The sequence below is a fragment of the Chiloscyllium plagiosum genome, unplaced genomic scaffold (genome assembly GCF_037043375.1).
Source record: "Chiloscyllium plagiosum isolate Xiang-an unplaced genomic scaffold, Cpla_swu_hap1 HiC_scaffold_15, whole genome shotgun sequence".
Lineage (NCBI taxonomy): Eukaryota > Metazoa > Chordata > Chondrichthyes > Orectolobiformes > Hemiscylliidae > Chiloscyllium > Chiloscyllium plagiosum.
In genome coordinates this window covers 12,343,826-12,488,004 of record NW_028270153.1, presented here as the reverse complement: position 1 = coordinate 12,488,004, position 144,179 = coordinate 12,343,826, and the positions used below count along the sequence as shown (strand labels likewise).

Sequence of the window (144,179 nt, the reverse complement as noted above, 5' to 3'; positions counted from 1 at the left end):
CATTAGGAATTGATTAACTCTGCAGGTCCATTTACTTAAAACAACAAAAGGCATTGTAAGTTATTAAAGAAACGGTACAACAAAGGAACAGATTCCTCTGAGTGCAGCTTCTAAACCCAGAGATAATTGTCAGGCGGAGTGACAATGTTGTGTACTTAGAGCACATGAAGTCCTTAGAGGTGAACTCTCTTAAAGGTAAGGCACACACATACAACAGTGATCTCATTAAAATGTATAAGGTTGAGGGAGTTTGACAGAGGAGATGCTGAGATGCTGAATAAAATTCATTACTTTTCCACCTCTTTCTTCAGTTCTGAAATGTTAACAGTTTCTGCCTCTCCACAGATGTTGCCTGACTCAATGTGTTTCTCCAGTATTCTGTTTTTATTTCAGATCCACAACATCTGCAGTATTTTATTTTTGTTTGAGATGCTGAGATGACAGTTCCTTTATGGAGGCATCGAGAATGAGAGGGCTCCCATTAAGACAGAGACAGGAAAGAATTTGTTCCTTGAAAGGTTGTAAATGCTTAGAACAGTCTTATCGTGTCATAGAATCATGCAACATGGAAACAGGCCCTTCAGCCCAACTCCTCCATTCCGAACAGCATGCATTTCCCAGATGCCAGTCAGCATTACCCAGGTGACTGAGAATTGCACAATCTGCCAAATACCAGCATCTGCCCTCAAAAACCCTACCTTTGCATGTATCCATCCAGATGCTTTTTAAACGTTATAATTGTACCAACCTTCACCACCTCCTCTGGCAGCTCATTCCATACATGCACCACCCTCTGTGTGAAAAGGTTACCGCTTAGGTCCTTTTTAAATCTTTCCCCTCTCACCTTAAACCCTCTAGCTTAGGACTCCCCACCCTGAGGAGAAGACCTTGTCTATTTACCCTATCTATGCCCCTCATGATTTTATATACCTCTATAAGGGTTACCTCTCAGCCTCTGACGCTCCAGGGAAAAGACACCTAGCATATTCAGCCCCTCCCAATAGCTCAAACCCTCCAATCCCAGCAACACGCTTGTAAATCCTTTTCTGAACCCTTTCAAGTTTAACAACATCTTTCCTATAGCAGAGAGACCAGAATTAGATATAGTATTGTAAAAGTAGCCTCACCAATGTCCTGCAGCAGTAAGATGACATCCCAATTCCTAAACTCAATGCACTGATCAATGAAGGCAAGCGTGCCAAATGCCTTCTTCACCATCCTGTCGACCTGCAACTCCACTTACAAGGAACTGTGCACCGCCACCTCTAAGTCTCTGCTCAGCAACACTTCCCAGGGTCCTACCTTTAACCATATAAGTCCTACCTTGGTTTGCCTTATTATTATGCAAGACTTTACATTTATCTAAACAAAACTCCATCTGCCACTCCTCAGCCCATTGACCCATCTGATCAAGGTCCTGTTGTACTCTGAGGTAACCTTTTTCACTGTCCGTTCCACCTCCAATTTTGATGTCATTTGCAAACTTATGAACGACATGTCCTATACTCACATCCAAATCATTTATATAAATGATGAAAAGCAGTGGACCCAGCACCAATCCTTGCTGCATTTTAAACATTCTGAAAAACGAGGGTGGAAACATTGTATTAAAGTCTAACAAAAAATTGACATATCTAGTTGCTTAGTGAAAAATGTGAATTTGGTTGGGGGAGTTTAGGAGTCATTCTGTGGGAAGTAACCGCAATATAATATAAGTGTCAAGTTCTCCTCACACTGAGTTAACATTTCAAAAATTGAAGAAGTGTCATTAACTCTATTTCTCCCTCCACAGACGCTGCCAGACCTGCTGAGTTTCTCCAGCAATTAATGATATGAAGTTTGCTGCTGGATAGCGGACTAAACAATAATTTTCAAAACAAAAAGAATTAGATAAAGAGGAGGAATAATTATAAGGCTATAGGAAAAGAACAGAAGAGTTAGATTAACTGGATAGACTTTAAGAATATTCTTTATGCTGCAATCAGAATTGAAGTGCTATCTGTAAACAATAATACTTCACTCTTCAGCTTGGTTTGGTATTTTAAATTCATAGAATCCCTATAGTGCGGGGAGAGGCCATTCAGCCCACACCAAACCTCCAAAGAACATCCCACCCCATTTGTTTAACTCCAATGGCAACTCCACACACGATGGGCAATTTAGCATGGCCAATCCCCATAATCTGCACATCTCTGGATTGTGGGAGGAAACCACGCAAACACAGAGAGAATATACAAGCTCCACACAGACAGAATAGAACAGGGTCCTGTATATTAATGCATGTAGCTACCCAAGGCTGGAATCGAACCTGGGTCCCTGGTGCTGTGAGGCTGCAGTGCTAACAACTGAGACACCGTGCCATCCTAATAACTGCTAATAGGTTTAACCAGTGTGAATGAAGTGTTGGATAAAGCAGGTTACTGATTAACAGGGCTGACTGTGCAATAGGTTCTCATCTGGGAAACCGTCACAGCTTCTCATTCTTCGCCTCATGAGACAGAGCTTCCTCACATCCTGCCCAGGGGCGACTCAACCCTGTCTCCTCCTGGGAAACTTTGGCAACTTTCCAAAGGAAGAATCTTTCTCTGGTAAATCGGTCTCGGGTCTCTCCGCTCTCCCACTCCCTGCACACTCACATCCTCTTCCCAGATGCCAGTCAGCATCTCCCAGGGTTGCACAATCTGCTGTGATGAAACGTTAACTCTGTGTGCAAACCACAATCACAGGAAGAGGCTGTGTTTACTGAGGTGCACAGCCAGAATCCTGCCTTCTCAGACTCGACGTAATACCTCACCCTCGAGTCACTGCTCACTTGAGAGCAAAAGGAGGCTTAAAAATAACATTCTTCAAAATCAGGAAGGGTTTTGCGAAGTGAAATGTTTCCACCGTGCTGGAGTGTCAGTAACTAGAGAAGACTGATTAAAAAACAAACAAAATGGGGGGGGGGGTTGAAGAGAATTTTTTTCCGCACAGTCAGTTCTCATTTGTAATGGTCAAATTCAAGCAAGATATTGCGGAAATCTGAAATACAAACAGAAATTGCTGGAGAAATTCTGCAGGGTTAGCAGCATCTGTGAAGACAGAAATTTGGAGGAGGTCTACAGCATGGGTTCAATTCCTGCACTGACCAAGGTTACCATGAAAGACTCTCCTCAACCTCCTCCCTTGCCTGTAGTGTGGTGACCCTCAGGTTAAACCACCCTCCGTTGTTTCTCTCTATGAGAGTCATATCTCTCTACTGACAGTGCAGCCCCACGGTGTGGTAGGACTATGACAACTTCACCTTTTGCTACACAGAAAAAGGCCCTTCAGCCCGTCGAGTCCATGCTGGTCAAAATCAAGCACCTAATTATTCTCATCTATACTATTTAATCTACTCTATCCCCAACAGAGTTAATGTTTCGAGAACTGAAAAAGAGCAATTGACTCTGTTTCTCCCTCCACAGACGCTGCCAGACCCTCTGAGCTTTTCCAGCAATTAATGATTGATATTTGCTGCCTGACAGCTGCTTAAATAATAATTTCAAAAAAGGTATTGGGCAAATACTTAAACAATGGAGGAGGAACAGTTGCCAGGCTATGGGTAAAAGACAGGATAGTAAGATTAATTGGATAGATCTTGCCTAGGGACTAAATAGGCATATTGGGCCCAATCACGGCCTTTTTCTCCGGGTCAGACTAAGATTCTCAGTGTGCTCAGGCTGCACTCACAATGGAATATTTATAGTGTAGTCTGTCAGCCAGTTCAGTTGCACTTAGTCTAAAACAAGGTTATTGATATTGCCACTTAAGTGCAGTAAACGATATTTGGCACAACAGTTCCTTTAAGATGTGTTTATACAAGATCACATGAGAATTTTAAAGAGACAGTATATGGATGGACATGGGAAAGAGAAATTAAAGGGATCTTTGGTGGCCACAATAACTTTCATCAAAGTATTACTGAAAAAAGATGCATTTTGTCAAAAGTTTTCATCTTGCACTGATAGGACATTTTACAATAATACAAAATCAAGAGGAAATTAGAATTTATACTTCATCGGGGAGAGTGCAAATTGCTTGACAAGTGGACTATAGACGTGTTGCCATTAAGAATGCAGCCGTCAGTGCTGATTGACAGTTAATTGTCAGGTTTTGTTCAATTTATAAACCATGCAGGTTGACTGATTGGATAGGGCATTGCCAGAGAAATGAACCAGCAAATGCTATCCCTTATTTAACTGAGGTGAAAGAGGTGAAGTCTGTGTACATGTTCTTTCTGACTGAATAGAACAGGGATCAGTGTATTAATGAATGTAGCTACTCAAATTCAGGTTACCACAAACCTCACTGACTAAATTGGTTGCCAGTGCAACTCCTAACACTTTCAGCATTTTCCAGCAAATACTGACCAATTGCAGAATCACAGAGTGATTAGACACAGTGATATGAGTTTTGCAGGTGTATGCTAATTGGGTGTAGTCAATACCTTGTTTGTTGTGAACAGCAGAAGGGACACTCTTATGCATTTGTATAGCATCTTCTAACACAGTGAAGCTTGCCAAGGAGCATCATGGAAATCAATTTGATGTTGAGCTATCGGAAATGTTAAGGCAAGTGAGCAAAGGTTATGTCAATGAGTTAGGAGTGGGAGTGAAGTCAAGGTGCTGAGAGAGTTAGAGGCAGAGAAGGTTGGGGGGATGGTGCAGCAGTGAGAGTATACACCCTTGGCAGCCGAAGACACAGGTCAGAAACAATGGGCTGAATGGTACTTTTCTCGGCTCAGTCGTGAGTTTATTGGAGAGATTCTTGCTGAGAGGGTGAGCAAGATTTCTCATTGCATCTTACTGAACTTTGCCACATTAACTACCTTTCCCCTCCCCTGTGATGTCCCTCTTGTCTGAATCTAGCATACACCCTTCCCAGAACCACTCACAACTCTGTGGATATCTGCCAAAAGGCCAGTACCCTCACCCTGGTGCCACTTGTAGCACACATAGCTAAGCACCATTAATTTGTAACAACAACAGAGGTTGCTGGAAAAGCTCAGCAGGTCTGGAAGCATCTGTAAAGAGAAATCAAAGTTAATGCTGTGGGTTGGGTGACCCTTCCTCAGAACACAGTCAGTCTGTGGCTGTTTCGCACGGGTATACCTGACAGAGGGAAATTGGTGACATTGGTGCCTTGCTTTGTAAGCAGGGACCTGGATGTCCTGGTGGAAGAGATGGTGCAGATGCAGGACTTCCTCATCCCCCAGGACCAGAAGTAGACATCATGACACCAGACAATGACAATCTGGTGAGAGGTCGCCACCAAGGACAGTGCAGTCTCAGCTGTCTGGAGGAATGCCCAGCAATGTAGGAGGAAGGTCAAAGCTCTCCTCCATTTTGCCATCTTCTCTCTGATATCCCACACTTGGGCGGCACGGTGGCACAGTGGTTAGCACTGCTGCCTCACAGCGCCAGAGACCCAGGTTCATTTCCTGCCTCAGGCGACTCTCTGTGTGGAGTTTGCACATTCTCCCCTTGTCTGCGTGGGTTTCCTCCGGGTGCTCCAGTTTCCTCCCACAATCCAAAAATGTGCAGGTTAGGTGAGTTGGCCACGCTAAATTGCCCGTAGTATTAGGTGAAGGGGTAAATGTAGGGGTCTGCTTGGGTTGCGCTTCGGCAGGTTGGTGTGGACTTGTTGGGCCGAAGGGCCTGTTTCCACACTGTAAGTTATCTGTCTAATCTATCTAATCACTCACTCTATCTGTGCCCACATCCCAGCAAGGTTTCTGCTCTACCATTCTCTCTGTTGCCAGCAACATTGTCCCCAATTGATTTCATTCATCCCAACCTTTGACCTCACGAACCCTGCATCCCCTCCACACTGCCTACAGCTCCCCACCTGCAGTGCCAATAACTTTCACCTCCTGGAACAACTACCTCACTCTCATTCCAGGAAGAAGACTGCCCACAATAGGATGGAAAGAGTCACATTGGATTGTGTAGTGCTCAATATTTGGCTCCCCACCTCTTATTTTGAGAGGATCCTGGACTTTGACTGCTCCAAGGGGCTCACTGTCAATGACTGGTATCAGAGGTTGCCGTTGTCTTACTGTTTTGGGACCTGAAGGCTTTGCCCTTGATTTGAATGAGGACTGATGACGGTCCTGCCAAGTGCTCAGTGGCATGGCAATCCAGCTGTACTCTGAGCCTGGTATCTCTGGCTGAGGGGGCAATGAGCACAAAGGCAAGTCAAGGCACAGGACTATAGGAACAGGAGAAGGTCATTCAGCCCCTTGAGCCTGTTCCACCATTCAATGAGATCATGGGTGAGCTGTGGCCCAACTCAATATATCTCCCTTTATCCCATGTCCCTTAACACCTTTGCTTGACAAAGATTTATCCATCTCAGGTTTAAAATTAGCACCTCCTCCACTGCTGTTTGTTTGATTAGATTAGATCCCCAACAGTGTGGAAACAGGCCCTTCAGCCCAACAAGTCTACACCGACCCTCCGAAGAGTAACCCACCCAGACCCATTCCCCTACATTTATTAATGCACCTAACACTACGGGCAATTTAGCATGCCCAATTCACCTGACCTGCACATCTTTGGATTGTGGGAGGAAACCCACTCAGATACAGGGAGAATGTGCAAACTCCACGCAGACAGTCGCCTGAGATGGGAATTGAACCTGGGTCCCTGGTGCTGTAAGGCTGAAGTGCTAACCACTGAGCCACCGTGCCACTTGTGGAAGAGAGTTTCAAATATCTACCACCCTTGTGTATAGAAGTGCTTCCTAATGTTTCTCCTGAGCAGTCTGGCCCTAATTGTTAAAGTATACCCCTAGATCTAGAACCCCCGACAAGTAGAAATAATTTGTCTTCATCTAGCCTGTCTTTTCCTGTCATATTGGGAAGACTTTAACCAGATCACACCTTGACCTTCTAAATTCTAGAGAAAACCTAATTTGCATAATCTCTCCTCATGACTTAACTCCTGAAGTATATGTGTCATTCTTGTAAACTGTACTCCCTCAAAAGCCGATATAACCGTCCTGTGGTGCCCAAATCTGCTGACAGTATTCCAAATGGGGGTCTAACCAGGGCTTTATATAGCTGCAACATAACTTCTGCATCCTTGGCAGGGAAACTGTGAGCATCCAGGTTGGCTCAGAGGGTGTGAGTGCTGTGAGAGTGGGTGAAGAGTCCAGAGATGTAGCCTGGCCGAATCCATGAGCTGGTAGAGTAGTCCTTACTGCAGCATTACAATGACTGTTTGCAGTGCAGCCCAATAGAAGTAGATCTGAGATTTGCCCTTTGGGTTCCGAGATACTGGGCTGCATGTAGCTGGTGCCCGTAGAGTGTGCCCTGAGAGGTTGGTGCTCAGTGTCCCACACTGAGATCCCTTGGATCAAGTGGCGAGCTGTCATTGCCAGGTACCTGCTCTGAGTTCCTTGTCAAGAATTCTTGGCGTTGAGCTTGTTTGCTGAGCTTGGTAAACTGGAAAGCTGAGCTGGAGAAGTCAACACTTCGGGTGTAATCCAAAACATTGACTACTCCACCTCCTGATGCCACCTGGCTTACTGTGTTTTTCCAGCCTCCTGCTTGTCCTCAAATCAGGCCAGAACCCACATCGTTCAGACTCCTGTAAGATTCCACCCACTGGACCACTGACTGCAGAGGGTCAGCCCTGTCTTTTCAGAGAACAGGGAAGAACTGAATGCCAACAGAAACTCCATTGTTCCAAGATTAATCCTGATCTTCAGCTATCCTCTGGCTCATCGCACTTTCTGAGAAGACAGTTGTGAAATCTCATGTTTACACGGACGACCAGAGAAGAGTGAGTTAATGCCCATGCTCTGTAATGGATTACAACAGTAACATCATTACTCAAGAGGTTAATTTGGCTTTCAATCCCCGAAACTATTCTGAGTAATCAAGAGCTTGCATTATTTTGATTTTGCAATCAAATATAGCTTCTTATCATTAAGGGAAAATGTTACACAATTAAGGACATTGCAAAAAGTCAGTTTTCAAAATGATGTTCATGCTTTATATAACAAATGCATTTTTGCACATAATTAATATGCCATCTATATTCACAAAGTTGTTTATTTGATGCTAGAATTCCAGGGCTCGGAGAGGCCACTTTTAGAAAACTGCTTACAATTTTGGTCATTCTTGTATCGGAAGGATATTGTTAAACTTGGGAGGATACAGAAAAGAATGGGGGGCATGGGTGGTAAATAGACAAGGTCTTTTTCCTGGGGGGAGGGAGTCCAGAACTAGAGGGCATAGGTTTAGGTTGAGAGAGGAAGCACTTAAAAGGGACATAAGGGGCAACTTTTTTATGCAGAGGGTGGTCTGGGTATGGAATGAGTTGCCAGAAGAAGTGGTGGAGGCTGGTACAATTACAGCATTTAAAAGGCATCTGGATGGGTATGTGAATAGGAAGGGTGTAGAGGAATATGGGCCAAATGCTGGCAAATGGGACTAGATTAATTTAGGATATTTGGTCAGCATGGATGAGTTAGACCGAAGGGTCTGCTTCAATACTGTACATCTCTCTGACACAATGATTCTATTTACAAGGATGTTGCTGGGACTGGAGTGTTTTAGTTACTGGGGAGAGGCTGAATAGTCTGGGGCTTTTTTCCCAGAGCATCGGAGGCTGAGGGGTGACCCTTTAGAGGTTTATAAAATCATGAGGGGAATGGATAGGGTGAAAAACCAAGGTCTTTTTCCCAGGGTTAGAGAGTGCAAAACTAGAGGAAATAGGTTTACGGTGAGAGGGGAAACATTTAAAAGGGACCTAAGGGGTAACTTTTTCATGCAGAGGGTGGTGCGCAAGCTGCCACAGGAAGTGGTGGAGGCTGGTACAACATTTACAAGGCATCTGGATAAGAAGATGGACAAGAAAAATGATTGGAATGGAAATCTGTTGGAGAGAGGAGCAAAACGTTTTCAAGGTAGATATATTGATAGAGAGATGTGGCAATGAGTTAATTACAAAATAACTGAGGATGCTGGAAATCAGGAGCATCAACAGAAATTCCTGAAAAGGCTCAGCAGGTCTGGCAGCATCTGTGGAGAGAAAGCAGAGTTAACATTTCAGGTTCAATGATACTTCCTCAGAATAGATCAGTGTGGATGTGAAAATGTTTCTCTGTGTGGGAGAGTCGAGGGCCAGAGGACATAGTCTCAGAATAAGGGCTTACACATTTATGACAGAGATAAGGAAGAATTTCTTCTCTCAGAGAATAATGAATCAGTGGAATTCTTGACTACAGAGTGCTGTGGAGGTTGGGTCATTAAGTGTATTGAAGGCTGAGATAGACAGATTTTTTTGACTATGAAGGGAAATCAATGGCTATAGGGAAAAGGCAGGGAAATGGAGTTGAGGATTATCAAATCAGCCATAATTCTGTTGAAAGGCAGTACAGTCTCAGTGGACTGAATGGCCTGTTTCTGCTCCTATTTCATACAGTTTTATGATCTGCAAATGGTAGCAACGGATTGTGTCAGCATACATGTCCCAAAGGAGTTAAATACGTATCTTTTTAAATATCTGTGTCTGCCTCAGTCTCAAGAGAGTTCACAGCACGGTCCCTCAAGCCATGAATGAATATACAAATGAAGTATGAATAGGGAGGAGGTGGATGCCAGTGAATCTCTCACACATATTCCATTCCAGAAGTTAAAAGAAAGACATGTATTTATGCAGAGATTTCCACAACCACTGGATGTCTCCAGTCACTTCACAATCCAATGGAATACTTCTGAAGATGATTCGAAATATTAACTGTGTTTCTTTCTCCACAGCCGCTGCCAGACCTGCTGAATTTCTGCAGCACTCAGAGCGTAATTACTGCTGCAATGTAGAAAAGATGACACCCAATTCGCAAACAGCAAAGCTCCCTCAGACAAATGTGATACTGACCAGATTTACAAGTCTTTGTGATATTGCTTGAGGGATACATCTTTTTGCCAGGTGTAACTTTCTTCTGTGGATTTGTAGCTGGGGGACCTTTCATACCCACCTGAGATCGCAGTCAACAGGGAATGATGACAGAGTCTTCAGTTTAATGTCCCCATCCAAGAAATAGTACTTCCAGTGAGAGCAGCACTCCCTCAGGACTGCATTATGTTTGTACAGGATGTGATGCAGAGGGAATCGACAATATTCCCTGTTAATAACGTTGGGGAATCTAACACAGCACACCTTCCATTATGTCACAGGATAATTCAATACACTTACAGTCAGCGGTGGACTTTCCGAGCATAACCTCCGTGTTAATGCAGGAAAGGATCCCACAAAAAGCAATTATATAATGAACAGGTTTCTATAGAATAGTGACTGTGAGATCTTTTACATTCACGAGAGTGGGTACATGGACCTTTGATTTAATATCTCATCTGAAAACCTGTAGCTGGAGCTGGTGAACATTTATAACCATTAAACAAATTGGCGCTGTCTGTCTTTACTGTCCATAAACTACACAAGGTGGCTGTCACAGATTTCACTGTTTGTTTGCATCTCCCTGCAGTAAAACAGAGAAGCTCAGTTAATCAGGACTGCAATGTTTACTCCCTCTCCCCCCTCTCTCTAGCTCTGTTAGAAGTATTGAGTCTTGAGGTAGCATTCTGTGAGTACCAACAGCCCATTTAAGATTGCTTCTATGTCAGTGCACTAGCTAGATACCCAGGCTTTATGAGTTCAAGTTGTCAAATCCAACATGATCATTTACATCTACGTAAAGGAGCAAATGGATCCACAGTTTAAAGTCTCATTCAAAAGAGAGCATCTCTGACTGTGCACCATTGCTCTGGTGAGTCAGCATAAACTCAGTAAGGATCAGTGCTTACCCAGCTATTACCATTGCTCTGGTGAGTCAGCATAAACTCAGTAAGGATCAGTGCTTACCCAGCTATTACCATTGCTCTGGTGAGTCAGCATAAACTCAGTAAGGATCAGTGCTTACCCAGCTATTACCATAATATATATATATATATATATTATAAATAACTGACCCGGCTGAGTAAACCAAGACCAATCTCCAAGTTTGCTGATGACACAAAACTGAGCAGGATTGTGATTTGTAAGGAAGTTGAAAAGTGATATGGACAAGTTGAGTGATGGACAAACACAAGGCAGATGCAGTACAAAATGGCTTAGTGTGAAGTTACCTGCTTCGGTGTGAAAAACAGCAAGGAAGAGAGAAATATTGGGAATTGTGGACAACAAAGGCATTTGGTTGTTGTACACCAGTCAGTGAATGTAAACAGATGCAGCTAGCAATTAACAAGGCAAATTGTATATTGGCCTTTTTTGCAAGAGGACTTGAGTTCAGAAACAGGGATGTTTTGCTGTGGTTATACAGGGCCTTGGTGAGTTTTGCTGCAGTTTTGGTCTCCCCACCTAGGAAGGGATATACTTGCTATTGAGGGAGTGCAGTGGAGATTCATTTGGCCGAATCTGGGAATGGCAGCATTGTCCTACGTGGAGAGATTGCTTCAACTGGGTTACACCAGAATTTAGAATTGTATAAGATTCTAACAAGGCTGGGCAGACTAGCTGCCGGGAGAAGGTTATTGGTTGGGAAGTGTAGAAGTAGGGCACACACAGTCTCAGGATAAAGGGTGGACCTTTTAGGACTGAGATGAGAAAAGCTTTCTTCACTTGAAGAAGAGTGAACCAGTTGAATCCTCGACCACAGAAGTCTTTGGAGCTAAGCTACTATTTATATTCAAGAAAGTGATCGATACATTTTTAGATTTTAAAGGCATTAAAAATTATGGGAGAAAGCGGGAATATGGCATTGAGGTAGAGGATCAGCCATGATCATAGCATTTAAATACTTGAAGGGGACAGGTTATAGGGGAGTAGCATTTATACGAACATGCAAACCAGGAACAGGAGTGGGTCACTCAAGCCTGCCACGTTATTCAATAAGATCGTGGCGGATCTAGTTGCATTCCCACCAACTTCCGATAACCTTTCAACACCTTGCTCACCGGGAATCTATCTATCCCTATCTCAAAAATGTGCAATATCTTAGATTCTGCTAGCTTTGGAGAAAGAGAGCTCCAAATACTCATAACCTTCTGTGAGAGAAAAAAAATCACCTAATCTCTGTCTCAAATGGGCAATTCCTTATTTTAAAATAGTGACCCCTACTTAAATAAGGTTTCATGAGGGGCATGGATAGGGTGATTAGTCAACGGTCATTTCCCCAGAGTGGGGGAGTTCAAACCTCGAGGACATAGGCTTAGGGTGAGAGGGGAAAGATTTAAAAGGGACCTGAGGGGCAACGTTTCCACACAGAGGGTGATGCGTGTATGGAATGAGCTGCCAGAGGAAGTGGTGGAGACCGGTACAATTGTAACATTTAAAAGGCATCTGGATGTGAATATGAATAGGAAGGTTTGGAGAGATATGGGCCAAGTGCTGGTAAATGGGACTAGATTGGGTTGGGATATCTGGTCGGTATGGACGGGTTGGATGGAAGGGTCTGTTTCCATGCTGTACATCTCTATGACTCTATTTGCACAGAGATTTTGAGAAATGCCTGTGGCGCAGGTGGGACTTGAACCAAGGCTACAGGTATGGCCACTACCATGTACCACAAGAGCCCATCTGCTTGAGTTAAGTAATTCCCATCAAAACCTTTCCACCGCTCTCTCCTCCCTTTGGATTTTCTTTAAAACAATCCCTTTGTCCACATTTTTTGTCACTCGTCCTGGTCACATTGTGTCAAAATAATTATTGACGATATGCTCATTGATTATCTTGAAATATTTTATGTAAAACCCAGCACAAATTCAAGTTGTTTTGAACTTGATGATACTTTTTTAAAAAATGTCTCAATATGAATGGTGTGGGGTCAGGGTAAGGGCAAGGTGGAAATTCACATTTTCACTTCTCCCTTCACCCGCCCTACCCACTGCTTCCCTTCTTTCTTGTCTTGCTTTCGTTTTGTGCTGTGCTTATATGCAACACAGAGTCTGTGCTCAAGGGAGGGAGAAGGATGCAGCAGAAACCTCCCAGATTATCCTCTGGGAGCAGATACTTAGTTCGTGTGAAAGTTCCGTGGGAAAGCAAGTTGAAACAAAGTGGGAAAAGCCACCAACACCACCCCCTCCTCCTTGGAACAGAGGTCAAAAGAACTACACTGAGGATAGCAAGAGGGAAGCAAACAAAATACATGCTAATGGCAATTTTCAGAGACAGAAAGGCAGTATTTTCCTGTGAATTTAAGACTCTTTTTTTTAGCTCTTCACCTAAAGTATTGCAGCAACATGAAAATTACATCATAGCATCAAGTGTTGCCTCTGTCACTGCCCCTGCTGGCTGTGGCTCAGTTGGAAGCAGTCTTGTTTCTCCACGACGAAAACATGAGTTTAAATCTCACTCCTGAGAGCTACATCAGTCCTGGCACGCCCAATGCTGTTTTGAGGCAGATCCCATCTCTCAGTTGAAATGTTGAACTGAGGGTTCTGCCTGTCCTGATGGGTGAAGGTTAAAAAGATATCCAGCTTCCACTGGGTTAAGGAAGAGCAAAAGTGCTCTACCTGGGCCAACATTTGTCATTCCAACAACACCGCACTGCTGCACTGCTGTTTGTGAGAGCTCGCTGTGCTTAAATTGGCTCTGCATTTCTTACAATGGTGGTTTACAAACCAAAATACAATTTCTTTTTCTTTTCCAAGCTTAGAAGTGAGGTAAAGGAAATTGCACTTACCTAGCACCCCTTGCAAGCACTCAACGACTCAAAGCCTTCATGGTAAATGGAGCACTGTTGAAATGTCGCTACTGTTGCTAAGTGTCATGACAACAGATCAAAGCTGTGAACTATTTAAAAGCATCTCGGTCTTTTAATTCCAACAGGGACTTTTAAAGCAGAGCTTTGGTCCAGCTGACAACTGACTTCAAATAGTAAATTCAGTGACTGTCTGGCATGGTCCTGTTTGGTGAAATATCACACCTGCACAGAGTCAGGGAAACTCAAACCGAAATAACGAAAAGGAAGAGATATCAAGAGAACAGTATTTAACCCCTTTCCTCTCACCCCATCAGGAAGCCATCTCTTGCAGACATGATTGTGTTCTATCCTTCCAAGGATATCTAGAAAGTTTGGCCAAAAACTGACTACAACCCCAAATCTGTCTGTTAGTGGCCTAATGTACAGGTGTGCAGATTACTGTACTGCAAGGATCACAGTTTGAGAGCAGCCATTAATCACCCCTGCATTGCAGGTAAAAGAGGGAGTATCTATGTTACGCTGAGTGTTACCAGCTTACTACCATCAAAAGAAACCAGGACAAAAGCATTTGAATCAACCTGCAAAGTTAGATTGTTGAAATCAACTGTTCAACAATCAATAATTTTTTATTCTTTCATGGGATGAAGGCACCACTAGGTAGGTCAGCATTTATTGCCCATCCCTAATTGCCCAGAGGCAGTTATAGGCCATGTAGGTCAGACCAGGTATGGATGAGAGCTTTCTTCCCAATAGGACCAGATGGGAATTTTCCTGGCAATAGCAATGGATTCATAGTCCTCATGAGAGTCTTAAGTCCAGGTATTTATTGAAGTCAAGTTCCACCATCTACCATGGTAGGATACAAAGCCGGGTGCCCAGAACATTTCCTGGGTCAACAGTCCAATGGTAATAACACTCCAATGGAGTCCATTGCTTCCACAACGTGAATGGTAATGATGCCATCCAATGTTGCAATATTCTATCATCTACTCTTTACAAAGACTCAGAAACTGATCGGTAAAACCATAAGACTATAAGACATAGGAGCAGAAATTAGGCCATTTGGCCCATCAGGTCTGTTCCACCATTTGATCATGGCTGATAGGTTTTTCAATCTCATTTCCCTGCTTTCTCCCCGTAACCTTTGATCCCCTTGGCAATCAAGAACTTATCCACCTCTGTTTTAAATGTACTCAATGACCTGGCCTCCACAGCCTTCTGTGGTAATGGATTCCATAGACTCACCTCTCTCTGGTTAAGGAAGTTTCTCCTTATTTCCGTTCTAAAGGGTCTTCTCTTTACTCTAAATACAGTAGCGCCTCGACATACGAACGACACCGTTCACGAACAAATCGGTTTACGAACAGGATTGCAAGTAAAATTTTGCTTCAAAGTACGTACGAAATTCAAGGTACAAATGAAGGTACGAACGCAAAAAGCCCGTGGTTTCATTGTCATTGTTCTGCTTGTCTACACGCGCTTTGAACGCAAAAGCTCTCGGGCCCCGTGTGATCTCATTCAGTTCGTCTTTGGTGCGCGCGCTGTGAACATCCAACGTCCAAGCATTCTTATGCTTTTTTTTTGTTTTTTGCATTAGAGTAGCCCTCATTATGGCTCCCAAGAAAGTGAAAAGTGGTAGTGTTAGTGGTGTTAAGAAGCCTAAACATATTACTGTAGAAGCGAAGAAGGAAATAATAGCTAAACAGGAGAATGGTGCTCGCGTATCTGATCTCGCTATGCAGTATGACATGGTGAAATCAACTATCTGTACTATCCTAAAGAACAAAAAGGCACTAAAGGCAGCTGACGTGGCTAAAGGAGTGACTATTTTAATGAAGCAAAGGCCTAAATTGTTAGACGAGGTTGAAAAATTATTATTAGTTTGGATAAATCAAAAAGAGCTTGCTGGAGATAGTGTTAACGAGACTATAATCTGCGAGAATGCTCTACACATACACCGTGATTTGTTGACGACACTGTCGAGTACAAGTACTGCTAGCGTTGAAGAATTTAAAGCCAGCAGAAGCTGGTTTAATAAATTTCGTCGACGAGCTGGAATCCATAGTGTAATAAGGCACGGAGAAGCGGCTAGTTCGGACAAAAAGGCAGCGGAGGACTTTGTGAAGGAATTCAATAAGTTTGTTGAAGATGAAGGTTATGCCTCACATCGAGTTTTTAACTGTGATGAAACTGGACTTTTCTGGAAAAAAATGCCCAAAAGGACCTACATAACCCAAGAGTAGAAGGCACTACCGGGCCACAAACCAATGAAGGACAGGTTAACGCTTTTATTGTGCGCGAATGCAAGTGGGGATTGCAAGGTTAAGCCTCTGTTAGTCTACCACTCTGAAAATCCTCGCGTTTTTAAACCTTGCGTGTTGAAGGCTAAACTCCCGGTAATGTGGAAGGTGAATAGCAAGGTTTGGGTCATGCAAATGATTTTTATGGAATGGTTGACGGAAGTTTTTGCACCAGCTGTCAAGGAATATCTTGAAACAAATAATTTGCCACTTAAGTGTTTTCTAGTAATGGACAATGCTCCTGCCCATCTTCCAAATTTGAAGAAGACTTGGACATTGAACACGACTTCATAAAAGTAAAGGTTCCTTCCTCCCAATACCACTCCTCTCATCCAACCCATGGCCCAGAATGTCATTGCAAATTTCAAACAATTATATACGAAGGCTCTGTTTGCCAGGTGTTTCCAGGTCACCAATGACATAGATTTGACCCATGGTCAGTACTGGAAGGACCACTTTAATGTCCTCCACTGCATAAGCCTTATTGATAAGGCATGGAGCGAGGTCTCTTTCCATACGTTGCAGTCAGCCTGGAGGAAACTTTGGCCAGATTGTGTACCTGAGAGAGACTTCGAGGGTTTTGAAGAGGAGACATCAGTAAATGTAGTGAACGAGATTGTGACCCTGGGCCAAAATATGGGCTTGGAGGTCGATGAGGATGATGTGACGTAGCTGGTGGAGGACCACAGACAAGAACTCAGCACAGAAGATCTTGTTGAATTGCAACAGGAGCAGGTGAAGGTTATGCAGCAGGAGCATTCTGGAGGGGAGGAAGAAGAGAGGGAAGATGTAGTGAGTGTTCAAGTCAAAGACATTTGTAGCAAATGGAGTGAAGTGCCAGGCTTTTGTTGAGAGGCATCACCCTAACAAAACTGTGACCAACAGAGCAGTGAACATTTTAAATGACAATGTGATGTCCCATTTTCGGAAAATTCTGCAACAAAGTAAAAAACAAGTTTCTCTGGATTGTTTTCTTGTGGCATCACCAACCTCCAAGAGACAAAAAAGAGAAAAGACTCTGGAAATATCTGAACAATGGGAAAATTGATTCAGTTCGCAAACGTTTCAGTTCGGGAACGGATTAGGTTCATAAGTCAAGGCGCTACTGTATATCCATTTTCAACCTTTATCTTTTTCTATGGACTCACTTCTTCTTGCTAAAGTCACTCTTTTGTTAACACAAGCAAATCTGGTTAAAATGTTCCTTTAAAAGCAAACATTCATTTGGTCTGGGAGAAAGATATCCACAAGGGAAGGACTCTATCTCAAATTAACCTTGTCCCCAATGAAGGGGATGTGTGCATAAAGAAAGGGAGCCAATTCACCCATCCTCAAATGGGAACGTAAAAATTTGACAGATCCTGCCTGGACCTGTCAAACCTTGGGGAATCTTGCCTGCTGACTGGTTGGAACAGATGTGGGCCACTTTGTACAGAGAAGGATCCCACAGACAGCAGCATGATAATGACCGGCTGATTTGTTTCCCCACTGTTAGAAATTGATCAGGAAGCTGAGAAAACTCAGAACAGGGAGCAAATACAAACAACGTCTCTGTACGTGCCGATTGATTTCCAAAACACCTTCAATAACTAATCCTAGAAAAGGCCATTTGAAAAGGTATGACCCCTAGGAATGGTGTGTAGACTTTAGGGCTGATTGCCATTTAGTTTTGTTCAAGTCCAAAAGGTAAAGTGAATAGGCCAGGCTAAATTTCCTATAGTGTCCAGGAATGCATGGGTTAAGTGGATTAGCCATGGACAATGCAGAGTTATAGGGACAGGGTAGAGGGATGCTCTTTGGAGGGTCAGTCTGGACTCGATAGGCTGAATGGCCTAGTTCCACACTGTAGGGATTCTATGATTCCAAGTGTGTTTTTTCTGGGGGGGGGGGATTTATTGACAATGGCAGCTCATAAGCTGGAGTTCCATGGAAATCACTGGCAAGGGCATTGCTTTTTCAGGCTCTGTATCAACAATTTGGATGCAATGAAGAATTGCAAGTTCACACAGATTTTTTATTTTTCTTGTGGTACAGAAACAGGCCATTCAGCCCCACAGGTCAAAGTTTGTTCTGCACATGAGCGTTCTCCCACCTTATTTCATCCACCCCTGTCAATGTATCTATCTCTTCCTACCTCATGTACATTGCTGGCTTCCCCCACAATGTAATGAATAGAAGTAGGGGAAGGATCTTGTGCTGACTCCACTATTCAATTAGATGCTGGCTGACCTTCCATCTCAACTTTACCTTCCCACCTGATCCCCACCTCTCTTATGGTCGAACGAACATCCATAGATTTTTGTGATAGAGAATTCAAAAGATTCACAACTTTCTAAGTCAAGAAATTCCTATGTGTTTCAATCTCAAAAGATGCATCCCTTCTCCTGAGGATATAACCCCTTAGATTTCAACTTTCTAGCCAGGGAAATGTCTATGCTATTTGTTCTCAGCTACTCTGTGTGTCAGTGAGCTCCATGTTCCCACACTCACTGAAGTTTACACTTGACACAATGGTTTCTGTGAGAACTAGGATATTAACCTAAATAAATATACTACAACCAGAACTAGATACACTGGGGCAACAGGTTCATGTACAGCAGGTATGTTGCAATATAAATAGCTTCAGCATGATGTATTTAGGTCGGAATCATTGCAAACCTATGTACACCAAACTGGCCTGTGCATTTAAGCTTGGGTTTGTAGATCATGAAACATTGAACATTTTTTTCACACAGACGGTGCTATGTATACGGAATGAACTGCCAGAGGAAGTGGTAGATGCATGTACAGTTACAATATTTAAAAGACATTTGGACAGGTCCAGGGATAGGGATATGGGCCAAACTCAGGGAAATTGGGCTAGTTTATTTTGGGAAACTCTGTTGGCATGGACAAATTGGACTGAAGGGTCTATTTCCATGCTGTATATCTTTATGACCCTGTGATTCTACCTGAAGCTGTACAGCAAGTGGGTGAGGCAATAGCATGCGAGGCTAGAATAATCCAATATCAAATTGGAAATGCAATCTTACCATTGCATCATTCTAATAATATTGTGTAGCAACTCTTACATAGTCTCAAGGCACTGCACAGAAGTATGAGCAAAGATTGAATATTAAATTCCAAACACTGGGGCACTGGGAATCAACGTAGGGGACAATACTTGTTGAGTTGGGAATTGGTCTGGTATCAGAATTCTAGAAGAACTGGAAGTTGATGGAGTGTGTAAAATGGGAGTCTGACTGGGAGAGTTCAGGAATTGTTATTTCATATTTCAGGAAATAATTCTTCTTGAATTAGATCATGGATTGGTTGGTGTCAATTCCAGTAAACAAGATCTTTTAGATGCAATCTTCTATTCACTTATTTATCGGGAATTTACACTGAAGCATTGGTAAGAGCCTTGCATTGCACAATAATTATAATGAGTGTGGAGGTGACTATAGAGTAACATGCATGAGGCTGTAATCTTCATTGAGAATCTTGTCACTCGCTCCCCCTAATGGTCCTGTGAGGAAGTGCAGCAAATTGTGTGGGGCAGACAAAGGCAGCTTGAAGTTGATTATCAGTTGGTGCCTGAGTTAGCTGTTAACCTAGACAGTGAGAGAAAAATTCACAATAACTTCATTGACTCGGCTTGATAAAAGGGCAAGTCAACCAGAGCTCAGAACTTGACTTATAAACAGAAACTGTAGCAGAAACTCAGCACGTCTGGCAGCATCCGCGGAGAGAGAAATAGAGTTGTAACTTTTCGAGTCTGTTCTGAACTCGAAACTTTGGAACTCAAAATATTAACCCTCTTTCTCTCTCCGCTGCTAGACCTGCTGAGTTTCTCCAGATTTCAGATTTCCAGCATCCGCAGCATTTTGCTTTTATTTGAGAGAGACTCTGTGTTCTCCTGACACTATTGTTTGAGAGAATAATGCTACTCAGGTACTGCCCAGGGTGTTCTTGTAACGATTCCCTGGTACTGCCCAGTGTGTGGATACAGCGACTTGGCATTGCGAATTCTTCTTTCATCTTCAGATGGATGAATCCAGAAACATAGCATTTGCTATTTTTTCACAGTTGTTTTAAATCCTTGCTGTTTATTTTTGAAAGTTGCCCCCGATAACATTGCTCTCACGCACTCGCAGTAACGGCAAAGATGAATACATTGAATTTCAGAAACGACCACATGTAGGTTCTGTCAACCGATAGTTGTACTACATTGCCACCGATTGGCGAAACACGAATATTGCAGATTACATTGCATTTCATCGACCTCTGTCATTTATCAAAAATAAATTAAGACGCAGAGTTTTCCATTTGAGAGTGTGAGCAAAAACAAAATGCCGTGCCTCAGACTTTGTTAAAAGCTCTTGATTGTTTTATAAAAGTCAGATCTTGTTTCCTCAAATCATGAACAGCTGGAGACCTAAGATGTTAATTTATGCAGTTTTATTTTTATTTCTGCAGACATACCACTGACAGCACATCAGATTATATAGATGGTACTGAGGATACACCAAGTAAAATACTTCAATAATTAAGCAATGTAAATGCTCCCTGTGTCCCCTCAGAATTTGCAGGGAGTCAGCTTTATAAACAGCATCGCATATGACATTTGGGGCTTGTTAGTTCAGTTGGCTGGATTACTGGTTTGCAATACACCACTACACCAACAGCATAGCTTCAATTCCCACTCCAGCTGAGGCTACCATAGAGGTTCCTTCTCAACCTCTCTCCTCAACTGAGGTGTGGTGACCTTCAGATTAAACCATCCTCAGTTTGTGTGTAGTCTCTCTCTCTAATATTAGAGATATTCCCACACAGTCTGGAAAGGCGATGGTGACTTTGCACTTACATACCTCCCACACATCAGTATTGATCTATGAGCTCAGGCCTAAGTTATCTGAGGGGCAGCAATGTGGAGGACATGCCTCCAATGTTGAGGACATGTCTGTATCAATGGTGCTGAGGTGGAGATGGTTGATAGCCTCAAGTTCCTAGGCGCAATGATCACTAACAATCTGTCCTGGATATCCACGTCAATGCTATGGTCAAGAAAACACACTCAAAACCTCTACTTCCTCAGATGGCTCAGGTAATTTGGCATGTCCACAATGATTCTTACCAATTTTTATAGATGCACCATAGACAGCATCTTATCTGGATGCATCACAGCGTGGTATGGCAACTCCTCAGCCCAAGATCAAAAGAAATTACAGAGAGTTGAGAACACAGCCCTGTCCATCACGAAAACCATTGACTCCCTCTGCCTCAGTTAAGCATAATCAAAGACCTCTCTGACACCAGTTATACTTTCTTCCACCATCTCCCAGCGGGCAAAAGATACAAAAGTTTGGAAACATTTCAAAACAGATTCAACAACAGCTTCTTTCCCGCTATTATCAGACTTCTGAATGGACTCTTCATGTATTAAAGCTGATCTTTCACTGCACCTTCTCTGTAGCTGTAATACCACATTCTGCAATCTGTTCTATTACCCTGGTGTACTTATGTAAGGTAGGAATTACACACAAAACAATACTTTTCACTGTATCTAAGTACATATAACAATAATAAATCAAATCAAATCAAATCAAATGTTCCTTGTGATGAGATGAAAAAGATGCTCATCATTCTGCAACATTCTGTAATTCACGATTTTTAACACATAACCCAGAGAATGCTGGAGAACCTCAGTAGGACTGGCAACATTTGTGCAGAGACAAATGGAGTGATATAGGACTCCAAACATTAACTTTGTTTCTCTCCACAGTTACTGCCAGACCTGCTGAGTTTCACCAGCATTCTCTGTGTTTGTTGCAGATACCCAGCTTCCTTGTAATTTTGCTTTTATTTGATTTTTAAAATGACTGCCCATGGACTGATCTGATTTTAACTCTGCCTAACGGAGGTTCCAGCATGGAATCCTTCATAGTGGAGTTTGATGCTACGTTCACTCAAGTTGCAGCAGACTGAAGGGCAGAACCTGCATTTACGTAGCACCATTTATATATTGAGGCATCACAAAGCTGTTTGTAGCCAAAGAAGTGTAATTACAAATACAATTTTGGGAACACAGTCATAAAATTGTGTACAGCAAACTCTCATAGAGAGCAATGTGACCACGATCAGATCATCTGATTCACTGATTGGTCACAGGGTAAATGTTGGCCAGAGCACCAGAGAAAGCTCACATTGCACTGCTTTGAATTGTGAATTGTGTGGTCTTTTAGATCCACTGCAGATGGCAGATAGGATCACAGAGGAACACTGTATTGCTTTTAAGGACCAACTTGGATCTTGTCATGTTGCCCCTGTGGGACTCTGCCCTTCAGAAGAGTGAGACTGGCAGAATGCCCAGCAGTGATGTAAGGATGATTCTTGACTGAATTGCCTCTCCTGAGAGGTGCTGAGACTAATGGCACCAGCCTAATTGCTGCTCTAGCTGAGTTGAATGGGCTCAAGCAGGGGCTGACATTTAAGAGGGGCACCTTCATGTCTTGTCTGGCTCTGTATCACCAGGGTTGATATGTCTGAGCTTGAGTGGTGTGGTCATACTTGAACATATCCAAAATAACGCCAATGGCAAATAGGCATACAAGGGGCAGATAATGTGGAGAGGTCCAAGCCAGAGAGTAGATGAATTCCCCTGTCAATCATTCCCTGAAACAGCACAGTTGAGATCACCTTTATACCAATAATGTGCAAGGGGGATATGCTGGCCTAAGGTATTATCATTAGACCATTAGACCCAAGACCCTGCAACCATAGGGAATCAATATGGATTTCACCAGTTTCCTCATTTCCCCTCTCCCCACATTATCCTAGTCTTAAGCCTCCACTCTCTCGACCTGTCCACCATCTTTCCCACTTATCCGCTCCACCCTCCTCTCCAAACTATCACCTTCTCCCCCTCCTTCTCTCTACCGCATTGTCAGCTACCTTCCCCCCAACCCCACTCCCCTCCCATTTATCTCTCTGCCACCTGGCCCACAAGCCTCATTCCTGATAAAGGGCTTATCCCCGAAACGTCGATTCTCCTGCTCCTCAGATGCTGCCTGACCTGCTGTGCTTTTCCAGCACCACACAATCAACATTAGTCTCAAGACCCAAGAGATGTTCTTGGGACCTGAGTCCCAATGATGGAATTTGAATTAAACAAAACTACTTGGGAATTAAGAGACTAATGATGACCATGAAACCATTGTCAATTTTTGGGAAAATGCCCATTTTGCTCACCAATGACGTTTACTGAAGGAAATCTGCCATCCTTACCTGACCTGGCCTACATGTGACTCCAGACCCACAGCAATGTGGTTTACTCTTAACTGCCCTTTGGGCAATTAGAGATGAGCAATATGTGCTGGCCTAGCCAGTGACGCCCTCATCCCATGAATGAATAGGAAAAAAAATAACGATCCTCCAACTGCAATTTGCTGGGAAATATTTCTTCCCCTGTGAGATGCCACTGCAGTTTCAGTCCCGAGTTCTGTTTCCTATTGTGTCAAAGTGTTCTTTTTAAATAGACTTTGTAGACTGTTTGCAGAGTAAATAGACAAATTGCTGTAAAGTGGACTCCTTTGGTTGGAAATTCCCTCCCTCTTCCTTCAGATTGAAGGCAACTGACACATCCTACCCTCTCCATTCTTTTGCTCAAATGGACAAGGCAAACGATTTGGTTCTTGCTCTCCAGAAATGAAGTTGTGGGAGGTGGTGGTGACTGGTGTCCCAATCGCATGAGGTCATTTCCAAGCTTATTCCTCCAGTAAAACTTCAGAGTGGGGAATAGTTACATAATATTGTGGATGCCCGTGGAATCCTACACACTTACAGCAGTGCTGTGTCAGGACATGAGTGACAGAGGATTTACACAAGTGTAAGTATAACATCTATTGTAACTGCCCCAACAGTTCCCACCACCAAATCCCCCATACCTCTCCATCCCTCCTCCCCCCCAGCCCACTGTCGGCTGCCTTGAATCTGAAGGGAGAGATGGAATAACACAGAAAGAAAATCATGGAAATAGGACTTACGAACAAGATTAGGGAGAATCCTAAAATAGTTTATAAATACATTAAAAGGAAGAGGTTAACCAAGGGCCCATTAGGCAACGCGTGTGTGAAGCCACAGGATTTTGTAAGGATTAACTAAATATTTCCCTTTGATTTTTCATTCTGGAAAAGGAGAACATAGGTTCTGGAATTCAGGAAAAGGGACTATGAGGAATCTACACAGTTTGACGTAGGAAATTGGAGGCTCTGTTGGGCTTAAAAATGGACAAATCCCCTGGCCTTAATGAATTGCAGAAGCTCTAATACAAATTTTTAATTCCTCTCTGGCCACAGTGCAAGTTCCAGAGGACTGGAGGACAGCTAGTTGGTTCCACTTTGTAAGAAGGGTGATAGAAGTGAAACAAGAACTTACAGACGGGTGAGTCTCACATTAATGGTAGTGAAACTATTGGAGAAATTTCTGAAGGAGAGAACAAGTATCCACTTGGAAAGGTTTGGGATAATTAGTGATGGAGTCAGCATGGCTTTGTCAGAGGGAGGCCATTAGATGTTTTCGAAAATGTGGTCAAGTGTGTGAATGAGGGAAGTTCAGCTGATGTAGTTGATATGGAGTTTAGCAAAGCTTTTGACAAGGTTCTGCATGGGAGCCTGATTGAGAAGGTTAAAGCACATGGAATTCTGGGAAACACGGTGAGATGGATCTGACACTGACTTAGTCATAGACACAAAGTGTAGTGGTAGAAGGCTGTTTGAGTGACTGGAGGCTGGCGTCTGGCAGGATACCACAAGGATCAGTACTGGGACCCTTATTGTTTGTTTTATACATAAATGGTATAGATGAAAATGTGGGGGGAATGTTAAGCAAATTTGCAGATATCACCAAGATTGGTTAGTTGCGAAGAAGATGGTTGTAGGTTACAGGAAGATGGGTTAGATGAGTTAGCAGAGCAATGGCAGATGGCATTTAACCCTCGTAAGTGTGAAGTAATGCACTTTAGAAGAAACAAGATGAGTGTGCATTCAATGAATGGCAGAACACTTAGTAGCTGGAAGGAACATAGGGATCTTGGGTTAATCACTCAGATTCATGAAGTTGACAGACAACATGAATAGGATAGTTAAGAAGGTATATGAGACACTTGCTTTCATCAGTCGTGGCTCAAGAGTTTAAGAGTAAGGAGGTCATGTTGGAGTTATACAGCCTGCAATAAGTGTACTGTGAGCAGTTCTGGTCACCTCACTGCAGAAGAATGTGATAGTGCTAAATGGAGTACAGAGGAAGTTCTCCAAGATGTTGCCTGGGTTAGAGCAATTGAGCTATAAGGAGAGACGAGATAGGCTTTGATTATTTTCTCTAGAGCAGAAAACACTGGGGGCCGGGGGGGTGGGCATGACTGAGATGATTAAGATTATGAGGGATATGGACAGGGTGGATAGAATGCAGCTGTTCTCCTTGGTTGAGGGATCAATCACGAGAGGGCATAGTTTTAGTGTAAAAGACAGGAGATTCACAGACGATTTGAGAAAAAATCTTTTTCATTCAGCAGGTGGTGGGAATCTGCAATGTACTGTCAGAAAGAGTAGTGGAGGCTGGAAACCTTACAACCTTTAAAAGATATTCGGGTGTGTATTTGAAATATCACAATATTCAAGGATATGGGATAAATACAGGAAATTGGGATTAGTGTGCCTTTGTGGTAGTTATCACAGACTCAGTGGACTGAAGGGCCTTTTCTGCACATTTGAATCTGTCTTTATGAAAGTTCAAAATACAACAAGTGGAACAAGGAAAGAGAACTGTAAATAAAGGATTAAATCTCAGTAAATGTTCACAATGAAAAGAAAGACTCTGCAGTCAGCAGCAACACAGTTATTTTTATTTTATGTTTATTTTCATGAAGGTATGCCAACAGCAGTTTTAGAATGAAGGTGGAGTCCGATGTGATTGGTTTGTTTAAATACACCGTCTGTCAGGAGGTGGGTTATCAATGAACATCTCTAACTGAGAATTGGTTTCCCTTCATGGAACAGGTCAAGTGGTGAACCCTGAAAGCAGCTGTTTGGATTATACATGCTGCATTGATCAGAAACCCATTTAATTCAGGTTGCCTGAACATTTATTGGACTCAAGGCAGCCCTGAGGTGTTTAAGGTTATGGGAATATGAATACAGTGGGAAAAAATGGAGGTGATGTAACATTGTGCCTCTAGCGTAACAACCTTCCAAAAGTGTCCGGGGAGGGGGCACTAAAACAAATTAACACAGAAAACAAAATTCTGAATGTTTTTATTTATTAAACTGTAAGATATGGGCAGTTGATGGCAGTTTGACTGCCTAATTGAACCTGGAATGATCTGATCAGATAATGAAGAGTCTTCTTTGCTTTCCAATTGGTTTGGGAGGATAGGATGTCACAAAGAGGGATATCTTAGGCAACCAATGGTGGGAGAGTGAGGGTAGGGCTGTTGACACCTGGAGGTCATGTGATGACATCTGCATGAATAAATTGTGACAAAGTTGGTGACCCAAATATGCAACTCTGTTCTGAAATTATATTTTCTGTCAGTGGGTCCATTCTTGAAATGAGGGGTGTGTCTCATGAAGAGAGTTTGTGCAGTTTGGGCCTACTCTTTCTGGATCTAATTGAGACATATATGGTGCTAAAGAAGATTGACAAAGAATATGTAAAGTAGACGTTTCCCCTTATGGAGCAATGAGAAGTCATTGTGTTAGGATAAGAGGTAACAGCTTGACAGTAAATGTTGAAGACAATGTTTCCTCCAAATGCAGAGTCTGGGACCACAGGACACAGTCTCAGAACAAAGGGACACCAATTTAAGACTGAGGAGGAATTTCTTCTCTCAGAGGGTTGTGAATCTTTGGAACTCCTTGCCGCAGAGAGCTGTGGGAACACAGTCCTTGTGTATATTTAAGGCTGAGATAGATTCTTCATCAGTCGGGGAATCAATGGTTATGGGGAAAAACACAGGAAAATGGACGTGAGGAATGTCACTGGATCTGCCGTGATCCTATTGATTGGTGAAGCAGGCTTGAGGGCCTGAATGGCCTACTCCTGCTCCTATTTCTCACGGTCTTAGTTAAAACAGAGATATGGGGAAATTACTTGTCTGAAAAGATTATGAATCTGTCAAGTTCACTGCCCTAGAGTATAGTGCATGCTGGAGCATTGAGTAAATTTAACAAGGAGATAGACAGATTTTTAATTAGTAATGGGTTGAAGGGTTGTGGAAATCAGGCAAGAAAATGGAGTCGAGGCCGAGATGAGATCAGCCATGATCATAATAAACGGCAGAGCAGGCTTGAGGGGCTGAATGGCCCACTCCTGCTCCTAATTCTTATGCCTTTTTAATTCTTTTTGTCTTCTAAGCAGAATGAGAAACTTTATTGAGGTGAAGGAAATTCACACAAACACACTTAGATGGGGGAGCACATAAGAAATAGGCCATTTGGAGCCTGCTTTGTATTAATTAGATCGCAGTAGATTTGATTGTGGCCTTAACTTCACTTCCCTGTCTATCCCTCATAAACCTTGACTCACTTATAAATCAGAAATTTGTCAAACTCAGCCTTCGACAATCCACTTCCATTTCTGTCTGTGGTAGAGAATTCCAACCAGGCTTGATAATCTAAGAGGAGGAGTTTCTCATCTCTGTTTTAAAAGGGAGACCTCTTATTTTTAAACCATGCCCCCAGTTCTAGATTTCCCATAAGGGAAGTCTCTGCCTTGTCAAGGTCCCTTGGATTCTTACATGTTTCAATATGATCACCTCCTGTTCTTCTAAACTCCAATGAGCATCAGCCCAACCTGCTCATCTTTCCCTCATAAGCCAACCCCTTTAACTCAGGAATCAGTCTTGCCAACCTTCTCTGAACTGCTTCAAAAAAATGGAGAAAGTTTCCAGTCTCCTTGCCTTGACTTATTGGCTATCTTGGAATAATGAAGGGACAAAGATTGGATGTGAGTAAAGGCACCATAAGTGGAGTGTCCAGTTTTATGCAGTTTAACTTTACATCCATTTTGGTGACTTGATGGTGAATCGGACAAGCTCTCTGCGATGTTGGGAGAACCCAATGGAATTTTCCCTGTGTCAAAGACCCTTTGGTGCAAAAGCTGGAAAGAAAAGTCTCAGTTTTCACAAACCGATCAATAGGAAATTGCAACCTTGGAGAAAGGGTGCAAAAGATACCTCTGTGACATATGTGGAACTTCAGTTCCATAACGAGACGGGAAAAGCAGGAATTGTTCTCTGCATGGAAAATTTGGTTAGGCCACAGCTGAGACTGTTGTTCAGTTCTGGAATCCACGTTATAGGAGGGTTGTGACAGTACTGGAGATGATGCGGAGGAGATTTACCAGAATGTTGCCTGGACTGGAGAGTTTTAGTTATGTTGAGGTATTGGAGTTGTTTTCCTTAGAGCAGAGGAGACTGAGGGGTGACATGACTAAGATGTATCAAATTATATTGGGTGTATACAGGATAAACAGGAAGGAACTTTTCCCTTTGATGGAGCCATCAATGACCAGGGGCAGAGACTTAAGGGCAGGAAGTTTAGAGGAGAAATTTTGTTCCACTCAGAAAATGGTGGGAATTTGGAACTCACTGCCTGTAAAGGTGGTAGAGACAGAAACCATCTTTACACTTAAGAAATATTTCAATGCGCACTTCTGATGCATACAATACTATGGGATAGAAAATGGGATGAGAATAATGAAGTGCCTGTTTTTGGCCAATGCAGATGCGATGGGCTATTGGGTCTTCTTCAGTGCTGGAAACATTAATGACTTCAAGAGGGGCTTCTCAAAGTTGTGTGGGTTTTCTTAAGAGTGTATCTAAAGAGGTATTTCCACCGGTGAGAGGTCAGTAATCACAGAGAAATTTCAAATCAAAACAGAGGGACGATGAAGACTGTGTTTTAAATTGTGAATTGGAATGAGCTGCTCAAAAGCTTGTCAAAAGCAGCACTTTCAAAGGGAATTCAATAAAATAGCAAAAGGGGGAATGAAATCACCTCATAATATTGAGATGGCCTCCGACACAGGCCTCAGAGCTGACAACATGTTCTGATCCAATAAAGGGCACAGTCAGTCCAATCCAATTACTTCTTCGATAGATCGCCACATGCCTCACAGTTTCTTCAGGTGAGAGGGTTGCACATGTCTGTTCTTTAGTTCTGGTCTATATCACTGCTGCGTTGCTGGGATATTCAGCACCCTCAGTGGTCACTCATGCTGAGGAAGTGACATGTCAATCTGCCACCATCCACACAACAGTTCACTGAGGTGGGTAAACATTGCACAGGGACGCCATGCCTAATCATCTCTCACATGGCACAAGATATGTAGTAACTTGGATCTTCGCATGCACAGATCAAACACTTTGAACAGCAGTAAGTGCTCTGAAATGGAAAACTAGTCGTGGATCATGGAATTCTGAAGTCATAGCAGTGAATAATAGACAAAAGGAGGCTACTCCATCCATCTTGTCTGTGCTAACACATAAATATAGAGTAAGGGATTGCACACCTAAGACAGAGATAAGGAGGAAAATCTTCTCTCAGAAGGTGTGAATCTGTGGAATTCTTTCTTGCAGAGGACTGTCCAGATTAAAATATATCCAAGACTGAGACAGACAGATCATTAATCAGCAAAGGGAATGGAGAGTTATGGGAAAATGGCAGGAAAGTGTTGAGGGTTATTGGAATAGCCATGATCTCATTGGACGACGGTTCAGACTTGATTGACTGACTGGGCTGATCACTGCTCCTGTGTCTGTTTTAGGAACAGTTTGATTTGACCCAAACTCCTGCTGTTATCCCACAGCCCTGCAAATGTCTCTCTTTCGATTATATATCCAATTCCTTTTTGCAGAGAAGTAAACAGAATCATTCCAAAATTGGACTCAATGCTCTTGTTCACTGAGAAAATAAATTTATCTAGAATCCTTTATTGGATTTCTTAATAATTATCTTATATTTATGGTAACCAAGTTTTTGGTCACCCCGTCCAAATGAAAACATTTTTGGAAAATTACAAATGAATCTGCTTCCACCATGTTTTCAGGCAGTACAGTCCAGGTGCTAAGAGGTCCTTTAAGGGCAAGCCTGTCATTGATCCAGAGCAGCATTGTTTTATCATTCCAAGTCACTTGCTTGCATTATGTTGTGTCTTTCCCGACATTTCTATTTGGAGTGGGGAGGGGAAGAGATGCTTGTAATTGTATTAAAGAATCTGAGGCTCCCAAGCAAAAAAATCTGGATATACTTCCTGATCAACTTGTTCACAGATGCTCTGACATACTTTTAAAGCAGGTGGGACTTGAACCTGGGCTTCCTAGACTCAGAGATAGGGACACTAGCACTGCACCACAAAGCCCTCAGCAAAACCCAGACGACATTTTTCTTGTCTCAAAAGCAAACTGATTTGCCAATGGATTTAGTTCCCATTTCTGAATCCTGAATTACCACATGGGTAGCAATTACAACTGGTAATTAAAGAGGGCAGCAGCTTGTTAAAGGCTGAGCTAAGTTACCAGAACACTCATGGAACATATGGGGATGTCATGACTCAGAGTGTCATTATACTTGTCTTCTTGCCAAAATCTTCTCCTCAACAATGTTGCTGACAGGAACTAAGGAAATCAGCAGCGACAACACTAAGTTCTATTATGTAATGTCTTAGCATTGTTAAAATTCCCGAAGCATTTCAAAGAAGTCTGAATGCAACAAGATTGAACACTGAGGCAGATAAGGAGATATGAGGACAGGTGCTTGAAAACTTTGCCCATGAGGTAGATTCTAAGCAACGTTGTAAAGCAACAAAGGTATATGGAGATTTTTTAGAAAGGGAAGTCCACGGTTTAGGAGAAAAAAGAACAGAGAATATTGGAGAAACTCAGCAGGTCTGGCAGCATCTGTAGTAAGAGAAACAGAGTTAATGTTTCACGTTGTGAAGAAAAGTCATATTAGACTCGAAATGTTAACTCTATTTCTCTCTTTCAGGTGCTGTCAGACCTGCTGAGTTTCTCCAGCACTTTCAGATTTCCAGCATTAGGAGCCTTTTGTTTTTATCCAGAGCACAGGCAGTGGAAGGAATGAGTGTCAGTGGTGGAGTGATGGAAATTAGAAATGCACAAGAGGACAGGAAAAGACTCAAGGTGGCAGGTTTTACTGATATAGACCTTCAAATGAAACACCCCTGGATAAGTAAAATGCAGGATTTTGGGTTAGGAAAGGGCTGGGGCCCTAAATATTCAGATCAGCCAGAAATCTTTTCACATCAGTAAGGAATCACCTCTTAAAGCCAATCTATGGAAGTGGGACCATTTGATTAAGACTTCACACTGGAATTCACATTATAAAGGAGACCTGTTTCATAAAGGGCTTAGGCACTGGTCCCTCAGGTTCCCGTTTTGGGTTGGATACTCTGTACTCTTGACAAGCTAACAGGGATTTGGGCATCCCCTGGTGACCCAGTTGTTAGAGCCATTTTGTGCTTTGTTTCAAGTGGGCCTCGTTTCAGAATGGGTGAAAATTGTCTCTCTTCATCTCTGGGGGGATGCCTGGAAAGGGTCAGAACCAGAATGCACGCTGCGATTGCTGTTCCTCCCACGCTGAAAAGGATGGCGCCCACCAGCTTGCTGACCTCCAGCGCCTCATTGTACTCGATGGCACGCCTGTCCACCACGAGGAAATCAGCCTCCCCGATACCTTCGATCTTCGGGGGCACCAGGTAACCAGTAGTGACTGTTGCTAGGCCAACGAGGAAAAGGATGGTCCCTGCTGACAGGCCCACCTAAAAATGCAAATGCAAAGAAGTCTTTGAGCTATCAAACAGAATGGTTAATGTTCAAGGAGAAATAATGAGGCTAACTTCCACAAGTCGGCCTCCCAAGGTGGAGCTTTTCCCAACAGGAACACATTCCCAGCAGGAATTCATGTCCTTTCTCCCTGGACGAATTCCTGCCCATAATGAATATAAATTATGCCCTCAGGTCCTAGTCTCTCCTACTAGTGGAAGCATCCAGGTCTCTCAGTATTCTGTAAGTTTCAATCATCCTTCTAAACTCCATGGAGTACAGTCCTAGACTCCGCGACTGCTCCTCATATGACAAACCCTTCATCCCCAGGATCATTCTTGTAAACTTTCTCTGGATCTCCTCCAACACCAGCACATCATTCCTCAGATATGAGGCCCAAAGCTGCTCACAATATTCCAGATTAGAGCTTGACCCCAGTGTGAAATGTACTACTGACTGGCTGCACGCTCAGCAGGAGATCCAAATTTAGATTAGATTACTTACAGTGTGGAAACAGGCCCTTCGGCCCAACAAACCCACACCAACCCGCCGAAGCGCAACCCACCCATACCCCTACATTTACCCCTTACCTAACACTACGGGCAATTTAGCATGGCCAATTCACCTGACCTGCACATCTTTGGACTGTGGGAGGAAACCGGAGCACCCGGAGGAAACCCACGCAGACACGGGGAGAACGTGCAAACTCCAGTCAGTCGCCTGAGGCGGGAATTGAACCCGGGTCTCTGGCGCTGTGAGGCAGCAGTACTAACCACTGCGTCACCGTGCCGCCCACTAATTTATTTGCTTATGTTTGCTAAAGGTAGTCTGTGTATCTCTTAAACAGAAGGTACATTCAGACTGCAGCAAGTGCTGGAACTGTCAACATCAGAGCACAATTTGGATTGACAATGATGTAGCAGGATAGTGAGAGAGGGGTGACATGGTGGCTCAGTGGTTAACACTGCTGCCTCATAGCACCAGAGTCCCAGGTTCGGACCCTTGGGTGACTGTCTGTGTGGAGTTTACACGTTCTCCCCGTGTCTGCGTGGGTTTCATCGGTTGCTCCGCTTTCCTCCCACAGTCCAAAGATGTGCAGGTCAGGTCAGGTCAGGTAAGTTGGCCATTCTAAATTGCCCAAAGTTTTAGGTGCATTAATCATAGCGAAATGGGTCTGGGTGGGTTACCCTTTGGAGGGTCGGTGTGGAGTGGTTGGGCTGAAGGGCCTGTTTCCGCACTGTAAGGAAGGAATCCAATCTAATCTTTGCTGTGATGTTGGACAGTGTTTCCTCTAAGTTGTTTCATAGTTAGCTACTGTACATTGCTACTTAGAGGAACACTGTCCAACATCACAGCAAAGATTAGATTGGATTCCTTCCTTACAGTGCGGAAACAGGTCCTTCGGCCCGACCCTCCAAAGAGTAACCCACCCACACCCATTTCGCTATGATTAATGCACCTAACACTATGGGCAATTTAGAATGGCCTCCCAAGGTGGAGCTTTTCCCAACAGGAACACATTCCCAGCAGGAATTCATGTCCTTTCTCCCTGGACGAATTCCTGCCCATAATGAATATAAATTGTAGAGGGGAATGAGTGAGTGATGTTCTCCAATAGACTCACTCCACTCTGGGAGCAGAGGAATGAAGGAAGCACAAGGAATCAGAGGAACCCTAACAAATTGGCGAACATTGTTCCCCACCAGTTCCCTGCTGCTGCCTTATGTCCTGGGCAAGCTTCTCCAGCAATAGAGAAGTGTCAGTGCATTGCAACATGTTTGGGTGATGTTCTCGTCTTAGCAGAATAGTTGGAAGTGTGTGGAGGCTGTGAGATGTGGGTAGGAGTGGTAAATGTGCAAGCTGAGCTTGATTTCTGACTACTGACTGATGGAGTGTGGTGCGTTGAGCAGCATATGAAGCTGATGGCGTGGTAGTGGGAGTTAACAGTTGAAACTGCATCCACTGACCTTGATGACTGAAGGGAGGTCTTTTAAATTCCTGCAGACAAGATTACCAGGTCAGGCTAATGACTCACATTGTTTTTGACAGTCTGAGTCTTCAGGGTCTCCTGGCCTTCTATAGAAACATCATTTCCCTCTGCCTTTCTACCTCATGGACTCAGGCCTCCACTACAACTGTCTTATTTGGCATTGCGAGGGCAATTTATTTAGCTGCAATTTCTCTTTAAATTTTTTTGCATGGTCGTGGAAGTAGTAACGTGAAAGGGCTGCGTTGTGCATGATCAACGTACAGTAGCTAACTATGAAACAACTTAGAAGAAACACTGTCCAACATCACAGCAAAGATTAGATTGGATTCCTTCCTTACAGTGCCTGCATCATGTCAATCGAGCATATGGTAATTTTGTATTATGATACCCATGCTGCAAGGGTTTGATTGAATGGAGGCAGGCTATCCCATAATTCATAGCCGCAGTGAAAGCCCTCTACCATAGCTGCAGCTAATCCACTCTTGTGTCCACTCGTTTAATTCCACTCACACATTTCATCATTGGGCCACTGTGAAGAGAAACAGCAAGATACAGAAGGAGGAAGTGAAATGAGTGCTGAAGATAAACAGAAAAGTCTATAGCCATATAAAATATCCACAGAGAATGTAGGTGAAATTCAGCAGGACCGGCAGCATCTGTGGAGACAGAAACATAGTTAATGTTTCAAGATTCACGGAAGGGTACCATTAGCCATCTCTTGTGTCTTGTACACTAGTCATAAAGTTTAACTACATGTCCTCAATGTTGCTCAAGTTTCCAGGTCCAGCAAAAATGACAGTCATTATATCAGACATGGAATCATGGAATGATTTCAGCACAGGAGGCCATTTGGCCCATCCTGTCCCTACCTGTTCTCTGTCAGAGTTGCTTCGCCTATTCCATTATTTCCTCAAAATTCTGCAAGTCTTATTTTCTCTTTGGATAAGTATCCAATTCGTGTCTGAAAGTGCCAATGGAACCTCTCTCCTCTGCACTATGAGGCACTGCATTCCAGACCCTTCTTTTCCCAGTCACCTTAAATGATATCCTTTGCTTCTCCATTTTGCTGCCAATGGCAATAGTTTTTGTTTCGATTTACTTGTCTAAACCACTCATGCAATTTTTTTCTTTTATTCTTTCACGGCGCATGGGTCTGTTTAGAAAGACCAGCATTTATTGTCCACCCCTAGTTATCCTTGAGCTAAGTGACTTGTCAGGCCATTTCAGACAACAATAGAGAGTCAATCACATTGCTGTGTGTCTGGAGTCATATGTAGGTCAGGAGGCAGGAGGCCACCTGAGGAATCCTCCAGGAATAGGCAAATCTCCCTCCATTCTCCAGGAATTCAACAAGAAATCTAGACTTAGGACTTTGTCTGACTTGATATCAAATTTCCTTTAAAAACTGTCCCTGCAGAATGTCTGGGCAAGTTCCACTAAATTATATCTGCCAGATAAATGCACTTTGTTGTTGTACAGCTGCCTGACTAATGTCAGCAATTTGTAGTAACAGCGTCTTTTGGACTCTGAGCTGCTTTTTAATTCATTGCAAGTACCATCTCCTCAATGATATGAGTCATCGTGGAACACTGTGCGTCTGGAACTGAGGGCCGTTCACAAGTGAAGCTCGCCCTGTCAAATGCTCTTTTGCCCTTGGAACTGTTGCCAGCGATTGCAAATGGCTTCACCAAATTATAAGCAGACACACCTTCCCATCTCCCCATCCTCCACTGTCTTTGTCGCCACCCTTCCCCCACTACCCAGAGGCTGGACCCTGTCTCTTCCCTTCCCCCCAACAGATCTAGAAAGCTCTATTTCCACGACGTTGCCTAGCAGCCGAGCTGCAAGCTGACACATCCCATTACGTGAATGATTTAATGGCCCTTTCATCTTTAAAAGCGCAAACAATGAATGCATGACCAGAAGGCATCAGTTAAGACATCATTTGACTTAGCACTCTTAACTGTCCTTGCTCTCCGACTCGGAGTCCAGGAATTAGTGCGACTCCCTGTGTCACGAACTGGTGAGGGTAGAAATAGGAGGATAGAGCAGATGAATGCAAGGCTGAGAAGCTGGTGATGGGGACAACGATTCACATTTTTGGATCATTGGAATATCTTCTGGGGTAAAAGTGACCTACATAAGAAGGATGGATTGCACCTGAATTGGAAGGGGGCTAATATACAGGCGGGGAGACTTACGAGAGCTGCTCAGGAGGATTTAAACTAGTAAGAGAAGTGGGGGTGATGGGAGCCAGGGAGATATCGAGGAACGATATCAGTCTGAGACTAGAGCTGTTGGGAGAAAGAGTAAGTCAAACAGACAGGGCAGGAGAGAACAAAGTAGAGAACAAGACAGCACTGATAAATTAAATCGCATTTATTCCAATGCAAGAAGCCTAACAGGTAAGGCAGATGAATGGAGGGCATAGTTTGAAACATGGGACTGGGTGATCATAGCAATTACAGACACATGGCTCAGGAATGGACAGGACTGGCAGCTTAATGTTCCAGGGTTTGGAGCTATTGGAAAAATCGAAAAGGAGGGCAAGTAAGGGGAGGAGGCGTGGTGTTTTAGATTAAGGATAACATTACATCAGTATTTAGGGAGGATATTCATGGGAATAAGTTCAAGGATGCTATTTGGGTGGAACTGAGAAATAAGAAAGGGATGAACACCTTATTGAGATTGTATTATAGACCCGTCAACAGTCAGAGGGTAGTCAGAGGGAAATTCAGAAGCAAATTTGTAAGGAGATCTCCATTATCTATAAGAAAAATAGGGTGGTTATGGTAGGGATTTTAACTTTCCAAACATAGATTGGGACTGTTAAGGGTTTAGTTGGAGAGGAATTTGTTCAGTTGTACAAGAAAATTTTCTGATTCAGTATGTGGATGTACCAACTAGAGAAGGTGCAAAACTTTACCTAGTGTTGGAAAATAAGGCAAGGCAGGTGACTGAGAAGTCAACTGGAGAGTACTTAGTCTAGATTAGTGCTAGTGCTAGTCTAGACTAGCACTTAGTGGCCAGTGACCATAATTCTATTAGCTTTAAAATAGTGAAAATTCTAGAAGATAAAGTTCTAAATTTGAGGAAGGCCAATTTTGATGGTATTTGGCAAGAACTTTCAAAAGTTGATTGGGGCAGATGTTCACAGGTAAAGGGATGGCTGAAAATGGGAAGCCTTCAAAAATAAGACAATGACAGTCCAGAGACAGTATGTTCTTGTTAGGGTGAAGGGCAAGGCTGGTAGGTGTAGGGAATGCTGGATGATGCCCAAAATGGAGGTTTTGGTCAAGAATAAGGAGGAAGCATCTGTCAGGTATAGACAGCAGAAATCGAGTGATTCCCTAAGAGAGTATAAAGGCAGTAGGAGTATTCTTAAGAGGGAAATCAGGAGAGCAAAAAGGGACATGAGATAGTTTTGGCAAATAGGGTTAAGGAGAATCCAAAGGGATTCTACAAACACATTAAAGGACAAAAAGGTAAGAAGGGAGAAAATAGGACTCCTTAAAGATCAGCAAGGCAGCCTACATGTAGATTCGCAGGAGATGGGGGAGATACTAAATGAGTATTTTGCATCAGCATTAATTGTGGAGAAGGAAATGGAAGACAGAGAACGTGGGGAAATAAATAGCGACATCTTCAAAAATGTCCATATTACAGCAGAGGAGGTGCTGGATGGCATAAAGATGGTCAAATCCCTGGTGTACCCAAGAACTCTGTGGGAAGCTAGGCAAGTGATTGCTGGGCCCCTTGCTGAGATATTTGTATCATCGATAATCACAGGTAAGGTGCCGGAAGACTGGAAGCTGGCAAACGTGGTGCCACTGTTTAAGAAAGGTGGTAAGGACAAGCCAGGGAACTATAGACCAGTGAGCCTGATGTCAGTGGTGGGCAAGTTGTTGGAGAGAATCCTGAGGGACAGGATGTACATGTATTTGGAAAAGCAAGGACTGACTCGGGATAGTCAACATGGCTTTGTGCGTGGGAAATTATGTTTCACGAACTTGATTGAGCTTTTTGAAGAAGTAACAAAGAGGATTGATGAGTGGTGAATGTGATCTATATGGACTTCAGTAAGGCATTTGACAAGGTTCCTCATAGTAGACTAGTTTGCAACATTACTTCACGTGGAATACAGGGAGAACTAACCATTTGTATGCAGAACTGGCTCGAAGGTAGAAGACAGATGGTGGTGGTGGATGGTCAATTTTCAGACTGGAGGCCTGTGACCAGTGATGTGCCACAAGGATCAGTACCTTGTCCAATGCTTTCTGTCATTTATATAAATGATTTGGATGTGAACACAGGAGGTATAGTTAGTAAATTTGCAGATGACACCAAAATTGGAAATGTAGTGGACAGCGAAGAAGGTTACCTCAAATTACGATGGGATCGTGATCAGATGGGCCAATTTGTCAAAGAGTGGCAGATGGAGTTTAATTTAGATAAATGTGAGGTGCTGCATTTTGGAAAGGCAAATCATGACAGGCCTTCTGCACTTAATTGTAAGATCCTGGGGAGTGTTGCTGAACAAAGAGACCTTGGAGTGCAGGTTCATAATTTCTTGAAAGTAGAGTCACAGGTAGATAGGTTAGTGAAGAAGACACTTGGTATACTTGACTTTATTGGTCAGATTATTGAGGATAGCAGTTTGGAGTCATGTTGCAGCTCTATAGGACATTGGTTCGGCTGCTACTGGAATACTGCATGCAATTTTGTTCTCCTTCCTCTCAGAAGATTGTTGTGAAACTTGAAAGGGTTCAGAAAACATTTACAGGGATATTGGCAGAGTTGGAGGTTTTGAGCTATAGGGAGAGGCTGAATAGACTGGGGCTGTTTTCCCTGGAGCGTCAGAGGCTGGCGGGTAACCTTACAGAGATTTATAAAATCTGGGGACATAGGTAGGTCTTTTTCCCTGGGTGGGGCAGTCAAAAACTAGAGCTTTAAGGTGAGAGGGGAAAGATTTAAAAGGGACCTAAAGGACAACTTTTTCATGCAGAGGATGGTGTGTGTATGGAATGAGCTGCCAGAGGAAGTGGTGGAGGTTGGAACAATTACAATATTTAAAAGGCATCTGAATGGGTATATAAATAGGAAGAGTTTAGAGGGATATGGACCGACTACTGGCAAATGGGACTTGATTAATTTAGGCTATCTGGTCGGCATGGATGAGTTGGACTGAAGGGTCTCTTTCCATGCTGTACATTTCTATGACTCTATGACTAACACATGCAGTGTTCTTTCATAAATAGATATAAGGAAATCTATAACATTGTGGTCCAGTTTCATCTTTGCTGCTTGGTCTGTAAAATGTGTCATAGCGGATCCACTCATTCAGTAACACAAGTGATGGGCATTCCCATCAATTTTAGTGGTGAAACAAATCTTCTGCTGTGAGTTATATCATGTAAGTTTGAAAGAAGAGTTAGACTCAAAATGGTAAATGTGTTTCTTTCACCTCAGATGCCACCACCAGACCTACTGAGCCTTTCCAGTGTTTTCTGTTTCAACTTCCGATCTCCAGAATCCATAGCAATTTGTTTTTTATTTCAGGGCAATCTTCCCTGCTGGTTACATATAATGCAGGGTCAATCAAACATTGACTCTATCATAATAACACATATACCCTTACTCAGGGAGGGGGATGTAGGGCATAGTGGGTCCTTCCTCTTGATCAGAGCTCAGGGTTTCGTCCCATTGATGAACCTAAATAGAATCATTCAGCACCGAAACAGACCCTTCAGTTCAACCCGTCCATGCTGACCAGCTTTCCCAAACTAAACTTGTTCCACTTGCCTGCGTTTCACCCATATCCCCCTAAACCTTTCCTGTCATATACCTGTCCAATGTCTTTTAAATGTTATATCTGTATCTGCATCTACCACTTTCCCTACAGAAGTCTATGGCACAGAGGGATTTGGATTTCCTCATGCATAACTCACAATAGTAAGTATTCAGGTTCAGCAAGTAATAGGGAAGGCAAATGAAATATTGGCCTTTATTTCAAAGGGAATGGAGTATAAAAAAAGATTTTGCTAACACTACATCAGGCACCAAATAGAATATTGCTGGAATACTGTGAACAGCTTTAATCTCCTTCTTTAAGGAAAGATATACTGACATTGGAGGCAGTCCCAAGAAAGTTGACTGGGCTGATACCAGCTATGGAGGGACTATCATATGTGGAGAGATTGAGCAGATTGGGCCTGAACTCCCACTGGAGTTCCGAAGAATGAGAGACGGCCTTATTGAAATATATAGGATTCCTAGGGGATTTGATGGGGTGAACACAGAAGAGTCGAGGGTCAGAGGACATCGTCTCAAAATGGAAAGCGAGGAGGGGAATCACTCATTTAAGGCAGAGAGAAGGAGGAATTTCTTTTCTCAGAGGGCAGTGAATCTGTGAAATTCTACAGTGCAGAAGGCACTGGGTCATTACATATATTCAAAGTAGTGATTGACAGATTTTCAATCAGCAAGGCAATCAAGGGTTATATGGAAAAGAAAGGAAAATAGAATTGAGGTTTTTCAGATCAGTCATGATCTCATTGAATGGACCAGCAGACTTGAAAGGCTGAATGGCCTATTTTGCTCCTACATTTTATAAACATAACGAACTTGATGGTCAAGGAAGGTGCATTCATAGTCAATAAAGTATGGTGCTGGAAAAGCCACAGCAGGTCAGGCAGGATCTGAGGACCAAGAGATTCAATATTTCGGGCATAATCCTTCACCAGGACTCATAGCCTTCCTAACATGGCCAAAAGGATTAAGCTGCAAATCCTTCTAACAGATGCTAATGGTAAGCAGTAAGAGGGGGAGCGATTCCTGGGATGGAAACCAACTGGAGCCTCTACCATCACTAGCTGTAGCTCCAGGCTATAACATACAGATAAAGGTGTACATTTCTGCAGTAACTTGGACTTCCTGAGTGAACTGTAATGCTCTGCCACCACTGTACATAGAGATGACTGAATTATCACTCATAGTTGAGATGCTAATTCTGTGACAGTACTCTTTATATGAATGACAAGGGTCAGCACTGTCAACTTGTCCTTGAGAATGGTCCTCGCTGATATCAGTTTTCCGATGCTGTTGACTTTGATTGCTTTCCCATACTGTGAGATGTTAACAGGATTATTTCAGTGCGATTTGTGGTGAACGGCGAATTCACTCTGACAGGACTACAGCTGGGTTTGGATCTCTGCTCTGTCCTCACTGAACCCTCTGGTGTGATGCCTGGAACAGAGCTAAATTAAGAATGTGTTCCTTTCTCTACAAGAAATAATCCTTCACCTCCATAAGTCATTTTGAAAAATGTCATTTAGGAAATGTCGATACAAATCTCTCCGCAATAAACACAAACATTGAGCAGGGGTAGGCTACTTAGTGCCTCCAGCCTGCTCTGCCATTTAATAAGATCGGATTTTAGTCTCAACTCCATATTCCTGAATATCCCTGATAATCTTTCATCCCCTTGGCCATCAAGAATTTATCTACTTCTGCTTTAAAAAGATTTAAAGTTTCTACCTTTCAAGGAAGGGAATTCCAAAAACCATAACCCTCTTTGAGAAACAAAAGCTTCCTAATTTCTGTCTTATATGGGTAACTGATCATTTGTAAATGATGACTTCCTTGTTCTCGATTCTGCCAGTAAAGGACATCGCAGCGGCTATGTGAGATCCTTTAACTCCTGCAATCTCAACAGGTAGCAATTAGAATCACACAAGGAAAGATACCCATTGAGTGACCTCCCCCATGATGCAGTTGGTATCTGGGGGAAAGTGGTTACAACAATGGGAAGACTTGTGGATGGCTTGCCCACCGCGTCACTAATTGTGGACCTTAAGTGCACTTCATTAATGCCCACGTAAAGTCCAATCCCACCACTACATCTGAAACCTCCTGATGCTGCCTGGCTTGCTGTGTCCTTCCAGCCTCAGGCCTGTCTACTTTGGATCCCAGCATCTGCAGTTCTTTTGTCTCGAATCCTGCAGTGGGCCAGATGCCTCTCCATGCGGGAAGCCTGAGGAAGAAACCCCTGTGGGGTTGTTTGCAGACTATCAGGATGTTGTGGGGGAGGGGGGCGGTGGATTTGGTTTCTTGACCACAGGCCTATCGAGAGAATGGGGGAGCCATGTTGATTCCTTTCCCTTGCTGTTGCTTCCAACCACTCCTTGATCACCCCCTCACCACTGCAACCCAACCCATTACACCCCATTCTGCCATCACTGTTACCCGTGGCCTGGTTTTAATCTGGCTCCTATGCCCGAGCTCGGTTTGTTAACAGCAGCACTTTACTGATGATGCTGCCATTGAATATTCCAGCCTCTGATTTGGTCAGTTTTCAATCGGTGGAACTTTGACCCCAAGGCTCCGTCGACCTGGGGTAAGTCAGTCACTGCGCTGTCAAAGTGCCTGAGACTTCTCAAAAAGGCTATGCTGACTCACTAATCAACAGGTGAGACCCTCATCACCTCCATGTGGGGAAGCAATGGCTTAGTGATATTATCACTGGATTATTAATGCAAAGACCCAGGTAATATTCACTGGACCCAGGTTCAAATCCCAACAGGGCAGAGGATGGAATTTGAATTCAATAAAAATCTGGGATTAAAAATCTAGAGATGATCATTAGATTGACAGAAAAATCCATCTGATTCACTAATGTCCCTAAGGGAAGGAAATTTGCCACCTGTATCTGGTCTGGCCGACATGTGACTCCAGACCCACAGCACTGGGGTTAATTCTCAAATGCTTTCTGGGCAAATTAGGTTTGACTGGCAACATCCAATGTGAATGAATAACAAAAAATGCCACTCACAATCAAGATTCAGACTTAATCAAAAACATCGACTCACACACGCACATTCTCTCATTATTATATTTTGACTGTGTTTGATTGTTTATAGGAAGTGAGCATTAACAGAGGATTGACTTGTACTTTTATATAAGGAAAATTGGGAACTCTTGTGGGTGCAGTGGTAATGTTCCTACCTTTGAACTCAGAGACCTGATTCAAGTCCAAACCTATGCAGATGTGTTTAATAATATCAGTGAATAGACTGATTACAAAAGATTAGATTAGATTATATTAGAGTGTGGAAACAGGCCATTCGGCCCAACAAGTCCACACCGACCCGCCACCCACCCATACCCCTACATCTACCCCTTACCTAACACTATGGGCAATTTAGCATGGCCAATTCACCTGACCTGCACGTCTTTGGACTGTGGGAGGAAACCAGAGCACCCGGAGGAAACCCACGCAGACACTGGGAGAACATGCAAACTCCACACAGTCAGTCGCCTGAGGCGGGAATTGAACCCGGGTCTCCAGCGCTGTGAGGCAGCAGTGCTAACCACTGTGCCACCATGCCGCCCAAAACATACATAAAGGAATGGTTTGAAATTAAGCTAGCTGGATTTGAAATGTTTGTAATGTGTACATTTGTAAGTAAATGCTTATAAAAATAAAGATTTAACTCCGGTTTATTGTTTTTCACCCTGGCTTTCTGGTGTACAACATGCATGAATTCTCACATGCCCACACTTGTGTATAAACTCGCATGGACACACACACACATACATTTGCGCATTCACACTCTCATATATGTACTTACACAAACTTCTGCAAATGGTACTTGCACATATGAACGGACTGGCTGAGATTAACAATGAGGCCCATGTTCAGAAGAAAGTGATTTGGAGGAAAGATTTGAATAGCATTGGAGAGGGTGCAGAGGAGATTTCCCAGTACGTTGCCTGGTCTGGAGAGTTTCAGTAATGTAGAAAGATTTGACAGTCTGGGGTTGTTTTCCCTTGAGCAGAGGACACTGAGAGGGAACATGATCGAGATGTATAAAATTGTTAGGGGCAGGGATAGGGCAGACAGGAAGTAACTTACCCTTTGATGGAGTTATCAATGACCGGAACGATATATTTAAGGGAAGGGACAGGTGGTTTAGAGAACATGTGAGGAAAAACCAATTCACCCAGAGGGTGGTGGGAAACTGGAACTCAATGCTGGTCAGGGTGGTAGAGGCAGAACACCTCATTACATTTAAGAAGTATTTAGATATGCACTTGGGATGCCAAGGTGCCCAAGGTTATAGGCAAAAGCTGGAAAATGGGATTGGAATAGTTAAATGGCTGTTTTTGACTGGCACAGATGTGATGGGCCGAAAGGCTGTAGATCTCTTTGATTCTATGATAATGAATACACACACACACTAGGCTATAGATCTCTATGATTCTATGACAATGAATACACACACACACACTATTATACACTTGCACACTTGCACACTCACACACCTACACACACACATTCTCATGCACAGACTCACTCAACTCTGGACACGAATGAACCTTTGTGATGGTTCTGCAGAGAATGGGTTTAATCTAAGCAGAGCCACACTCAACACAAGTCTGGAAATTGACTTAATGAGTGGGAATAAAGATGGGAAGGAAACTACCCCTTTGGATAGCAAACCTGGCTATAGAAGTAAAGCAGCTGAAAATGTGTTGCTGGAAAAGCGCAGCAGGTCAGGCAGCATCCAGGGAACAGGAGAATCGACGTTTCGGGCATAAGCCCTTCTTCAGGAATGAGGAAAGTTTGGACCCAAACCCCTGGAATCTGACAGACTCATTGTACCAGCAATAAGTTATTTAGAGACAAAATTACCCAGATTCATGACCATTTCCTGGAATGATAAACGCTGTGTGTTTGTACACAGCCATTTGTATTTTCACATCATGTTTTGTTGCCTGAAATAATTTGTCAGATAAATTGTGCTGATGTAATATTTAAAAGGCAATGTCTACAGTGTTCTAAAATAGAACTGACTGAGAGACAGCTCACTTTAGTACATCAGGAGCAAAACTGAGTAGGAATGGTAAATAACAATCACATTTTCCTTACATTGTTTCAACAGGAATTGATGGTTGCATTGTTTACCAATCCCAAATTGCCCAGAGGGCATTTAAGATTCAGCTGTACTGCTGTAGGTCTGGAGTCACATGTAGATCAAGTTCTCATCCAAGCCACTCATCATCCTGACTTGGAAATATATTGTCGTTCCTTCACTGTCGCTGGAATTCCCTCCCTGATGGCATTGAGGATGAGCAGTGAACTGCAGCGGTTCAAGACGGCAGCTCAACACCACCTTCTCAAGGGGCAACTAGGGACAGGCAATAAATGCTGGCCCAGCCAGTGGCATAAATGAATGAAAGAAAAAGGCCAGACCAGGTGAGAACTTCAGATTTCCTTCCCTAAAGGGCTTTAATTGAACCAGATGGGTTTTCCCCTGATAAATGATTCTTTGGAGACCATTATATTCTTAACTGCAGTTTGTGTTTTAAAAAGTGAATTCATGTTTCACTGTTTTTTAATGAACCAATGCGCCCTGAACATTTTCTGGGGTTCTGAATTACTCACCCAATAACATTATCATTTGGCCATCACCTCCCACTCTCTGCTTCAATATACCAACTTTAGTTTAATAAAACATTGCCAGGCACTTCACAAAAGCAAATACCAGTAGGCAGGGTTTGACATAAAGATATTGTAGCGATTGGAACCAGGTTAGCCAGGTGGATCTCACTGAGTTTGAATTCCCTGATTGGGGCTATTAACCTGGGCCAACCAGGGATCCCAAACTCAGATTGTTCCAATTGCTGCAGGGATCAAGTGAGTTATTAGAGGAGGTGACCACAAGATTGATTTAAAGGAGATTCTCAAAGTAGAGGACAGCAAGGCAGAGAGGTTTTGGGAGGTAGTTCTAGCAGTGGACTCAGACAGCTGACTACCAATGGAGGAGTGATTAAAGTCACTGATACCAATGAGGCCAGAATTAGAAAAACACAGTGGATAAAACAAGCTACTCTAAAATGTTAAAATGCTAATCTGTTGTGAGGAAGAAATAGTTTGGTCATGGTTTGTGAAGTAGAGTTTAGTGCAGGTCTATAATAGTTCCAAAAAGCCACTTGCTGTTGAGGGGCCTAGGTGAGATCCTAGATCCACCAAAGAAAGGTTGCTGCAATAATTCAAGTGAGGGAGTTTTTTGACTCTTTTAGGGGCTCCTGGGTAGACCTGAATCTCAGTCTGCTCTCACCATTCACACCTCAGCTGGTGCACAGCAAAATCAGGTTTTACAAACTCACCGACTCCCACACCTAACTGGATTACACCTCTTCCCACTCTACCTCCTGCAAAGTGCCATCCCATATTCCCAATTCCTCCGCCTCTGCCGTACCTGCTCCCAGGAGGACCAGTTCCACCACAGAACACACCAGATGGCCTCCTTCTTTAGAGATCACAATTTCCCTTCCCACATGGTTAAAGATGCCCTCCAATGCATCTCGTCCACATCCCACACCTCCGCCCCCAGACCCAATCCCTCCAACCGTAACAAGGATAGAACGCCCCTGGTGCTCACCTTCCACCCTACCAACCTTCGCATAAGCCACATCATCCGCCGACATTTCCGCCACCTCCAAATAGACCCCACCACCAGGGATATATTTCCCTCCCCACCCCTTTCCACTTTCCGCAAAGACCGTTCCCTCTGTGACTACCTGGTTAGGTCCACGACCCCCCAACAACCCACCCTCCCATCCTGGCACCTTCCCCTGCCACTGCAGGAATTGCAAAACCTGCGCCCACCCCTCCTCCTTCACCTCCATCCAAGGCCCCAAAGGAGCCTTCCACATCCATCAAAGTTTTACCTGCACATCCACCAATGTCATTTATTGTATCCGTTGCTCCCGAAGCGGTCTCCTCTACATTGGGGAGATTGGGTGCCTCCTAGCAGAGTGCTTTAGGGAACATCTCCGGGACACCCGCACCAATCAACCGACCGCCCTGTGGCCCAACATTTCAACTCCTCCTCCCACTCTACCGAGGACATGGAGGTCCTGGGCCTCCTTCACCGCCGCTCCCTCACCACCTGACGCCTGGAGGAAGAACGCCTCATCTTCTGCCTCGGAACACTTCAACCACAGGGCATCAATGTGGACTTCACCAGTTTCCTCATTTCCCCTTCCCCCACCTCACCCCAGCTCCAATCTTCCAGCTCAGTACCGTCCCTATGACCTGTCCTACCGGCATATCTTCCTTCCCACCTATCCACTCCACCCTCCTCTCTGACCTATCACCTCCATCCCCACCCCCATTCAGCTATTATACTCTATGCTACTTTCTGCCCACCCCCACCCCCCTCTCATTTATCTCTCCACTCTGCAGGCACCCTGCCTCTATTCCTGATGAAGGGCTTTTGCCCAAAATATCAATTTTCCTGCTCCTCGGATACTGCTTGACCTGCTGTGCTTTTCCAGCACCACTCTAATCTAGGCACAGGCAAAATCAGTCTGTCAGATTAAATAACATGTCGTCATGTAAAGCCAAGGCTGAAAGTACAGGTGTCCTGGACACAATCTAGTCTCTGACACTTCACACACTCTGCACTCCATGAAGAGCCAGGTCCAAGGTGCATTATTCTACAGACTTAGGCACTGAAACATCTTGCCCACTCAGCAGGTTTAATCGCTCCTATGTATCTGTGCAAGGAGACTCATGAAACATACAGTAGTTTGGACTGAATGGTCTGTTTCTGTGTTGTAAACTCAATGTAATTATTGACTTCCTTAATCCTGCTGGGACCATCCATTCAACAAGCAATATATGTTAATTCCTGCTTTTCAGAGGGATATAAAACAAGCATGTTCCTCATATCCAAGGGAATATATCTGGAAATTCCAACTTAAGGGGTCAGGACTTTGAGTATGTGTGTGTGACTCCGTATGAGTGACTGTTTATCTGCCGATGTGTGTTTCTGAATATGTCTGTCTGCCTGCGTCAATGTTTCTGTGTGTCTGTCTGCCTGTGTTAATGTGCATCTGCCTGTGTGTGTCTGCCTTCCTGTGATATTGTGTATCTGCCTGTGTGTGTCTGCCTGCCTGTGTTATTGATTATCTGCCTGTGTGTGTCTGCCTGCCTGTGTTAATGTGTATCTGCCTGTGTGTGTGTGTTTCTGTGTGTGTCTGCCTGCTCGTGTTAAAGTGTATCTGCCTGTGTGTGTGTGTTTCTGTGTGTGTCTGCCTGCCCGTGTTAATGTGTATCTGCCTGTATGTGTGTGTTTCTGTGTGTGTCTGCCTGCCTGTGTTAATGTGTATCTGCCTGTGCGTGTGTTTCTGCGTGTGTGTCTGCCTGCCCATGTTAATGTGTATCTGCCTGTGTGTGTGTGTTTCTGTGTGTGTGTCTGCCTGCCCATGTTAATGTGTATCTGCCTGTGTGTGTGTATTTCTGTGTGTGTCTGCCTGCCTGTGTTAATGTGTATCGGCCTGTGTGTGTGTATTTCTGTGTGAGTCTGCCTGCCTGTGTTAATGTGTATCTGCCTGTGTGTGTGTGTGTTTCTGTGTGTGCCTGCCTGCCTGTGTTAATGTGTATTTGCCTGTGTGTGTGTATTTCTGTATGTGTCCGCCTGCCTGTATTAATGTGTATCTCCCTGTGTGTGTGTTTCTGTGTGTGTGTTTGCCTGCCCATGTGAATGTGTATCTGCCTGTGCATGTGGGTCTGCCTGCCTGTGTTATTGTGTATCTGCCTGTGTGCATGTGTTTCTGTGTGTGTCTGCCTGCCTGTGTTAATGTGTATCTGCCTGTGCGTGTGTTTCTGCGTGTGTCTGCCTGCCCATGTTAATGTGTATCTGCCTGTGTGTGTGTGTTTCTGTGTGTGTCTGCCTGCCTGTGTTAATGTGTATCTGCCTGTGTGTGTGTGTGTGTGTTTCTGTGTGTGTGTCTGCCTGCCCGTGTTAATGTGTATCTGCCTGTGTGTGTGTATTTCTGTGTGTGTCTGCCTGCCTGTGTTAATGTGTATCGGCCTGTGTGTGTGTATTTCTGTGTGAGTCTGCCTGCCTGTGTTAATGTGTATCTGCCTGTGTGTGTGTGTGTGTTTCTGTGTGTGTCTGCCTGCCTGTGTTAATGTGTATCTGCCTGTGTGTGTGTTTCTGCATGTGTGTCTGCCTGCCCGTGTTAATGTGTATTTGCCTGTGTGTGTGTATTTCTGTATGTGTCCGCCTGCCTGTATTAATGTGTATCTCCCTGTGTGTGTGTTTCTGTGTGTGTGTTTGCCTGCCCATGTGAATGTGTATCTGCCTGTGCATGTGTGTCTGCCTGCCTGTGTTATTGTGTATCTGCCTGTGTGCATGTGTTTCTGTGTGTGTCTGCCTGCCTGTGTTAATGTGTATCTGCCTGTGCGTGTGTTTCTGCGTGTGTCTGCCTGCCCATGTTAATGTGTATCTGCCTGTGTGTGTGTGTTTCTGTGTGTGTCTGCCTGCCTGTGTTAATGTGTATCTGCCTGTGTGTGTGTGTGTGTTTCTGTGTGTGTGTTTGCCTGCCCATGTGAATGTGTATCTGCCTGTGCATGTGGGTCTGCCTGCCTGTGTTATTGTGTATCTGCCTGTGTGCATGTGTTTCTGTGTGTGTCTGCCTGCCTGTGTTAATGTGTATCTGCCTGTGCGTGTGTTTCTGCGTGTGTCTGCCTGCCCATGTTAATGTGTATCTGCCTGTGTGTGTGTGTTTCTGTGTGTGTCTGCCTGCCTGTGTTAATGTGTATCTGCCTGTGTGTGTGTGTGTGTTTCTGTGTGTGTGTCTGCCTGCCCGTGTTAATGTGTATCTGCCTGTGTGTGTGTATTTCTGTGTGTGTCTGCCTGCCTGTGTTAATGTGTATCGGCCTGTGTGTGTGTATTTCTGTGTGAGTCTGCCTGCCTGTGTTAATGTGTATCTGCCTGTGTGTGTGTGTGTGTTTCTGTGTGTGTCTGCCTGCCTGTGTTAATGTGTATCTGCCTGTGTGTGTGTTTCTGCATGTGTGTCTGCCTGCCCGTGTTAATGTGTATTTGCCTGTGTGTGTGTATTTCTGTATGTGTCCGCCTGCCTGTATTAATGTGTATCTCCCTGTGTGTGTGTTTCTGTGTGTGTGTTTGCCTGCCCATGTGAATGTGTATCTGCCTGTGCATGTGTGTCTGCCTGCCTGTGTTATTGTGTATCTGCCTGTGTGCATGTGTTTCTGTGTGTGTCTGCCTGCCTGTGTTAATGTGTATCTGCCTGTGCGTGTGTTTCTGCGTGTGTCTGCCTGCCCATGTTAATGTGTATCTGCCTGTGTGTGTGTGTTTCTGTGTGTGTCTGCCTGCCTGTGTTAATGTGTATCTGCCTGTGTGTGTGTGTGTGTTTCTGTGTGTGTGTCTGCCTGCCCGTGTTAATGTGTATCTGCCTGTGTGTGTGTATTTCTGTGTGTGTCTGCCTGCCTGTGTTAATGTGTATCGGCCTGTGTGTGTGTATTTCTGTGTGTGTCTGCCTGCCTGTGTTAAGGTGTATCTGCCTGTGTGTGTGTGTTTCTGTGTGTGTCTGCCTGCCTGTGTTATTGTGTATCTGCCTGTGTGTGTGTGTTTCTGCTTGTGTGTCTGCCTGCCCGTGTTAATGTGTATCTGCCTGTGCATGTGTATTTCTGTGTGTCTGTCTGCCCATGTTAATGTGTATCTGCCTGTGCATGTGTGTCTGCCTGCCTGTGTTATTGTGTATCTGCCTGTGTGTGTGTGTTTCTGCGTGTGTGTCTGCCTGCCCGTGTTAATGTGTGTCTGCCTGTATGTGTGTATTTCTGTGTGTGTCTGCCTGCCAGTGTTAATGTGTATCTGCCTGTGTGTGTGTGATTCTGTGTGTCTGCCTGCCTGTGTTATTGTGTATCTGCCTGTGTGTGTGTGTTTCTGCGTGTGTGTCTGCCTGCCTGTGTTAATGTGTATCTGCCTGTGTGTGCGCATTTCTGTGTGTGTCTGCCTGCCCATGTTAATGTGTGTCTGCCTGTGCATGTGTGTCTGCCTGCCTGTGTTATTGTGTATCTGCCTGTGTGTGTGTTTCTGTGTGTGTCTGCCTGCCTGTGTTATTGTGTATCTGCCTGTGTGTTTCTGCGTGTGTGTCTGCCTGCCTGTGTTAATATGTATCTGCCTGTGTGTGTATTTCTGTGTGTCGGTCTGCCTGTGTTAATGTGTATCTGCCTGTTTGTGTATTCCTGTGTGTGTCTGCCTGTGTTAATGTGTATCTGCCTGTATGTGTGTGTGTTGCTGTGTGTGTGTCTGCCTGCCTGTGTTAATGTGTATCTCCCTGTGTGTGTGTTTCTGTGTGTGTGTCTGCCTGCCCATATTAATGTGTATCTGCCTGTGCATGTGTGTCTGCCTGCCTGTGTTATTGTTATCTGCCTGTGTGTGTCTGTTTCTGTGTGTGTCTGCCTGCCTGTGTTAATGTGTATCTGCCTGTGTGTGTATTTCTGCGTGTGTGTCTGCCTGCTTGTGTTAATGTGTATCTGCCTGTGTGTATGTATTTCTGTGTGTGTCTGCCTGCCTGTGTTAATGTGTATTTGCCTGTGTGTTTCTGTGTGTGTCTGCCTGCCCAAGTTAATGTGTATCTGCCTGTGTGTGTGTGTTTGTGTGTCTGCCTGTCTGTGTTAATGTGTATCTGCCTGTGTGTGTATTTCTGTGTGTCTGCCTGCCTGTGTTAATGTGTATCTGCCTGTGTGTCTGTATTTCTGCATGTGTCTGCCTGCCTGTGTTAATGTGTATCTGCCTGTGTGTTTCTGTGTGTGTCTGCCAGCCTGTGTTAATGTGTATCTGCCTATGTGTGTTTCTGTGTGTATCTGCCTGCCCGTGTTAATGTGTATCTGCCTGTGTGTGTTTCTGTGTGTGGCTGCCTGCCCATGTTAATGTGTATCTGCCTATGTGTGTGTGTCTGCCTGCCTGCGTTAATGTGTATCTCCCTGTGTGTGTGTGTTTCTGTGTGTGTGTGTCTGCCTGCCCATGTTAATGTGTATCTGCCTGTGCATGTGTGTCTGCCTGCCTGTGTTATTGTGTATCTGCCTGTGTGTGTGTGTTTCTGTGTGTGTCTGCCTGCCCGTGTTAATGTGCATCTGCCTGTGTGTGTCTGCTTGCCTGTGTTATTGATTATCTGCCTGTGTGTGTCTGCCTGCCTGTGTTAATGTGTATCTGCCTGTGTGTGTATTTCTGTGTGTATCTTCTGCCTGTGTTAATGTGTATCTGCATGTGTGTGTGTTTCTGTGTGTGTCTGCCTGCCTGTGTCAATGTGTATCTGCCTGTGTGTTTCTGTGTGTGTCTGCCTGCCCGTGTTAATGTGTATCTGCCTGTGCATGTGTGTTTCTGAATGCCTGTGTTAATGTGTATCTGCATGTGTGTGTGTTTCTGTGTGTGTCTGCCTGCCCATGTTTGTGTGTTTCTGTGTGTGTCTGCCTGCCTGTGTCAATGTGTATCTGCCTGTGTGTGTGTTTCTGTGTGTGTCTGCCTGCCTGTGTCAATGTGTATCTGCCTGTGTGTGTCTGTGTGTAACTGCCTGCCTGTTAATATGTATCTTCCTGTGTCTGTGTGTCCGTCTGCCTGTGTTAATGTGTATCTGCCTGTGTGTGCCTGCCTGTGTTAATGTGTATATGCCTGTGTGTGTATTTCTGTGTGTGTCTGCCTGCCTGTGTTAATGTGTATCTGCCTGCGTGTGTGTTTCTGTGTGTCTGTATGCCTGTGTCAATGTGTATCTGCCTGCGTCTGTGTGTGTCTGCCTGCCTGTGTTAATGTGTATCTGCCTGTGTGTGTGTTTCTGTGTGTGTGTGTCTGCCTGCCCTTGTTAATGTGTATCTGCCTGTGTGTGTGTTTCTGTATGTGTCTGCCTGCCTGTGTTAATGTGTATCTGCCTGTGTGTGTGTTCGCCTGTGTTAATGTGTATCTGCTTGTGTCTGTGGGTATCTGCCTGCCTGTGTTAATGTGTTTCTGCCTGTGTGTGTGTTTCTGTGTGTGTCTGTCTGCCTGTGTTAATGTATATCTGCCTGTGTCTGCCAGCCTGTGTTAATGTGTATCTGCCTATGTGTGTCAGTCTGCCTGTGTTAATTGTATCTGCCTGTGTGTGTGTGTTTCTGTGTGTGTCTGTCTGCCCATGTTGATGTGTTTCTGCTTGTGTCTGTGTATGTCTGCCTGCCTGTGTTAATGTATATCTGCCTATGTGTGTCTGTCTGCCTGTATTAATGTGTATCTGCCTCTGTGTGTGTTTCTGTGTGTATCTGCCTGCCCGTGTTAATGTGTATCTGCCTGTGTGTGTTTCTGTGTGTGGCTGCCTGCCCATGTTAATGTGTATCTGCCTATGTGTGTGTGTCTGCCTGCCTGCGTTAATGTGTATCTCCCTGTGTGTGTGTGTTTGTGTGTGTGTGTGTCTGCCTGCCCATGTTAATGTGTATCTGCCTGTGCATGTGTGTCTGCCTGCCTGTGTTATTGTGTATCTGCCTGTGTGTGTGTGTTTCTGTGTGTGTCTGCCTGCCCGTGTTAATGTGCATCTGCCTGTGTGTGTCTGCTTGCCTGTGTTATTGATTATCTGCCTGTGTGTGTCTGCCTGCCTGTGTTAATGTGTATCTGCCTGTGTGTGTATTTCTGTGTGTATCTTCTGCCTGTGTTAATGTGTATCTGCATGTGTGTGTGTTTCTGTGTGTGTCTGCCTGCCTGTGTCAATGTGTATCTGCCTGTGTGTTTCTGTGTGTGTCTGCCTACCCGTGTTAATGTGTATCTGCCTGTGCATGTGTGTTTCTGAATGCCTGTGTTAATGTGTATCTGCATGTGTGTGTGTTTCTGTGTGTGTCTGCCTGCCCATGTTTGTGTGTTTCTGTGTGTGTCTGCCTGCCTGTGTCAATGTGTATCTGCCTGTGTGTGTGTTTCTGTGTGTGTCTGCCTGCCTGTGTCAATGTGTATCTGCCTGTGTGTGTCTGTGTGTAACTGCCTGCCTGTTAATATGTATCTTCCTGTGTCTGTGTGTCCGTCTGCCTGTGTTAATGTGTATCTGCCTGTGTGTGCCTGCCTGTGTTAATGTGTATATGCCTGTGTGTGTATTTCTGTGTGTGTCTGCCTGCCTGTGTTAATGTGTATCTGCCTGCGTGTGTGTTTCTGTGTGTCTGTATGCCTGTGTCAATGTGTATCTGCCTGCGTCTGTGTGTGTCTGCCTGCCTGTGTTAATGTGTATCTGCCTGTGTGTGTGTTTCTGTGTGTGTGTGTCTGCCTGCCCTTGTTAATGTGTATCTGCCTGTGTGTGTGTTTCTGTATGTGTCTGCCTGCCTGTGTTAATGTGTATCTGCCTGTGTGTGTGTTCGCCTGTGTTAATGTGTATCTGCTTGTGTCTGTGGGTATCTGCCTGCCTGTGTTAATGTGTTTCTGCCTGTGTGTGTGTTTCTGTGTGTGTCTGTCTGCCTGTGTTAATGTATATCTGCCTGTGTCTGCCAGCCTGTGTTAATGTGTATCTGCCTATGTGTGTCAGTCTGCCTGTGTTAATTGTATCTGCCTGTGTGTGTGTGTTTCTGTGTGTGTCTGTCTGCCCATGTTGATGTGTTTCTGCTTGTGTCTGTGTATGTCTGCCTGCCTGTGTTAATGTATATCTGCCTATGTGTGTCTGTCTGCCTGTATTAATGTGTATCTGCCTCTGTGTGTGTTTCTGTGTGTGTCTGTCTGCCTGTGTTAATGTGAATCTGCCTGCCTGTGTTAATGTGTATCTGCCTGTGTGTCTGTCTGCTTGTGTTAATGTGTATCTGCCTGTGTTAATGTGTATCTGCCCATGCATGTGTTTCTGTGTGTGTCTACCTGCCTGTATTATTCTGTATCTGCCTGTGTATGTCTGCCAACTGTGTTAATGTGTATCTGCCTATGCGTGAGTGTCTGTGTCAGCCTCCAAGTAAGTGTGCGTATATCCACCTGTGTGCATGTGTGCCTGTGTCTCAATCCTAGAAGAGAACTGAGACAGTAACAGCGTTTGTACAATGATGACAACAGCGTAGTTGAATGTGGCACCATTAAAGGTTAGCTGTATCAAAGCACCAGGCCACAGAAGTCACTAACTTGGACAAAGATGTATGTTTTAAGGAGCACCTTAACTCAGGTTGCTTGCACATCTGAGTTCAGCTACTCCACCAACATCGGTTGTGCTTTCACCCAGGGTCCAAGTCCTGGAATTCTTTCCAAAGCCTTTTTGCGTTGCTGCTTATCACTCTTCTCCTTTGACAGGCTCTGTCAAATCTATCTCTCTGAGCACGCTTTTGATGGGTCCTTCTAGTATCTCAGATGATGCATCACTTGGATGTGGACGTACCCTGGGGCATTTCCCTGTGTTAACCGCAAATTGTTGATGATGCTATATTGGGGTCAGATGGAGCACATTCTAACGAAGCATCTTACCTTCCAGAGGGCTGACCGCCAGCCACTGGAGGAGCGCTGCCTGTTCAGCTCATCTGGTTCATCATCCTCCAGCATTGAGCCAGTGCAGTCCTCATAGAATAAGTGCAGATAGGATCGTACCCCATAGCGCTGCTGCTGCTGCTGCTGATCCCCTCTCATTTGGGTCATGCACAAATCTCCGCAGCCCGCCATGGAGTTGGTCTGGAAAACAAAAAATACCAACAAGCTATTTGATCTGCACAATAAAGAGAGAGGAGCAAAGAGACACCAAGGCCTACTATTGTGCACACCACTGCCTCTTCTGTTTAACTGTGTAAGGAAACAGGCTGGGGATTTTCTCCTTCATTAAAAACTCAAAAATGCTCACTCACTCACTCACACTCTCACACAGACACTTTTACACTAACACACACATGCACATTTTCACACTCACACACACTTTCACACTCTCGCACAAACACACACATTTACACTCTCTCACACACACACACACACACACTCTCTCTCTCACTCACTCTCACGCACAAACAAAATCATAATGAGCATTAAAAATCACTGCCTTTTATGCAATGTTCAGCCGGACCATGAACTTTAGCCTGAGCTCCATGGTCACACTGATCTCTCTGCATGTGAAAAAACATAGAAAGATGTAGTACCACAGCGTCCCTCCAGCCATGGAGTCTGTACCGCCAAAGATACACTGCCACCTACACTAGTCCCACTTCCCAGCACTGGGCCCATAGCCCTGAATTTTATGACACCTCAAGTGCTCATCTCAAATACTTTTTAAAACTGTGAGGTTTCCTCAACTACCCGCCCAGGCAGCACATTCCAGATTCCCATCATCCTCTGAGTGAAAAGTTTCTTTTCCTCAAATCTCCTCTAACTTCCTGCCTTCCACTTTAAAATTTTGCCCCTTTGTTTCTCTTCGCTCTCTCGGTTGCCTTTCATCACTTGTCCATCGCCTCCTTTGTTGAAGTCTACTCAACAATCAGAAGCAATGTGTACCAATCAACTAATTTCGTCATTTTAGTTGCTTCTACTATATCGCCACACAGTATTGGCCCAATTTACTTCTTCATCCCAGGCAACCTCTTCGTAACTCTGTGTTGTGTCCTCAAAAACTCTCAATATCTTTCTGATAACGTGAAGCTCAATATCTCGGACAGTGTGTCAACTGCAGGACCTTCCCAAACTCAGAGCTTTGGCTTTCTCGTTTTCCCACTTTCCCATTCCAATTAAAATTCACAATTCCTGTAGTGTGGCCTATTATAAAACCCTTCTGTTCAAACACAAAGGCTCCACAACAACCTTCCTCCTCACTTCCATTGCCGTTAACCCAAGAACTGAGATCACAAAGTTGGACACAGGTAGTCTTCAAAATTAATTTTCACTTGTAGGCATTTCGCATTATAATTGCTTTATTTTATTCAGTGCACCATCATTATTTATGAAGAGCAGCTTTTCCGGGAGTGCTAAATGTACTCGGCCAAGCCTTGCGGTTGGCAGCCATTGATGGTTACAGGAGAGTGAGGGACATTTTTTTTATTGTGGAAAAAACAACATGGTTTTGCATTCATTCTTTATAAAATCTTCATATTCATCTCTTGTATTACAGTTGCCACTCTGTAGGGTGGATTCAGCTTACCCTTTCTTCTGTGCATTATAAAACATAGAAAATAGGAGCAGGAGGAGGCCAGTCAGCCCTTCGAACCTGCCACTCATTCAATGTAACCATGGCTGATCATCCAACTCAGTCTCCTGTTCCCACTTTCTCCTCAAACCTTTAGACCTGAGAACTATATCTAACTTATTGAAAACTTTCAATATTTTGGCTTCAACCGCTTTCTGTGGCAGTGAATTCCGGAAGGTCACCACACTCGGGATGAAGAAATTTCTCCTCATCTCAGTCCAAGATGGTCTGCCGAGCAGCCTTAAACTGTGACTCCTCGTTCTGGACTCCCCAGTCATCAGGAACATCCTTAAAATCTGTAAGGGATATTTTCGAAGAGCAATCTCATTTGAGATACAGATGAACCGAAGGTCCTGCAGGCAGAACAGAATAAGAGGCCTTTTGGCCCCTTATTCTCTTACCTTGAATGATTCATTCTGCTACATCTCCCCCTACCCTCCCAAACATTCCCAGGAACACCAGGGCCTTCCATGCTCCTGCATACCTACTCCACATGCCCTCCCCAGCCACAAGCCTCTGTGCAGAGGCTAGTCTTGTGGCTGTCCCCTCCCTTGTGCTTGTGGAGTTAAATGACTTTACAATTGCTCACAGCTGACTGGTGCATGGCTATTTCAAACAATTATGATCTGGGGTGCTGTGAGATTCTTGTGTTTGGTTTCCCTAATGCCCCGAGGAAGGATTCTTATTTACGGTTCATTCTGCATTTCCACAGAGCCAGGAGGAACTATGGCATCAGTCAGGGTGGAAGAATGACATAGCAGGAACAGCAATCCCACAGGTACATTCCTGGAGGGTTCAGGCCATTAATTCAGCTCCTCTGTTACTGAAATTTTTATTCAGTAATCTGTTGCCTACAGACTGAATAATTCCACTGCAATTCTACTTAGTCTTCCTTGCATAAACCCCGAGTCATCCAAACAGCCAGATTTTAATTTCTTCCAAATCTCTACACCACCCCTGCACCCCACCTTCACTGACCCACAAGCCGGTTTCAAACACATTGGGACAGTATTCCAACACATGGTGCTAAGCCTGTGGGAGGTTAGAATGCAGTTCCACCACTCTCTCTACTCCCTCGTTCTGATATTAGTCATTTCAAGGACATGGCCTCTGGTTGATCTGGTATAACAATAGTGCTCTTTTGTGATCTGATGACCTCTCTATGGTCTCTTGCTCTATCCCGTGGAGTACTGTGAGCAGATCTGGGCACCACAACTTTGGAAGGATACATTGGCCTTGAAGGAAGTAGAACATAGGTTAACAAAAATGATACCTGGACTTCAGAGGTTATGAGGAGAGGTTACATTGAACATAGAACAATACAACATAGGACAGGCCCTTTGGCCCTCGATGTTGTGCCTGCCTTTTATCCTACTCTACGGTCAAGCTAACCTACATACCCTTCATTGTACTATTTTCCATGTGCCTATCCAAGAGTCGCTTAAATGTCCCAAACGTATCTGACTCTACTACCACCACTGGCAGTGCATTCCACACACCCACCACTCTCTGTGCAAAGAACCTATCTCTGACATCTCCACTAAACCTTCCCCCAATCACCTTAAAATTATGCCCGCTCATGATAGCCATTTCTGCCCTGGGAAAACGTCTCCGGCTATCCACTCTATCTATGCCTCTCATCATCTCGTACATTTCTATCAAGTCACTTCTCATCGTTCTTTGCTTCAACGAGAAAAGTCTTAGCTCCCCCAATCTTTCTTCATAAGACATGTCCTCCAGTCCTGGCAGCATCCTGGGAAATCTACTCTGCACCCTCCCTAAAGCTTTCACATCCTTCCTATATTAGGCCTTTTTTCTCTAGAATTTAGAAGATTAAGGGAAGATTTAGAAGTCTTCAAGATATTAAGAGGGAAAGCCATGGTAGATAAAGATAAATTATTTCCACTGGTTGGGGATTCTAGAACAAGGGGGCGTGGTCTGAGAAATAGAGCCAGACTGTTCAGGAGGCATGTTATGTAGCTCTTCTACACACAAAGGAAGATAAACTCTCTTCCACAAACGGCAATGTTGGATCCGTTGTTCATGTTAAGTCAGAAATTAAATATTTTGTTAAGCAGAAATATTAAGGGATATGGGCCACGCTTTATGGAGTTAGGCCACAGATCAGCCATGATCTTATTAAATGGTGGAACAGGCTGGAGGGGCTGAAAGGTCTACTCCCTTTCCTATGTTCCCATGGTTCCAGTATCCCTTACTGTAAGATTATGGAGTGTAGGGGGTTAACAGCTATGGCACTGACTTTTGGAGTGCATCATCAGTGATGTCAAGTGATGTCAGATCCACTGGTAGCTAGAACCTGAGACTTAAAGGTTCTGACGAATTCCTCTAAAACTCTATCTTGTCGATCCTATAAATATTCAATGTTCAACTCTTTGCACCAGAATGAATCACAGACATCACAGAAGCATAACAGTGCAGAAGATAGAACTCTGTGGGAAGCTAGGGAAGTGATTGCTGGGCCCTTTGCTGAGATATTTGTATCATCAATAGTCACAGGTGAGGTGCTGGAAGACTGGAGGTTGGCTAACGTGGTGCCACTATTTAAGAAAAGTGGTAAGCACAAACCAGGGAACTATAAACCAGTGAGCCCAATGTTGGTGGTAGGCAATTTGTTGGAGGGAATCCTGAGACAGGATGTACATGTATTTGGAAAGGCAAGGACTGATTAGGGATTATCAACATGGCTTTGTGCGTGGGAAATCATGTCTCATAAAGATGATTACGTTTTTTGAAGAAGTAACAAAGAGGATTGATGAGGGCAGAATGGTCGACACCATCTATATGGACTTCAGTAAGGCATTTGGCTAGGTTCCCTATGGGAGACTGGTTAGCAAGGTTAGATCTCACGGAGCACAGGGAGAACTAGCCATTTGGATACCGAACTGGCTCAAAGATAGCAGACAGAAAGTGGTGGTGGAAGGTTGTTTTTCAGACTGGAGGCCTGTGACCAGTGGAGTGCCACAAGGATCGGTGCTGGGTCCACTACTTTTCATCATTTTTATAAATGATTTGGTAGTGAGCATAAGAGGTATAGTTAGTAAGTTTGCAGATGACACCAAAATTGGAGGTGTAGTGGACAATGAAGAAGGTTACCTCAGATTACAACAGGATCTTGCTCAGATGGGCCAATGGGCTGAGGAGTGGCAGATGGAGTTTAATTTAGATAAATGTGAGGTGCTGCATTTTAGGAAAGCAAATAAGAGCAGGACTTATACACTTAATGGTAAGGTCCTAGGGAATGTTGCTGGACAAAGTGACCTTGGAGTGCAGGTTCATAGCTCCTTGAAAGTAGAGTCACAGGTAGATAGGATAGTGAAGAAGGCGTTTGGTATGCTTTCCTTTATTGGTCAGAGTATTGAGTACAGGAGTTGGGAGGTCATGTTGCGGCTGTACAGGACATTGGTTAGGTCACTTTTGGAATATTGCGTGCAATTCTGGTCTCCTTCCAATTGGAAAGATGTTGTGAAACTTGAAAGGGTTCAGAAAAGATTCAGAAGCATGTTGCCAGGGTTGGAGGATTTGAGCTATAGGGAGAGATTGAACAGGCTGGGGCTGTTTTCCCTGGAACGTCAGAGGCTGAGGGGTGACCTTTTAGAGGTTTACAAAATCATGAGGGGCATGGATAGGATAAATAGACAAGGTCTTTTCCCTAGGCTAGGGGAGTCCAGAACTAGAGGGTATAGGTTTAGGGTGAGAGGGGAAGGATATAAAAGAGACCCATGGGGCAACTTTTTCACGCAGAGGGTGGTGCATGTGTGGAATGAGCTGCCAGAGGAAGTGGTGGAGGCTGGTACAATTGCAACATTTAAGAGGCATCTGGATGAGTATATGAATAGGAAGGGTTTGGAGGGATATGTGCCGGGTGCTGGCAGGTGGGACTAGATTGGGTTGGGATATCTGGTTGGCATGGACGAGTTAGACCGAAGGGTCTGTTTCCATGCTGTACATTTATATGAATCTATGTCTGCAAATAGTTTCCAAATCTCTCCTATCAAAGACACCCAGAGCCCAGTCATGATAATAACACAGATAACACTTACTTGATCATTCAATTTGTTGGTTCTGCAGGCTGCGAATCACAAGAATTTATACTAATCTCTTACAATATTAATCATGCAGATTCTGTATCTACTTCTTTCATATTTACTCATTCACCAAATCTAGCATTAGAAATTCAGTTTTCATCACCGATATTTTCTTTTGACATTTTCATATATCCCTCTGTCTCTTGCAGTTTCCCATCCCTGGGAGACGGTGAAGGTTTGGAAAAGGATAGGCAGTATCTGACCTGTGTCCCTAATAATGTTGTATCATTAGTCACTTAGGAAATTGAGGGACCAACCGTATTTGTCTTTATCAGATACCATCTGGGATATCCCAAAGTGATTTGCGTCGAATGATGTGTTGTCATTATTGTGTAGTGTGAAATGAAGCAAACAATTTGTGCAGGACATGAATCAAACAGTGAGAGAGACTACAGAATGTTGTGGTGCAGAGGGAGTCAGGTATTCCCAACAATTAATTAGAGAGTTAGTGTGCAGCTACGTTTCCTCATTTCTTTTTCCTCTTGTGGGACCTCCAAGGTCTGCCTGTGGCAAAGACTTCTGAAACTGGAAATCAGTGCTGGGAATGGCATCAGCACAGACCCTCAGAAAGGCTGCACAACTGCATAAAAGGTATGGCAAGGAATACAAGCAATTAAGATTTGGAAACGAGGGTGAGAATTTTAAAATTGAGAATTGAGCTCATATGGATCAGGACGGATAGGTGAATGGGGTTTACCATGAGTTAATAAGACCATGAGATCATAAGATATAGGAACAGGAGTAGGCTAATCACCCCCCTGAGCTTGCTCTGCCCTTCAACAGGATCATGGCTGATCCAACATTCCTCACTTTCCTGCCCTTTCCCCATAAACTTTGATTCCCTAGCTGATCAAGAATCTATCTCAGCCTTAAGTGTACACGAGGACTCTAACCCTCCCCCACACCACCGCCCCCACCCCAACACACACACACACAGCTCTCTGTGGCAAGGACTGCCAAAGACCCAACCCACTGAGAAAAGAAATTCCTCTGGTCCTACACTCTTCCGTGTGGGGAAACATCTCTCAGCATTGACCCTGTCAACTCCCTGAAGAAACCAATACGTTTTAATGAGGTCACCTCTCAATTGTCTAAACTCCACTGAGTAGAATCCTTGTTTAGCCTTTGCATGTAAGACAATTCCACTATACTAGGATCATCCCAGTGAAACTTCTCTGAACTTGCTGCAATGAAACTGAATCCTTCCTTAAATGTTAGGAGATGGGAAGTGCTAGATGAAATTATGCTACAGGAGAGAAGGAGGGACTGGCCAGGAGAAAAATCCAGTGGAATAGTCAAATTCAAAGGTAACAAAAGCATGGGTAAGGGTTCCAATAGCAAATGTGAAGAAGTAGCTGCCTAGACAGGCACCTTTTCGAAGATGACAATCTTGGTGATGGAGCTGATATGGGGTTGGATGCTCACTTCAGGGTCTAGAACTATGGGTTGACTAATTCAGCCTCAGTCATTAGCCAGAGAGAGGGGTGTAGTCGGTGATTAGGGGAGAGGAAGTGATGGAGACCAAAGGCAGTCATGGATTTGGAGGTCTCTTTCAGTTTCTTTCCAAAATCCTAGTCTTGCTCCATGAGGAAGGCAGCACCACCAAGGGTGTGACCAGGCTGTGTTAGTCCCTCAATTCAGCATGAAAACAAGAAGGCGCACCCCCCACCCCCCAGGATGAAGAAAAGATTGCAGGGTCAGGAAAATTCCCATCTCCCAACATCTGTCTCTGATGAAAGTCTCTGCACAGAGAGTTTGTGTTTATAGAGCAACATTAATGTTAGAAAATCATCTCAATGTAATTTGTCAGACACAAACCTATCACTGAACTCTGTTAGCAGATGACAGAACAGCTTGATCCAAGGTAAGTTTTAAGTAGTGGCTTATAAAAGGGGATTTTCTTTGGGTGTACAGTTTGACTTTGGACAGGCATAACCTTAACTTGTGTTGATACATTGCCTCAATTAGGTCCTTGTTCATAACAGGATCCCAGTGAGCTGCAGCCATTATTTATTCATCAGTTCCTTTGGCATCTCCTTGCAGATAAATCTAGCAATCTAGAACATTTGTACACCTGTCTGGGACATGTGGAAACAAAGAGGTTGGAAATTACTGTAAGTGATGTTAACGCACGATTACTTAATAAATTAATGTGAGATGACTTTGTTAGTTCTTTGATTCAAAAAGCTGTGCATTTTATTTTACAAGCTGGCTAATAGATTCAAATTAATTTACCAAACGGAACAGCAAAATTAGTCATTGCAACATATTCATTCGAAAACTAATTTTAGCACCAAGGGCAACTAAACATGCTACATGGACTGGAAGCAGAATACTAATACTGCCCAAGAATATTCTACATTTTGTAAAGCATTGCAGATTGTGCAATTAAGATTTGCAAGATGATACCAGATATGGGAGGTGCTACTATTCAGATAGGTTCTTGTGGTGTAGCGGTAGTATAGTCAAGATTAGAGTGGTGCTGGGAAAAAAAGGCCTTCATCAGGATTTTGTTGATTTTTCCTGCTCCTCAGATACTGTCTGACCTGCTGTGCTTTTCCAGCACCACTCTAATCTTGACTCTAATCTCCAGCATTTGCAGTACCCACTTCCAGTCCCACCTGCTCCATGTAACAAGCTTGGGACAGGTTGACGTCTACAACAAAAAACTTAAAGCTTTCAGGGGGAGAGACACTGAGGCTATTTTGTCGAGGGGAGAGAAGGCTGAGTGGTGACCTGATACAGGTTTTCTCGAAATATGAAGGGATTCAATAGGACAAGCAAAGTGAAAATTTTGGGAGAGGTGAGGACAATGTCAAGATATCCATGATCAAATTCAATAAGTAACTCAGCAAAATCTTCTTTACAGCAAGTGGTTAGATTGTGGAGTTCACTACCACAAGTTCAGGAAATGCATTTGAATGAAAACTAGGTAGGAAATTTAGGGAGAAATTACAATGGAAGGAGAGTTGTGTGAAACTTTTGGGCCAAATGGCCTGATTCTTCACTATAAACTCTAAGTAACAATATCTGATTTTATGGCCTTTGACATTGTATTTTTATCTTTCTGAAGCTTCGTTCTTTCAAATTTTTGTCCCTTCTCAGACCTATAGTCCTTTCAAATAGCTACATTCCTACAACTCATGCCTCTTGAATGTCCCCCACTTTCTTTGCTCCAGTAGATATCCTCCAGCCCTTGAAGAAACAAGCATTGAAATTCCATCACTAAACCTCTGTCTCCCTCACCTCTTTTTAAGCCATTTCTTAGAAGTTTTACCAAACTCTTGGTCACCTCCCTTGATATCTATTTTGGCTCAGTGGTGAATGTTTGTCTAATGAAACAGATTGGCATAATGGTGTAACATCAAAGGTGCTATATAAATGCAAACTCTCAGTGCCATATGTTTGTCAAGGAGGTAGATATCCAGAGTCAGAAGCTTTCCCAACCCTGTGATGTTCCCTCCATCCTGGAGATGCCTGTCTGTCCTATTTTCATGTCAGGAAGATGACTATGGGCTGGAGATGGGCACAAGTTGGCAATGGAGGTAGACAGGTGGGCAAGCGGACATGTTACATGGTTCCATCTCCATTTATTGGGACGTTGGACCAGTTATTCATTGTTTTGTTGTTGATACAGTTGCCTCATCATGAATGCTTGGCTAAGCTCCGAGACTAAGAGCAAGTGAGGACTGCACATGCTGGAAGTCAGAGTTGAAAAGTGAGGTGCTGGAAAAGCACAGCAGGTCAGGTAGCATCTGAACAGCAGGACAGTCAATATTTCGGGTATAAGCCCTTCATCAGGAATATTGATGAAGGGCTTGATTAAGGGCTTATGCCCGAAATGTCAACTCTCCTGCTCCTTGGATGCTGCCAAACCTGCTGTGCTTTTCCAGCGCCACATTTTTCAACATAAGCTCCGAGACTGATTAACAGATTTAGTTTGTGGGATAAATTGATCCATCTTTCAGGGGAGTGATAGTCTTGCCTGACTGACATCTTTATTGTCTTGTAATAACTTGTCTTTCTTTGAATAGTTTTTTTTCCCCAATGTCTGGATGTTTATGTGGTCAAGACTAAGATTTGTGAAGTCTGATGTATGGAGGTTTTGCTAGTAGGTCTTTAGGTGCCTGTGGTAAATTGACAACTTTATGAGAAGATCAGGGAGATATTCTTCAAAGAGAAACCTCAACATCCTTTTTTTGAGGGGGATAAAGGGGCATTCTGCTCAGGGCTAAGCTGGTTCATAAAGCCTCTGGGGTGGTGTGAACCATGCCTGCTCATCAGATGGCTCCATTAACATTGAGACAGGAGAGGAGGGTGGTGGGCATGCTGAATCACCAATCCTGCCCAGAGCTGGCAAATGTGGAAGTGCAGCATGGGCACGCAATGCCCGACCCTGGGAGGAAGTCCTGGAAATGGGAAGGGAATCCTGGAATCGAATCACACCCACCCACCCGATTCGACGTGACTTCCCGAAAATCTAAGCCATTCATTCTATCATTACTGGGTCACGTCCAAACCAGAATCAAATATCCTCCTATCTCTTTGGTGTTTAGAATCCTATAAGGATGATATCATGTCACACAGATCAGACTATCATGATTGTACACCCATCCAGCGAGACAGCAACTCATTCAATTTTTTATGGTGCATTAGTAATTCAAAGTTGTTCTTGCTGCTCTCCCTACAGCTGTGGGTGACTGCAGTAAGTGAGTCAAAACACAACTCGTCTCAAATGTGTAGAGTTGAAGCTATAATCTAATCTGTCATGATCTTACTGAATGGTGCAGCAGGCTAGAGGGGCTGAATGGCCTACTCCTCCTCATTCATAGGAATGATTTTAATTGCTCCACCAATGCTGGCTGTACCTTCAGCTGCTTCAGCTCCAGAATTTCCCCCAAACACCTCTTCACCTTTCTTTCCTCTTTCGATCGAATGTTTGAAGACTTTAAGCCAGTTATTGGCCAGCTGTCCTTATGCTGTTCAGTGCCAAATTTTATACTGCCCCATATTTTACAATGCCCATCCTTACCTGATCTGGCCTAAATGTGACTTTAGACCCACAGCAATGTGGTTGCCTCTCAACTGACCATTTAAAATGGCCTAGCAATTCACATAGTTCAAGGACAATTAGAGACAGACAACAAATACTGGACTAGCCAACAACAACCACGGCCTCTGTGTCAATAAAAGGCATAGCGACCAATGGTAAAGCAATTACAATTGAAGGTGCTGTAGAGACCAGAAACAGAGGGGCACACATATCACGGAGGATTGTGGGTCTGGAGGAGAGTGCAAAGGTCAGGAGAGACAGACAAACCAGTAAGCTTAAAGCTAATTATAGTATCTTCACCAGAGGAGGGGAAGAGAGTCAAGATGCTTTATAAACTAGAGATTGGGTGATCCACAAACGGAAGGAGAGAATGGAATAAAGAGAGAGAGAGGTTAGGGTTACAGAGAAGACATGACCCTGTTCCATCCTTTCAGGTCACTTACAGCACAGTTTAGATACATCTCCTCAAAGCTGCCTCATTAAATATTTCCCAAGTGGATCTTGATCACCTGGGCCAGTGGGCCAAAGAATGGTAGATGGAGTTTAATTCAGATAAATGTGAGGTGTTGCATTTTGGTGAAACAAACCAGAGCAGGACTTACACAGTTAGTGATAGGGCCCTGGGGAGTTTTGTTGAACAAAGAGACCTGGATATGCAGGTACATAGCTCCTTGAAAGGGGCATCACAGGTAGACAGGGCGGTGAAGAAGGCATTTGGAATGGTTACCTTCATTGGTCAGAGCATTGAGTACAGAAGTTGGGAGGTCATGATACAGCTGTATAAGACACTGGTAAGGCCACATTTGGAGTACTGGGTACAATTTTGGTCAGCCTACTGTAGGAAGGCTGTTATTAAACTGGAAAAGGTGCAAAACAAATTTACAAGGATGTTAAGGAGACTGAAAGGTTTAAATTATAAGGAGAGGTTGTTTAGGTTGGGACTGTTTTCCCTGGAGTGCAGGAGGGTGAGGGGTAACCTTATAAAGGTTTATAATATTACGAGGGATATAGATGAGGTGAATAGCCGAGGTCATTTCCCCATAGTAGGGGGATCCAAAACTAGAGGACATAAGGTGAGAGGGGAAAGATTTAAAAGGGAGCTGAGGGATACTTTTTTCATGCCGAGCGTGGTGTGTATATGTAATAAGCTGCCAGAGGAGGTAGTAGAGGTGGGTACAATTACAACATTTAAAAGAAATACATGGGTAGGAAAGACTTACAGGAATATGGGCCAAATGCAGGCAAATTGGACTAGTTCAGTATAGGATACCTGGTCAACATGGATGAGTTGGGCTGAAGGGCCTGTTTCTTGATGTATTACTCGATGTGACTCTCCGTGTGGCAACACTATTTAGATCCAGAGTAAATGTCCCACTACATTAATACTCTATAATGAACCTCACCAGATCAGGCTACACTGACTTCAAACAGAGTTCTTGCTAGACATTAACACCTATGATGACATGCATTTATGAGATAAGCTTTGAGCTGCTTAGGTGCTCTATATTTCTCCACTTAGTGGATTTGTTGAGGCATTAGATGCTATCGTTTTGATGGGGGCTGGTCCTATTTTTTATAGTTATTCCATGTTCAAGTTCAGCTCTGTGTTTATTTTGGTTTCTTGACAAGTAACTAAAAATAAAACTGCAATGTTCCCTGTGTATTTATTACTCTGGGCTTCAGTTTTTGCTGAGCTGGTGATGTATCTCTCTACACCTTGGTTAAGACACAAGAAGTGACTTTAAATTACTGCTGCCTGTCTCCATCAACATAATATGGTAGTAAGAAAAGTGATCACATACATTTATATGGATACATTTAATGGGAAAGGAGAAGGATATGTGAGGGAACAAGGGAGAGAAGGAAAAGATAATGGGTGAGATATATTCACATGGCTGGATTAACAGTACAGTCGCATAGCAGAGCAAACCTGGGCTGATCAGCAGCAGGAGCTACCAGATAAATACCTGGGGACTGGGGTCAGTCAGGGCGGGATGGGGTCAGTCAGAGTGAGCCTGGGGTTAGTCAGAGCTTTTGCCAGAAACGTCGATCCTCTTGCTCCTCGGATGCTGCCTGACCTGCCGTGCTTTTCCAGCGCCACACTCTCGACTCTGATCTCCAGCATCGGCAGTCTTCACTTTCGCTCAGCCAGAGTGAGACTGGGGTCAGTCAGAGCAGGACTGGGGTCAGTCAGAGTGGGACTGGGGTCAGTCAGAGTGGGACTGGGGTCAGTCAGAGCGAGACTGAGGTCAGAGCGGGACTGGGGTCAGTCAGAGCGAGATTGGGGTTAGTCAGAGCGAGATTGGGGTCAGTCAAAGTGGGACAAAAGTGAGGACTGCAGATGCTGGAGATCAGAGTCAAGATTAGAGTGGTGCTGGAAAAGCACAGCTGGTCAGGCAGCATCCGAGGAGCAGGAGAATCGATGTTTTGGGCAGGAGCCATTCCTGATGAAGGGCTTTTGCCCGAAACGTCAATTTTTCTGCTCCTCGGATACTGCCTGACTTGCTGTGCTTTTCCAACACCACTCTAACCTTGACTCAGAATGAGACTGGGGTCAGTCAGAACGAGACTGTGGTCAGTAAGAGTAGGGCAGGTGTCAGTCAGAGTGAGATTGGGGTCAGTCAGAATGAGAGTGGGGTCAGTAAGAGCGAGTCTAGGGTCAGTAAGAGCAGGACTAGGGTCAGTCAGAACGCAACTGGGGTCAGTCAGAGTGAGATTGGGGTCAGTCAGAGGGAGACTGGGGTCAGTCAGAGAAGGACTGAGATCAGTCAGAGCGATACTGGGGTCAGTCAGAGCGAGACTGGGGTGAGTCAGAGAGAGATTGGAGTTAGTCAGAGCGAGACTGGGGTCAGTCAGAGCGAGACTGGGGTCAGTCAGAGCGAGACTGGGGTCAGTCAGAGAAGGACTGAAATCAGTCAGAGGGAACCTGGGGTCAGTCAGAGCGAGACTGGGGTCAGTCAGAGCGAGACTGGGGTCAGTCAGAGGGAACCTGGGGTCAGTCAGGGTGAGACTGGGGTCGGTCAGAGTGGGAGTGGGGTCGGTCAGAGTGGGACTGGGGTCAGTCAGAGGGAAACTGGAGTCAGTCAGTGCAGGACTGGGGTCAGTCAGTGAAACTCTGGTCAATCAGAGCAGGAGCTGGGTAAGTCACAGTTGAGGACGTGTGGAGAGTGGAGGTGAATCCACAGGTGGATCTCGATGTGAACGTAGGAGTTATAGTTAGTAAGTTTTCAGATGACACCAAAATTTGAGGTTTAGTGGACAGCAAAGAAGGTTATCTCAGAGTACAATGGGATCTTAATCAGATGGGCCAAAGGGCCAAGGAGTGGCAGATGGAATTTAATTTAGATAAATGGAAGGTACTGCATTTTGGAAAGGCAAATCAGGGCAGGACTTATACACTTAATAGTAAGGTTCTGAGGAGTGTTGCTGAACAAAGAGACCTTCAAGTGCAGGTTCATAATTTCTTGAAAATGGAGTCGTAGGTAGATAGGACAGTGAAGAAGGAGTTTAGTATGCTTTCCATTATTGGTCAGAGCAAATTTAAAAGGGACCTAAGGGGCAACTTGTTCAAGCAGAGGGTGGTGCGTGTATGGAATGAGCTGCCAGAAGAAGTGGTGGAGGCTGATATAATAACAAAATTTAAATGGCATCTGGATGGATATATGAATAGGAAGGGTTTGGAGGGATATGGGCCGGGTGCTGGCAAATGGGACTAGATGAGGTTAGGATATCTCATTAGCATGGATGAGTTGGACCAAAGGGTCTGTTTCCACGCTGCACATCTCTATGACTCCAAAGGTGGTGTCGGTTTGGCTGCTCAGGATCAGGTCTACAGGGTGAGTGAGTAGTGTCAGGAGGGCGATAGAGTGTAGTCTGTTCTGATATTATGTGATAGTTCCATTCCTGTGCAATCCCACATTATAAGAATATTATGTAAGAGCATCACCATTTAAACTAACAGGGCCAGAATCACATTATTGCTAATACAGGTAAGAAACATTCTTGTTCAACAAATAACAGCCTTATTTTTTCAATTACATTATTGTTAATTCACATGGAAGAAATACTTGTTAACATGGAAGAAGTACTTGCTTCTGTTGATGTAGTTTGGCAGGAATAGAACGCAAGAGCAATAAGTCTGATTTTGGGAGTAATGGGCACGGTTGTGTAATTGGTTTGCAGGTTATATATCACTGATGCCAGGGTCAAGGGTCTCTCTAAGCAGGAACAAGATATTCTAAATGGGGGAGGGTGAGCAGCCAGAGATTGTGATCCATATTGATACCACTGACATAGGGAGAAAGAGAGATCAGCTCCTGCAAAGGGAGTTCAGTAAATGAGGTAGGAAGTTGAACAGCAGGACCTCTAATGTTATAATCTTGGGATTACTCTGTGTCATGTACTAGTCATAGAGTCATGGAGTCATAGAGATGTACAGCATGGAAACAGACCCTTCGGTCCAACCCATCCATGCCGACCAGATATCCCAACCCAATCTAGTCCCACCTGCCAGCACCCGGCACATATCCCTCCAAACCCTTCCTAATCATATACCCATCCAAATGCCTCTTAAATGTTGCAATTGTACCAGCCTCCACTGCATCTTCTGGCAGCTCATTCCATACACATACCACCCTCTGTGTGAAAAAGTTGCCCCTTAGGTCTCTTTTATGTCTTTCCCCTCTCACCCTAGACCTATGCCCTCTAATTCTGGACTCCCCAACCCCAGGGAAAAGACTTTGTCTATTTATCCTATCCATGCCCCTCATAATTTTGTAAACCTCTATAAGGTCACCCCTCAGCCTCCGACGCTCCAGGGAAAACAGCCCCAGCCTGTTCAGCCTCTCCCTGTAGCTCAGATCCTCCAACCCTGGCAACATCCTTGTAAATCTTTTCTGAATCCTTTCAAGTTTCACAACATCTTTCCGTGAATAGGAAAACAATACAGTTGAATGTGTGGCTAAAGAGCTGGTGTAGGAGTGACAGCTTCAGATATCTGGATCATTTGGATCTCTTCCAGGCAGGTGGGACCTGTACAAGAAATACAGTTTGCACCTAAACTGGAAAGGAGATCAATATCCTTGTGTGTGTGTGTGTTGGGGAGGGGGTGAAAACCAGAGTCGTTGGCCAGCATGTGGAGTGTTTGAAAAGAACAGAGTAGCTAAATCAAGAAAGTTTAATTGGAAGAATAAGTATGGCCAGTTTAATCGACACAGCGAGGACTAGTGGACTGAAGTATATTTATTTTAATGCAAAGAGTATAACAGGCTTATAACAGGCTTAACATCCTTAGAGCCTGGATGAGCACATGAGATTACGATGAGGTAGCCATTACAGAAACCTGCTTGAGAGAAGGGTGGGGCTGGCAGCTCAATGTTCCCTGGTTTAGATGTTTCAGGCACGATAGAGAGGGATGTAAAAGGGATGAGGGGGTGTGGCATTACTGATGACTAAGGGAGAACATCTTGGAGGGCTCATGTAGCGAGGTAGTATGGGTAGAACTCAAGAATAAGAAAGGTGCAATCACTAGGATGGGGTTATATATAGGCCTTCCAATAGCCAGCGGGAGATAGAGAAACAGATATGTAAGCACATCATGGAAAGATGTAAAACAGCAGGGTTGTTGTAGTGGGATTTTAATTTCCCCAATATTCACAGGGGGGGGGGGGGGGGGGGTCCTTTAGTATCAGGGACATAGATGGCACAGAATTTAATAGGTACATCCAGGGAGAATTCTTGAAACAATATGCAGATAGTCCTACTAGGGAAAGGTCTGTATTAGACCCAGTATTGTGGAATAAGCCTGGCCAGGTCATCGAAGTTTCAATGGATGAGCATTTTGGGATCAGTGACCATAATTCTTTAAGTTTTAAGATAGTTATGGAGAAGGATAAAACTGGTCCTGGGGTGAAAGTGTTAAATTAGGGGGAGGCTAATGACAACAGTATTAGGCAAGACCTGGAAGAATTGTTCCTGTGTTGTACTGTTCTATGTTCTGAAGTTTTCACACTTGTGAAAATGCAAATTAATTAAGATGACAACCAGACGCAGGCTCCCAGTGCAAGCAGTAAAAACCCACTGGACAACTGGGTGAGATAAATAGTGGGGGGAGGATGTTTGTGTGGAGTGAAAACAACATTATCGATAAGTTGGGCTGAATGGCCTGTTCCTCTGCTGTAAACTCCATGTCATTCTACACAACTCTACTTTATTGTAAAAAAAAACCCTGGAACTTCACAGACAGCTAACTGGGAAGGACTTGTATTGGAAGAAAGACCAAGAGGTGGAATTTAACATGACTCCTAAAGGGAGTGAGAAACACAGGAGTTTGAGGTTTGGGTTGAGATGAGATGGTGACCACCTCTATACAGACAACATTCCAATCAGTTCAGGAAGGAGGAGCTGGGGATGTATTGTGGCAAGTTGGTGGGATTCCACTGTCAAAGCAAATCTGACTTTTCCACGAGGGAAGAGAGATAGATTTTGATGGTAAGCATGTTGTTATTTTATAAAACTAATGCTAAAAATGTTCCAGATTGTTAAGCTGCCTTCAGCTGACTGTAGATTGTAGAGAACGTGAAAGGTGGCATGACTCCTGGCCAACATACCATATTGACAAATCCTGATAGCCCTATCGCTATTGACCAATGTAAAAGAAATGCAATATGTTGGACAGAAGGACTTCAGGTCGTTCTGCCATAATGCTCATTTTGTCAATGCAAATTCACTGTAACACGATTGATGAATTTGGGACCCTGTTTCTAAAGTGCAAACTTTTAAAACTTGTGTTAACTGTAATGCAATTACATCACCAACACTTAAGCGCTGTTTCTCTGGTACGATTCTTCTATACTGCGGGGTTGCACAAGAACACAACCATCGTGTTAATGGAGAACTGACTGTACTTGGCCATAATTTAAGTTTTATTACTTGATTCATTTATTTTGAAGCAGTTGAACAATTTTGACCATTTTCCTGAATTGACATATATTCTGATATTCAGAGGGTCCATATGCATATCAATATGGTAGCATTCTGCAGACAAATCCATGGTAGGCAGATTAGAAAAGATGCTTGTGTGCTGTAGATAAGCAGATATACATAGCACACATCAGTTCGAGGTTAACTCTATATGTGCATCAGGCAGTGTTGTTGGATTATGTAGGTCTGACATAACATCACATGCTAGGGAACATGAGGCATGTTGTGTACAGATAACAGCACAGGACAAGTGGTACTGGTGATAGATGAGCTGCTATTCACCCTGAGGTCGACAGAATGTTGACCAGGCACAATAACAAAACAAAGTGACAAAAATTGAATATAACACTTTTCACACTCTCGTGCTTTACAGCATTCATTTCTGTCATTGCAGAGATGCATCACACCCATTTACACACAATCAGCAATTTAAGCACATGCTGAATACTGTTTGTGAGGAATAAATATTGGACAGGGAGAACTTCTCAGCTCATCTTTCAAGTTGTGCAATGACATCCTGTAAGTTCACATGAGAGAGAAGCATTTTATCCTCAGGACTGTGAGGTTCTGTGATAAAGTTGCCACTTGAACCCCCAACCTTCTCACTCCCAGAATGAACATGTTACCCAGAGCCAACAAATTAAGGATGTTTATGGTACATTTGGCTCTCTGTATGACGCATGAATATCAAGTTTAAAAGATTTGTACTGTGCGTGCACATGGAAAGCAAGGGCTAAATAGACATCATGAGATTACAGCAGATGACTGCTGGAACTATTGCTAAGAGGAAAGATTTCAGCTGTCACACCTTTACATGGGTTGGTGCCAGTATAAGATACAATTTTCCATTTTCTTTCTCTTCCAAAATTATCAAACAGAAGGATTCTCATTGCCAAGATGTTCAAAAAAAATGAGTGTGTGCAACTGTGAATGAGTCAGACTTGACAGCCAGAGACAGACACATTTAGACATATCAAGTTACAGATACAGACAGACAATTATATTTATGTCATGCATCAATATCAGTAAAACACGCACGTACAAATACAGACATGTTTTATACATACTTATAAAGGTGAATATTGAAAAGCACATTGTTGAATACAGTAAATAATATACCTGCTTTTTGATATCATTCACAATACTGGCCCCCGTCCATAATGTCCCCTTATATAATTAGAAGGAACTGGAGAGAAAGAAAGACGTGGAGGTGAAGTAGCAAGCAAAACAAAAACAGCTGGTGGGGTCAATTGACACAATTAAAATGGAAATAATGAAGGTGCAGATTAGTGCAATCAAAATCAACAAGAGGCCATTGGAAAGGAGAAATGTAACAGATCATTTGTGAAAAGGTGTCATGTGGAGCTGAATACAGAGGAAGGAGAAATGAGGCGTGCACCTGAGTGCAGAACAGAATGTACAAACACAAATCTGTGGAGAGCTTTAACTCTTACGGGGGTGTAGTGAATGGTAAGGCTAGCCTTTGTTAGTTAATTTCTCCCAAACAAGCGCATCTTGTTCAGCTATTCCAGTTCCTTCCTTTGCCAAGAAGAAGTATTTGAATAAAGAGATGCAGGAGTACAGTGAGAACCAGCTTTCAGAAACCCTGAACTTTAGCTGATGTCGGCACAGGAAGAGGCCATTCAACCCTCAAAGTTAATTCAGCCATCACTGTGTGGCCCCCAAGGTAGAGATTTGGAAACGTGGGTTTGAGCCCTCACCATGGCAACTGGTGAAATTTGATTTCAATAAAAACCTTAGCTTGATTGCAATCATTTATTCCATGTTGATTGTCAAACCAAAAGGGGTTCACGAATAGGGAAGGAAACTGCCCCTCCTTTCTTGGTCTGGTCTACATGTGACTCCAGGCACACATCAATGTGGTTGATTCTAACACTCTGTGTAATCAGGGATGGGCAATAGAAGCTGGCCCAGCCAGGAACACCCACATCCCAGAACCAAGTATTTCCAAAATTCCATTCAATCATGGCTGGTCTGTATCTTTAACTCCATTAACCCTCTTTGGTCCCATATCCTTTAATAGCCTTGCCAAGTAAAAATCTCCCTACACTCACTTTTGAAATTTTCCACAGAACCCTAGCCTCACAACATATAGGCAGGGAGCAAGTTCCAACTTTCTCATTATGTGAATGCAAGTGTACTGGGGTTGCCCAGTGACTCAGTGGTTAGCACTACTGCCTGGGTCCTGGGTTCGATTCCAGCCTTGGGTGGCTGCCTGTGTGAAGTTTGCAGGTGCTCCTGTGTGGGTCTTCTCTGGGTGCTCAGGTTTCCTCCCACAGTCCAAAAATGTGCAGGTTAGGTGGATGGGCCATGCTAAATTGCCCATTGTGTCTGGGGATGTGAAGCCTAGATGGGTTAGCCATGGGAAATGCAGGGCTATAGGGTGGGTATGGATGGGATGCTTTTTAGAGGGTTAGTGTGAACTTGAAGTTCCAACTTTCTCAGTGCGTGAATGCAAGTGTACTGGGGTGGTACAGTGGTTAGCATTGCTGCCTCACAGCATGAGGGTCCCAGGTTCGATTCCAGCCTCAGGTGACTGTCTGTGTGGAGTTTGCACATTCTTCCTGTGTCTGCGTGGGTTTGCTCCGGGTGCTCCGGTTTCCTCCCACAGTCCAAATATGCGCAGATCATGCTCAGTTTCCCATAGTGTTAGGTGCATTAGTCAGAGGGGAATGGGTCTAGGTCCGTTACTATTCGGAGGGTCGGTGTGGACTGGTTGGGCAGAAGAGCCTGTTTCCACACTGTAGGGAACCTAATGTAATCTAAAGGCCTGTTTTCACACTGTTATGATTCTAAATACATCACCCCTAAACCAGGTGAGTCTGATTTCAAGTCTTACCTCCCCCTGTTCTGATCTCCTTCACCAGCAGAAGAAACAGTTTCTCCCTATCCACCCTGTCAACCCCTACATTCATCTTCAGCATCCTGATTAGATCGATTCTCAATCTGCTACCCTCGAGGGAATACAAGCCCAGTCGGTGTGACCTTTCCTCATTATTTAATCCATTTAATCCTGGTATAATTCTGTTGAATCTTAGGACAGCGTCCCCTCGAAGGCCAATGCATCTTGGAGATAGATTGAGGAAGAGAGGGAGGGGCGAGGGGAGGCTGGAGAAAAAACACTTTGGAGGGAGAGAGTAATAACGAGAGAGAAAATGATTGGGGTGGGGGAGGGGTAGGAAAGACGGGAGGAACATTGGATAAAGAACAAAAACAGAGTGACAAAAAGCATCAAGCTATTAAAAAGCATCAAGCAGTTAAAAAATATCAGCTGCAAATGTTGAAAATATCAGGAACCTTTCAAACAGAATTTGAAAGCCATTGCAGTGAGGAGGAACAGCTAGAGTTAAAGACGAGAATAAAGTCAAAAACGAAAGGACAGAAATCTCAGACCTTCATCCAACAAGACTTGTCGATCTTTCTATAGAAAAAAATCATTTCAACTACACGCACAGACTTAAATGTAATACATGTAGTTCAGAGTTGCATACCTTTCACGCTGTCTTATTTTACACAGAGATATCAAAATTAAACTTCCACATTTTGACTGGCGCTGCTATGAAGTGACAGAGACAGACATGGAGAGAGACAAAGGCAAGCTGAAGAGAGGATGTGAGAGCGAGCGAGGCAGCGGGGGCTCATTCCCCCGCACGCTTTACCTGTTGCAGCACGGAGCTTGAAAACTGCTGGCTAACGCAGCAGTTCCATCCACCAGCCCCGAATGTCAGGCGAGGATCAGCCCTGGACTCTAGCTGGAGATGAATCTTTCCTGTGGCAGACTGCACCTGCAATCTGGTAGCTCCACACTGGGAGAACACATTTGCATCCACACTCACTCACACATCCACACACACACACACCCCACAACCCTCAACACCGTGCACACGTACAGGAAGCACCCGAACTAATTAGGTTATGCAATTCCTGTCCCCTCGGCTCTCTCCTCCAGAACTGGGCGCGTTTATTTTTTTTCATTCTGAGAGTCCAAGGGAAGATGCAATGGATTAAACATGTTCGGACAAAACCCCCGACTTCTGGAAGTTAACTAAGACAGGATTGCAAATCCCCTCCCACAGTTTTCTCCCAGACAGCTGAGATTTCGTCCTCAATATTGTCCCAAACACGGGCATCGTTGTGTAGCATTATCCCAGTCATCTTATGTTACAGAGGGAGAGAACTGTTAGGGTGAAGAAGGAGACCATTCGGCCCATTGCATCTGCACCAGCTCTTTAAAGGAACAGCACGATCGAATACAAATCTGCTGTCTTTTCCGCGGACCCTTTGCACGCACTATTTCTACCTAAGTAATCATCCACTGTCTCCCTGGAATGCTTCATTTGACCATTTACATTACTATCCTTAAACATCGAATGATTTCAACAGCAATTTACATCTTAAGTTAAGACATTGGCGCAGCAGTAGGCCATTCAGCCCATCCAATCTGCACTGTCACTCAATGAGATCATGGCTGATCTGATAATCCTCATCACCACTCTCCTGCCCTTTCCCATAATCCTTCATCCCCCTACTGCTTAAAATCTATCAATCTCAACCATGAACATACTTAGCGCAGTCTGCAGAATCACACAACTCTGAAAGATGAAATTCTGCCTTTTCTCAGGACTAAATCGGTGATCATTATTCTGATGGGGAGGTGCCAGTGTTAGACTGGGATGGACAAAGTCAGAAGTCACACATCACCAGGTTATAGTCCAACAAGTTTATTTGAAATCACAAGCTTTCAGTGCACTGCCCCTTCGTCAGGTGAAGTGGAGGGAAGTGCACAGGTACAGAATTTATAGGCAGAGTGATCATTGCGAGGTAAATTCCAGATAATTAAGAATGTCAGAAAATAGTACAGATGGTATGGGTGGAGTGTCAACAACCTGAACAATAGGTCTCTGCAGGTGATCAAAAGTGTCAAATGGTGTGAGTAAAATGTCAACAATTGAGCATCAAGTGAAGGGATGACTATGATCCAATTAATTGAGGCAGAGGGATAATTATAAGAAAACAAAAATAAGTTGGTGCTGGAGACAAACCAAATGACCACTTATTCTGAGATTACAGCCTCTGGTCCTAGACTGTCCCACAAGAGGAAACAACCTCTCCACAGCTATCCTGTTGAGTCTCCTAAGAATCTGTATGTTTCAATAATGTCACCTCTCACCCTTCCAAATGCCTATGAGTTTAGGGCCACCCTACTCAACCTCTCCTCATAAGACATAGAAAATAGAACATAGAAAAATACAGCGCAGTACAGGCCCTTTGGCCCTCGATGTTCCGCTGATCCAAGCCCACCTAACCTACACTAGCCCACTATCCTCCATATGCCTATCTAATGCCCGTTTAAATGCCCATAAAGAGGGAGAGTCTACCACTGCTACTGGCAGGGCATTCCATGAACTCACGACTCGCTGAGTAAAGAATCTACCCCTAACATCTGTCCTATACCTACCACCCCTTAATTTAAAGCTATGCCCCCTCATAATAGCTGACTCCATATGTGGAAAAAGGTTCTCATGGTCAACCCTATCTAAACCCCTAATCATCTTGTACACCTCTATCAAGTCACCCCTAAACCTTCTTTTCTCCAATGAAAACAGCCCCAAGTGCCTCAGCCTTTCCTCATACGATCTTCTTACCATACTAGGCAACATCCTGGTAAACCTCCTCTGCACCCGTTCCAGTGCCTCCACATCCTTCCTATAGTATGGCGACCAAAACTGCACACAATACTCCAGATGCGGCCGCACCAGAGTCTTATACAACTGCAACATGACCTCAGGGCTCGGGAACTCAATTCCTCTACCAATAAAAGCCAGTACGCCATATGCCTTCTTCACCGCACTATTTACCTGGGTGGCAACTTTCAGAGATCTGTGTACATGGACACCAAGATCCCTCTGCTCATCCACACTACCAAGTATCCGACCATTAGCCCAGTACCCCATCTTTTTGTTACTCTTACCAAAGTGAATCACCTCACACTTACCTACATTGAACTCCATTTGCCACCTTTCTGCCCAGCTCTGCAACTTATCTATATCCTGCTGTAACCTGACACACCCTTCCTCACTGTCAACAACTCCACCGACTTTCGTATCATCCGCAAACTTGCTCACCCAACCTTCTAGTCCCTCCTCCAGGTCATTTATAAAAATGACAAACAGCAATGGTCCCAAAACAGATCCTTGCGGAACACCGCTAGTAACTGCACTCCAAGATGAACCTCTACCTTCTGTCTTCTTCCAGCCAGCCAATTCCTAATCCAAACCTCCAACTCACCCTCAATGCCATACCTCCGTATTTTTTGCAATAGCCATCCATACACAGAACATAGACAGACCATCCATACACAGGATAGGCCGAGTGAACCTTCTCTGGACTGCCTCCAATGCCAGCTTGTCTTTCTTTGGATAAGGGGTCCAAAACTGTTCGCAGTATTCCAGTTGTGCTATAACTAAGGCCTTGTATAGTTTTAACAATACATGTCTTTTTTTCTATTCCTTTCTCTTTGAAATAAAGAACAACATTTTATTTGTCTTCCCTATTAGTGTTGAACTTGGATGTTGACTTTCTGTGATTTATACCTAAGGACTCCCAATTCCCTCTGTTCTGTCGCTAACTGCACTTTTTTCTTTTTAAATAATATTCAACTGTTCTTTTCTTCCTGACAGAGTGCATATCGTCAGACTTTTATCTAAATGATATAGTTTTGCTCAACACCACATATGGGTGCAACTTTATTTATGAAGCCAACCTGTTCAGACAAGTTATGGTACACCTTTGTGGCAGTTGGTACTTGAATCCAAAAGTGAGGACACTACCACTACATCACAATTCAAATGTCACCACCCACCATGGGTGGAAGTTGAAGCCATATCCCCAGAATATTAACCTGGATCCCTGGTTTTCTAGGCCAGCAACAGTATCACTATCACATCACAGTTCCGCCATGTAAATGGCAAAGCCAGACAATGTCACCTCCCAGCACTATATGTCAGCATGTTATTCCATCCAATTATATATATTCACTGAAGAAAGAAGACTCACTTTTATAAGCCTCCTTTCACAACTTCAAGATCCCAAAGTGCTTTCCAACCAAAAAGTACACTGCAACTGATTTTTTAGATTAGATTACATTACATTACAGTGTGGAAACAGGCCCTTCGGCCCAACAAGTCCACACCGACCCGCCGAAGCGCAACCCACCCATACCTCAACAACCTACATTTACATTTACCCCTTCCCTAACACTACAGGCAATTTAGTACGGCCAATTCACCTGACCTGCACATCTTTGGACTGTGGGAGGAAACCGGAGCACCTGGAGGAAACACACGCAGACACAGGGAGAACGTGCAAACTCCACACAGTCAGTCGCCTGAGGCGGGAAGTGAACCCGGGTCTCTGGCGCTGTGAGGCAGCAGTGCTAACCACTGTGCCACCGTGCCGTCCACAGCAAGTACCCACACTTAGGAGTGTGTTAATGACCTGACAGAACATTGTTGTCCTGTTTCAGAAATTATCTAGCCACTGCTTTAGTTCTTTGTCCTCCCCCCCCCCCCCCCACCAAGAGAATTGCTGCCAATTTTATCAACATTTTCTCAAATGAATTCTGACAGCTCAACATTTAACATGTTGATCGAGCCCTCCACAATCACCTGATGAAGGAGCGTTGCTCCGAAAGCTAGTGTGCTTCCAATTAAACCTGTTGGAACATAACCTGGCGTTGTGTGATTTTTAACTTTTACACCCCAGTCCAACACCGGCATCTCCAAATCATGATATAATACTCAACTGACAACAACAACCCCTTATATTTATACAGTGCCCATAATACAATAAAACACTTCGAGGTGTTTTGTCCAAGTATTTGGCCGAAGGACGTTTCAAAAGGAAGGGATGTGAGATAGAGGCTGGAAGATACATGGATGCAATTCCACAGTTAACCTTAACTGACCAGGTAACTGAAAGCACAATGGTGAGGATATGCAAGAGTCCAGAATGAGAGGAGAGTGGTGGGACTGGAGGAGATTACAGAGATAGGGAGGTTTAGAGGTGTGGATGGATTTGAAAGCAAGGCTGAGAATTGTTTTAAAAAGACATCACTCGACTGGAAACCAATGTAGGTCAGTGCAGCCAGGAGTGATGGAGAAAAGAGGACTTGGTACAAATAAAGACACAAGCAGCAGAGTTTTTGATTACCTGCAGTTAAAAAAGGATAGACTGTGGGATACCAGCCAGGTGTGCATTAGAATAATTGAATCTCGAGGTAACAGAGACAGGAATGAGTATTTCAGTAGTAGGTGAGCAAAGTTGTGTGATATGACTGAGATGAAGATAGATGGATCAAATGTCATCCCGAGGTTGCAAACAGATTGACAAAATCTCAGTTTATTTCCGGGTGAGGGATGGAGTTGGAGTTTGGTGAATGGAGTTTGGAAGTGGGTCTGAAAACAATAGCTTTGATATTCCCAATTTTCAACTTGAGGAAGTTTCTGTGTATCCAGGACTGGATGTTGCAAAAGAAATCGGAGAATATTACCCTACTTACAATGGCCATAGACCCTCATTACAGTTGCTATTTCAGTGGGTTTGATTATAATTTTAGCAGGAACCTTCATTAAACCTGCCAATCCCTTTCCCATTGTAGTGTAATGAACTTGCAAAGGCATTTACTTGTAAAGGATGAGTGCTTCTGGGATACCTTTAAGAGTTTTTCATTGGCTGATGCCAGCCAATCCTCATGTTGGCTACAGTGAGATGGGCCTTTAGCATGAATTCTCTGAAAGATATGACTGAACTGTCTCATAACTGAGTTCACCAAGTTGTTACCCTGGAAACCTGTCCAGTTGTTTGACATGAAAGCATAACAGAATGGCCTTTGGCTGAATGGTTGGCATTCCCATGTCTCAGGAGGTTCTTCAAATGCCAGCTTGAAGCTTCAGCTCAGGATTGGCACCCAGATGTATACTTAGCTTCTGGTGTGGAAGAAGGTGAACTGTTCTTTGTGGGTTTGTTGGTGTCTACATAGCTCTCCTGTGGTATGAGGCTGGCTTCTGTCCAACCCCATCCTCCACCAATGAGGTTTTTAAAAATTGGCTGGTCCAAGGTGTGAAAGCTAGCATGCAATTACAGGAATCTCTTCAGAAGGCAAATGATATGTTAGCCTTTATTGCAAGAGGTTTTGAGTACAGGATCAAAGAAGTTTTCAACATCCAGGGCTTCCCATTGACCAGAAGCAGAGCTGGAACATACACAACACGATATACAAATATCTACTGTGTTAACCACAGTAGGTCCGAGGCAAGGAATTCTATGGTGTCTAACTCACCTCCTGACTTCCCAGTGCCTATCCACAATGTTCGAGGCACAAATCAGGAGTATGATGGAATAATCTCCACTTGCCTAAATGAGTTCACTTCCAAAAGTAATCCATAACCTTGACACCCCTTAGGACAAGGCAATCCAATTGATTGGCAAACCATCCATGATCTTCATTCCCCTCACTATAAATGCATATTGGCAGCAGTATGCACAATCTATAAGATGCACTGCAGTAATCTTTCACACCTCCTTTGACAGTTCCTTCCACACTTGCAATCTCTACATCTTGAAGGACAGAACAGCAGATACATTGGAGCATGAGCAAATGTGGGTTCCCCTCCAAGCCACACGCCATCCTGACTTGGAAGTACATCGCTGTTCCTTCGAAATCACTGGACCTCCCTCCCTTACAGCACTGTGGGTGCCAAGGATCGTAACACCTCAGAAAGACAGCTCACTGCCACCAATTTGAGGGTAATTAGGGATGGGCAATAAATGTTGGCCTAACCAACGATGCGTATACCTCATGAATTAATAAAAAGAAAGTCTTGCTCCAATTCTACAGAACACTGGTGAGACTGGACCTGGAGTATTATGTGCAATTCTGAGCTCCTTGCTATTGAAAGATGTACTTGCCATTGGAACAGTACAGTGCAGGTTCACCAGACTAGTTCCTGAGATGGTGGGAGTGCAATGTAATGAGAGCTTGTGGAGACAGGGCCTATACTCTCTGGAGAAAGTGAGGACTGCAGATGCTGGAGATCAGAGTCGAGAGTGTAGCGCTGGAAAAGCACAGCAGGTCAGGCAGCATCCGAGGAGCAGGAGAATTAACGTTTTGATCATAAGCCCTGCATCAGGAATGAGGCTTGTGGGTCAGGGCTGAGAGATAAATGGAAGGGGTTGGGGTGGGGGTGGGGGGAAGGTAGCTGGGAAAGCAATAGGTGGATGAAGGTGAAGGAGAAGGTGATAGGTCAGAGGGGACAGTGATGGATGGGTCTGGAGGGCTGTGCTGAGTTGGAGGTTGGGACTGGGATAATGTAGGGGGAGGGTAAATGAGGAAGCTGTTGAAATCCACTGTACTGTGTGGAGTTTAGAATAACGAGAGGGAATCCACAAATTCTGTAGGGCTAGACAGGGTGGATTCAGAAAGGATGATTTCCTGGCTGTGAAGTCTTAAGAGTCAAAGAAATGTGGTGCTGGAAAAGCACAGCCGGTCAGCAACATCTGAGGAGCAGGAGAGTCGATGTTTTGAGTGTAATCTCTTCATTAGGAATGTGGGGGAGGCCCAAGGGGGTTGAGTTGAAAGATAAATGGGAGCTGGGTGGGGCTGGGGGGGGGGGCGGGGGGGTAGGTGGCTGGGAATGGTTTAAGTGGATAAAGATGGGGAGTGATGGTGATAGGTCCGAGCGGAGGGTGGAGTGGATAGGTAGGAAGGAAGATGGACAGGTGGGACAGTTCAAGAGGACAGTGCCGAGTTGGAGGGTTGGATCTGGGAGAAGGTCATGGGAGGGGAGATGAGGAAACTGGTGAAATCAACATTGATCTTGTGTGGCTGAAGGGTCCCAAGGTGGAAGATGAGGCATTCTTCCTCCATATGTCGGGGGACTAGAATCTAATGGTGGAGGAGAAGAACAAAATCTCTTAATGAAAGGCAAGTCATTGAGTATTAAGATAAGGAGGAATATCTTCACGCAGAGAGTGGTGAATTTTTGGAGGATGGTGAAAGCTCAGTCATTGAACAAATTCAAGACAGAGATTGATAGATTTCTAGCTATTAATGACATCAAAGGATAACATTGAGCTGATGGTCACCTATGTTCAAGCATTGAGGAGCCAGCTTGAATGGCTTACTCCTGCCCCTATGAACAATGTACCCGGTGCCTCCCATATCAATCAAGTGATCAAGTAGAAGAACCAGAGATGTAGGAAAAAGGGCAGGAAAGTGGGTATGAGGAGTGTTGGATCAGCCTTGATCCTATTGAATGATGCAGCAGGCTCAAGGGACCGAATGGCCTCCTCCTGCTCCTATTGCAGCCGGTCAGACTGTTCATCAGCCTGAAACCTCTTCCAGAGCTTTACATAATACTTCCAGAGATGGGAGTGGAAGGAGGGGGTGTTGGTTCCTGGTGGAGTTGAAGCATGAAGATGGGTCATCAGATGGAGCCCCTGCTTGTTCCTGGCTTGTTTGGAAAGGGATAGAAGCTAACGAGATGACCCCCTGACCATAACCTGATACACTCTGGAAGAATCTTTACATTTGCAATCGGATTTTAATTTTCTGGGGTGTCCAGCCATTCATGGTTGCCCTGGAATCTTCAGAAGGTTGTTGTGAATAACTCCCTGGAGGCAAATAATTATTAGCTATAAGAGTATCGCTGAAGCTTCCAAAAATAGAAGGTGACTGGAGACATGATGTCTTATTGGGAAGCCTCTAGGATTGGAGTTACCAACTCTAGAAGGTGGGTGGGTGTCTGAAATGTGTCAATATAAGCCTGATTAAAATGTTTAGAGTTGTTTGTTTGGGGTGGGGTGGATCAGAGGGGACCTGTAGGATATGACCCGCACTCACCTGGTATGAACTGAATGGGATCACAATGCTTTGATCTCTGTGTTTCCCCCACAGCTCAAACAATGTGGATGATACTCTCATGGAAGGAGCTGCCTGGCTTCAGATCAGTTCAAACCCTTCCTCTCTTGGCTCTCATTGATATGTCCTTAGCCTTTTCAGGGAAAGCTCTTGTGTGACAGGCTGCATTGAATGTATCTGAGTTGTACACATTGAAGATGAATAGCCTCAAAGTCTTAACATTCATGGTCTACACCAACAAACTGAGTTACAAATGTTCCAATTGCCTTTTAAGTGTTAGACCCCAACAGCAGTAAACAATCTTTAGACCTAAAGTAGAGCTCAGCTCAAGAAATAGTTGAGGTACCCCTCACTACCAAGATACCAAGAAAAGCTTTGAATAGCTATTTGAGAAGAGTTGTTGACAGAAATATTCATCTGAATATCCACTTCTTTTTCAAGTGACTATTGGCCTTGCTTGAGGGTTGGTTAGCTCCGTTGGCTGGACAGCTTGTTTGTAATGCACTGTGATACCAACAGTGTGGATTCAGTTCCTACACTGGCTGAGGTTACAATGAAGGATTCTCCTTCTCAACCTCTCCCCTTCACCTGAGGTGTGGTGACCCTCAGGTTAAACCGCCATCAGTCATCTCATTTCAGATTGGAAGAGGGTCACAGGCATCAGTGCTGGGCTTTCAACTATTTCTGAACCATATCAGTGATTTGGATGAAGGGACTGAGTGTATTGTAGCTAGATTTTGTGATGAGACAAAGTTAGGAAGGGAGGCAAGTTGTGAGGCGGATACAAAGTCTGCAAAGGGAGTTAATTAGGTTAAGTGAGATGGAGTATTGAGTGTGGGAAATGTAAGGTTTGCCACTTTAATGGAAAGAATAGAAATGTTGAATATTGTTTGAAAGGAGAGAAACTGTGGAATGTTACATTACAGAGGGACATCTTAGCAGGACTTACACATTAATGGTAAGGTCCTAGGGACTGTTGCTGAACAAAGAGACCTTGGAGTGCAGGTTCATAGCTCCTTGAAAGTGGAGTCGCAGGTGGATAGGACAGTGAAGAAGACGTTTGGTATGCTTTCCTTTATTGGTCAGAGTATTGAGTACAGGAGTTGGGAGGTCATGTTGTGGCTGTACAGGACATTGGTTAGGCTACTGTTGGAATATTGCGTGCAATTCTGGTCTCCTTCCTATCGGAAAGATGTTGTGAAACTTGAAAGGGTTCAGAAAAGATTTACAAGGATGTTGCCAGGTTAGGAGGATTTGAGCTATAGGGAGAGGCTGAACAGGCTGGGGCTGTTTTCCCTGGAGTGTCGAAGGCTGAGGAGTGACCTTATAGAGGTTTTCAAAATTATGAGGGGCATGGATAGGATAAATAGACAAAGTCTTTTCCCTGGGGTCGGGGAGTCCAGAACTAGAGGGCATAGGTTTAGGGTGAGAGGGGAAAATATAAAAGAGGCCGAAGGGGCAACTTTTTCACCCAGAGGATGGTACGTGTATGGAATGAGTTGCCAGAGGATGTGGTGGAAGCTGGTACAATTGCAACATTTAAGAGGCATTTGGATGGATATATGAATAAAAAGGTTATGGAGGGATATGGGCCAGGCGGTGGCAGGTGGGACTAGATTGGATTGGGATATCTGGTCAGCATGGAAGGGTTGGACTGAAGGGTCTGTTTTCATGCTGTACATCTCTATGACTCTATGACATGAATCAAAAGTGGTTGATAAGCAGGTTCGGCAAGACAAATGGAATGTTTGCCTGTGTTACAGAGCTGATGGGTATTAAATGTCAAACTATGACTGCACCGTGTATTTGTGAGTACACAACAAGTGTATTTTGTTTCTGTCTCATTACTTCCATATGTGCACTGGAAGAAGTTCAGAGAAGTTTCCCTAGTCCACTTCCTGGGAAGAAGGAGCTATTAATGAGGAAAGATTGGGTCCATGCTGGATGGAATTTTAAAGAATTAGAGATGATCTTATTGAAGTATTTAAGATTCTGGGTGAACTTGAAGGATTGATGCTGAGACGGTGTTTCTGCTTGTGAATCTAGAACTTGGGGGCACAGTTTCAAAATAGGGGATTTCTGTTTAAGATGAGAATGAGGAGGTATTTGTTCCCTCGAAGATTCGGTAATCTTTTAAGTTAACAGAGAAGGCTGGGTTATTGAACAACTTTAAAGCTGCATTACACAGGCTTTTCACTTCCAATGTGCCAAGTGTTATGGGGAAAAATGGAGTTAATACTGTAATCAAATCATCCATGATCTTATTGAATGGTGGAAGCACTTCAAAGGACTGAAAGGCCAATTTCTGCTCCTACTTCCTATGATCTTGTATTCTCAATATCGTTCAGTTCACGTTGCCATAACTCATTGCTCCCAGTAGGGCAGTACACGCGTTAGTCAGAGCTGTATAACCTAAAGCCTCTCACAGCTTATTTTTCAGTTTCCTACTTCACAGTCCACATTTACGAACAAGGGATTAATGTGCTTGGTTTCTATGGTAATGCAATGAATGACGTCTATGAGTCACCCACAGCTCACAGGAGGATGTGATGAGAATACCAGCATTGCAGAACAATAAAAGATGAGTTCCTGGGTAGTGTAAATGGTGGAGAGGGATGGTGATGTACCTGAAGCCAGGATGCTGGGTATTAACATGTTGATCCTGAAAGTCTCAAGGCTGGTTTCAGTTATTCAGTAAGTAATTCTAAAGAGTTTAATATCAAATCGTGAAAGTCCTGTTTTCCAGTTTAAAAAACATGAAACGTACCTTTAGGCTGTTAGCTGTTGGATCATCATCTGATACAGCGGTGTTTATCCAGGTGATCAGTCCTGGGATCTTGTGGTGTTCTCCTTTACCAGTAAGTGCTATCAGGTAAAGGTTACTAGAGGAAGTTCACTAAGTCATAGAGTCATATAGCAGGAAACAAACGCTACAGTACACCTCATCCATGTCGACTAGACATCCCAATCTGACATTACCCTGTGTGCCAGCCTTTGGCCCATATTGTCTCTAAACCCTTCCTATTCATATGCCCATCCTCTTGCCTTTAAAATGTTGTCAGTGTACTAGCCTTCACTAGTTCCTCTGGAAGCTTGTTTCAAATGCACACCACCCTCTGCGTGAAAAAAGTAACCTCTCACATCCCATTTAAATCTTTCCCCTCTTACCTTAACCTATAGCCTCTAGTTTTTGACTCCCCCATCCTCGGAAAAAGACTTTGCCTATTCATCCTATCCATGCCCCTCCTAATTTTATGAACCTATATAATGTTACCCCTCGGCCTCCGGCGCTCCAGCGAAAACAGCCCCAGCCTATGCAGCCTCTCCAACCCTGGCAATATCCTTGTAAATCTTTTCTTCACCCTCTCAGATTTCACTGCTGCCAATCCTCCATTGTCTTTGTTTTGTCTTGGACCCATCTAATGATCAAAGTGGAGGATACACCAATGTAGAGCATCTACAGAAAGATACTGTTCTTAGACAATGAAGTTTATTGCATGATGGCAATAAATCCAATTAAACATGGTCAGGCATAATTACTAAACCCATGGGAACTGATACATATACATCTGCTCCCTCAGAAACTGGAGTAGAACTCTTGTACTCGCTCACAAATTGTGCGTGACCTCCTTAGAATGGATGGAGCCAATGTAGCATTGACATGAACCCATTCAGGTTTATAAACAATTGTCAGCATAAGATGGCAAACAGCGTCTGAATTGTGTGTCACTTGGTTCCTTGGTGAATCTGGGATCTTGCTGTGCATGAACTAGAGGCTGTGTTTACCCATATTATGGCAGTGACTGCTCCAACGACCTGCTTGGATCAATTGTGAAGTCTTGAGGATGCAAAAGCCTTCACCTCGATCTGTCTCTCGTCTTGTACCACGTCAAAATATGCAGACCCTGGAAATCTGAAATAAAAACTGAAAATACTCAGCAGAACTATCCATCAATTATTTGCTCTCTCTCCATAACTGCTGTCTGATATGCTGAATACTTCTGGCATTTCTCAATTTTTAAACCACACTTTTGTCGGTAGAATTATTTCAGCCACATCCGAAGAAAATGTTTGTTGATCTCGATAATTGTTTTTTGCGTGATTATATTTTGAACTGCAGTTCTGATTTTGAAATGAAAATTGGTTTGTCTGGGAATGCCAATGTTAAAATAAAGTCTAAGGTGTAGGTTTGCTCGCTGAGCTGTAGGTTTGATATCCAGACGTTTCATTACCTGGCTAGGTAACATAATCAGTGGCGACCTCCAAGTGAAGCGAAGCTGTTGTCTCCTGCTTTTTATTTATATCTTTCTTAGAAATATAAATAGAAAGCAGGAGACAACAGCTTCGCTTCACTTGGAGGTCGCCACTGATGATGTTACCCAGCCAGGTAATGAAACGTCTGGATATCATACCTACAGCTCAGCGAGCAAACCTACACCCTAAACCTCAACCTGAGGTACAAACCTTCACAAACCTTGCGAAAATAAAGTCTTCATCAACAAAGTGAGAAAGCACAGCGTGATTAAGATATTTGAATGCATGGTGAGTATATTATCTGTATACCTTGGCCAACATGGACTCGATAGTTCAAATGGCCTCTGTGTGTATGGTAATTACTCCAATAACTTTAAACATGGACATGTACTGCACCCTATTGCACATGGGTTGGGCAATGTCATTTGAAGAGCAGCTGATTCTCAATCCTGGTTTCTACATTCTCAATGTTCCAGTGACAGCCTTCCTCAACGATGGTGTGATAGATATTGGACCCATTTTAGTCACAGAATCGTAGAGATGTACAGCAGGGAAACAGACCTTTCGGTCCAACCCTTCCATGCCGACCAGATATCCCAACCCAATCTAGTCCCACCTGCCAGCACTCAGCCCATATCCCTCCAAACCGTTCCTATTCATATACCCATCCAGATGCCTTTTAAATGTTGCAATTGTACCAGCCTCCACCACTTCCTCTGGCAGCTCATTCCATATACATACCACCCTCTGTGTGAAAAAGTTGCCCCGTAGGTCTCTTTTGTATCTTTCCCCTCTCACCCTAAACCTATGCTCTCTAGTTCTGGACTCCCCGACCCCAGGGAAAAGACTTTGCCTATTTACCCTATCCATACTGGTTGCCCATCACTCCCCCGCCCTAGCTCTCCTACTGCTGAAAATGTCTCTTGTGTGTTTGTTACCTCCAGAGCTGCTTATCCCATGGCTGTCCTGGCTGCAAGAATGGGCAGCTAATCCAGACCACTGCTGTCCCGAGATTGAATCCCATTCACTCACTTTCCCTGTTCTCATTGAGCTACACTGACTCCCAGTCAAACAACACTTTCATTTTATCATATTCATTCCTATTTCCAAATTCCTTCATGGCCTCACCCAATTTCTGTAACCCCCTCCAACTCCACAACCTTCTGTGATCCCAATTCCTCTAACTTTGGTCTTTTGCACTTCCCAGATTTCATTGCCAGCTATTGACAGCTGTGTATTCAGATACCTCAACCCCATGCTCTTGGGGTCCCTTTCCTGGATCTCTCCAATTACTTTTCAAATGTTCCTCAAGGTTTACCACCTTGACTGTGTCTTTTGGTGGCCTGCCCTACAACCTCTTCATGTAAGGACCTGATATTAAGCTCCTCTCTCCCTCTCTCTGATGATGTATCTTAGGACGTTCTTACTGTGTTTGAGGTGCAGGATTTCATACTGTGAAAGAGCTATGGTTAGGGTTACAATGCAATTTTGTGTTGCAAGATGAAAGAACGTATACAGTGGTAAGCCCACCACTGTGGCTTGTAAACAATGGGTCAGACACTCCCCAAAACAATTACATCATTGTGGTTTCCCTCAAGGAGCAAAGTAATGTGTCAGTTATGGAATGTTGTCCTTCCAAAACAGTGAGCAACAAGTCAGTGTGGTGCATGGCTTCCCATTTCCGACTCAAACTGGAATGAACTGGAGGAACATCCATCCAAACTGAGAATTGTGTAGCACCAGTCTGAAAAGTACAGCACAGAGGAGGACCTTCAGCCCACCTGCTTGTGCAATGAGATTTTGTACTCAAGAATATTCAGTGAGCGCAGGGGTGACCCCATTGGAAGAATACGAGCTCTGTTGATACCTTATCTCAGAAAATTTCATTTTGCTCTGCCAGATTGTTCTCTTTGGAATCCAGAAAGATCAATAAAAACAAAATTGAGTTAGTTTTTGTTTTCACATTACCACAACCGCTGAACAGCTTTAGAACGACAGTTTGTGGTGATGATGCTATTGAGTTGCCAAGGAAATGTCCACTTCATCCCCTTCCCCCAAAGCATCTCCATTAAAGCTGCTGTTCGACTTTTGTTTTGCTTCAGGCAATTAAAAGGAAACAAGTGAGATTTTCAGTAATAGATGTGGATCTTGTTGTGTCCTGAACTGAGGTTATTTGTAAAACAGCAGCCACAACTGTCCTCTACTCTGTCATAATACCAAACACTCTTCCTCCAAGGCCATACCCAGTCGAGGACATAGAGCATAGAACATAAAACAATACAGCGCAGAACAGGCCCTTCGGCCCTCGATGTTGCACCGACCTGTGAACTATTCTCAGCTCGTCCCCCTACACTATCCCAAAATCATCCATGTGCTTATCTAAGGATTGTTCAACTCTCCCTAATGTGGCTGAGTTGACTACATTAGCAGGTAGGGCATCCACGCCCTTATCACCCTTTGCGTAAAGAACCTGCCTCTGACATCTGTCTTAAATCTATCATCCCTCAATTTGTAGTTATTTCCCTCGTACAAGCTGATGTCATCATCCTGGGAAAAAGTCTTTCACTGTCTACCCTATCTAATCCTCTGATCATCTTGTATATCTCTATCAAATCCCCTCTTAGCCTTCTTTTTTCCAATGAGAACAGACCCAAGTCTCTCAGCCTTTTCTCATAAGGCCTTCCCTCCAGACCAGGCAACATCCTGGTAAATCTCCTCTGCACCTTTTCCTATGCTTCCACATCCTTCCCGAAATATGGGGACCAGAACTGTACACAATATTCTAAGTGTGGCTGCACCAGCGTTTTGTATAGTTGCAGCATGATATTGCAGTTCCGAAACGCAATCCCTCTCCGAGTGAAATCTAACACACCATATGCTTTCATAACAGCACTATTCACCTGGGTGGCAACTTTCAGGGATCTATGTACATGGACTCCAAGATCCCTCTGCACATCCACACTACCAAGGATCTTTCCATTGACCCAATATTCTGCCTTCTTGTTATTCTTCCCAAAGTGCATCACCCCACATTTAGCTGCATTGAACTCCATTTGCCACCTCTCAGCCCAATTCTGCAGTTTATCCAAGACCCCTTGCAACCTGTAACATTATTCCAAACTGTCTGCTACTCCACCGACTTTAGTGTCGTCTGCAAATTTACTAATCCATCCACCTATGCCTGCGTCTAAATCATTTATAAAAATGACAACCAGTAGTGATCCCAAAACAGATCATTGTGGCACACCACTAGTAACTGGACTCCAGACTGAATATTTTCCATCAACCACCACTCGCTGCCTTCTTTCAGAAAGCCAATTTCTAATCCAAACTGCTAAATCACCCTCATTCCATGCCTCTGCATTTTCTCCATCAGCCTGCAATGTGGAACCTTATCAAAGGCTTTACTGAAGTCCAAGTATACCACGTCAACTGCCCTACCCTCATCCACATGCTTGGCCACCTTAAAAATACTCAATGAGGTTTGTGAGACACGAAACCATGTTGACTATCTGAAATCAAATTGTTGCTTGCTAGATGATTATAAATCTTATCTCTTATAATTCTTTCCAAAACCTTTCCTATCACAGAAGTAAGGCTTACTGGTCTATAATTACCTGGGTCATCTCTACTGCCCTTCTTGAACAGTCCTCAGGTACTAAATCTGTATACAATGATGACTCAAATATCAAAGCCAAAGGCTCTGCTGTCTCCTCCCTATCTTCCCAGAGAATCCTCAGATAAATCTCATCCGGCCCAGGGGACTTGTCTAATTTCACTCCTTCTAGAATTGATAACACCTGTGCATAACTAACTTTGCTGCTTTCTAGTCTAATATCTCATACCTCATTCTTCTCCTCTACAATATTCTCCTTTTCCTGAGTGAACACCGATGAGAAATGTTCATTTAGCGCCTCTCCGATCTCTACAGGGTCTACACTCAACTTCCCACTTCTGTCTTTGACTGGGCCTACTCCTACCCTAATCATCCTTTTATTCCTCACATACCTATAGAAAGCTTTAGGGTTCTCCTTTATTCTATTTGCTAAAGACTGGCCGTGTCCTCTCTTTGTTCTTCTTAACTCTCTCTTTAAATCCTTCCTAGCAAATCTGTAACTCTCCATCACCTCATCTGAACCATCTTGCCTCATCAACACATAAGCCTCCTTCTTCTGCTTAACAAGAGATGCAATTTCTGTAGTAAACCACGGTTCCCTTACCTTATCACTTCCTCACTGTCTGACAGGGACATACCTATCAAGGACATGCAATATCTGTTCCTTAAACCAGCTCCACATTTCCATTGTCTGCATTCCCTGCATTTTGCTGCCCCATTCTATGCATTCTAATTCTTGCCTAATCGCATTAAAATTGCCCTTGCCCCATCGATAACTCTTGACCTGTAGCATATACCTATCCCTTTCCATCACTAAACTAAATGTAACTGAATTATGGTCACTCTTTCCAAAGTGCTCACCTACAACTAAATCAAACACCCTGGCCTGGTTCATTACCAAGCACCAGATCCAGTGTGGCCTCCCCTCTTGTCGGCCCTTCGACATACTGTGTCAGGAAACTCTCCTGTATACATTGGACAAAAACTGATCCATCCAACGTACTAGAGTTGTAGCATTTTCAGTCAATGTTGGGGAAGTTAAAGGCCCCCATAATGACAACCCTGTTCCTTTCACTCCTACTCAGAATAATTTTGCTAATCCTCTCTTCCATCTCCCTAGAACTCTGCGGAGGCTGATAAAAAACTCCAAGCAGTGTGACCTCTCCTTTCCTGTTTCTAACCTCAGCCCACACTACCTCAGTAGATGAGTCCTCATCAAAAATTCTCTCAGCCACCATTATACTATCTTTGACTAACAAGGCCACGCCTCCCCCTCTTTTACCGCCTTGCCATTCCATTCTCTGTACCCTCTCCATTCCCTTTAAATGGCCTCATTTTACGTATGAACCCTTCAAGCTACTTTGACTGAAAATAAAATGCTGGAGATCACAGTGGAGCAGCCAGCATTCATGGGGAGAGGCACGCTAAATCTAGATGACTTCATCAGAGCTAACATGAAGTGTAGAGGGGGAAGCATTTATACTACAGTTGGAGGGAAGGTGGGCAAAGTGCAGTGCTGGCAGAGAAAGGATATCGATAATTCAGATTAAGTGATTGGAATGTGAGAACAGCAGAACAATGGTGTGTCTAACTGCCAGATGGGGGGCGGCACAGTAGTTCAGTGGTTAGCACTGCTGCCTCACACTACCAGGGTCCCAGGTTCGATTCCAGCCTCGGGCGACTGTCTGTGTCGAGTTTGCACATTCTCCCTGTGTTTGCGTGGGTGTCCTCCGGGTGCTCCGGTTTCCTCCCACTGTGCAGGTTAGGTGAATTGGCCATGCTCATTTGCCCACAGTGTTAGGTGCATTAGTCAGAGGGAAATGGGTCTGGGTGGGTTACTCTTCGGAAGGTTGGTGTGGACTGGTTGGGTCGAAGGGTCTGTTTCCACACTGTTAGGAATTTAATCTAAGCTAATCTTCGATGTCTTTAATATCTCTATGACTCTATAATATCGCTCTGGAGTTAAGAATTCCAAAGACTCACAATACTGTGAGGGAAGACTGACTCCTTAATCAGAATTTGTGGCACCTGTACCCAGCGGAAACAACGCAACAACATCAAACTCTCGAGGAATTTCCTACAAGGAGGTCACTCTTACTGCACTGAACACTTAAGTCCTGAAGCACTGCACTTAGAGAACTCGAATGACATTTCCAACTGCCAGCATCAAGCTTGGATGTTGTCCAGCTTTTCATGGCAAGAGTTTAGTCATTAATGGAGGAGTTGTAAATGGAGATGGAAACAGTGAAATTATCAGTGAACAGCCAAAGCTTAATATTCAGAATGCTGCTGTGTGTAACACCTCTAAGAAAAGAAATACTGATGTATCGCTTATAAACCTGAATGTCTACACATTCATACACAGACGAGATGGGAAGGTTATTCAGCTCTGAAAAGTTATTATGGGGGTAGCATTGGATTTATTAAAAATCTTGTGTATCAACAGCCTAATCCATACGGTTTGAGAGAGGTGACCTTCCATCAATTCTTTTGTTTTCCTTCTACAAGACTCTGCTGCTGTTAATTGCAAGGTGATGGAAGGCTCTCAGGAGGTAATGGTCAGTTCGACCCAGGTCTTTTATTGAGTTTAAGGCTCAGGTTTTAGAGTCTTTAGCATTGTCTTTTACTCACAGAGTGAGAGAGGGAGGAAATTCTCTGACATTCCCTGAACATTGCTGGAAACTTCCAATTCTCCAAAATGAAACATGGGGCATGAGGATGATAGACCTGAGCAATCAATTGTAGGGGCTGTGGTGATAGGAGGGAGAAAGTTATGTGAAGGCATTACTAGGGGTCTGTCCAATCAGAGCTGGTAAACTTTAGCAGGAGCCATGCACATATGAATGTACGTAGATAGCCCCTCACACATATCTCTGCCTGCAGCATTCAATAGGATGCCTTGACAGATACCTTACCAAGTTGACAATCCAAGTCTGTTTCAAGGCAGTGCTTACACGGTTCTGTCATCTCATCCTCACTGTCATTGGCTCTCTACATGTGAGGAGCTGATTGGAAGAAATCTGCTAAAAAAATAATGACAACCATAACTCAAGCCTTGGTGATGACTGGAAGGTTCACAAAATGGTTCTGATCCACGATTAACAATCCAGAGACAAGATGTCAAGTAACACCACGGGAGCTGGGCTATTCAAATGTAGTTAGTTAAATCACCATTGTCATTGCCATTCCCCTCAAAATGAGGGTGACATCTGCCAATCCTCATGATCTGTGTGTCTTCAGCTGACTCCCACGCTGGTCCTGGGGCCTGTGGGCAGAGAGGCCTATTGCTATCCTGAGGAATTGAGGAGAATCGATAGGGCATTTTCGAAGGAGTGACAAAGGAGATTGATGAAGGCTGAGTATTGGATGTTGTCTATATGGGCTTCAGTAAGGCGTTTGACAGGGTTTCATATGGTTCTTCAATTGTCCGCTGCAGAGTTTACACACTCAATGTCAGACCATGCTGTGGTTTATTTGGAATGAGGCACAGTGTGGCACACTGTGTGACAGGTTCCTGTCAAGTATGTGCATCAACTTACCCCCTTTCCACTGAGGCCTTCTGAGTGTCCATTACACTGCTATCTCTGCCCCCCTTCGAGATTGGGGGCCATCCTAAAGTTATGGAAAGGGCATCTGCTTCAGAAACCAATGGACGCAGTTTCAGGAACAACGAATACGAAACAACCAGATTGTCATTAAAAACCCAATTGGTTGATTACGGGAGCAAATCTGCTGTCCTTACCTGGTTGGGCCTATACATGAGCCCAGACCCACAGCAACGTCTTAGGCTACCCTCTGAAATGGCCAAGAAAGGCACTCAGTTTTTGAGAATGCAGCTCAGCATCCGCCTTTCAAGGGAATTCGATGATGTGGAGGAAATGCTACTTATTTCAGTGTCATAGAGCTATCGGGTCATATGGTACAGAAGCAGAACGTCCTACCCAACTCATCCATGCTGACCAACTTTCCTAAACTGAACTTGTCCCACTTGCCTGCATTTGGCCATTATCCCTCTTAAACCTCTCCTATCCATGCACCTGTCCAAATGTCTTTTAAATGTTGCAATTGTACCCATCTCTACCACTTCCACTCTGGCAGTTCATTCCATTTATGCACCGCTCTCTACATGAAAATGTTGTTCCTTAGCTCCTTCTTAAATCTTTCCCCTCTCACCTTAAACCTATGCCCTTTAGTTTTGAACTCTGGGGAAAAGGCCTTGTTGATTCACCCTATCCATGTCTCTCATGATTTCATAAACCTCTATAAGGTCACCCCTCAGCCTTGGATACTCCAGGGAAAACTGTCCCAGCCTGTTCAGCATCTCTTTATAACTCAAATCCTCCAGTCTCGGTATTGTCCTTGTTTATCTTGTTTGTACCCTTTCCAGTTTAATAACATCCATCCTACAGCAGGTAAAAGTGAATAAACCTAAGCCTAATAACTAGATAGGCCTCTGTCGATGGATCATCTTTATTGACCTCATCTTCCAAAACACCAGCCATGCTTTAACATTAATGTAAGGGAGTTGTGTAGGAATTTTGAATGAAAGGCAATTCCGAGGTGGCATACGATTTCCATTCCTGTGTCATTGAGAACAGGGTTCACTGACTGATTAAAGTGATTAACTCTGAACATGACTTTGCACCATCTGCTTATGATAAAATCGAACAAGCGTCTTCTCATCTGCTTCTGAAAAATTCACCCTTAAAAATTAAAAATAAAACCGCTGCAGCTAGCAAAGAGGCCCTTGTCTCCTCCCAATCTCTGCAACTTCATCCAGCCCTACAACCTCTCAGGATCTCTGGACCCTCTGAATTCTGTCTACTCCTCATTTCTCATTGGTTCACCATTGTTAGCCACATCCCCAGATGCCTAGGCTCCAAGCTCTAGAATTCCCCATGTAAATCTCCCCTTATTTTAGATGTTCCTTAAAGCTGATCCCTTTGACCATCTCTTGGTCACTTTCCCTATTATCTCCTTACACAACCTGGTGTCAAATTCTCTTTGATAACCTTGCTGCCCCCGCCCTATCCACTGTGCCGCTCCTTCAGCTGCTCCATGGCGTGAAAGGTGTACTTGAAATGCAGTTTGTTGGAGTTATTGATGGGTTCAATCCCACTCTTGGGCGATGGTCTGTGTTGAGTTTTCATGTTCTCCCCATGTCTGTATGTGCTCTGTTCTCCTCCCACAGTTGAAAGATGCACAGGGTAGGTGGAGTGGCCATGCTAAATTGCCCATAATGTCCAGGGATATGCAGGCCAGGTGAATTAGCCAAGGGAAACGCAGGGTTCCAGGGATAGGGTGGGTCTGGGTGGGATGCTCTTTGGGTGGTCAATGTAGACTCGACAGCCCAAATGGCCTCTTTCCACACGGGTACATATCCTGCAATTCTATGATAAGTGTACTCAGAGTGGGAACACAACAGGTGAAAAGCATGTTCACTGCCCAGCATAAGAAAATGCAGGGAAACCTGAGTCATCCTCCAGGCAGAATGGGTTTTGACCAAGTGACGATGAAGGAATGCTGCTTTGTGTCCATTTGGGACAGAGTATGCTCTGAAGTCAAAGTTGTTGCCTCTTGTTTCTAACTGGTATAACACCAATTTGTTTAATTAGGTCTATCAGGGGAAGGAGGGTGAATTTAAGTGTCTCTAGCTAATAGCTTCACTTGGAAAATACATTTTGTATCCCCACCACGCTCCTTTAATTGGTCTCATAACAATGAATCGGGAAAGCAAACAGATTACATTAGCTGCTGCAAGACCAGCCCACACTTTAGAACCAGAATGAATCCCTCGATGACTGCAGACTATTTGATTCACACCATTTTTAACACCAATGGACGAAGAAGCGTGGGTCATGTCTGACTCAGCTCTGACTCAAATCCTTTTATCTTCGCATCACCCAGCATCTCTGTCATGTTCAGCCAAATATAGAACAAGAGGTGGAAGTTTTTTTTTGTCTTTCCACCCCCCTGCTGCCTCTCTCTGGGACTATTTCTCCATTCTGCGGGTCCCGCTATTGTGTTTCCTTTTTCACAGAAGAGACGCCAAATAAATTAAAACACAAACAGCAGTGACATTTATCCGCAGAGATTTAGATAACAGCAGCCAGTGAACTGAAACCAAGCCCCAAATAATTGCCAGCTTTTGACAGGCTCATAATGAGAGCAAGTATGAGAAAGAGTAAGCTGCGATATTTGTGATATTCATCAGCTAAGGCAATGACACACAGTGCTTTAAGATTAGAAACTTCAGGAGCAAAATTAAGACAATTGTTTGTGAAAATATGTGCAATGACGTCCATGCACTCACTGGGATTGCAATGGACATGGGCTGGCATTTGCTCAGTGGCAGTGAAAAGCTGGATCTCAAACTCGTCACCTCTACCATCCATTGCCCCAAGTATCCCCCATCACCCCCCTCAAGTGGCACCTACCATCCTTTGAGTAGGTTACATGAGAACGAACAGCTTACCCAGATACGAGCGAGTGAAATAGGAACAGGAGTATGGATTCAGCCATCTGAATCCACTCTGCTGTTCAATAGCATCTGATTGTGGCCTTCTGTCTACACTTTGCTGCTTTCCTGTCACCACTCCAGCACATACATCAGGCCTCCCTCATTGCTCAACTATCTGTCCAGCTCAGTAGTCACAGCGGGTCAGACAGCATCCATGGAGAGGGAGCAAGATAATGATTTGAGTCTAGATGACTCTTCATCAGAGCTTCAGTCCTAGCTCAGTGATCTGTTGCGTTCTGTCGTTTCTGATGAAGGGCTTTTGCTCGAAACATCAATTTTCCTGCTCCTTGGATACTGCCTAACCCGCTGTGCTTTTCCAGCAACACTCTAACCTTGACTCTAATCTCCAGCATCTGCAGTACCCACTTCTGCCCTGCATTCTAAATTGGTTGATCACCACATTTTGTGCAGCAGTATCTTTTAACAGGCTTGCCACATGCCATCAAGTGCCACTTTGGGGCTGCACAGGGGCACAGTGGTTAGCACTGCTGTCTCACAGCGCCAGTGACCTGGGTTCAATTCCAGACTCAGACGACTGTCTGTGTGGAGTTTGCACATTCTCCCTGTGTCTGTGTGGATTTCCTCCCACAATCCAAAGATGTGCAGGTTAGGTGAATTGGCCATGCTAAATTGCCCATAGTGTTAGGTGTATTAGGCAGGAATAAATATAGGGAATGGGTCTGGGTGGGTTTCTGTTCAGAGGGTCGGTGTAGACTTTTTGGGCCAAAGGGCCTGTTTCTACACTGTATGGAATCCAATCTAATCAAAGTGCTCCCAACAAATCCCTGTCCTCTGGGTCTCAGCAAAAGGGGGCTAGGTCTTGCACCAGGAGAAAGTGAGGTCTGCAGATGCTGGAGATCAAAGTTGAAACTTTATTGCTGGAACAGCACAGCAGGTCAGGCAGCATCCAGGGAACAGGAGATTCGACGTTTCGGGCACAGGCCCTTCTTCAGGAATGAGCAGAGAGTGTTCAGCAGGAGAAGATAAAAGGTAGGGAGGAGGGACTTGGAGGAGGGGAGTTGGAAATGTGATAGGTGGAAAGAGGTCAAGGTGAGGGTGATAGGTCGGAGTAGGATGGAGGCGGAGAGGTCAAGAAGAAGACTGCAGGTCAGGAAGGCGGTGCCGGGCTGGAGGGATCCGGCTGAGACAAGGTGGGGGGAGGAGGGATGAAGAAACTGGTGAAGTCCAAGTTCATCCCCTGCGGTTGGAGGGTTCCCAGTCGGAAGATAAGACGCTCCTCCTCCGACCGTCGGGTTGTTGTGGTTTGGCGGTGGATGAGTCCAATGACCTGCATATCCTCGGTGGAGTGGGAGGGGGAGTTGAAATGCTGTGCCACAGGTTGGTTGGGTTGGTTCGTCCGGGTGGCCCAGAGGTGCTCTCTGAATCGCTCCGCAAGTAGGCGGCCTGTCTCCCCAATATAGAGGAGGCCACACCGGCTGCAGCGGATGCAGTAGATGATGTGGGTGGAGGTGCAGGTGAATCTGTGGCGGATATGGAAGTTTCCCTTGGGGCCTTGGAGAGAAGTGAGGGGGGAGGTGTGGGCGCAAGCGTTGCACCTCCTGCGGTTGCAAGGGAAGGTGCCGGGAGTGGTGGTTGGGTCGGTGGGGGGTGTGGATCTGACAAGGGAGTCGCGGAGGGAGTGGTCTCTACGGAAAGCTGATAGGGGAGGGGAGGGAAATATATCCTTGGTGCTGGGGTCTGTTTGGAGGTGGCGGAAGTGACGGCGGATGATGCGCTGTACATGGAGATTGGTGGGGTGGTAGGTGAGGACCAGTGGGGTTCTGTCCTGGTGGCGGTTGGAGGGGCGGGGCTCAAGGGCGGAGGAGCGGGAAGTGGAGGAGATGCGGTGGAGGGCACCGTCGACCACGTCGGGGGGGAAATTGCGGTCCTTAAAGAAGGAGGCCATCTGTGTTGTACGTATTTTGAACTGGTCCTCCTGGGAGCAGATGCGGCGGAGACGAAGGAATTGGGAGAATGGGATGGCATTTTTACAGGGGGCAGGATGGGAGGAGGTGTAGTCCAGGTAGCTGTGGGAGTCGGTAGGTTTGTAGTAGATGTCCGTGTTGATTCGGTCGCCTGAGATAGAAACAGAAAGGTCTAGGAAGGGGAGGGAGGAGTCCGAGACTGTCCAGGTGAATTTGAGGTCGGGGTGGAAGGTGTTAGTGTAGTGGATGAACTGTTCAACCTCCTCGTGGGAGGTTGAACAGTTCATCCTCCCATCCTGCCCCCTGTAAAAACGCCATCCCATTCTCCCAATTCCTTCGTCTCCGCCGCATCTGCTCCCAGGAGGACCAGTTCAAAATACGTACAACACAGATGGCCTCCTTCTTTAAGGACCGCAATTTCCCCCCCGACGTGGTCGACGGTGCCCTCCACCGCATCTCCTCCACTTCCCGCTCCTCCGCCCTTGAGCCCCGCCCCTCCAACCGCCACCAGGACAGAACCCCACTGGTCCTCACCTACCACCCCACCAATCTCCATGTACAGCGCATCATCCGCCGTCACTTCCGCCACCTCCAAACAGACCCCAGCACCAAGGATATATTTCCCTCCCCTCCCCTATCAGCTTTCCGTAGAGACCACTCCCTCCGCGACTCCCTTGTCAGATCCACACCCCCCACCGACCCAACCACCACTCCCGGCACCTTCCCTTGCAACCGCAGGAGGTGCAACACTTGCGCCCACACCTCCCCCCTCACTTCTCTCCAAGGCCCCAAGGGAAACTTCCATATCCGCCACAGATTCACCTGCACCTCCACCCACATCATCTACTGCATCCGCTGCAGCCGGTGTGGCCTCCTCTATATTGGGGAGACAGGCCGCCTACTTGCGGAGCGATTCAGAGAGCACCTCTGGGCCACCCGGACGAACCAACCCAACCAACCTGTGGCACAGCATTTCAACTCCCCCTCCCACTCCACCGAGGATATGCAGGTCATTGGACTCATCCACCGCCAAACCACAACAACCCGACGGTCGGAGGAGGAGCGTCTTATCTTCTGACTGGGAACCCTCCAACCGCAGGGGATGAACTTGGACTTCACCAGATTCTTCATCCCCCCTCCCCCCACCTTGTCTCAGTCGGATCCCTCCAGCCCGGCACCGCCTTTCTGACCTGCAGTCTTCTTCTTGACCTCTCCGCCTCCATCCTACTCCGACCTATCACCCTCACCTTGACCTCTTTCCACCTATCACATTTCCAACTCCCCTCCTCCAAGTCCCTCCTCCCTACCTTTTATCTTCTCCTGCTGAACACTCTCTGCTCATTCCTGAAGAAGGGCCTGTGCCCGAAACGTCGAATCTCCTGTTCCCTGGATGCTGCCTGACCTGCTGTGCTGTTCCAGCAATAAAGTTTCAACTTAGGTCTTGCACCACACACTCACTGGCATCAATTACTTTGCCAATGTATTCCACTCTTGCCTTTGTTGTTGATAAGCTCAAGATCGAACCTGTAGGCAGTGAGATCACTAGAGAACCAGCCTTGGTACTGGGGGATTGGTTCCTCACCCATCCTGTCCACCTAATTGTTCATCAATTAGCTGCCTCCACACTATGGTCGAAGTTTCCCAGGAACCTTGACGTTGAGGCATGAACTTTCAAACTCCCTCCCCCTTCCCCCCCCCCCCCCCCCCCCACCCCATCCCACCTCACCATCTTGAGGCCTGCTTCATAGCCTTCAGTGGATATGGTGTCCAAAATCTTAGCAATATTCCAGCTGAGGCTGAACCAACTTTTACAAAGATTCGTCATCACTTCTGACTTGACATAGGAAGCCGATAATTGCCTCTGTTTTAATTTTCAACATCTTGCACAGGAATAAAAATATCACAGTGACGCAATGTATTTAAGATTTTGTGTGAAGACAGTCATAGTGACTTAAACTGAATGCATATCCTTTCAAATTTCTTCAATTATTAATTGGCAGTTCCTCAGGGCAGAACAGTCACTTCCTGAAATTCCAATGTTTTAGATCTAAAGGGTGATTGCATCAGCGTCAGGTTTGTGACAATGTGAGGTAGCAACAATGAAGGAGACCTGTCAGCGTCGAGCTCTGCCTAACTCAGGATTCAATCTTCCTCTGAATGTTGAACATTATCCAATGAATAAGTGACTCATTTCAGGTTTTAGGCTTAAGCACAGATCGAAGCTCTGATTCTGGTGGAGGCCCAATCTCAGACAGCAGTCGAAGTCTGTGCCCATGACCTGAGCCTTCGCCCATGCAGCCTACCCTCCTCATACTGGCCAGTGAATGTCAGCAGGATGGTACATGCAGTTCAGTCAGACTTAGCTTTGTCAACCCTGACTCATTGATTCACAATCTCACTGACAAGTGACCACTCACCTAATCACAGTCTCACTGAGAGACTGTGGATGATGCAATAAGTGGATTTATTTGTGACATATTTATGACTCTTAATTTTGAGGTTCCCCCACCCAACACCCCAAATCAATAGCATCCCCCTCCACACACTGACACATGTGCGTACACATATACACGCACTGACACACTTACTTACAGACACACACATGCACGCACACAGACAAAAACACGCACACACACACTCACAGATGCATAGATGTGCATGCGCACACAGATGCATACATGCACACAAACACATACACACATGCATGCACATGGACATACACATGCACATAGGCTGATACACGTGCACACACATGCAGACACGCATGCACACACAAACACCTGCACTAAAACACACATACACATTTGCACATTTGCACACACATGTGCGTGCAAATACACGTGCACACACACATGCACACACTTTTGTGCATGCACACATGCACAGACGCACACATGGGTACACAATCATATGCATACACACCCAGACACTAACACATACATATACATGCACATACGCACAGACTCAGACACACACACAACACACACACACACACAGACTCACACACGTGCAGGCTCAAATATGCAAAGAAGGAATGTAAAACCATAATCCTTTGTTAATGTTAACCCTGTCCCTCTCTCCAAAGATGCTGCCGACTTGAGTTTCTCCAGCATTCTCTGTATTGGCTCCATCTCCTCTCTCAGGTCAACATAGACGATTCCATGATGATATTTCATCGAAGAGCTGAGGAGTCCCAGCTAATATTAATCCCTCAATCAATCTGTGTTAAAAAAAGTTATATTGTAATATAGTTGTCAGCTTTGATTAGATTCCATTCCCTACAGTATGGAAACAATACCTTCGGCCCAACAAGTTCACACCAACCCTCTGAATAGTTATCCACCCACCTATCCTATATTTACCCCTGACTAATGCACCTAACACTATGGGCAATTTAGGATGGCCAATTCACCTAATCTGCTGACCTTTGGATTGTGGGAGGAAACGCACGCAGACACTGGGAGAATGTGCAAAGTCAACACTGACAGTCTCCCAAGGTTGGAATCGAACGCGGATCCCTGGTGCTGTGAGGCAGCAGTGCTAACCGCTGAGCCACCTTGTCACACCATGGGGTGGCATTGGGGCTTAGTGGTTAGCACTGCTGCTTCATAGCAGGGTCTCTGTGTGGAGTTTGCACATTCTCCCCATGTCTGCATGGGTTTCCTCCAGGTGAACCAGTTTCCTCCCACAATCCAAAGATGTGAAGGTCAGGTGAATTGGCCATACTAAATTGCCCAGAGTGTTAGGTGCATTAGTCAGAGGGAAATGGGTCTGGGTGGGTTACTGTTTGGAGGGTCTGTGTGGACCGGTTGGGCCAAAGGACCTGTTTCCACACTGTAGGGAATCTAATCGAAATTTGGGAGCTTTCTGTGTGAAAATTGTCTGCTGATTTTCCTACATTCTTATACTGATGACACATCATTAGCTAAAAGATGCTGTGTGATGCCTTGAGTTTATGTATGGTGCTATATCAATGTAAGGCTTTCCTTTTCTCCACAACTACCCTATAAAGCCCATTTGTAATCTTAAAGTCATCCTACAAATTTTTCTATGGAATTGAATACAGTACATCATTTGGAGTGATAAACTAATCTATGATGATACAAGGTACTACAAATTTTCAAGCTTACACTGAGTCTGGCTATGTTTAGCACACATTAATGCATTCTCTGAAATGTTATGCGTGGGCTGTTGTAACAGGGATACTCACTCATTAATCTAAATGCTAATTTTAAAGGAAAGCAATTTAATGGGTTTGAAAGGAAGGAGGCAGGAAATGGAGCGTATTAAATAGCTTTCCTCAAACTGAAAACACAAATAAGTAGATTTATTTTCATAAGGTATCTTCAGGATCTTTTTTCCATCCAGTGCAATAATCCTGAATGAATCTCTGATTAACGAGCTTTCAGTGTGTGGAGTTCGAGTGGCCAAGCACTGACCTCCAGATGGAGACTACTGCAGCCTGAGACCTAGCCGTGTAATAGTGCAATGACAGTCCCTGTTCTCACTGAAGTCTGCTTCTGAGATGGGTGATTTGGTACATTATGGGTGCAATGGGAGGCCATTCAGCCCTCGTATTGGTTACCGGACTCTGTTAGGTACGGTCCATTTACATTTTGCATTTCTTTGTACACTTAATCAACACAAGTCTGATTTCGGTTTAGAGACTATCAATGGGATCCCAATCTCCACCATGGGTAGGGTGAAGAGACGGTCCCAAACCAAGCCAGCCATAACAAAGATGGTACTCAGTGTGGTTGGGAGCTGTCTGATCTGCATTAGTTGTCTAGACAACAAAGCCAAGCCTTGTCTCCACATCCCCACCTCATATCCACAGCACCCAACTCCCTCCCCCAAAGGGTTTGGGCAGTATGATGGCTCAGTGGTTAACACTGCTGCCTCACAGCACGAGGGACCCGAGTTCGATTCCAGCCTCGGGCGACTGTCTATGTGGAGTTGGCACATTCTCCCTGTGTCTGTGTGGGTTTCCTCCCCTGGTCCAAAGATGTGCAGGTTAGGTGGGTTAGCTGTGCGACATGTAGGGATAGGATATGGTAGGGGACTGGGTGGGATGCTGTTTGGAGGGTCAGTGTGGACTCGAAGGGCCAAATGGCCTGCTTCCACATTGTGGGGATTCTATGATTCTGTGGTAACATACACTTTCTAAGTCACAGTCTTCGGACACAGGGTAGGTCATTAAGGACTGAAATGAGGAGACCTTTCTTCACCCAGAGAGTGGTGAGCCTGTGGAACTCACTGCTTAAGAATGTGGTTGAGGCTAAAACATTGAAGGTTTTCAACAAAGAGTTAGATATATTTCTTGGGGCTAAAAGGAGGGCATGGGGAGAAAGCAAGGGGCTGAGTTGGATGATCAGCTGTGATCATATTACATAGTGGAGCAGGATTAATGGGTTGAATGGCCTCCTGTTTTCCATGTTTTTAAGTATGTTATCCAGGATGAAACTTTTGTGAGACGCTGAGGTGGTCCTGACATGTTCTCTGGGAGTCTGGTGACTTTACCTTCTGAGATTCAATTAAACTTGAGTTGGTATCTCTGCGTGGCGTGGGAGTGTGGAGCCAGGCCATAAGGGGCCACAGGAATCTCTCTCCATTCCCAAGAGACAATTGGTTATGTATAGCTTGAGGGTACCACTTCCACAAGTGTGCAGTGAAGTGAGGAATTAGGCCTCACTCTCCACCGGTATCAGCACAAAGATGGAACCCAGACTGCTGTGTTTATACTGTCCTACACAGCAGGCAATGAGCCAGCTGAGCTCACGAACACTCCACATGGTGGGGCTCTGAAAACAAACAGACTGAACAAGGGATTCTGAAGATACTTGACACGACTATTTAAAATATTATTATCGGTCCTTTGCCTTGCTAAATTAATCTCTCCAGGTGATTATCAGGTGTTATTATCAGGAGCAGTGTGTACTATCAGGAGTAGGGTCTATTATCAGGAGCAATGTGTATTATCAGGAGCAGAGTCTATTATCAGGAACAGTATGTATTATCAGGAGCAGTGTGTATTACCAGGAGCAGTGTGTATTACCAGGAGCAGAGTCAATTATCAGGAACAGAGTCTATTATCAGGAGCAGAGTGTATTATCAGGAGCAGTGTGTAATACCAGGAGCAGTGTGTATTACCAGGAGCAGAGTCTATTATCAGGAGCAGAGTGTATTATCAGAACAGTGTGTATTATCAGGAGGAGTGTGTATTATGAGGAGCAGAGCCTATTATCAGGAACAGTATGTATTATCAGGAGCAGTGTGTGTTATCAGGAGCAGTGTGTATTATCAAGAGCTGTGTGTATTATCAGGAGCAGAGTCTATTATCAGGAGCTGTGTGTATTATCAGGAGCTATGTGTATTAACAGGAGTGGAGTGTATTGTCAGGAGCTGTGTGTATTATCAGAGCAGTGTGCTTTTGCTCTCTTTCACTGTGAGCTAAAGAAGAGGATTAGGCCATTTGGCCCCTTGATGCTGTTCTGCCATTCAATGAAATGGTGTCTGATCTGTAGCCTACCTCCATAAACATATTTTGATTAATTTTTTGAAAATCTGTCTAGTTTACACCTTACACATTTCCTGACTGGGAAATATATGGCTGTTCCTTTACTGTCTGGTTCAAAATCCTGGAACTCCCTCCATATATCATCACTCCATAAATCTGCAGTGGCTCAGAAAGGCCGTTCACCACCACTTCCTGTTGGCCAAGTTGAGGTAGACAAGAATTGTGGCTCAGCCCTCCCACTCCCATGAACGAATGGAAAAATCAATTAAAGGGATGAGAATTTAGGAGGTATGGTTAGTAAGTTTGTAAATGACACGACAGTTGGGTGAGAGTGAACATTAAGAATGGAATTTTGAAATGAAAATTAAGCCTGAACATTTCATCGAGGCTTTTGAAGAAATGAAAAGAATAGATTTCTATTAGCTGTTACGGACCAGACCAGACCCCCTCAAAATATTTTAAGAACGTAGACCAGATCTTAACTTTGCTGGTTGTTTTAAACAGGTATTATGCAGATATTCCAGGAGAGATGCAGTTGGTCAAACCACTTAGTTTTAAACAAAACAAAATTTATTTACAAGATTACCGAAAGAAACACAAACGACAGAGAACAGAGTACAGAATAATTCAACCTGCCTGAAAACCCAGCAGATTATCCCAACCTGCCTGAAAACCCAACAGATTATCCCAACCTGTCTGAAAACCCAACAGATTATCCCAACCTGTCTGAAAACCCAGCAGATTATCCCAACCTGTCTGAAAACCCAACAGATTATCCCAGTTTAACGATGCTGCTCCCGATACTTGCAACAATCCCCACAAACACCTCTTGGCACAAAAGGTAAAATCAAACCCAGGGTCTTACAGGAGGGAGAGAGAGAGATGGCAGCATGGAAAACACCCTGTTCCATGTAGCTGTTACGTGGATCAGCAACCTCAAACTGCATGACTGCTTTCAGTGAATAACCAGAATGACAAATCAAACCAGAGAAAGGCTGAGTTGGGAGAGCTGGCCACTCCCATTTCATTGTACAAGGGTGTTTTTAAAAAAAACTTGAAAGCCTTTTAACTGAGGCAGTATCTGTTAGCTATAATCAAACTGGTCCTAAAATCCATCAAATGCCAGACCTTTCGGAATCACTGCTTTTACAATCTCTCTTTAAAAAAAGCAAAGGACAGCATAACCTTGTTAAAGGAGCAGCATCCCCACAATCCCATAGCACAGCCTGAGCTATCCCAAACAACTTTCTCACAATAAAGTACTGGTGTGACGTGGGATCTGGGTGTGTGAACTTGCACACAGCATGATCCCACAAATCAGAGTCACAAGCAAATAATCTGCACCTTGCTTTGCCTTCCAAAGAATACAAATGGAATCTTTTCTGTTCACCTCAAATGGCTGACGTGATGAGCTGTCATTGACATTGCATCTGAAAGACAACACCACTGACAGTGGAGCACTCCCTCAACACTGCCCTGCAGTCCTGCGAATGCACAACATCCACACAAAACAACGAAAGATTGACATTTAGATTAGATTAAATTCCCTACAGTGCGGAAACAGGCCCTTTGGCCCAACCAATCCACACCGACCCTCTGAAGAGTAACCCACCCAGACCCATTTCCCTCTGACTGATGCACCTAGCACTATGGGCAATTTAGTATGGCCAATTCATCTGGCCTGCAAATCTTTGGACTGTGGGAGGAAATCAGAGCACCCAGAGGAAACCCACGCAAACACGGGGAGAATGTGTAAACTCTACACAGACAGTTGCCTGAGGCTGGAATTGAACCTGGGACCCTGGTGCTGTGAGGCAGCAGTGCTAACCATTGAGCCACTGTGCCACCCCACATAGTGCCTTTCACAACCTCAGCATGTCCTGCAGTATTTTCTGAGTAATAAATTACTTTTGGAAATTATCATAGAGCCATAAAGTCATACGGTATGGAAACAGACACTTCGGTCCAACCAGTCCGTGCCAGACATAATCCCAACCCAATCTAGTCCCACCTGCCTGCTCTTGGCCCATATCCCTCCAAACCTTTCCTATTCATTTATCCATCCAAATGCATTTTAAATGTTGTAATTGTACCCATATCCACCACTTTCTCAGGTATTTCATTCCGCACATGAACCACTCTCTGTGTAAAACATTTGCCTCTTATGTCTTTTTTAAATCTCTCTCCTCTCACCTTAAAAACATGCTCTCAGTTTTGAAAATCCCCATCTTAGGAAAATGACAACTACCATCAACTCTATCTGTACCCCTCATTATTTTACAAACTTCTATCAGGTCACCTCTCAACCTCGAGGAGAAAGTGAGGACTGTAGATGCTGGAGATCAGAGCTGAAAATGTGTTGCTGGAAAAGCGCAGCAGGTCAGGCAGCATCCAAGAGGCAGGAGAATGAATCTTCTTCCTGACCTCTCTGCCCCCACCCCCACTCCGGCCTATCACCCTCACCTTGACCTCCATCCACCTATCGCATTTACAACGCCCCTCCCCCAAGTCCCTCCTCCCTACCTTTTATCTTAGCCTGCTGGACACACTTTCCTCATTCCTGAAGAAGGGCTCATGCCCAAAACGTCGATTCTCCTGCTCCTTGGATGCTGCCTGACCTGCTGCGCTTTTCCAGCAACACATTTTCACCTCTCAACCTCCTACACTCCAGTGAAACAGGTCCGAGCCTATCCAGCCTTTCTTTATAACTCAAATCTTTCACACCCAGCATCATCCTGGTAAATCTCTTCTGGACCCTCTCCAGTTTGATAATAGTGCAGGAAACACAACAGCCATTGTGCACACTGCAAGGTACATTTTTGAGGACCGTGGTTGAAGGATAAATAGAACAGCAGGAACAGGCCCTTTGGCCCACTATGTCTTGCCCAATCATGATACCATTCTAAACTAATCCCATCTGCATACACATGGTCCATATCCCTCTGTTCATAGAATCACTACAGTGCAGAATGAGGTCATTTGGCCCATTGAAAGTGTACCAACTTTCCAAAGGTCAGCCCACCCAGGCACAAAACGCCAATCCTATCCCCATAACCTCATCTTTACAATAGCTAATCTACCTAGCCTGCACACTATGGGACAGTTTAGCATGGCCAATCTATATAATCTGCACACTTTTGGACTACAAAGAAAGAACAATGAAAATTTACAGCACAGGAACAGGCCCATCAAGCCTGAGCTGATCCAAATCCACTGTCTAAACCTATCACACAATTCCTAAGCATCTGTACCCCTCTGCTCCCCACCTACTCATGCATCTGTTCAGATGCACCTTAAATGAATCTACCGTGCCTGCCTCTACTAACTCTGCTGGCAACGTGTTCCAGACACCCACCACCCTCTGTGTAAAGTACTTGCCACGTTTATCCCTCTTAAACATTTGTTTACCTCTCACCTTGAACGCGTGACCTCTCGTTATTGAATCCCTCACCCTGGGAAAAAGCTTATCTCTATCTACCTTGTCCATACCTTACATGATTTTGTAGACCTCAATCAGTCCCCTCCTCAATCTCCTTTTTTCTAATGAAAACAATCCTAATCTACTCAGCCTCTTCATAGCTAGCACCTTCCATACCAGTGGGATGGGACTGGAGATGGAACAGTGGGAGGAAACCCACAAAGACACATGGAGAACATACAATCTCCACACAGACAGTCACCCAAGGTTGGAATCAAATCTAGGTGCCTGTATCACTATACCACCTGCTCATCTGTCTGTCTGAATGCCTGTTAAAAGTTGTAATTGTATCTGCTTCTACCACTTTCCCTGACAGTGCATTCCAGGCACCCACTATCATCTGTATAAAAAGCCTTCCTCACAGATCTCTTTTAAACTGCTCCCTCCTACCCCTCACCTGAGCTCCATTGGCCAGGAACACGAGAACAAGCTTCCCTGCTCCTTTCTTTGCAAAGCTTCATGAGAACTTTTTACATTTTCCTGAAAGTGTGATGGGAGACTTTTTTTAAAGTCCCATTTGAAAGATGGCCCTTCTGAAAGTGAGAGCTCCCCTCAGGTACTGCACTGAAATATCACCCTGGATATTCAAGTCTGGGCAGTGAGCTCATCATTCTGCTTCTGAGGTGAAACTGCTACCAACTGAGTCACACTGGCACCTACAAGTGGATGTCTTTCATGGTTTCGTATTGCTGGAGCTCATGTAATGGGTCTTACTCAGGAACTATCAAGTCCCACTCTCATGCACATCACTCCTCAGTATTCCTCTCAGAAAATAAAAGCTTTATATGTGCATTAATCATAGAATCCCGACAGTGTGGAAACAGGCCCTTCGGCCCAACAAGTCCACACTGATCCTCTGAAGAGTACCTCACCCAAACACATTCCCCATTACTCTACATTTCCCTTGATTAATGCACCTAAGCTACACATCCCTGAACACTATGGGCAACTTAGCATGGCCAATTCATCTAATCTGCACATCTTTGGATTGTGGGAGGAAACCAGAGCACCCGAAGGAAACCCATGCAGACACGAGGGGAATGTGCAAACTCCACACAGTTGCCAGAGGCTGGAATCGAATCCGGGTCCCTGGCACTGTGAGGCACCGGTGCTAACCACTGAGCCACCGTACCACCCCATTAAGTTCTGACATTTTTGTGTAGGTAGTGTGGCTTTACAAACATGTTACAGGATGGACCTATTTATCTTTTAAATTCTGCTGTGAGTCCTGCTGGCAAGATGGAGTTGATAGGTTGCTTGGCCATTTCAGAGAGCAGTTAACTCACCCACATCACTGTGGGTCTACATTCACAGGTAGGCCAGATTGGAGAAGGAGGGCGGATTTCCTTCTGGAACGGTATGTAGTGAACCAGTTGGGTTTTTAAGACAGTTGGTAGAGTCATAGAGATCTACAGTCATAGAGACCTACAGTACAGAAAATGGCCCTTTGGCCCATCAAATCTGCATTAGTCAAAAGCCACCACCTAACTAATCTGATCCTATTTTCCAGCACTCAGCTCATACCCTTGCACACCTTGGCATTGCAAATACACATTTAAATACTTCTTAAACATCGTGAAGTTTCCTGCCTCTCCCACCTTTACAGGCAGTGAGTTCCAGATTCTCTGAGAGAAAATGTTTTTCCTCACATTCCCTCTAAACCTCCTTGATTTAGTTTGATTTATAATTGTCGCATATACGTAAGTGCAGTGAAAAGTTTTGTTTAGCGAGCAGTACAGGTAGAACACAGCAAGCTGGGTCATACAGGTGAAAGGGTGCTTAGACAGAGCAAGGCATATGGGTGCACAGGAGGTGCATAAAAGCAAGATCAACATTAGAGAGGTCCATTCAGTGGGGAAGAAGCTGTTCTTGAACCTTTAAGCTTTTGTATCTTCTGCCTGATGGAAGAGTTTGAAAGAAAGTATAATGTTTCCACGACAACGAGATGCCCTAGTAAATCTCCTCTCCCCCCCTTCCCACCTCTTATAATGTGGGTTCCAGAACTGCACACAATACTCTAGCTGTGGTCTTGTCAATAGTTCCAGCAAAACCAAGTCTGTTCTTAAAATCAGAAACAAAAACAGGAATTGCTGGAAAATCTCAGCAAGTCTGGCAGCATCTGTAAAGAGAAATCAGAGTTAACTGTTTCGGATCAAGTGTCCATTCCTCAGGAGGCCTGAGTCTTGTGAAAGGGTCACTCGACCTGAAACGTTAACTCTGATTTCTCTCGACAGATGCTGCCAGACTTGCTGAGCTTTTCCAGCAATTTCTGTTTCGGATTTACAGCATCTGCAGTTCTTTCGGTTTTAATTCTGTTTTAAAACCTATGCCTCAGCTAATAAAATAATATTTCATATGACTTCTTAACCACTTTATCCATCAGGTAAAAACAATGACTGCAGATGCTGGAAACCAGATTCTGGATTAGTGGATGAAGGGCTTTTGCCCGAAACGTCGATTTCGAAGCTCCTTGGATGCTGCCTGAACTGCTGTGTTCTTCCAGCACCACTAATCCAGACACTTTATCCATCTGTCATGCTGCCTTGGAGGATTGGTAGATGTACACACCAATGTCCCTCTGATCCTCAGTGCTTCTCAAAGCCATAACATTCACCATGTATTCCCCTGTTTTGGTTGGCCTGCCCAAATGTATATCTCAAATTTATCAAATAGAGTATCCGGATAGTTTGATGGTCACCATTACTAAGGCTAACTTTTCTTTTTAATTCCATTGGTTGCCCTGTGGGCTTTAGAATCCATGTTCCCAGAACATTAACAGGGGCCTTCACCACCTTCTCTCTATTAGTCCTAGGCAGAAATGCAATAGCATAGTGGTGTGATCATTAAACTTTTAATTCAGAGACCTATCTAAAATCCTGGTGACTTGGATTCAAATCCCACCAAGTTTACAGTGGAATTTGAATTCAATAAAAACAACCATCAATTGTTGGAAAATCCAGCTGGTTCACTAATGTCCTTTAGAGAAGGAAATCTGTCAACTCTACCTGGTCTGGCCCGCAAAGTGGTTGACTCTAAGTTGTCCAATGAGGGATGAGTATTTTATTTATGGGCGGTGCGGTGGCACAGTGTTTAGTATTGCTGCCTCACAGTGCCAGAGACCTGGGTCCAATTCCTCCCTCAGGCAACTGTCTGTGTGGAGTTTGCACATTCTCCCCGTGTCTGCATGGGTTTCCTCCAGGTGCTCCGGTTTCCTCCCACAGTCCAAAAATGTGCAGGTTAGGTGAATTGGCCATGCTAAATTGCCCGTAGTGTTAGATGTAGGGGAATGGGTCTGGGTGGGTTGCTCCTCAGAGTTTTGGTGTGGACTTGTTGGGCCGAAGTAAGTAATCTAATCATTAAATGCTGACCTAGCCAATGACACTCTCATCCCATGAATAAATTTTAAAAAAGAGTATTCTTGGTTATATTGGTGGGGAACTAAGTGGAATTCTAAAGATAATTGGCATGCCTGCTTCAGTGGTGACCAATGAGCAGGTTGGCACCTCTGGTGGTGAGACTGACCTGCACTGGAGTGTTGGTCTCTCATTCTATACCTTTCAAATTTAAAATTGCAAACTTTGGAGTTGGAGGTAAGAGTTCCCTCAACTTGCCATGGCTCAGCGAAGGTATCCAGGCAGTGGTTACGTTTATACAGAATTAATTTGAATATGTAGAGATCGTGTGGGGTGCAGTGCTACAACCCCAACTCTGAGCCCGAAACTCAATGACAGGATCTGTGGGCCGTGGATGGGGCCTTAACAGACCATGCTCAATAAGTTGAACCTCCTTCCATCATCTCATCCTCTCACTATAACAACTCTCCCGGTCAGACACGTGTCAGACCTCGCCTTTACACAAATCGCCTCAATCACTCCCTTGCAGTGGTGACTTTTACACTCACATCATCCTTCAGCAGTTCCTTCCTAATTGGATTTCTTGGTGACCATCTTACTACACAGGACCTACCGGAAACCTTCATCACCTTACGGCTAGATTCCCCATTTTGTCTGCTGTTAGCATATTTGCAAATTGCATTTCTGTGCCATGTTAGCACAGCTGCTTCCTCATCTCGTATAAATTTTACAGACAGTTTTGTGTAAATCAGTTTAGCAGTGTGGAGCTAACACCCCTCCAGGCAGGCACTTCTCACTTTCATCCATAGAGGTCACTGTAACCATTCCTTCCTCTTGATAGGTGATATTTCAGCTCTATCTGCTGGTTTTGTATGAAACAGGCAGGGTTCCCACATGCTGTTTACACAAGCTTTGTACTCTATCTGGATCAGCAACCTCACTCTGCCATCTTTTAAAATCAGCTGCTCCACTCTTGAATTAAAAGTCTGCTTTACTTCTTGCTTCTTGCCACACAGGGTTAACCGTCCCAGGGAAGCAACATTGCCACAAGACCTGCCACATCTTGATCCTTCAGGACTGTGTTGGAAATGTCAGACATTGCGTAGAAACAGAAAATATAGAGCAGGAGTAGGCCATTCAGTCCTTCAAGCCTACACAACAGGTCAGTGTGATTATGGCTGATCATCCAACTCACTCCCCTGCTCCCACTTTCTCTCCATATCCTTTGACCCCTTTAGCCCTAAGAACTAAATCTGCATCTTTCTTGAAGGTCTTCAATGTTTAGTCTGCAACAGTTTTGTTTGGCAGAAAATGAAAGATTAAACTCTTGCAGGCTGCTTAAAGATTGTCCTGGGAGAAAGATAACAGCATTTTTATCTTTATAATATTTGAACATCTTCATTGATTGATGTGGGGAGTGGAATGAAACCATGTTTAACTGGACAGATAGGAGAGGTCAGGGACCAGAAGACAGAGACAGAAGGTGATTGACAACGGTAATGTGAGGTGAAGTGTTTTGCATACTCAGTGAGTAGCATCTGAATAACAAGACATCAGATGACATCAGACTCCTATTTATTAGGCTTTAGCTCCTTCAACATCATGATTCCAGCCAACCCATCTCCAAACTCCAAGAGCTAGGATTCTGCTCCGCCCTCTTCAACTGGATTCTTGATTTCCTGACCTGCAGACCTCAATCAGTAAGGGTCAGACCACAAGACATGAGAATGGAAGTAATGCCATTCGGCCCATCGAGTCCACTCCACCCTTTAATCATGGCTGATGGGCATTTCAACTCCACTTACCCCCACTCTCCCCGTAGCCCTTAATTTCTTGCGAGATCAAGAATTTATCAATCTCTGCCTTGAAGACATTTAATGACCTGGCCTCCCAAACAAGAGTACCTCCTCCCCAATAATCCTCAATACTGATGCTCTGCAAGGCTATTTACTCAGGCCTCTACTATACTCCACATACACTCACAACTGTGTAGCCAAATCCTGTTCTCAGTCCATTTATAAGTTTGCCGATGACATCAGCACAGTGGGTCAGATCAAACACCGACAAGACAGCACACAGAAAAGAGATTGACAGCTTACTGGCTCTATGTAAAGACAGCAATCTTTCCCTCAATGTCAGCAAAATGAAGGAGCTGGTCATTGACTACAGGAAGTGGTAGACACGCCCTTGATCTGGAGATAGAATTCCTACAGTGTGGAAGCAGGCCATGCGAGCCTTCAAATCCACACTAACACCCAAACAGCGGCCCACCCCGTCCCTGCAATTCCCATGTTTATCCACCCAACTTGCACACTATGGGCAATTTAGCATGGACAATCCACCTGACCTGCACATCTTTGGACTGTGAGAGGAAACTGGAGCACCCGGAGGAAACCCACGCAGACACGAGGAGAATGTGCAAACTCCACACAGACAGTTGCCTGAGGGAGGAATTGAACCCAGGTCTCTGGCGCTGTGAGGCAGCAGTGATAACCACTGAGCCACCGTGACGTCAAGAGATCAAGAGCTTCAAGTACCTAGGAGTGATGATCACCAACAATTTGACTTGGTCCATCCACACTGATGCTATAGTCAAGAAAGCACAATCAATGACTCTACTACCTCAGAAGGCTAAGAAAATTTGGTCTGTCCAGAATGACTTTTGCCGATTTTTATAGATGCATCATAGAGGGCATCCTATCTGATGTATCAGAACTTGCTATGGCAACTGCTTTACCTAAGACTGCAAGAAATTACAGAGAGTCGTGAATATTACAGAGAGCCCAGTCCATGACGAAAACCAGCCTTCCATCTGTCTATACTTCCCAATGCCTTGGGAAATCAGACAACATAATCCCAGACCCCTCCCACCTCGATTATACTCTCTTCTACCTTCTTTCATCAGGCTGAAGTTACAAAAGTTTGAGAACACGTACCAACAGATTCAAGAACAGCTTTGTCCCCACTGTTATCAGACTTTTGAATTGACCTCTCGTATATTACAGTTGATCTTTCTCTGCTCTTGTAGCTGTAATGCTATATTCTGCATTTGTTCTATTACCCTGCTGTATTTATGTAAGTTTTGATTTGTCTGATTAACAAGCAAAATAATACTTTTCATTCTATCTCAGCAATAATAAATCAAATCGAAACAAATCAAATCAATCTAGAATACACTGGTAGAAATAGGTTCAACTCTGATTTTCAGTGGGGAATTGAATAAGTTCCAGACCGGAAAAGAAATGCAGGATTATAGGGAAAGGACAGAGGAGTGTGACTAGCTTAGCTGCTCTTGCAGAGTACTGCACAATGGGCCAATCTTGCTGTTTGTCACTGTTTTTTGTGAAATGCCCAGGAGAAAGTGAGGGACTGCAGACGCTGGAGATCAGAGTCAAAAAGTGTGGTGCTGGAAAAGCACAGCCGGTCAGCACAAGCATTAGCATTCCTGATGAAGAGCTAATGCTCGGAACGTTGACTCTCCTGCTCCTCGGATGCTGCCTGACTAGCTGTGCCTTTCCAGCACCACACTTTTTGACTCTGAAATGTCCAGGAGTAGATTTAACAAGATATTGGCTGCACTAGTTCTCAAGGTCTCTGATCCTTGAGATTAATTTACCTTTAATATCTTTTATTATGGCAGCTAAAACCTGCCACAGAAAATACAAAAAAGAGTATGTTGGAACATGGAAAGACATTTGAATCATGAATTCTTCCTGGTTAGGGATGAGGCCCATACTTCATAACACAGTGGCCTCAAAAGAGCAGTGTTGGCTTAGGGGAATGATAACATTACAGAGCCAGGCCATGAGGAACAGGATCAACAATGGCTGAAACGCTGAGGGGCAAAAACCATTAATACAACTTTGGACTTTGTAGTCAGATCTCTGATGTGGATTTTACCTCCAGCAAGGTATTTTTAGCTGATGTGGCAACGTTTATGTTATCCCTCATTAAATGCTAGACATACATATTCTGGTAAAAACAATGACTGCAGATGCTGGAAACAGATTTTGGATTAGTGGTGCTGGAAGAGCACAGCAGTTTGCTGCTCCTCAGATGCTGCCTGAACTGCTGTGCTCTTCCAGCACCACTAATCCAAAATACATATTCTGGTATTAAAGAATCCAGTAGACATTTGTTGCAGCTAATTAGTATATACAAACATTATATTTCTCAGACATCTAAGTGCCCAGGCTAACATTAAGCAATTATGTTCTTGATGAAGGGCTTATGCTCGATACCTCGATTCTCCTGCTCCTCAGGTGTTGCCTGACCGGCTGTGCTTTTCCAGTACCACACCTTTCGACTATTACATTACAGTACAGCAGTATGTTTCGTGTAGTCCACCATGCTTTAAGTGATTCCCAATTGTATACTGCATGGAAACTTTACAGGTAACATGGTATGACACAGTAATGATGTCGTGAGGCTGTGTCCTAAAGGCATACAGACACAGTGTGTCTGTTAACAGACATACTGACCGTGGGGTGTTACACAACAGCTCCCTTTTCCAAAGATAGAAATATATTTCAACACAAACATGGTTGTTGACAAGTATAGTTGTCAATTCCATAATTATTCATAAATAGAGTTTACAAAACTGCCATTTCAAGGTTCTTGGTAACTTTCTGGAGCTTTGAAAACTAGTCCTGATCTATTAAACATCCCCTGCCTGGAGATATACATGTTCCCTGATGTTTAATGATTGGGTTGCCTTGCTGCTAATTGTTGTCAGTCTGCAACACCAAATAATCATTAAAGCCAGAGCGTGCTTCCTCACTCTGTTTGTTCATGACTGGTGCACCATACATAACATAAGAACATAACAGCTACAAGCAGGAGTAGGCTATCTGACCCTTTGAGCCTGCTCCACCATTCAATAAGATAATGGCTAAGCTTTTTTGGGATTCAGCTCCACTTACCCGCCCTCTCACCATATCCCTTAATTCCTTTATTGTTCAAAAAAAATCTCTTAGCCTGAAAAACATTTACTAAAATAGCCTCAACTACTTCACTGGGCAGGGAATTCCATAGATTCACAACCCTCTGGGTGAAAAGGTTCCTACCTAATTCAGTCTTAAATCTGCTCCCCCTCATTTTGAGGCTATGCCCCCTTGTTCTAGTTTCATCCGCCAATGGAAACATACTCTCTACATCTATCTTATATTGGCTGAACTGACTTCTGTTACTTTTCCATGTAGCACCATAATCAATGATGGTGTTGCATGATCTGGGCTGGTTTCATAGATGAGAAATTTTTGCTGGTATCCCTGTAGTTATATAAGGATGTCTGCCTCATGTTGTCTAGGTAAAAACAATGACTGCAGATGCTGGAAACCAGAGTCTAGATTAGAGTGGTGCTGGAAAAGCGCAGCAGTTCAGGCAGCATTCGAGGAGCAGGAAAATCGACGTTTCGGGCAAAAGTCCTTCATCAGGAATACAGGCAGAGAGCCTGAAGGGGTGGAGAGATAAATGAGAGGCTCATGCTGTCTGCCCAGTGCATTAAATAAATAAAAGCAAGAATTCCAGAGGCTGGAAATCTGAAACAAAAGCTGAACTTACTGAAAAAGCTCAGTATGTTTGAAAGCATGTCTGGACAGAAAGCATTTTGAGTCCAGTGACCCTTCATCTGAACTATCAGCACCTAGAGAATGGTGCTTTATATGCTGATATGGATTAAAGGGGCAGAGGTATAGATGGAACCCAGAGGGAGAGAAAGATAGGCAGTCAAAGGGGTGGACAATGCCAGGGAAAGACAAAAGCTGATATTGGGGACCATTAGGCAGGTGAAAATGGTTGTCTGTGCTGACTGTGGTGTCATGATAAAGCCTAGGGTGTGGTGGTGGAAGACAGATGCTGGAAGAACAGCATCTCACTTTCTGCTTGGGGACCCTATGGTCTTCAGGATCCAATGTCGAGTTCATTTTAGGACTTGATAAGCTTCTTCCATGTCTTTTCCCCATCCTGTTTTATAAGCTGTACCATGGAGTATCACTCTCTGACTGTATATGCTTTTCACATGGTGTAGTGGTAATATGATTGTACTAACTCCTGTGGCAATTCTGGTTTTTGGAGTTTATCAGCCTTTGGTTGAGTTGGACCAAAGGGCCTATTTCCATGCTGTACATCTCTATGACACGATAATCTACAATGTGGCTGCATACTTCCAGAATTTTCACTGTTTACTATTGATTCCCAAGTAGAATCCAGTTGATTTTGAACTTTTGCTGTTATTGTGTAAGTATCCTTGTTCTTTTGGAACCAATTTTATTTGTAAGGCTCCTCAGCTGTCAATATTTTCTTCCTCAGTGTTGGCTGTTGTAGTGTAGCAGGTGTGGATTCCCATCTGTGATTCCCCGAGGAAATTCCCAAATGCAGTGGAAGATGGTGAGCCAACTTGCTTTTTTTCTTTCAAAAAAGAAGGGGGGATATTGGTCAGTGAATCACTGAGGTGCAGGGTACCTTCCCACAGCCTTTTCAGCAGAGGCACTGTCTGCTCTAAGGCACGGCATTAAGTAATTGTCAAAGCAAGGTTGAATTCTAAAGTAACTTTGTGCTTTAAATTCGCACTCGACGGGAGCGAGACTGAGAATTTCGTTAGCAACATGACATTGACAGTGACTTGGTGGATGGCTCTGAGGCAGATAGAACATAGAACATAGGACATAGAAGAATACAGCGCAGTACAGGCCCTTTGGCCCTCGATGTTGCGCCGATCCAAGCCCACCTAACCTACACTAGCCCACTATCCTCCATATGCCTATCCAATGCCCGCTTAAATGCCCATAAAGAGGGAGAGTCCACCACTGCTACTGGCAGGGCATTCCATGAACTCACGACTCGCTGAGTAAAGAAAGATGGCTGTGGGTTCGTCTCCCACTCAACAGTTTTGAATCTCGGCTGTCACTGCGGTGCTGAGGCCGTGGGCCACACTGATGCTATGATTCAGGCCGAATGTTAAACCAGCCCTTGTCTACCCTCTGAGGGGAGTGTAAAAACATTCCCCTGGCAGAGGATTCTCCCTGATCAAACAGTCAATTATCACCCCTCAACAACCATGTTGCTGTTGGAGAGAGCTTGCTGCGCACAAATTAGCTGTTGCATTTCCTACATCACAATACTCCAAAAGCACATCAGTGATCAAAATAACTCCATAGGGGCTGGTATCCTGCCACCAAGTCATCCTTTATTATTTTTCCTTTATTCATTCATGGGATGAGGGCATCACTGGCTAGACACCATTTATTGCCCATCCCTAATTACCTAGATGGGAGAGTTAAGAGTTAACCACATTGCTGTGGGTCTGGAGTCACATGTAAGCCAGACCAGGTAAGGATGGCAGTTTCCTTCTCTAAAGGACATTAGTGAACCAGGTGGGTTTTTCCAACAAACGGTTGTCATTTATTTTTATTGAATTTTTTAATGGCCTGAATCATAGCCATGGCAGTATTCGAGCCTGGGTCCCAGAATGTGATCTGGGTCGCTGGATTAATCGGGTCAATGGTGATTCAACTAGGCCATCACCCTCCCTTGTGCACAGTGCACTGGCTGTAGCCAGCCAGCTCAGAGTCAGTCCCCTAAACAGAGGAGATTCTAAATCCCCTGTTTATATGATTAGATTAGATTACTTATAGTGTGGAAACAGGCCCTTCGGCCCAACAAGTCCTCACCGACCCTCCGAAGAGCAACTCACCTGGACCCATTCCCCTACATTTGCCACTTCACCTAACAGTACGGGCAATTTAGCATGGCCAATTCACCTAACCTGTACATTTTTTGGACTGTGGGAGGAAACCGGAGCACCCGGAGGAAACCCACACAAACATGGGGAGAATGTGCAAACTCCACACAGACAGTTACCTGAGGTGGGAATTGAACCCGGGTCTCTGGTGCTGTGAGGCAGCAGTGCTAACCACTGTGCCACCGTGCCGTTCTCTCCTTTTTATATTTTTTTTCTTACCCCTGCACTACCACCTAACTGCTTATTTCTCCTCAGCACCCACGTTGTGTGTGTGCAGGTGTAGGACACAGTGAAAGGCAACAGGTGTACAAACCGTTATTCAATTTCCACCACCAGGAAGAAAGGAAACACCCGAGTGGCCAGTGACAAACACTGCCCTTCACATCAAAGGGCAACACTGTGTGATCAAACAGTAAAGGAGAGGGCAGGGATTAAATCAAAATAGAGTTGGAGGGGGAAATAATGCACTCCATCCCTGCGGCGCCCACCTCTCCCTGAACAACCCCAGGGTGTTGGTGGACACCGTGTGCTCCTTCTCCAGATCCACCCGGACTTGGATGTAGCCAAGGAAATCCCATGTTTATTTTTTTAATTTTATTTATTTATTTTTATTTTTTTTATTTTTTTTCTTCTTTTTTCTTCTTTTTTTTTGGAAAACACCCGAGTGGCCAGTGACAAGAAGTGCCCTATACAAAGAGACCCTTGTTTATTTTTAAATCTCCTTTTTTTTTATATATTAACCCCCACACTACCGCCTAACTGCGGTAGCGCTTATTTTTCCCCAGCACCCATGATGTGTATGTGTAGGTGTGAGACACAGTGAGAGACACAAGGTGCACGAGTCTTTATTCAATTTCCACCACCAGGAAGATAGGAAACACCCGGGTGGCCAGTGACAAGCAGTGCCCTTCACATCAAAGGGCAGTGCTGTGTGATCAAAACAGTGAAGGGGAGGACAGGGGTTAAATCAAAATAGAGGTGGAGGGAGAAATAATGCACTCCACTCCCTGCGGCGCCCACCTCTCCCTGAACAACTCCAGGGTGTTGGTGGACACTGCATGCTCCTTCTCCAGACCAACTCGGACTTGGATGTAGCCAAGGAAATCCCATGTTTATTTTGGTCTGCCAGGACTTCCTGATTGGTCCAGGTTAACAACCCCAATAAAGGATCTCACAGTCAATGAGATCCACCTGGTTCCAATCACGAAACGATCATAAAGCACTTCCCGCAACTGATAAAATGCAGTTCATATTACTGCCATTTCGACAGGGACAGTGTAAACTGGGAAGTTAATCAAAAATTAGCCATGTGGTTAAAACCATTAAAGTAAAAAAGGTAATTTAGCCCTGATACTGAGAGATTCTTCACAAAGACAATGATCCTGACTGAATAAATGTGATGTAAACCCTGGATTGACCTGAAGTGGCATATGGGCTGGTTGCTGGAAGTTGGGATTAGAATGGGAGGCTAGTTCTTAATTCTTTATCAACTGGTACGGCATATGGGTGGCATGGTGGCTCAGTGGCTAGTACTGCTGCCTCACGGTGCCAGGGACCCGGATTTGATTTCAGCCTCAGGCAACTATCTGTGTGAAATTTGCACATTCTCCTCTTGTCTGCATGGGTTTCCTCTCACAGTCCAAAGATGTGCAGGTTAGGTGAATTGGCCATGCTAAATTGCCCATAGTGTTCAGGGATGTGTAGGTTAGGGGTATTAATCAGTGATATATGTAGGAGTACGGGTCTGGTGGGATACTCTTCAGAGGGTCAGCATGGGCTTGTTGGGCTGAATGGCCTGTTTCCACAATGTAGGGATTCTCTTTTTCTCTTCTCTGCCTGTTTTCTTCTCTTCTTGTTCTTGTTGGTGCACACTAGGTGGGCTGAATGGCCTTCTTCCAGTTTATAACCTTTCTATGATTCTATTTAAGAAGCAATTAGAAACTCCCCACTATCAGCATCCTGGAGATTACTATTGACCAGAAACTGAACTAGTCTAGCCATATAAATACAAATGGCTACAAGAGCAGGTAAGAGCAGCAAATACTCACTTCCTGATTCCCAAAGCCTATCCACCATCTACAAGGCACAAGTCAGGAGTGTGATGGAATACTCCCCACTCGCCTGGATGGGTGTAGTCCAACAATACTTAAGAAGCTTGACACTGTCCAGGAAAAAGTAGCCCACTTGATTGGTATGACATCCACAAACATTCACTCCCTCCACCACTGACTCTCATTCGCAGCAGTGTGTACCATCTACAAGATGCATTGCAGGACTTCCCTCCCTCAGGGCATTGTGGTCTACCTACAGTAGGTACTGCAGTGGTTCAAGAAGGCAGCTCACCACTAAATCCTTCCAGCCAGAGGGACTGAGGATCCTTCAGTGGGTTTAAAAAAAACTGCTTTAATTGCTTTATTTTTGGCTTGATCAGCCTACTACTGGATTTAATGCCCCATAAGACGTTATTGCTGAATCTCACTGGTTATGCATGTCATTAGGTTTCAGAACTGTCACAGCGGCCGTCAGAAAATCCTGTTCAAACTATTGAAAATTTGAAATTCAAGTTGACAATCCAGGAGTAGTACTGTGACAGTGCTGCAATGTTGGGGGTGCTGTCTTTCAGATGAGATGTTACCCCTGACTCCCCTTGTTGTTACTATACAAGATTCCACAGCACATTTACAAAGAAAAGCCAGAAGAATTAACACAGAAAACAGGAGCCAGACTAGGCCATTTGGCCCATTGAGTCTGCTGTACCATTCAGTATGATCATTGCTGATCATCCAACTCACTGCCCAGTTCTTACTTTCTCTCCTGTACCCTTTGATCCCTTTGGCCTTAAGAACTACATCTAACTTCTTGAAAACGTTCAATGTTTTGACCTCATCTATTTTCTGTGGCAGAGAATGCCACAGGCCCACCACTCTTTGGGTGAAGACATTTCTCCTCATCTCAGTCTTGAATGGCCTGCTCCATATTCTTAAACCATGACCCTTGGTTCTGGACTCCTGGTCTTCAGAACATCCTTCCTAGGTTTGTTTAGAATGTTTATGTTTTTCTATGAGATTCCCCTCCCCCATTTTTTAAATTCCAAAAAATTATAGTCCTAAATGATCCAGCTAGAACATCCTTCCTCAGATAAGGAAACCAAAACTCATTCAGTACTCCAGGTGTGGTCTCACCAAAGCCCTGTGTGATTGCAGCAACACATCAGTGTTCCTGTTCTCAAATCCTCTTGCGATGAAAGTCAACGTACCATTTGCCTAAATCATCATCTGCTGAACCTACATGCTTACCTTCAGCAAACTGTGTACAAGGACATCCATGTCTTGTTGCACCTCCACTTTCCTTATCCATTGTCATTCCGACAATAATCTGCCTTCCTGTATATGCTACCAAAATGGATAACCTCACCTTTATTCACATTATACTGCATCTTCCATGCATTTGCCCCATTACTCAATTTTTCCAAGTTACACAGAAGCACCTCTGCATTCTCCTCACAGTTCAACCTCCTACCCAGCATTGTCTCATCTGTTACATTTAGATCCCTCATCTAAATCAGTAATGTATATCGTGAAAAGCTGGGATCCATGTACTGGTCCCTACAGTCCCTCACCAATCACTTGTAGCCAGTTGGAAGGAGATCTGTCTGTTTTGCTTCATTGATTCTTGTCTGTCAACTAGTTATGTAAACATGTCAGTGCACTATCCTCAATCCCATATGCTTTCATTTTACACATGTTCCAGGAACACAGGAATAGGAGTTGGCTATTCAGCCCAATGCGCCTACCTCACCCTTCTGGGTCATGGCTCATCATCTCCACCATGCCATTTTCTGGCATTGTCTCCTATACCTTAATGTTATTCCCCAGGCTCTCACTCACAGTCTGAAATGTTGGTTACCTGGCTGCTTTTATCACTCAAACAAAATTACAAACATAGAGTAGCTGCAAATTTCCCTCATTGCTCTTTGTAGAACTTTGCTTTGCACTTTTTGCACGGTTGATGGCCTTTTGATATTATCGCTTGGCTATTAATCCAGAAACCCAGGTAATATTCTGGAGATCTGGGTTTGAATCCCACCGTGACAGATTTGGAATTTGGATTCAATAAAAATCTGGGATTAAGAGTTCTAATGATGACCATCATTGATTATTGGAAAACCCCACCTGGTTCACTAATGTCCTTTGGGAGAGAATCTTCCAGCCTTACCTGGTCTGGTCTACATGTAATCCCCGACCCACAGAAAATGTGTCTGACACTCAGGTGCCCTCTGGGCAATTAGGGATGGATGATGAATATTGGCCAAGCCAGCAATGCCAGCATCCTGAGGATGAATGAGAAAAAGTCCCTCATTTTAATAGGCTGTGAGATGTTCTGAAGGAACAAAAGGTCTACATAAGTGCTAATTCTTTCTTTTGCACTGACTTTGGTCTGAATCAAAACCAAAGTCCCACAGATAAAAGAACACCCTGCAAAATATTAACTCCTATTCAGCTTCTACTGGGTCTGCTATTCTCCCTCGCAGAGTTTCCCATCAGGATCATTCAAAGGGTTAAGTCATCTGTGAGCTGACCTTCAAGGTCAGATCAGTTCACCATCCAATTAACTAATCTCCTCATTAGCCTTTGCAATCATTGCTCGAAATCCCTGTGTACACTCAGATTGTTAGGATGCAATTAAAGGATGCTTTTGGACTTAGACCTCATTCAACAAACTCTTTAGTACTTTTCCGACAACACACAGAGCCTGAAATGGCCTTCATTAACACCACTTATTGGTATTTATTGATCAGATTAGTTGAAAAGCACTTCAGTGACATCAGCAAGATATGAACTGAGTGTCCCGGCAATAAATTCACTTGCTCACCATGCGCTTAATCATTGACTGTTTGCCTATATAATAACAGCCATTAACATTTCACAAAGTAAGTCATTGTGTGAGGACCTTTTACATAGTTTGGTAGTCAACAATGTTTTGAAAATCCTGAGTAGTCAAAACAAAGCCTTTCCACCTGGCCTGCGAAGGAACTCAGATTTGATTCCAAATCCTCCTTCATCCCATCACAATTCTGTAACCTCCTGAAGCCCCTACAACTGTTTGTGATACTAGAAAACCTCCAACTTTAGCTCTTGCACAACCACAACATGCATTTCTCCAAAATTGTCATGCTTTCAGTTTTCTGGACTCCAAGCTCTGGAATTCCCTTTCAAAACCTCACCACATCTCTACCTGCTTTCCTTTCAGATGTTCCTTAAACTGTAACTCTTTTAGTTACTTATCCAAATTCCTTTGGGGTCCAGTTTGGTTCCATAACATCTTGTGAAACATCTTAAGAGATTTCACTACATTAAAGGTTGTCACTTTGTTGTACAGTCTTAATTATTGATCAGAAAGAGACATGTTACTTCAGCTTTTCATTTCACTCTTATCAAGACAATTTCAATAAATTTTAAACAGTCACAACAATCCGTTCTACAGGAGAAGAGGATGCTGATTGATGAGCAAGTCACCTCAGCCTGACCATGGCATTGCCATTGAGAAATCACAAGGGAACTAAGTGCTTCGTCAGCAGTGTTGTGATCATTTGATGTTTGGCATTCTTGCATTTGTCCTGATCGGTACAAAAAGACAAAGTGTTTGCGACATATTTCCTTTTCTCAGAAAAATACAAGTAGGGAGAATATAAATGCACAATGTTGTTATTAACAATGACATTTATCTCAGGACCTAGTTTAAGGAGAATGGAATTATTCGGATTATAGGATGCTGTTGCAATATTGTGTTAGCCTAAGAATCACGATGAAGACTGAGTTGGTGTCAAGTGTAAAGCTTGAGCCTGTGATCCAGGTTACCACTAGTACTGAGGGTAACATTATTGGAGGTATCATATGTTGGCTAAAATATCAAACCAAGACAAATGTAAAAGTTCCCATGGCACTATTTCACAGGAGCTGGCCCAGGGTTCTCATTCACTGAAAACAGATTAATTAGCCACAATCTAATTTTAGCTTGTGAGAATTTCCTGAATTAAAACAGCCTCTTAATTTCCAAAAAAATACACAACTCAACACAAAGTTCCTGAAAGCTGTTTTATAAAGGACTGATGCAGGGATAGAATATTACTCCTTTGCTCACAATGGGTTCGATTGCAAATGTTGTATTGATTTGACTCCAAATTAGGGTTTTATTTTGTGTTGTGGCCCCCCAACATTACACCAAAGAGCTTTATTCATAATCTAATGAACTGGATTGCACCTCAAGTCAATTTATGAAATCCAAGCAATGTTTAAGTACTGACTCCTGATCCTTCAATGCCTCGAATTTATAATTCTCATCCTGGGGTTCCTCCCCTTCCTATCTCTAAAATCTTGTTGGGTCCTTTAATTTGACAAGAAATGTCCACTTCTTTGTCTCTGATCTCCTGTACACCTCCTTCCTTGACTCCATCATTTGACGTCACATTTTCAGTCACTGAGACTCTGCAGTATGGAATTCCAGCTGTGGGTTGTTGTGATGCCAGGTATCTACTGATAGTGTTTCATGGTTGGGGCACTGTGCTCGGACAGGGGGCTGTACAGCAAGTTGTGATGGAGGATGGGCCACAAGATAAATCACAACAGAAAGAACACTTGTCTCAGATAATTAGGCATGCTTTATTACATCTCAATGGATAGATGAGTTATTGTAACTACGTGCATTTGCAATGAGGCACTTAACTAATGCTAACATGAGGAGTGTTCCTCCACCTGAAGGCCATTCCAGAATCCACTTGTAGTTATCAACATCAACAGCCAAAAGCCTGAGAACAACCTTCCCAGTCTCCGCCTGGTAACTGTGTAATTTATTAGTCTGGATGGAGCTTCTGCATAGCCCATACCCAAACTTCTCCATGGTCATCACTTTACATAACAGAAGCCTTTCTACAATGCTTTCCTCCTTAAAGACCCTCCTTAAAATCCCCAGAGTTCACCCTTCCTAAGTACAAAACAATTCCAGGACAGAAACAGGCCCATGTTTACACTCCATGTGAGCCTCCTCCCTCCCACCATTCCATCACATTACCTTCGATCCTCCTTGTGTTTATCAAGTATCCTTTGAAGTGTAACTGTGTTATTCATCCCAACTACTCCTTGTGGTAGTGAGTACCACATTCCATCTAGTCTTTCATTCTTCGACTCATCGCTTACTCTCCTTACACTTTGTTGAAATACATTATAGAATCATAGAATCGCCACACTGTGGAAGCAGGCCTTTCTGCCCATTGAATCCATACTGACCCTCTGAAGAGCATCCCATCAGGATCCCTGTAACCCTGCATTTCCCAAAGCTAACCCACCGAGCCTGCACATCCCTGGATACTGTGGGCAATTTAGCAAGACCAATCCACCTTAACCTGTATACCTTTGGACTGTGGGAGGAAACCAGAGCACCTGGAGGAAACCCATGCAGACGTGGGGAGAATGTGCAAACTCCACACAGACAGTCGCCTGAGGCTGGCATCGAACCAGGGTCCTTAGTGCAATGAGGCAATAGTGCTAGCCATTGGACCACCATGACATTTTCTCCCCATTAAATGTGCTATAGACAATTAAATGGTTTCTGTTACACCCGCTCAGTTTCACATTGGATCCAAAAACCAGATTTATCTTGCATGCAACAAAACTAAAAATAGCTGGAGAAACTTAAAAGGTCTGGCAGCATCTGTGGCCGTTATAGAATAGAATTGTAAAATCCCTACTATGCAGACAGCGGCCATTTGGCCTATCGAGTTTGCGCTCACCCTCTGAAGAGCATCCTTCTCACTGAGGAGATCTTATAGCTGAGTGGGTAATATTGTTGCCCCTGTGTCAGAAGCCCTGGGTTCAGGTCCTTGGGGTGGGGCTGAGGTGACTGCTTAGTGGTGTTATGGTTGGACTGTTAACCCAGAGACCTGGGTTCAAATCCCGCTTTTGCTATGAATTCAGTAAAGAAATCTGGAATTAAGAGTCTAATATTGACTATGAGTCTACTGTTCAAAAAGCCCATCTGGTTCATTAATGCCCTGTAGGGAAGGAAACTGCCATCCTTATGTGGTCTGGCCTACATATGACTCCCGACCCACAGCAATGGGGTTGGCTCTTTCCTGCCCTCTGGGCATTTAGGCATGCTGGCCCGGCCATATCCTGAATGAATTTTAAAAAGTCCCACTCCAGGTACTCAATGGCCAATGAACAGCAAAACAGATTGAGGAGCAACTTGTGAATTTGAGGCAGTGAGGGCAGGAAAGATCATTGATCAGTCATGTTGGAGAGAATGTTGGAATGTCAGCCATCACTATCCTGAGCTCTGGATTATAGTGTGCATGTAAAAGTCCATGATCCCCTGATGACTTTGACTCCTGGGTTATACTAGAAAGGTTGGATTGGTACTGGGTGTTCAATCCCCATTCAGGCGGAGTGGGTTTGGTACCTGCCTTTGTGCCTAACCCATGGTGAATACTGTGACACTTCAGGCAGAGAACTGTAGAAAAAAAGCAATTCACATAAAATACATTGAGAACAGCAGGCTGTATTTTATTGTGCATAATATATACCTGTGTGTGAGATTTACATAAGATGTAATGCAACAACACACACTGTAATGTTAGAAATGCTCATGCCTGGCTATAAAGATAGAGCATTCCTAAAATTCAGGGTCGTTGAGAGTTGAGAACAGAAAGGTACAGTTTAGATTTCAGTTTAGATAGACACACAGCACAGGAAATCCTGCTCACTGTAAACATTGCTGACAAGACCCCTTCTTATCTTTAAACTGAGTGAAAACATCAGGTGGAAACTGTGATAATGATAAGGGGTCAAATGGTGAAGAATGAGCTGAAAAAAATCCTTTGCTTGCTCATCAAATTACGCACAGAACACGTGCTTCAATGTGCTATCTCCTGGACACACTTAATGTCCCTCTTTATACTCATCGAATAAACATTGAATTAATAAAGTAACTAAAGAGCCAACTCTTAAAGAGATAATGTACAAAATAAAAATCTATGGAGACTTTCAAATTATAATGTCATTTTGGAAACTGGAAGAGTGGGAGAGGTTTGCACTGTTACAATATTTAAGAAGTATTGACTTAAAATGTCATAGTGTTCAAGGCTATGGGCCAAATGCATGAAAATGAGACTAGAGTAGATAGGTGCTTGCTCACCAGCATGGAAACAATGGGCTGAAGGTTCTCTTTCCAAGCAGTAAAAACTCTGACTCTCTAACTCTAGTAATCCTCACTCAAATCCTCACTCAATCCTCACACGTTCTCCCCGTGTCTGCGTGGGTTTCCTCCGGATGCTCCGGTTTCCTCCCACAGTCCAAAGATGTGCAGGGTAAGGTGAATTGGCCACGCTAAATTGCCCATAGTGTTAGGTTAAAGGGGTAAATGTAGGGGTAGGGGTATGGGTGGGTTGCGCTTCGGCGGGTCAGTGTGGAATTGTTGGGCCGAAGGGCCTGTTTCCACCCTGTAAGTAATCTAATCTAATCTAAAATTCAGGGAGATATCCTTTAGTGATGAGATGCCTACACACTAAATCAAGGACAACACCGATGTAAGTCCAGGGGCTTGGGTACGGTCAGTCTGCTGCTCAGGACAGACCGGGTCAGAAGGTCCATAGCTCGACAGTCTGGGGAATGGATAATGGTCAGGACTGTGGTTCAAGGGAAAGCAATCTGGGGACTCCTGGGTAGACAGTCAATGAACTGCACAGATATCAGTCAGGGATCCGATCACTCAATGATCGGGTGGTACAGTGGCTCAGCGGTTAGCAGTGCTGCCTCACAACATCAGAGACCCTGGTTCAGTTCCAGCCACAGGTGACTATGTGGAGTTTGCATGTTCTCCCGTGTCTGTGTGAGTTTCCTCCACGTCATCTGGTTTCCTCCCACAGTCCAGGGATGTGCAGGCTGGGTGGATTGGCCTTGCTAAATTGCCCATAGTGTCCAGGGATGTGCAGGCTAGGTGGATTGGTCATGCTAAATTACCCATAGTGTCCAAGAATGTGCAGGCTAGGTGATTTGGTCATGCTAAATTACCCATAGTGTCCAAGAATGTGCAGGCTGGGTGGTTTGGCCTTGCTAAATTGCCCATAGTGTCCAAGGATGTGCAGGCTAGGTGGATTGGCCATGCTACATTATCCATAGTGTCCAGGCATGTGCAGGCTGGATGGATTGGCCTTGCTAAATTATCCATAGTGTCCAAGAATGTGCAGGCTAGATGGATTGGTCATGCTAAATTATCCATAGTGTCCAGGCATGTGCAGGCTGGATGGATTGGCCTTGCTAAATTATCCATAGTGTCCAAGAATGTGCAGGCTAGATGGATTGGTCATGCTAAATTATCCATAGTGTCCAGGCATGTGCAGGCTGGATGGATTGGCCTTGCTAAATTATCCATAGTGTCCAAGAATGTGCAGGCTAGGTGGCTTGGTCATGCTAAATTGCCCATAGTGTCCAGGCATGTGCAGGCTGGATGGATTGGCCTTGCTAAATTGCCCATAGTGTCCAGGCATGTGCAGGCTGGATGGATTGGCCTTGCTAAATTGCCCATAGTGTCCAAGGATGTGCAGGCTAGGTGGCTTGGTCATGCTAAATTGCCCATAGTGTCCAGGCATGTGCAAGCTGGATGGATTGGCCTTGCTAAATTGCCCATAGTGTCCAGGCATGTGCAGGCTGGATGGATTGGCCTTGCTAAATTGCCCATAGTGTCCAGGCATGTGCAGGCTAGATGGATTGGTCATGCTAAATTACCCATAGTGTCCAAGGATGTGCAGGCTGGGTGGATTGGTCATGCTAAATTACCCGTAGTGTCCAAGAATATGCAGGATAGGTGGGTTGGCCATGCTAAATTACCCATAATGTTCAAGGATGTGCAGGCTGGGTGGACTGGCCATGCTAAATTACCCATGGTGTCCAATGATGTGCAGGCTGGGTGGATTGGCCTTGCTAAATTACTCATTGTGTTCAAGAATGTGCAGGCTAGTTGGACTGGCCATGCTAAATGCGGGGATAGGATTGGAGGGTGGTTCTGTGTGAGATGCTCTTTGGTGGATTGAAGCAGACTCGCTGGGCTGAATGGCCTCTACCCACACTGTCGAGATTCTGTCAGGCTGTGTTGCTCAAGGGGGTTGGCCATTGTCAGTCCTGTGGGGTCTGTCTGGTGGGGTTGTCAGGTGCCACTGATGCTGGAGGGAGACAAATCCTGGGAATCAGAGTCGGAATGGTGCAGAAGATCCTGCGAAAAGGAGGTGGGCAAATCAATCTTTCAGGGGGAGGGTGATGATACAGTATGGAAGTGAAAGGTGTAATGTTGGGGGTGTGTGGTAGGCATTGAAAGCGAGCAGTGCCCTGACCTCAGGGGGTGGGGGAGGCACAGTGGGCACCAGGATATGCCAAGGTTATTTGATTGACCTATAACTGGGATTGAAGGGGGTGGTGAATGGTAAAATAGACTGATGAAGATTTGGACTGACAGGATGACTATGGACTGGGGTGCAAGTTCAGGACCTCTAGGATTGGTGGGCAGGCCTACTGGGAGAAGAATGTTTACATTTGGGGCTTTACCAATGTGGAGAAACTGAGCCTGAGACTCACCACTTGAGGAGCGCTCACTGGTGCATTCTATCGTGTTCTATTGTGTTCGAGGGAAATAGAGGCTGCCACATCCAGAGATGGATGGGGTCTTCACTTTCCAGTGATGAGATGTCCCTCAAAGACAAATACCATTGCTCAGGCACCCACACACTAGAACTGAGGTCAAAAGTCACCCGACACCAGGTAATACTCCAACAGGTATATTTGAAGGCACCAGTTTTTAGAGCAACACTGAAAATGTGAGTTTGTGTTTATGAGAATGTGAGAGTGTGTGAGTGTGAGTTTGTGTCTATCAGAGTGAGAGTGCGAGGATTGAGAATATGAGTAAGTATGTGACAGTGTGAGAGTGAGGGTGTGAGAATGTGAGAACGTGAGAGTGGGAAAGTTGAACATATGAGAGTATGAATGTGAGAGTGTGAGATCGTGAGTGTGTAACAGCAAGAGTGTGAGAATGAGTGAGTGTGAGAATTGCGATTGTAAATGTTTAAGTGTGTGAGTGACAGTGTGAGAGAGTTGAGAGTGTGAGAGTGTGAGAATTGAGAGTGTGTGAGAGTGTGAGTGTATGAGTGTTGAGAGTGTTAGAATGTGAGAGTGTGAGTGTGAGAGTCTGAGCGTTCAGTGTAAGATAGTGTAAGAGAGTGAGAATCTGAGAGCAAGTGTGGATGTGAGAGAGTATGACAGTGTGAGAGTATGAGTGTGTGAGAATTGAGAGTGTGAGTGTAAGAGTGAGTGTGAGACAGTTTGAATGTGTGAGGATGTGAGAGTGTGAGCTCGTTAGAATGACAGAGTATAAGTGTGTGACAGTGTGCCTGTGAGAGTGTGTGTATGAGTGTGTGCGTGTCAGTTAGTGAGATTGTGAGTGTGTGAGAGTGTGAATGTGAGAGTATGAGTGTGAGACAGTGTGAGCATAAGCGTGAACATGTGATTGTGAGAGTGTGAGCATGAGAGAGTGTGTGTGAGTAAATGTGAGTTTGAGTTAGTGTGAGCACGTGAGAGTGTGAGCTGTGTGGTACTGTGGGTGTGGTAGTGTGGGTGTGAGAGTATGAGTGTGGTAGTGTTGGTGTGAGAATGTGAATGTGAAGAGTGTGAGCATGTGGATGTGAGTAGAAGTTTGTGATGTTCTGTGTGTGTACAGATTTGGTTACTCACCCTTGGCAGGTGAGACCAGTGAGGCACAGTCTCTAACTCCCTGAGGTCGAGGGAAAAAGGAAATTGTGAGGTAGCAGGAAGCAGAATGACATGTTGCTTGCATCTGTTGATGTTGCTTCTTTAATGTGGCTCTGAAGATTTTCTTCTGTCTGTCTGGGATTTTTGATGATGCTCTGTTTAGAGTTACTTCTGTCTCTTCAAGCAGGCCAGAACTTGCTTTGTGTCTTAACATCTAGAGTTTCGCCTTTGGCCAACATTACACACAGCGCAATCAGATTTTTTGATGCTATTTAAATTTGTGATTTTGTTTGGGAGGGGTGAGTGCAGGTATATCTTGGAATTTGTTTCCTAAGCTACTAATCATTAAAATCAAAAGATGAAATGGGAAAGAAAGACCAAATGGAAATTATTGCCCTGTGTCTACACATGGAACATGGCCCTAGAGGCCTTCACTAATCTAAGCTTCACAGAGGATGAAGTTTCAGCCTCATTTGTAAGGAATCAGACAAAGATGAGACCATTCAGCCCCTCAACCCTGTTCCAGTATTCCATTAGGTCATGGTTGATCTGCATTTGAACTCCTTTCATATGCTTACCCAACAGAAATCTACCAATCTCAGCTTTGAAACTTTTAATTTATCCTACTCTTGACAACACTTTGAGAAGAGCGAGTTCCTCTCTGTGTGAAGAAATGCTTCCTGTCATCACCTCTGAATGGTCTATCATTTATTTCAAGGTCCGAGCTCCTTGTTCTGTGTGCCCACCCCCCCCATTAGATGAGATCATTTTTCTCTCTAACATCCTGATTGCTGATTTGGAATGAGGTGGTGAGAGTCAGGTGAAGCGTTAACCAAAAGAGGTTAAATTTTGAAACAAACACAGAGAATGCTGGGGAAGCTCGGCAGATCTGGCAGCATTTGTGGCGCGAGAAATAGAGTTAATCCTTCATTTCTAATCTAACTGTTCTTCAGAACTTCAGTGGACAGACCTACTGAGTTTCTCCAGCATTCTTTGTGTTTGCTCCAGATTTCCAGCATTTGCAATCTTTCATTTTCATTTGGGGGTTAAATTGCAAGATCAGGTTGCATTGACCAAGCGTGTACTATCTCGAATATTGATTATGGAGTGATCTAATCTGTCTTAATAATATGTCCCTTCGTTTTCTATAATCAAGTGAATACACACCTAACTCTCATAAGTCGATGTTTTCATGCCAGCATCATTGTTGTGAATTTGCACTATACATCCTTCAAAGCCAGTGTACCATTTGTTAGGTCCAATGCTCATAACCAAATACAATAGCCCAAACTGAGTCTCAGCAATGCTTCATGTAACTTTAAACACAACCATTTGTAATTCAGCTCTATTCAGATAAAAGGGTGAAATTAGAAACCCACGGACTCAAATTAATGCTCCAGGTTTTCAAATCCTGCCAGGGCAGTTGGTACAATTTAAATTCGGTTAATAAATCTGGAATCTACAGTTAATCTCAGTGATAGTGAACATGAAACTACCATCATGAGAACCCATGTGGTTCACTAATGTCCTTAGGAGAAGGTAATCTGCCACTCTGCAATACAGAATGGACTAGAAATACTGCCATTGCCAGTAACACATACATATCCCACAAAGGAGTATATTTTTAAAATTTTCGTTAGTGACATGAAATTAATATTTGTATCTCTCCATTACCTCAAACGCGCCACTGATCTGATGTGGTTTCCAATACTTTAGCCCATGTAACACACACCAGAGATACCCAAGTTCTTGTTTAGTCAGATATCTGGAAGTTTATTAACAATTAACTATGCACAATTATGTGATATCTTAGACTTATATGTAGTCCTATTTGATGTTTATTTATGCCCCTATTACATTATATACATAGTTAACTGGCTAACTGTTAGTCTATACAGAGTATAAGATGTTATGAAGTCATTTAAAAGGTATAGCAGTTTTTAGAGATCTTTGCAATTACACAGTCTCCTTCTTACCCTTTTCAATTAATCCCATCACATGGTCTTCTGTTTCTTTCTCCCTCAAGTGTTTAATCTTACTCGCCCCTAAACGCAATTATTTCACTTGTCATTGTGATGGGGACTTCCATTTTCTCATCACTCGCTGGGTAAGGAGGTTTCTTCTAATTCCAGATGGGAAATGTAAGGACTACATTTTCTCCCTCTGATCTCGTCCTCAACCATTACAAATGGTTGTGTTAAAGTTACATAAAGCATTGCTGAGACTCAGTTTGGGCTATTGTATTTGGTTATGAGCATTGGACCTAACAAATGGTATACTTGCTTTGAAGGATGTATAGTGCAAATTCACAACAATGATGCTGGCATGAAAATCTTTTTATCTATCCTATTAGTGAAGCCCCTCATAATTTTGAAACTTTCTATGTGGTTACTCTCAGCTCATCAAGAAAAATATCTTCAGTCTGTTCATTAATACAGAGATACACCCATTGGTGCACACACACAAATGCAATACAATTCACATGGATGCAGACTCAGTACTTTCCAATCAGGTTTTGCATTTTATTTCTGCAGAGTGCTTTATCTGCTCATAATGGAGAGGTACTGGGGCACTGGTTTTCAGTTTGTGAGAACACATGTTTTAACCGGGCTGGTTAGAAGCTGGAAAACAGCTGAGAAAACAGCCACAATCTCCATCTTCCTTTACTAAGAATGAGGAACAAGGTCGGGGACGTGTGATAAAATTGACATCACACTGTGACATTGATTATTTCACTGACACTGCCTTCACAGCAAGTGATTAAATTAGATTACTCACAGTGTGGAAACAGGCCCTTCGGCCCAACAAGTCCACACCGACCCGCCGAAGCGCAACCCACCCATTCCCCTACATTTACCCCTTTATCTAACACTACGGGCAATTTAGCATGGCCAATTCACCTGACCTGCACATCTTTGGACTGTGGGAGGAAACCGGAGCACCCGAAGGAAACCCACGCAGACACGGGGAGAACGTGCAAACTCCACACAGTCAGTCGCCTGAGGCGGGAATTGAACCCAGGTCTCTGGCGCTGTGAGACAGCAGTACTAACCACTGTGCCACCATGCCACCCACAAGTGGAATCTTGATAAATGTGTGAAGAAGTTGAATTGAATCTTCCTTCATGTCGAAACTAATGTCAGCCCTAGCTAACAGTTCGATTTGTTTTCTTCATGACTAGTTTAATATTGGATTGGGCTGCATTTGATTGCTAGCATTGATTGATAAAATCTGAGCTGGTTCACTAATGCCCTTTAAGGAAGGAAATCTGCCATCCTAACCTGGTCTGGCCTACATGTGTCTCCAGAGCCAAAGCAATATGGTTGACTCTGAGCTGTCCTCTGGTATGGCCCGAGCAAGCCACTCAGTTCAAGGACAATTGAAGTTACTCAACAATGGCTGGCCTTATCAATGCGAACATCCTGCGAATAAAACAACAAAAGGGACACAGAAATGGCAATAAATCAGAGACATTATCGAGTTATAATGTATTTTTCTCCGGTGACCTGAAGAGGGAATGTAGCAAGTAGTGACAACTCGCTGTTGTTTCAGTAAGCATAACTCTACCAAGATTTGATGTCTGTTTAGATTAGGTTTTGGGCAAGCCAATACAGAGGAATCTCAATTATCCGGCATTCGATTATCTGAATATCGGATTATCCGGCAAGATTACAAGGTCCTGATGCTTGGCTAAACTATGTTACCCAGCATTCGATTATCCAGAATTCAATTAACAGAACGAAATACTCCCCACCTGTGTGCTTCAGATAATCGAGGTTCGCCTGTAGTTGTCACCACAGCTTGGTAACCAGTAGGCCAGCAGATAATCTACATTGAGCGTCCCTGGTATGTTCAACAGAAAAGGTGACAGGCATTCACTGTGCAAAAGAAGGAAGGGTTTGTCTCTATACAGCATCTCTCAGAAACATATGATGTCCTAATGCTCTTCACAGCCAGGAAGTGGAGTAACTAATGTGTGCACAGCAAGCTCCCACAAACACATGTGATCATGATCAGATAATTTGTCATAGCAATTAAGATTTAGCAATTGGAATGACACCAGGGAGAGCCCCCGCAAAGGTCTGCTGCATTAGAAATGCCAGTCTATAGCGAATTCTATTCATTCCATGTGATATCACGAAATGGCTGAAGGCAATGGGCACTGCAAAGGCTATGGGCCCTGACAACATTCCAGCCATAATACCGAAAGCTTTTTCTCCAGAATTTGCAGTGCTCCTGGACAGTTTCGGTATTATTACAACAATAATGTGAAAAATTGCCCTGGTAGAACAAATCCAGTCTAGCCAATTAACCCCCCAAATGTCTACTCTCGATCATCAGTAAAATGATGGAAGGTGTCATTAATAGTGCTATCAAGCAGTACTCACTCAGCAGTAATAATTTAGGTTCTGCCAGGGCTACTCAGCTCCTGACCTCATTAACAGCCTTGGTTCAAATTTGGACAAAAGAGCTGTTTTTCAGAGGGTGAGGAGAGAGTGGCTGCCCTTAACAACAAGGCCACAGTTGATTGATTGTGGTTTCAAGGAGTCCTAGCAAAACTGGAATCAATGGGAATTGGGGAAAGACTTAATGCTGGTTGGAGTCATTCCTGACACATAGGAAGATGTTGGACGTCGGTCATCTCATCTCCAGGACATCTCTGCAGGAGCTCCTCAGGATGGTGTTCTAGACCCAACCATTTTCAGCTGCTTCATCAATGACCTTCCTTCCATCATAAGGTCAGAAGTAGAGATGTTCACCGATAATTACACCGATAATTCTTCCTGAAGAAGGGCTTATGCCCGAAACGTCGATTCTCCTGTTCCCTGGATGCTGCCTGACCTGCTGCGCTTTTCCAGCAACACATTTTCAGCTCTGATCTCAAGCATCTGCAGACCTCACTTTCTCCTCAATAATTACACAATGTCCAGCGCCATTTGCGACTCTTCAGATACTGAAGTAGTACGTGTCCAAATGCAGCAAGATCTGGACAATATCTGGGTGATAAGTGGCAAATAACATTTGCAGCTTCTAAAGGCTAGGCAATGAACATCTTCAACAAAATATAACCAAACCCTTACCCTCCTGATAGTCAATGGCATCACCACAGCTGAATCCCCCACTAGCAACACTCTGGGGGTTACCATTGGCTACAAGAGCTGATAGGAGGCTCAGAACACTGTGGTAAGTAACTCATCTCTTGTCTTCCCAAAGCCTATCCATCTACAAGGCACACGTTGGGCATATGATGCAATACACCCGACTTGCCTGATTCAGTGCATATCTAACAACACTCAAGAAGCTTGACACCATCCAGGACAAAGCAGCCTGTTTGTTTAGCATGACATCTACAACATCTACTCCATCCACCACCAATGCTCAGTAGTAGCAGCGTATACTATCTACAAGATGCACTACAGAAATGCATGAAAGACCCTCAGACAGCACCTTCCAAACCCACGACCATTTCAATCTAGAAGGACAAGAGTAGCTGATACATGGGAACACCGCTACCTGCAAGTTCCCCTCCGAACCACTCACCATCCTGACTTGGAAATGTACCACCATTCCTTTGGTATCACTGGGTCAAAATCCTGGAATTCCCTCCCTAACAGCATTTACACCAAAAAGACTGCATCAGTTCAACTCACAACCACCTTCTCAAAGGCAGCTAGGCCTGGGCTATGCCTGCCAATGCCCATGTTCCATGAATGAACTCTACAAAATCCCCTGCTCTTGTTTCAAGTAGCATTCTGAGATCTTTAAAGCCTATTTAAGGCTAATGCAAAGCCAATGCTTTTCAACAGTGCAACCCTCTCCCAGTAGGGTGTGCTTTTGTGCTCAAACTGCTAAAATGGTATGTGAAGCCAGTAGAGTGGAAGATGGAGTTTAATTTAGATAAATGTGAGGTGTTGCATTTTGATAGAGCAAACCAGGGCAGGACTTACACAGTTAATGGTAGGACCCTGAGGAGTGTTGCTGAACAAAGAGACCTTGCTTCATAGCTCCTTGAAAATGGAGTCACAGGTCGACAGGATAGTGAAGAAGGTGTTTGATAAGCTTGCCTTTATTGGTCAGTGCATCGAGTAAAGGAGTTGGGAGGTCATGTTGCAGCTACACAGGACATTGATTAGGCCACTTTTGGAATACTGCATTCAGTTCTGGTCTCCTAGCTATAGGAAATATGATGTTAAACTAGAAAGGATTCAGAGAGAATCTACAAGAATGTTGCCAGAGTTGGAGGGTTTGTGTTATGGGGAGAGGCAGAATTTGCAATTTTCTCTGGAATGTCAGAGGCTGAGGGGTGACCTTATAGAGGTTTATAAATCATGTGGGGCATGGACAGAGTGAGTAGCCAAAGTCTTTTCCCCAGGTGGGGGAGTCCAGAACTAGAGGGCATAGGTTTAGGGATGAGAGGGGAAAGATTTAAAAGGAACCTAAGGGAAAATGTTTTCATGCAGAGGGTGGTGTGTGTATGGAATGAGCTGCCAGAGGAAGAGGTGGAGATACCATTTAAAAGGCATCTAGATGGGTATATGAATAGGAAGAGTTTGGAGGGATATGGGCCAAGTGCTGGCATATGGGACTAGATTTATTTAACATATCTGGTCAGCATGGATGAGTTGGACCAAAGTGCTCTTTCCATGTTGTGCATCTCTATGATTCTATAACCTTCTGATTCTGATCTGATCCCTGTACTAACTACAGAACAAATGATGTCCGGTGTCACCCTTAGTGAAGGTGACCCACAGCAGGAGAGGAGAGAAACCTTGTATTTGTTGAGGGAATGATACCAAAATTGCTGCACAATCCGGAAGAACTGATTGTTCAGCAAACAGTCAGGATTGTGCTGAGCAGCAGGAATCACAAGTATTTTTAATTGATTTTGAATGTGAGAAGTGAATAAATCCAAACCCATATTCAATGAAACATCTGTTTTCACAAAAGGCTAAGCTGGGCTGCAGATCTCGGCTTACAGTCCAAGTGTGGCAGCACACTTGTCAGGACCCTGTGTCCTTTCACACTTACAAAGCATTGCCCTCATCCACATTCTACACCCTGCGGTCTCCAATGCATCAACAATAAACCTTCTTCCAGACCTGTGTTATTAAAAATTCCAGGCTGTGCTGGTCTGTGCTTTTTTTTTGCTGGATTTACCAAGGTTTTGTCAGGTGGGATTCATTGGCGGTCCTTCACAGACAAGGATGACTCTCTTCCACTCGCAGATTGAGTCTGTAGGTGGCTGTATAGACCAATGGGGCTATCACAGGACCTGTTACACTTGGCACGGATGGTGGTTCATGGGAAGGGGTGGGTGGGGTGTTGGTATGGCAGCATGCTCTTTTGCACTGTTTTCACCTGGCTTCTGCTTACTCCTGACGGCAAGTTTTGAGGTACTCAGTGCCTTCCCAATTGGTTTGGTCTTGGGCCAGTGACTTGCCTGGTGTCTGTGGGAATGCTGCACTTTGCCAGTAAGGTCTTGAGAGTGTCCCTGAAGTGCTTCCTCTGTCCTGGCGCCTGGCTGCCATTACGGAGCTGTCTCATGTCGATCATGTGGATGATGTGCCCAGCCCTTTGCAGCTGATTGAGGAGGATCATTGCCTTAATGGGGGATATTGGCCCAGTCAACTGGTGTTGGCGCGTCTTTCCTCCTGGTGGGTTTGCAGGGTTTTATGCAGGCAGGTGGGATTAAATGCTGATGGCTACACGTTGTCTCCCAGCGGGGAATCTGTACCTCAATTCTGTCCAACTGCATTTGCTCCATCTCCTTCGCTGCTCCAACTGTGATCGAAACAATTTCAGATTCCTTTAAATCTCAGTACAAAAGCTTCAACTGACTTCCAGCATCAACAGACTTTAGCAGTGGCAGAGAGTTCCAGAATGTGATGTTAGAATTTACCATCAGTGTGTCGTCCACCTTTAAGAGGCACAAATCAGATTTCATCATTGCGTCCCAACATGTGACCTGAGGGTCTAATGGTGTTGTACCCCATCTTACTTTGAATTGCTTCAAGCATGACACTCTGTGGGAAGTGTGCTCCTCTGTATTAACTATTAGTCCAGACACTCATGTATCTGAGGAATGTAATGTTTTAGCATAATAGTTAGTTGTAATAAATGTCTTTGGATTCTTCGATACCATGATTCCACAAGCAGTTTCTGACGTTATGAGGGATAATGTAAGCGTTGCCGTATTGGATAATGGACAGGTCAGAGGTAAATTCAAAACTCAAAAACATAAACGGGCTCGATAGAGTGGACAGGGAGAAACTGTTCCTGCTCGTAAATGGAACAAGAACAACAGGGCGTCAATTTAAAGTGATCTGCAAAAGAAGCAAAGCTGAAGTGAGGAAAATGTTTTCGTTCAGCAAGTAGTTGGGTGATGGGTATGGTCTGGTGGAGGCAAATGAGTTTTCTCCACATCATTCCCTTGCCCGCCCCCATAATCCTGACCCCTTTGCTAATCAAGAACCTCTGGCTTAAAGACACTCAGTGACTTGACCTCCTCAGCCTTCTGTGCCAGTGGGTTCCACAGAGTCACCACAGAGTCGAAATTCCTCTCATCTCAGTTCTAAAGGGTAGTCCCTTCACTCTGAGGCATTCAAGTGGGCATTGGATGTGTATTTAAATACAAATAATATGCAAGGCTATGGGAAAAGCAGGAGGTTGGCACAAGGTAATGCTTCTCGTTTGAACAGCCAGTGCAGGCATGAGGGGCCAAATGGCCTCCTTCTGTGGCAAAACACTTCCCTGATTCTGTGGACTCAGATTTCTACTTCTCTTTATCTGAGGAAGTGCTCCATGAATCCCCTCCTGAATGGATTGGCTCTCATTTGAATACATTGTCCCCTCATTCTTAACTCGGTCTACCAGGTTCTCTCAGTCTAACTGGTCACACTTGCTTAAATGTGGCTGAAAAGTGAGACATATTGTTGAAACTTTTCATGTTGCACTCATCAGGACAAACGCAAGAATACCAAATAATTACAACAAGTCACATTACAGGAGAAAGGCAGTGCTGATTGGTTGGCAAGTCAATGCTGACAATGTGGAACTGCAGACTCCCAAAGCTCCTGGGTAATTTGAAAAAGTCACAAGGCCATGGCAGTACAAG

At 44.3% G+C, this 144,179-nt stretch overlaps 1 protein-coding gene across 2 annotated transcripts; it reads right to left on the bottom strand.

Annotated features, from left to right (window-relative positions):
- Window positions 1-25,889: 25,889 nt before the first annotated feature.
- LOC122560285 (neurensin-1-like) lies at window positions 25,890-76,853 on the bottom strand. 2 transcript variants are annotated; one of them, XM_043710835.2, is made up of 3 exons: window positions 76,612-76,853; window positions 55,099-55,299; window positions 25,890-31,847 (listed from the first exon to the last, which is right to left on the bottom strand). In XM_043710835.2, exons 2-3 carry the CDS (start codon window positions 55,288-55,290, stop codon window positions 31,452-31,454), a joined length of 588 nt encoding a protein of 195 aa, XP_043566770.1. In that variant the 5' UTR covers window positions 55,291-55,299; window positions 76,612-76,853; the 3' UTR covers window positions 25,890-31,451. The 2 variants fall into 2 exon arrangements, with proteins under 2 accessions (XP_043566770.1, XP_087850868.1); XM_087994742.1 differs by lacking the exon at window positions 76,612-76,853 and adding an exon at window positions 76,444-76,576.
- Window positions 76,854-144,179: the final 67,326 nt, after the last annotated feature.

Excerpts from the sequence above, each read along its gene's own strand:
- LOC122560285 (XM_043710835.2), bottom strand. The coding sequence starts at position 55,290 with ATGGCGGGCTGCGGAGATTTGTGCATGACCCAAATGAGAGGGGATCAG. Across the intron at positions 31,848-55,098 it reads GGCGGTCAGCCCTCTGGAAG|GTGGGCCTGTCAGCAGGGAC; the intron begins GTAAGATGCTTC and ends TTGCATTTTTAG.